Source organism: Oculina patagonica, chromosome 10 (genome assembly GCF_052425735.1).
Source record: "Oculina patagonica isolate OP01 chromosome 10, crgOcupat, whole genome shotgun sequence".
In the NCBI taxonomy this organism is placed as follows: domain Eukaryota; kingdom Metazoa; phylum Cnidaria; class Anthozoa; order Scleractinia; family Oculinidae; genus Oculina; species Oculina patagonica.
Genome location: NC_135767.1, coordinates 11,118,486 through 11,245,682, shown reverse-complemented (window position 1 = coordinate 11,245,682; position 127,197 = coordinate 11,118,486). Strand labels below are relative to the sequence as shown.

The 127,197-nt window shown below is 38.8% G+C and overlaps 7 protein-coding genes and 1 long non-coding RNA gene across 9 annotated transcripts in view; 4 read left to right on the top strand and 4 right to left on the bottom strand.

The window, feature by feature from the left end:
• LOC144667231 (uncharacterized) overlaps positions 1-2,866 on the bottom strand; it is a 4,075-nt gene extending 1,209 nt beyond the window's left edge. Inside the window, exons 1-2 of the mRNA XM_078528633.1 lie at positions 2,134-2,866; positions 1-1,567 (exon numbers count right to left, since the gene is read on the bottom strand). The exon at positions 1-1,567 is cut by the window's left edge and continues 19 nt beyond it. Of these exons, the coding sequence (XP_078384759.1) occupies positions 1-1,567; positions 2,134-2,866 (2,300 nt within the window). The remainder of the gene's footprint in view (positions 1,568-2,133) is intronic.
• Positions 2,867-8,003: 5,137 nt separating this feature from the next.
• On the bottom strand, positions 8,004-12,456 carry LOC144667230 (HMG domain-containing protein 3-like). The gene is made up of 7 exons (XM_078528632.1): positions 11,865-12,456; positions 11,326-11,502; positions 10,925-11,159; positions 10,567-10,697; positions 10,322-10,447; positions 10,005-10,223; positions 8,004-9,694 (listed from the first exon to the last, which is right to left on the bottom strand). The coding sequence occupies exons 1-7, from the start codon at positions 11,922-11,924 to the stop codon at positions 9,245-9,247; spliced, it is 1,398 nt and encodes a 465-aa protein (XP_078384758.1). The 5' UTR covers positions 11,925-12,456; the 3' UTR covers positions 8,004-9,244.
• A 6,346-nt stretch (positions 12,457-18,802) lies between these two features.
• On the top strand, positions 18,803-26,898 carry LOC144667472 (uncharacterized). Its single transcript, XM_078528893.1, has 22 exons — positions 18,803-18,993; positions 19,442-19,691; positions 20,146-20,282; positions 20,540-20,652; positions 21,056-21,206; positions 21,290-21,478; positions 21,677-21,791; positions 22,179-22,337; positions 22,626-22,772; positions 23,321-23,431; positions 23,583-23,772; positions 23,877-24,011; positions 24,102-24,169; positions 24,374-24,454; positions 24,555-24,582; positions 24,718-24,789; positions 24,875-24,928; positions 25,017-25,106; positions 25,532-25,596; positions 25,769-25,828; positions 26,105-26,172; positions 26,343-26,898. The coding sequence occupies exons 1-22, from the start codon at positions 18,974-18,976 to the stop codon at positions 26,392-26,394; spliced, it is 2,355 nt and encodes a 784-aa protein (XP_078385019.1). The 5' UTR covers positions 18,803-18,973; the 3' UTR covers positions 26,395-26,898.
• Positions 26,899-31,105: 4,207 nt separating this feature from the next.
• Positions 31,106-52,152, top strand: LOC144628487 (DBH-like monooxygenase protein 1 homolog). The gene is made up of 14 exons (XM_078486595.1): positions 31,106-31,471; positions 34,135-34,281; positions 36,307-36,483; positions 37,377-37,460; positions 38,420-38,605; positions 39,314-39,416; positions 39,885-40,051; positions 40,293-40,365; positions 48,420-48,505; positions 48,685-48,723; positions 49,474-49,533; positions 50,502-50,626; positions 51,239-51,365; positions 51,741-52,152. Exons 1-14 carry the CDS (start codon positions 31,196-31,198, stop codon positions 51,894-51,896), a joined length of 1,806 nt encoding a protein of 601 aa, XP_078342721.1. The 5' UTR covers positions 31,106-31,195; the 3' UTR covers positions 51,897-52,152.
• Positions 52,153-57,882: 5,730 nt separating this feature from the next.
• LOC144628489 (DBH-like monooxygenase protein 1) lies at positions 57,883-86,795 on the top strand. The gene is made up of 14 exons (XM_078486597.1): positions 57,883-58,215; positions 60,669-60,815; positions 61,826-62,002; positions 62,695-62,778; positions 65,383-65,568; positions 66,764-66,866; positions 68,602-68,768; positions 79,943-80,015; positions 81,533-81,618; positions 81,805-81,843; positions 82,152-82,211; positions 83,840-83,964; positions 84,936-85,062; positions 86,381-86,795. The coding sequence occupies exons 1-14, from the start codon at positions 57,943-57,945 to the stop codon at positions 86,534-86,536; spliced, it is 1,803 nt and encodes a 600-aa protein (XP_078342723.1). The 5' UTR covers positions 57,883-57,942; the 3' UTR covers positions 86,537-86,795.
• Positions 86,796-100,909: 14,114 nt separating this feature from the next.
• On the top strand, positions 100,910-101,846 carry LOC144629346 (octopamine receptor beta-2R-like). The gene has a single exon (XM_078487583.1). It carries the CDS (start codon positions 100,929-100,931, stop codon positions 101,784-101,786), a length of 858 nt encoding a protein of 285 aa, XP_078343709.1. The 5' UTR covers positions 100,910-100,928; the 3' UTR covers positions 101,787-101,846.
• Positions 101,847-105,027: 3,181 nt separating this feature from the next.
• LOC144628553 (uncharacterized) lies at positions 105,028-109,317 on the bottom strand. Of its 2 annotated transcripts, none has more exons than XR_013566267.1 (3): positions 108,922-109,317; positions 107,886-107,999; positions 105,028-106,415 (listed from the first exon to the last, which is right to left on the bottom strand). It is a non-coding gene; the product is annotated as an uncharacterized LOC144628553 (long non-coding RNA). The 2 variants fall into 2 exon arrangements; XR_013566266.1 differs by lacking the exon at positions 108,922-109,317 and adding an exon at positions 108,775-108,841.
• A 12,975-nt stretch (positions 109,318-122,292) lies between these two features.
• LOC144667167 (adenosine receptor A3-like) lies at positions 122,293-123,258 on the bottom strand. The gene has a single exon (XM_078528563.1). It carries the CDS (start codon positions 123,256-123,258, stop codon positions 122,347-122,349), a length of 912 nt encoding a protein of 303 aa, XP_078384689.1. The 3' UTR covers positions 122,293-122,346.
• Between the last annotated feature and the right edge of the window lie 3,939 nt (positions 123,259-127,197).

Sequence of the window (127,197 nt, the reverse complement as noted above, 5' to 3'; positions counted from 1 at the left end):
GGGGGAAATGCATAAAATGTATAGCCCTTCCATGAGACATGAAATGCATTGATGGCATGTGCCTCAGGGTCAGGTTTGTATGCAACATAGGGTTTAAGCTGGAAATTTAATCTAGAGGCAAATAAATCCACATCAGGTGTAACACCTAGTTTTTTAATGGCGGCATTAAAGAGTGGCTTCTGTAAAGTCCATTCTGTTTCTCTTCGGGAAAACCGCGACTCTCTATCTGCCTCAGTGTTTTGTTTCCCAGGGATATGTGTGACTGTTAGCCAAACTCTATGGTCTATACACCACAACCAGATCTGGTGTGCGAGTTGATTGTTTAACCTGGAATGGCATGTGCCCATCTGGTTTATTGTGGTCACAGCAGTAGTGTTGTCAACCATGAGTTTAACATGCTTCCCTGAGATTGTACTTGAAAAGGATTTTAAGGCAAGGAAAACAGCAAGCATTTCCAAATAATTAATGTCATGCTGGGCTTCTTCTGGAGTCCAGTTTCCTCCAGAAGTAACTGGTTCCATACAGCACCCCCATCCAATCAGAGAGGCATCTGTTGTCATAGTAACCTGGGGGTCCCCATGATTAATGAGGTTATATGTTGTATCAAGTTTACTGACCCACCATTTAAGGTCAGTTATGGCTTCTGGGGATAAAGACATATTCTTATCAAAATTCCCTTTATTTGTTTTCAAAGCTTGTGTTTTGTCCATTTCAAGAAACTTATGGTGCAATGGACCATACATCACCCCTGGAAAACTAGAGGTCATAAGCCCTAGTACTTGGGCCACATCCCTTATACACGGGGAGGCAGTAGCTAGCAAATTCTCACAGGCATTTTTTAATTTAAGAGCCCTTTCTGGAGTCAGTGACACTTGCATCAAAATGGAATCAAGAACAAACCCCAAGAAAGTTATCCTTTGGGTTGGAAGTAGGACAGACTTTTCAGGATGGACTATAAAACCTACTTTGTCAAGCAAAGTGGTAGTATCAATGACATTTCGCAGACATAGGGTAAAATTATCTGCTGTCAACCAAGAATCATCTATATATGCAACTGATATGTGCCCTTGTTGCCTTAAGCATGAAAATATTGGCTTTAGCAGCTTTGTAAATTTCCGAGGGCAAAGTGCTAGCCCATTAGGAAAACACACAAATTGGTACAAGCTTCCTTTCCATTTAAATTTGAGAAATTTCTGGTGCTCCTTGCATATTGGTACCGTGTAATATGCATCCTTTAAGTCTATGGATGCCATGTAACAACCGGGGTTCATAAGTCTGATAGCAGACCAAATGTTGTCCATTTTGAAATGATAGTGAGTTACATTTGCATTAAAAGACTTCAGATTTAAAATCATACGATGGGAACCATCTTTTTTGGGTCTTGTAAATATGGTTGATATGAATTCCCCAGCTTCATGTTTGCTGGGTTGAATAACACCTTTTTTAAGGAGTTGAGCTATTTCCAGATCAACAGATTCTGTTTGTATGTCGGATAGCTTAGTTTGCATCAAGGGTTTTTCCTGCATAGGCACTGTGTCAAGCTCAATATGCTGACCAGTAACCGTCTCTAAAATTTCAGGATCAGAAGTTAATTCATGCCATATGTGAGAATAAGCAGCTAAACTGCCCGCTTTAAATGTTCGTGTTCTCTCCTGAAAATATTCTAAAAGTGATGGCAAAATAGCTTCATACTCGCTTACCTGAGTGGTGCTAAGTGTTGTAATTATGTCGCTGGTTATTTCCGGTCCGCTTGGCCGGTTCGTTTCTTCCAGTGAGGTTGAGTCCACTTCTTGAATGACTGGTTGGAGTGGTTGCCCGAGGGCGGTTTGCCTAAAAAAGGCTTCCCGTGTTGGTCACTATTCGCTGTATGCGACTTAGTGTAGGTATAGGGTCGCTTATGTGCAAAGTTTGATGGGCTAGCCGTGCTGCTAATCTTGTTCGAGGCACGAATGTGATTTAGCTGCGTTTGCAGTTCGTCGCCAAACAACATGGTGGTTATAGGCACGTGTGAAGCACACAACGTGGCATAATCTTTGTGCAGAGTCGGTCGAATAACATCACGTCTTCGTTGTGATACTTTGAAGCTAATGTGCCTAAGAAGCGCCAGTGCGTCAGTATTCATTCGTATAATACCTTCGAGGTCAAGTTTGCTGTTCTCGGCACGAGCCTTCAACAACAGATTCGTTGTTTGTGCGGTAATATTGCCAACTTTTGTAAGTGTGGCTTGCAAGCTTGACAACCGAAGGTCCTTGCCCCTCGTTTGTCGATCGAGGCGCCCCCAAATTTCAGGGTTGACTTTCGGAGTGATTAGCCGATCACAATTTAACGGCCGCAGGTATTTCTCCGATTTTTCTTTGAGGTGTGTATCGTCTAGCTTATTAAGCCACCTCAAGTTGACGATTTTGGCAAGTTTATCCGATACCTTCGGAGCAGTTTTCTCCGTGTCAGTGAGCGACTGCGCGATTTCATCCAGCAAGGAATCGCCTTCGTCATCTCCTGCGCTGTCTTCGCACGTGGAGCCACTGCTCTCGTTACCGGCAACTCTTGGCCGTTTGTTTGCGTCCAGAAGTTGATCTGCATCAGATTCCTCTGTCTCAGAGACATCCCTTGCTGATGAGGATTTTCGTTTTCTGGCAGATTCTGCCGTTGTGGGGGTCAGAGTTTCCCCTTTGGTGTGCAGCAATTTGAGCGATTCGCCCATGGCTGCCACGTTTGTATTCAGCTGGGTCAGCGACTGAAGGATAGAAGCAGTGACAATATCACTACCGCTCGTAGTTCTTTCAATGATAACTCCATGATCAGGTTCTTCACTTAATAAAGCGTCCTCTTGAAGAGAGACGTCTTCTTCGTTGCTTTTTTCTGTCATTTTCTGTGGATCGTTCGATCACACAAACTGACTGCTCAAAGGTCAACGCTCAAAACTGAATGCTCAGGTTCCCGCGCTCTATCTCACGTGACTCACTAGCGACTTAGACCAATGACGAAATAGAATTGCGTGAATGACGTAGTGTTTACTACGAAAATAGCTTTCACAATTTGAATATTTAGTACTCGCTCTGAGACAAACGTAAGAATCTCCAAAAAGATGTTTCAGATTGATTTTTTTTTTCAAGATAAGACCAAGAAATGTTTCGAAAAGTATTTGAATTTCGAAAGTTTTGAAGCCGTAAAAATTGTGCGTGTCTGAGCCGTGGAATTTATTAATTGGTATTGCGTTCACAATATTAAAATAGTTTGGACATGGCAAAGAAAGCAAGATTTTGTAATGCGAATCTCCAGTACTCGCTCCAAGTCAAGACTAAATGCCGGACACAAAAATATATATATATATTTCGCGTTTAACAGAGCATAGAGTACTCGTAAAATTAGACGGGAATGATTTTGTAACACAGCTTCCAGGGAGTGAACATTAAACCTTGTACGATTTGAACGTAATATTTCGCTAGTAATGAAAACTTGCGTGACCGTGACCAAGGGATCGGCTGGGCCGCGAGGTTCTGGAACGATTTACCGACAAAAAAAAAAAAAAACGACAAAATCTGACACAGATTATGAATCGGGCCCAGGCCCCGCCCGATTAATAAACTCTAAAAAGTGACACGAGACACTAAGCCGACATATAATGGCATAGATCACGGCGAATATGACCGGAAAAGCTTAAATTGTGCCTCTCGTGTTACTGTCAATCACTTTCAAAGCTTCTGGGTTGAAAACTAGGCTTTCTGTTAGAGTATGTAACATACTACGCTATCATATACATGAATTTATGAAAACCAGGTCAAAGAAAAGTCTCCTCGGTCTCTTTGGTCATGTAGCTTTGGGGCTTAAGTAGGCTTAAAAGAAGGCCTTGAAACAGAAAAAAAAAATGATAAACAGCGCGAAAGGGTTAATAAGTCAAAGGAGACGAGAAAAAAAAAATGACATTTCTTTTAGTTTTTATATCGTCTACTTTGGAGATAGTTTCTGGCCAGAAAAAAACGTTTTCGACGGATTTCGCACCAAGCGCTGAAAATAACGTTGACCCCTTTTTCAAAAAATCAGACATATATATTTTTAGTTGGATTTTGAGCCTTTCGCGTGAGAACCTTTTGTAGTTGGAATAAACCTTTGTTTTTATCTTTAACTGTGAAATCGTGAAGTTCAGCGCAAAGGTTTCACGACAAAGGTTTCTGAATTGACAAGTGAATCAAGAGTTTCGTATATCGTGTTGTGAATGTCACAACTTTTATCGAGCGACAAAAGTAGCTTTAGTTTTAGTTCAAATTTTAGGGGTGAGGAGTCTAAATGTTTCTTTATGTTAGATGCACGCTTTTTAATTTTCGATATCTTTACAAGCAATAAATAGACGTGGAAAGCGGTCTATTTTCAAATAAATTAAACTCTGAAAAGAGTCACGAGACACTAAGCCCAGAGGGCTTTTGATTTAATTAGGACACAATTTACATTCCCTTGGCATATTTTTTAACATGCCCGTAATTAAATATAACGACTTCATCAAAGGAACAATAACGTCGAAATTAACAAAAACGCAAGGGCCGGACGAAACCTCAGTAATAGCAACAACAGAGCAGTTCAATTCTCACAACGTCTACAAGTAGGTCATGCTTGTACGTGCAGGGGTTATTGTTCTAGAGTCAATTGTGACGACTTATGCACATTGAAAATTCCTTCCTTCAGTGGTACTAAACTTGTTCTTCCTTGACTATTGACATAATGTGAGTCACTTAATTTTCGCGTCATGTTATGTTCGCGACACTTAACGTGCATGTCGCGAAAATTTCATGTAATAAGATGCATCTGGATTAAAAAACTCTTGACAGCTGTAGGTAACTCGGTGGTAGCTTTAGGTAATTCCCATCTCGTAGGTAGCTCGAGGTAATAATTCAAATGTTGTACAGTACAAGCCTACTTATATACGCTAACAGTCTGATACTGATTAGCGACAGGTGAACTACAAGTTCAAGTAAGGATTTCAACAAAACAAACAAAGTACATCTAGTTTATCAACATCGACCTCTAGGAAGGAAATTGCTTAACACTTAAATATTCCGTTCAAAATAAGTTTCAGGATATTGTTCCAAATATCGGTAAATAATAGTATTACTTGTAATAACATAATATAACATAAACTTTATTTAAGTGTCAGAGTATTTAGCTAAGGATAGCTAATTGCATTGGGGACACTAATAGATAGGTAGATAGGTAGATATATAGATAGGTAGTTAACAGTTTTTTATATAGGTCTAATTAACTGACTTACTGACACTAAGCGAATTGCAACGAGAAACTGCATTAAAGATCAATAAGAAGTTCATTTTCATCTTAATTTGTATAATTCTATTGATGATTCTCTATTTATAATGACCTCTGCAACATTTTCCTTTTATAACGTTCTCAATCTTTATTTAAGTGCTCTGCTGTGCAAACAACAGAGCTTATTGCTAAGGTTTTTGCTTGGTCTGTAACTTCTAGTAAATTGCGGATGAGCGGAACTGATTTACGATGAGGACTAATCAATCAAAAGTTCCCATAAGAAAGGTAAATATAGTTATAATAAATCTTGCGTACGGTCAAGGCTAAATCAACAAGTCCTTAGAACAAGTCCTTAGAACATCATTTCGCAATACTTCTCATTATCTTAATATTACCATTAGATCTTGTCATTTTCTGAGATTTTTTTTACTAAATCAAGGTAGATATACCGTATTTTCTCGATTAAACGCCGGACCCCGATTAAACGCCGGCCTCGTATAAACGCCGGGTCAAAATTGCTTATTTTTAAATAAACGCCGGGGGCGTTTGTTCGAGGTCCCGGCGTTTATTTGAGGTCAAGCTAACAAGTAAATATATCCTGTTTGTCAGATCTTGTCATGATAATGCATAATAACGTAATCTCTATGTCAGTTCACGAAAGCTTATTTATAAGTAGCGTTCACAACAAGCGCTATTGCAAGCTGCCGTCGTTGACAAAGCAAGATGATTTTTTCATTGTGCGTCTTCCTTGCACATTTATTTGTGTTGCAAGCCTCAGCTGACCTTGCATTAGAGCATTCGTTCTTTGCTCCTCTGGATGAAGATGAAAATGTGAAGCTGTACTGGAATGTCAGCACTGCAAACAAAGAGATTATTTTCACGGTGGAAGCCAAAACAACTGGATGGATCGGGTTTGGAATCTCCACTGGGCAAGGCAAGATGAAAGGAGCTGATATTGTAATCGGCTGGGTAAAAGACGGCAAACCCTACTTTAAGGTGAGTGAAACTAAATTTACTAAGATCCGATCAAGCCGTTTCGTAGGAAAATATTCCCGCCTAAAACAGCAATCCTCAACTCCACTACGTTCGCAGGTCACTAATCCTGTTCACAGAAGCCTTGTTTTCTGCTCAAATTCGATTGAAAGAAAAACCTCTTGATGGCAAACCCTTGGAAAAAGACCTCTGCAACCGGGGTTAGCAGGCTTAACAAAGATGCGTGATCCTTGTGGGTTCAATTCAATCAGTGTCAACTGGGGTCAACCGCCGGTACTAATTTAATTTTCACTTGAATGTCAGAAATTACATTTCAGTTGTCTATTGTACATGCATGAAGAGTTAAAGTGTTATTCCATTCAGTTTTCTATAGTTCGTCGACAAGATTTGTCCAGTGAACAAAAACTAATAAAGGAAAGCATTGCCAATCTTTTTTTTGATACCGTGTCTCCCGAATTGTTCATTTCTCAGTTGTTAATTGCGGTACACGCGAACCGCCTCGAAAACACGTTTCGTAATTGTGTCTGATGCAACCCCAAAGTCCAAAAGAGGTCTTTGAAATATACAAATAGGCGAATACGGCTGTTTTGAGCCAACAGGGTAAATAAAAGGGAACAACGTTTATCTTTTTTTAATCAGTGAATTTACGTTGTTTGTTTCTTTCAATCATTATGCACCTCTCGTAAGCGTCTTTCCCATTGGCTGATTACTGATAAGGAATTTTATTGATTCTGCCCTAGAGTTCGTATCATTTTCATTGTTCTTTGTATCTTCCACTTAATTGGTATGTGTTTGTTAAGTATTCATTTTGTATCTATAGGTGTATCGCCTCAGTTGGTTTGATTTGTCGGTAAATCACCTGTATCCGGTCAGTGTAATCAAAGTGTATCGGTCTCGATTGGTCTGTATCAGGGTGTATCACCTGTATCAGGGTGTATCACCTGTATCGGTCTGTATCAGAGTGTATCAGTCTATATCAGAGTGTATCGGCTGTATCAGAGTGTATCAGTCTGTATCAGAGTGTATCGGTCTGTATCAGAGTGTGTCACCTGTATCGGTCTGTATCAGAGTGTATCACCTGTATCGGTCTGTATCAGAGTGTATCGGCTGTATCGGTCTGTATCAGAGTGTATCGGCTGTATCGGTCTGTATCAGAGTGTATCGGCTGTATCGGTCTGTATCAGAGTGTATCGGCTGTATCGGTCTGTATCAGAGTGTATCGGCTGTATCGGCCTGTATCAGAGTGTATCGGCTGTATCGGTCTGTATCAGAGTGTATCGGCTGTATCGGTCTGTATCAGAGTGTATCGGCTATATCGATCTGTATCAGAGTGTATTGCCTCATGTATTGGTCTACATCGGGGTGCATCGCCTGTATCGGTCTACATCAAAATTGTGTATTTGATCTTATTTAATTATATTTATAGTTTATCTCTTTCTTCGTTTTCTCGGAGATTTAACTGAATCTGAGCTTTCACAGCTGCTCTGAGGTTTAAATAAAGGCGATGCATGTACTTGTTAACCCTTTCACCACCGAATTTCGCCCCAAACCGCTTTTTTTTTAACCGTGAAACTGAATTTTTGGTGCTATGATCTTGAATTTACCTTAACTTATATTATTTTTAAATCTAGGCAGAAGCACCTTATTAAATCTTTTTGCTCTATCCTTTGGTAATCAAAAAATTGAGACAAGTTAGTGAAACAAAATTTTTAGGTGTCTATATTGATAAAAATTTTACATGGAAATATCATATCAGCTTCGTATGTAAACAAATCTCGAAGTCAGTTGGTGTAATATGTAGGTCTAGCGTAGATACTATATACCATTACTAAGCTTGGTCTGTACTACACGTTAATTTACCCTTATATCACTTACTGTAATTCAGCCTGGTCGTCTACATATATAAGTAATTTAAATGCTGTGCGTGCTATTACCAACTCAGACTATTGACAACTCAGACACATTCTGCCCCCTCATTTGCTAAACTGGGCATCTTCGATATATTCCAAGTCAGTGCATTGCAAATAGCTAATTTATGTTATATTATCATAACCAATTATTGCCTCCGATGTTTCTCAGTTTGGTTTTTACTAGTAGTCAAACACACAGTTATGACACAATAATAGCCAAGTGTTATCGACCACATCACTGTCGTACAAATCTAAAGCAGTTTGCAATACTTTTCCAGGGCCCTAAATTTGGAATTCTCTACCAGAATCGATCACTTGTTCGAGTAGCTTCTCTTCTTTTAAGAAGAAAATAATTACATTTTTAATGAAATGAGTCTGAAATTGGACTAGCTGCACATTCACAGCGAAATTACTAACATATTGCTAACCCGAGGTGGCCTCCCCCATAAGCCTTGTGGTTTCTTGGAGGTCTCCTCGACCTATCTACTTAAGCTAATTTTTTTTTTTAATTAGACTGCTTTCTTTTTCTTGCTCCTTTCTTTCCTTTTGTCGGCTTCCCTAGACTCTTTACAGTCTACTTTTCATATCCTTTCTTCTGGCCGAAAAAGTTTTGACATAACGATTGGAAAACCCTAAAAATGGGCCCTTAATCAACTAAAGATGCATTGGCCTGTTCAAGCACCGATTTTGCACCCAAACTGGATCGTGTTTTTCAATCATTAGCTCTGTCAGAATGCAGCCGAAATTAAAAAAAAAAAAACAGTCCCGTAGAAAGGTCAATCCTAGCTCTATCAAATGCTTATCACAAACATCCACTGACGTGCTTATTGATGACGTCACAAAAGTTGCAATAACCGCGCCTCCAAATAGCGCCTAATGTGCGTTTAGGAGTGAAGGTTAATGGATCAATTTAGGTTTCTGGGAAACTGCTCACCTACCCCTCCCCAAATCTAACATTAACCCTTACTTATCGCTTTGGGCAAAATGTTAGGTTTGGGGAGGGGTAGGTTAGCAGTTTCCCGGAAACCTAAATTGATCCAGGTTAATAACGTTATAAGTTGTAAATTTCTTTTTATAGTTCTTATCGCTCACTTTGGATCACTTTGCACTATAATAAATCTACAGTATTCGTCTCTGACCACTTTTTCTCCTTCGGAAACAAGGCTTTTTAGTATCTGTGCCCTCTGGAGTTCCACGATTTTCTCGTTTTGATAATAATCCATCAGGAAATTGTAGAGAAAATGAACGGAAAAACTTTGCATGCATGAACTGCGTAGTCTTAATGCGTTTTTCCGATGATTTTCACTTTCCTGATAGCTTGTTTTCATGGAATTTCCTTGCGCACACAAATTTATATCGTGAAATGCGCATAAAGGAGATTTGTGGGGGTTGACGGATGCATGGAATCTGTCCCCCATTATGTAGCGTCGTGCGTTTCCGGTGAGTGGGTGCATCCAAGAGTTATCTTCCGCTTCGGGCTTGTATATGTGTATCTTCGCGGGTCGATATTCTCCGGGAACAATCTCGGGTATGCTGACCTGAAGTAGCAAAAGAAAGGAGTAGAAAAATAAATAAATTGTTTTCTGTGTATGATAGCATTCGCTGCTTAACGCAACAAGAGAAGCAACGTCAGAATGGTCAAAATAAGTATTCTTTGCTTCCTTTACGCCATAAAATGCTTTCATGGTAGCATCTCAGATTCGTTTGGTTTTTCCTACCTAACTTCTTACTGCACGTCGAATTGTCGATTTGTTATCGTCCGTTCTTTTCTTAGTTAGTTAATGGTTATGTTAGCCAAAACTGTTTCTGTATTGTCTTTATCTTATAGAAACAGCTAGCTGATATTACCTGACATGGTTCTTTTCCAAGTTTAGGCTCCTCGAAACAAGCACTTTTGTTTCCCCACAGGATTTCTGCAACACACGGGCTTCGTATGTCTATGTGCCGCGCCAAGCCACAAGGGGTGTCATTAATAAAAACCACTGGGGGATATTTCAGTGACAAGTAGAGGTCGGCTACATCCCTCACTGACTCTTGAAGGAGCAAAAACTTCGAGGCAACGGTACACTACAGATTCAACAAAAAGGGCGTAAAAAATTGCTCAACCATATAAAGTCCCTTGCGAGAACCAATGATACTTTAATAACCATCGATTGTTATCTTACCCCATGACGACAGACGATGTGATAGAAACCTCCCGTATGTCCTGGAACCTTTGTAAATTCGTGACATGGGGACTTTCCCGCCAGCAATGATGCATACAGCTCTTGAAGAGAGGCACACATGCCATCCTGTTGAAATAAAACTTATTTCTTACTTGCTAGCTTTGATCTCTATCCATCGAGGAAACCTATAGGTATACATGAAAGACAGCTAAAATTTCAAAAAATAACAATTTAAAGGAAATCACCTTTGACTTCCCACTTGTTGTTATTCCGCATTTTCTGCAGATCTCCTTGAGGTTATCGACACTGTTTTGCTGCAGTGTCCTCATGTTGAATTCCTTTCCTACTATCATTTTGTGCAGAACTGCTACATCACCTGTTAGGTATTAAAATGACACTTCATTGAATATCACTATGTTAACATAACAACCCATGTTTGTAACACTCCTATCAGGCTAGGTACACCACGCTTCTAGAAAGTCCTTGCTTTTAACTTCATATCTAAATTCACCTCTACTTGTAATACACGCTATCATGGCTTTTACTTTGACCAAAGTTATGCTAGTTGGCGGCATGCAGTGACCTATGATAACATGTACACACCCTCTTTCTTGTCCTTGAGGTAAACGCTTTTCTTCTCTGGCTCTGTGTTTACCACCTTTCCTGCGAGCATTGGCGCGATGATGGGTGGTATTTCCGACACAGTATAGGATACTGTTTCGTTAACCCTGGTATAGATGGTTTTTTCTATCCAGTGCTTTTTCATATTTGTTACGAACTGCTTCAGAGAAACCATTTCATTTTGTTGTCCTGAACTTTGGCTTGCAGTGTAGTTGATCTGCATTAGAAAAGAATAGTAAAGGTCTTTTAGTTTCAAGAAACTGAGTACCCTGAATTACGCAGTTTTCCCGTTTTGCATGCAATTAAGTTCGTAACTTTTCATGGCAAAAGTGCACTCGGCATGAAATAGAAAAATTCCTATTGTGTATTGGACAAAGGCTTACCTTCTGGGAGGTGCAGCAGTTTTTTTGGTTGCCATCTCCAAGATATAACACTCCGATTGTGCCACAAATCCCGCAAATGACATCGTCCAGGTTTCTCTCTGCCATGATTTCGAAACAGTAGAAACCGTTATACAACAAATCTCGCAGGTATATCAGCTCTTCACGTTTTGGGCAGTCCTAAAAAAAATTCGCTCCATAAGCATTAATGTAAAGGTATAGATTATGTTTACAACGTTAATTCCTGAATCGGACATACCATAACAGGTATGTATCCAACGACTTCGCCTTCTCCCGTTCCGCTACCCCGCACCCCTCTTCCACCAAAAATGCATTACTTTTTTTATTTAAACTTTAGTGGCTTCAGTAACGTTCGAGGCCTCATGATTTAGTAACGAAAGATTTCATGTTACCATGGCTTTCGTTCAGTCCTTCTAACTCTGTCGCAGCCTTCGAACACGTATCCGTAGATACGTAATTCACGTGTTTTATGTACGCGTAAGGCTTTCCACTTACTTAATCAATTGATTTGTTATACATACTTCTCCAGCTTTTTTTCCAAGAACCTCTAGTTTGCTTTCAATTAGTAGGTTTATCGGCATTCCCCGCTTGAATCCAGCACGCCATTCCAAAAGAATAGAATAAGCGATCAATGCTTTATCTGATACATTAAACAACCCTGAAAAACAAAGTGGTACGAATCAACGGTTGTTTTTGTTGCAAACTAAAAGCAAAAGAAGCAATTCACAACAAATGTGTCCATAGAAGAAATAAGGCTTTCACCTTTTTATTATGCCAATCAATCGATTTACCCTTTTCTTTACATTGCATACCCGTTCCGGACAATGGATTACATTCGGTAATTTTGAAAAAAAGGCCTAAAAGAGACAAATCTGGGGGTGGCTTACTCTTTTCTTGAGCCGTAAAGGTTACAAAATTAGGATTAGAAATGAATTTCGCATATTTCATGGTATCCAGCTTTAAACGCGACCAATAGGGCTAAAAAATGGCATTTTGCCCGAAATACCTTGAGCGAACTAAAAACTTGCAATTAAGCGAAACGACGAGCAACGCCGCCCCTTTCATATGTCCCCCCCCCCCCCTCCCCGGGGATATAACTATATTATGGCTCACTTACCGTATTCATAAAGGGACGGCTGATGCATGGCTTGGCACTGCCGGTTGCTGCAATATCTCACCCTAACCTGAACTCTTTTGAACGGCACCAAGTCGCAAATGATGTACCCTTCGCCTTTACCGCCGCTGTGACTTCGCGGTGCATTCAGGTTTGATGTGCACAGCCCACATACTGTTTCTACTGGTTGGAAAAGATCCGGAAAGCCACCCTCCACCTGCAAGTAGGTCTTGCTTTCCATTTCATTGGAGCGCCTTAAAATGTGATTAGGTTTTTTATACGGCAGAGCGCGGTTTGCGTTAAGGGTAATTGTCGATGCACGGCTGATACTGCTGGTCTTACTGCTGGCTTTCTCCTCGGGTTTTGGAGGCAATGCTTCCTCAGCAACCAACTGTTCTGTCCCCGAAGTGGACGTAGTCGACGTAGAACTGCCACAAGAAGAAGGGGTTTTATCTCTAAGCACACAGCAAATAATATTGATATGTGTGCAGAACTGCCTTGTTTTCGTGGTCTTGGTATTTCCAGAAGGCTTCCGGCATTCTTTGGAACTACATAGAAACTTCCCGCCTTCTAATTTCTTTACATGGCAGAATCCTAGCGGGTTGGTGGCTGTGGGATGTGCATATACCGCGTAGTTTTTTTCGGAGACTTCTATAACTGATGGGAAGCCCGGCCTTAAACAGTTCCTTAATGCATTTTTTGTCTCCAGATCAGAGGGGTAAGCTAAAATCATCGATTCGTCCATTTCCACGGAAAATCGACTACTTTCAGCATGGACTATCTGCTCTATATGCTTGCAAGTGAATGGTTTGTCATTTCCGCTTGTTAGATAGACTGCCCGGTTTTGTTTACACTGTTCTTGGCTACATACCCTAGCCCCTCCCTCTGTAGTAACTAAACAACGATCATCTCTAACAGAGGAATTCACGGAATAGATACATGTACTTCCTGCGTCGTAAATTAAAACGCACATTGGTACGTCTTTTCTTATTTTCTTCGTTGTGGGAGACTTAATTGAACCTCCCAGGTGGGTGCCGCAGGCAGGACAATCAGCTGGCTTGTAACGATTTGAGTAGGACGCCCCACAGTTCCTACATTCACCGGAGCCCCTTTTCCTCCAAGCAGTGGCAGAGTTTATGGGAGGTCCACTCTAGGACAAGTACATAAACAGACATTAGCTCATTGGATGCGTTTGTAATGGCATGCGAATACATACTGATAGGAGACTAAAGCCTCTATCTACCTTGTTATATAGTTGTATAATATTGTAGTTTTCGCGCGCATTCAAAAATATTGGTTCATGCTATGCGTTGGTATATGGATACAAGCAGGAAGTTTGGGAGAGCAGAGAAGAGGCGTAGGAGTTGCTCGGAACGATAGCCGGGAGAAACTCTACCTTCATCGACTTTACTTGTGATTGCGTTTTCATAAAAAAAGGTTCCTGCTGGCTGGTTCAAAACAGGCCACAATCACAGCGCTTTGAGCTAGTACGTTTCATCTGATACGTTTCTCTTTGTAATAAGAGCTTGCGAATTATATATGACAGACTCCGAGGATGTTATAAATTTTGGCCCATACATCTTCTTAAATTTGCAGTTACATTTCAGCCTCAACGATTTTACAATAATTGTTCTATAATATGCAAAAAAGGTGCAACTCAAATTGGCAGGGGAAATGTACCAATCTTATCAATGAAAACGCAGACAAACAACCATAGGCGTACGGGCACCTTCGGACCTGGGGGGGCGAAGGCCTTATTGCCCGAAAAAAAATAGCATGGACAACAAAACGTGCATTGAAGTAGTTGTGTACAAACCTTGCCTGCTTGCTTAAAGGAAACGATACTTCTTTAATTAATTTCGCGGCGTTGCCCGAAGGTGTCAATGCACTGAATCCTTTCTTTTTTCGGAAATATCTTATTTATTCACTCTATTTCAGCAAAAACTAAGTATTTTTGGGGAGCCACTTTACGTCGTTTTTCCCCCGCTTGAAAGTTTAACAAAAGAGTGTGAGACATTCAGGGATGGATGGATTAAACATTTCGTTGAAAGTTTTGAGCTAGCCCTGAGAACTTAACATTTGAGTCAAAAGCATTAGCCTTGTCACATTTTTAACCGTATCGCAGCTCTGTTTCAAGGTCTTGCACTAAATCCACCGTGCGCAAACGCTCAAGCTATGGAAAAGCTGATTACAACTGAATCAAACTGAGGGGTCACGCAGAATTTGCAAGAAAAATCGAACATGATTATAGCAATTTGCGAGAGGAAACGAAAGCAGATGAATGAGCAATTTGGAATTTTGAACCACAACGTTCGTTATATTTCCAACACTTTTTCTGTTGATGTTATTTATTCGTTTTGAACGTAATTTTGAGATTTTTTGGCTTATTTTCTATTTTTTCTCTAGGCTTGCTTCCCGAATTCTGAGTATTTTGCCCGAAAAATTTCGGCACTGGGGGGGCTGCAGCCCCCCTCGCCCCCCCCCCCCCCCCTCCGCCTCGTACGCCTATGCAAACAACGTCAAGACTCTCAGTTAAGCTGCTCAAATGAAACTGCACACGTCATCTTGTACACGGCCGTGCGTATGTTGAGTTTTCACCAGGATGCCAGCGCGCGCGCTAGCTTTGTTTTACTAATTTCACCCTTTTTACATGCAAAGATGTTACTTACACGATTCGAAAAAAGCCGGAATGGCCTTCTAACGCTGTTTCTTTGGAAAAAAGTCCACTTGACACGTCGCGTAAGAACGCGCTACTGAAAGTGACAGTAGCTATTTTGACATTGGGAGATACCTACTCCTGGGCTGTCATTTCGTTTCAATTTCGAGAGGAAATATCGTTGTTTTGATTTCTTTTGCATAAATTTTATTATCCACGGGTGATATATATATAGCTTGCCAGAATTTTTTTCGGTTTTATTAACACTCTTCGCCACGTTCTGGTCGATTGGGGCGATAAATGTGGACATTTAATCAGTATACACAAAATAAACAGAACACTAAATGCTTGGGGATAGGAATTTCATCTTCGCGTGCTGATATATACTTTTGATAATTCGGGACACCTTTCCCCCTGTCCCACATTATATCCTCTATGTAATTATTTGATTTTACACGAGCTTTATGTAAGATTGACAAACGATTCTTTATGAAATGTTACACAATGACCTTCTGTACTCGCATACTGATCGTTTCTTTAAATCCTGTAATTTTTTTTTGTGTTTCTCTTGTCTCCCGAAAAGCCATCTCGATGGTTTTACATTAAAATAGAAATTGTATTCATAAAAGAAATTCCGCCTAATTGATTGCCCCTGATTTTTGGAAAAACGTTCAAAAGCCTCGATAACTGAACTATGAAACATAAAAACTTTATCTCACCATCGTCGTGGTCGTGTAGAACAAGTGTTCAGGGAAGCCTTTTTATGGAGTGAAACAGTTATGATCCCCTATTCTTCTCAGCCTTTTAAGGTGTTAACTAGCGGTATTCGTAGATAAGTGAAATGCGCACAAATACGTAGTTTCGCCGTCTGGAAACGGTTTTTCGTAGAGTGGATTATGTTACTTTTTTTTATAACACGCTCTGCGGTAACGGATAAAGCGTGTTTGTGTCAAGTGGTGTAAATACATAGTGCTAGTGGTGTTCTGTTTGAAAAGACAAAGAATCGCATGTATTTTGATTCCCTTTATTCGCTTTTCATGAAACATTTGAACAAAGACAGGATCAATACCAAGTCGTTGTTGTTACTTTTTAGAGAAATAACAGTTTCTTAGTATGTTGACACACTCGCGTTTAACCTCGGAGATATTCAATAGCGTGCAACCATATTCTCGGGTCCTTAAGTTACCGGTAACTACGAGGCCCCTGCAAAAAAAAAATCTAGGTTTCTTCCCGCCTAATCTACTTGGCAGAATATGACATCATTGCACGAGAGATTTTAGGCCACCATTCCAGGTTTCTTTAATCACGATGTAATCACAAATAGGCGAAAAATTTATTTTACATAGTTCTACCATTGCATATCATAAATAAACAGAACGCAAGTCTTATCTTGGTATGTTACATCAAATTAAATTCATTGTTTACGCATTCTCTTTACTATCTTGACGCGATAGTGTGTCTTTTTACAAACATTAATTTTAGAATGATGTACGACAATATCCTGGCAATAGTTCACATGCCGATTCTACTCAAATGTCATGCTATCCTGCTTTCCACAGTCACATACAGTAATGTTCATTGCTTTAAACATTTCTTTAACCCGCGCATCGACTTTGGTGTCACAAAGACACAACTCCGGTGGCACATGCAAGCTAGTTGAACTCATACCTCTTACTATACGTTCAATGTACTCTTGGCTAAGATAGTTAATTTCTACTTTCCGAATGTTTTTCCATTTTCTACCACTAAGAAGGGAAAATAGGTCACTCTCCGACAGAATGTCTCCAGGGATTGCCAAGCACTTCAGGGTGGAACAGGCATCAAGAAGAGATTCCACCTTGCCTTTCCTCCAAATTGCTTCTACTGCCAGGCGCAGATATTTGAGGGAGTGTGAAGCAAACTGCAACGCATAATCGCAGAATTCATCGGGATAATCGTTATCCATAATGTCCAAGTGTTCCAAGCTTCGCGTTTCTTTCAATATTTCAACTATAACATCCAGTCCAAATAACGTCCGAGCAACGGAAAGTTTCTTCAAGGCCTTGAACTTACCCTCTCTAGCTGCCGAAATTAAAGCGCCCCCTGTTACTTCAATGTTCTGGTATAATGTCAGAGATTTTACTATGGTCGCATTATCAAAAACAAGTCGCAAACCGTCGTCATTAACGACACGTCCATGGACCCGCAAGCTAGTTTTAAAAACTATATGCTGCAGTATTGCTGGGTGAAACATTAGATTGCTCCAGCTCTTGCTCACCATCCTGAGCTTGAACCTCTCTTCCATTTCGATAAACTGAAAAATTCCTAATATCAATTCAGTTGGTAACCTCATGATGTTATCCATTTTGAACTATTTGTCGAGGTGGTTGTGCATGCGACCCGGCGACCAGGCTCGTGACACCGCCCATGCACTCCGCAAATAATCAAATATCCGCTTGCCCTTAACGACTAACTGACAGAGGCCGTCGTCCTAATAATAGCAGGTCAAGATACAGAAGATACAGTAACAAAATACTTAAACGTTTCAATGCCGAATGGTTTAAAAATCGCCCTTTTAACCATTGGCAAAATGGTTAACTTAATCATTGGTAAACACCGAAAACGGGCCCTCTATCAAACGCAGGTATATTAACCACGTTAACCTGTTTTAGCACCGATGTTCAGTTGCAGAAGGAAAACCAATAATGTTTTTTTTTTTGGGAAGACCTCTGACATAATGCAGTCGATAAACAAAATAGACAGCGCTCTGAAAAGATCGACCCTAGCTGTTCCAGAAGCCCAAAAATTCCGCTAGCGTGCAGATCAATGACGCCACAAGTGGGTCAATGACTGCTCTTCCAAGTGTCGACATAGTCGCATTATTGTTGCATTATTGGTCCAACAAGTCTCATTTTCACCATATTGTGATGGATAATGAAATATAATTTTGGTGTAGTCGTTATAACTTTTTCATACAGAAGAACATAAAGAGACTTATGTTTATGCCACTGAAACTATTAGCACTTCAAAGTCCGTAACTATATCCGAGACGATCTGTTATCTTTTCGGTTAAAATCATGAGTTATGTTGTCGACTTCAAGGGGTAAAAATTCCCACGCCCTGTTCGGACAGTGGCGTGATAAGAGGTAGACATGGCTTTATTCCAAATGCTAACAACGTTGGAAATAAATAATTGCAGGAAACTATATGAAAGCAAACGTGTTTTCATTTTAACCGATTGAAATGAAAATAACCCTTTTAACTATTAAGTAACTGGGCTATGCGTAACAAGCCTAGAGACAGAACAACTAGGGGCCTGCGTAAGTAACAAACGATGAGCGACAGAAATGCCCATCATTTTGATTGCGCGAACGACCATCAGATAATTTACACATTTACGCATTTAGTTAAGTAGATAGGGCGGTTTCACTTGACGCGCGTTGCATTTCAAATCGGTATATCTTGACCGGAACGTTTAAAAGGGTGCACAAACAGGTTAACCTCATTTGCAGTCTAGAAATTTAAACCATATATATCAACTGTGAGCCGAGTACAAAGAAGCTGCTACAGCCCCAGCATGGACCAAATTGTAGAGGTATGTATCTTTTAATCTTCCTCTCAAATTAAATTCTCACCATTAACCTGTCAGATCATTGAACATTTTGCCAGCGCGCTAGGTTTTGTTATTTTTTTCTTAGGATGAACTGCCTTCCCGTTTTTCCACATACGATCGAAAGACCTGGTTTATTGTGAAAGGAGAGCAGTATCTTTTTGGAGATTTTACCCTAAAAATAGTAGGGAAATTGAAATCGCGTGAAGACACCGAGGGCCATAAAAGCCAGGGCTGCTGGGTGTGCAATTGCACAACATTTGCACCAAACATGGCTCATCACAGCGGCAGGTGCGTGTGCCAGTAGAGGTATTTGAAATTGCACGATTTCCAGTCTCCCTTTTGCATACACTAACAATGTCATGTGAAGCAATGCTTGACCAACTTTGACAACCTACATTTCGCATAGATGTAATGCAATGGTCAGTTTTGATAATGAATTTGAAAGAAAAGGGAGATTGTTGCAGCTAGTAGTTGACCATATTACGCGAAATGCATGACGCCTTAGGTACGCTTTTATAATCACACCGACAAAAGCCATAAGCCCCCAAACTAACGGACTCTAGTGTCAAGTCGTCAGAAACATTGTTTGTATGGAGATCACCCTCCAACCGACCTCCAACCTCCCCTTCCCCCCCCCCCCCCCCCCCCACCCCGTCCAATAACGCCCAGACAGATATGGCATAGACTCGGTACTAGTCTTGAAGGAAAAAAAATTGGATTACGTTTTATGTTGCAGTCTGATTACACTTCCTGCCAGTGCGTTCGACGGACGGCAGAAATTTTTGGACGCGATACGAATCACATGCAAGGACAGTACCATCAACCTGGGAGCTTTTGTAAATGGAAGCGTGATAGCAGAGTATGCTGCTCACCTCAAGGAATCGTACTGGTCCCTATTTTCTGAGGGTGAAGAGGCCGGACGCGATTTTTTCGTAGCCACCCATTTGGGGCACCAGGCAGACGAGTACTGGATATTATCTGAAGATGTAAGTTTTGAACCCTAATCTGTTGATGCTATCATGATGATGATCCATTATGGATAGCTGTAAAGGTATAGGCAAATTTAAATGTCATATCGTTACGGTCGCTACAAATGGAAATCGTGGTAGTTACCAGGGCTGTTCCAAAGAGCCTAGAAATTTTCGATATGCTCAAAAGTTGCTTTGAAGGGAAAAGTTGCGCGAAAGATGAAAATTTGCTCAAAATTTGCCGAGCGTCTTTGGTACGCACCTAACCATAACGACCCGTAACTGTCAATAGACCATATTCGTATTCTCGGTATTGGACTGGAACTAGCTTGCAATGGAGGTTCATGCGGGGGAATATCATTAAAAACAGCTTCATGTCATTTGCATTTGAAAAGATTACCCGCATACCGAGAATACGAATAAGGCCTATTGTTATAACCAGATGTCGTTTTTATGTTTGTAAATGCTTAAGGTACATATATGGAGGAACAAGTTACTCTGTGGAGAGGATCACAGATATCTTGTCATGGAAGATGAACTCCGCAATTTCAACCTTTCCCTGAACGAGCGCCTCTTAAATTGGAAAGCACTTAAGGAAACACTCAAAATGTAAGACACTATATTGTATGCCTGTTATTTCATCTTTACGTTCTCTAACTTATTCGTACTATAATGGCTTCCTTTGTTTTTTTGTTTGTTTCTTTCTATCCTTCATTTTTCTGCCTTCCTTTCTTTTTTTTTTTTTTTTTGGCATGTTATTCCTTCCTTGCATTCCTGTTTATCTCATTTTTTTGGTTCAGTCTAAACTTATTCATTTAGTAATGCTGTTTATTTTGTTATTCTCTCTGCTTTTACATTTTTGACAGATATTTTGAGCTGTCTATGGGTTTCGCACAGAACGTTGTTCCCTTTTCACTGGCAACTTCTTTCGTGGTAGCTCGGATTTTGCGAAATGCAACAGCCGCTGAGGATGTGTGGAGTAAGTATATTTTGAGCTTAATTGACATTATTACATTTGTAAGGAATTCTCTCGGCTACTTTATTCAGTATTTTGAAAACGTTGGGATTGTAACGCCACCTCCTACCCGCCAAATTTTTGAATTATTGTACCCAGTGTAACGCGTTATTTACAATGATTGCAATCCTGAACGAAAATAAGAATCTTACAGGTCAATCGTTTCATCTGAAAAACGCGCGCCGAGTACGTGAAACAAGACAGTGGGCTCGAAACAAAAATTGCATAAGACGGCACTCCCCTAAAACAAAAGTTGTAACATGAACGGCGATGACTACAACAGCTGAAGCAAGACAGTACATCTAAAAAATAGACAGTACATCTAGTGTCTTTGGAGTCTTAAAACGTTTCTGTGATTTACCTTTAGCTGAGGGGAGCATAGGCCTTCTATACTCCAAGGAGAGGTGCGTTGGTAAGTCACTTACCCTACAAATCTTGGCTCTTGGTCAAGGAATACCGCGCCGGAGTCACCGATTGTTCCTTAGCGGTGGAAACCAACTTTCCAGTGGGACGTCCACGTAAGTGTCAGCTCGCTTTCTAAACTTACGTAAAACCGTTTAAAAGTGGTCAGTAATGAAGTTGTTTGCATTACCATATTCAGGAAGAAGGTAAACGAGAGTGTTGCCCGAACAAGTTTCGTAGTGATGGTGGACGACCCAAACATTTCTACTCAATTCGGCGAGTTCCTGTTGCAAGCACAGGGAGGGTTACTGCAGGGTTCGGCTCAGCAAGGGCTTACTTCGGCGAAGGGGTCGATTCTCCTTTCAGCCAACTCCAAGGAGGTTTCACGGTGAGACATGTTTTTAATCGCTTGATTACCTTCACCTACCATCCTTGTGCTTTGTTGGAAATAAGGCCTTGTCACCTCCTTCACACTTCTGTGGATTCATCAGATTTTTTCTCTTGGCTGTAACATCTAATGTTAAGTAAGTAATCAACAGCAAACATGAAAGGAAAAAAATAAATCGTGCATGTCATCTATCCACAGCATAATCGGCAGAGTGATTCGAATAAACTATCGCGGTGCGAACGAGAATGATGCATTAGCAGTAGACGTGGATAAACTTCACAACGAACTTCTACCGTTGGTTCAGCGAAATAAGGTTGGTAGCCTCATAAATACCTGGTTTGCACGGTATGGTGCCCGCGTCACTCGCAGCGGCGTCGCCGCTCGAAATTCGCGCACCATCGCGAACATACATAACTATTTTTGCGTTCGTTCCATGGAGTTAAAAGCAGAAAGAGGCTACCTGTAGTGTAAGGGATTGGAAGCTGTTAAATTGCGACAGTGGGGCCTGGAGGCCCATCCGGATTTTCCTATGTTTTTGATTTTGATTTCTGATTTTTTAAGAAAGGTTTGGAGTCCTAGTGCCATACTTTTCGGGTACGGAACCATGGACCCCTTTATAGTTTTCGAACAGCCTCGTAAGCAAGGGAAATTTATTAAGCCAGGCTTTCCAAAAGTTTATAGAAATTTGCTTCTTTCATAGGGTTTGCTGCTAGCGTGGTCAATGCGGTTCATGCCTATATGGGACGTGCTGTTCGAAACATTTGTTAAAAATACTACAGCAATCCTGGGCAGGCTTTTACCACAGCAACAGAACAGGTGGACGAAGGGTGTATCCTGTGTGATCTTTGCTTTCACACTGGTAAGTAGAAAAGAAATGAATCCGGAAAGGGCTGAAATATGCTGGGAGTGGTTAGTTTTATATACTGTAAACCAGGAGATTGTGGGATTGACCAAAAACAAATTATAACAAAGGTTTTGCAGAGCTTTGAAATATCCAAAGAAATGTGGATAACGTGGATGTGGAGGCGACTGTTACGGGTTAGCTGGTTCCCTTTTGACATAACAACCATCACGAGGTAAACTAAAACACTGGAAAGGTTAAAAACTGTTTTAAATGTGTACCGTTTTTTTTTTATTTCACTGGTAGTTGCGAATGTCCATTGGTGAAGAAGGTGTAACTGAGGATGCAATACTGGAGTTTGCCAACGCTGCTGACAAAGAACCGAGTGAGCCAGGTTTCATCTTCAAGCTCGAACAAGTAATTCGAGAAAGGGTGCAGAAGGAGCCTTCAAAGGTAATACATAAATTGTTCTGTAGAGGGACGCCACAAACATACTTACTCTGTGTCCTTTAAACCACTGATAAGATTAGTGTTTATAAACGGACGTGACTCTCACTAATTATTACTAACACTGAAATGCACAATTCAGACTAATAAGCTTCAACTCGGCAATCAATACTAGGATGTGCAATTTACTGCATGGCACCACGGGCATCTTGCTGTATCAATTTCATTCAAATGTTGAGTACGGCCTCTTAAAGAGAATGTTTCAACAAATGAAATGTTGTGAATTAAAGTATTCCTTACTTTATTTCAATGTTTCGCAGTTTGTCCTTGCTGTTTAAACTGCACCCTTTCTCTTTTTTTCGCTCGGAGGCAGTCACAGTTACCATGTTTCGATGTTGTATATCCATTTAGGAAGTGGTATACACCTCAATCTCAAGTAGGGCTGGCTAACTGATAAATAAATTCCATGCGGCAGCGATACAGCACGTCTGGCTACCTGTAATGGCACGGTAATGTCTCCTAAACTCTGTTTGTCGTGTTATTGAATTTTTCAGATTTTGACATGGTTAAACCCTTGTGTCAATGTGAGTTCAAACGGTGTTTACGTGAAAGCATTTGGGTTGAAGTCCTCGGTGTTGGAACAGACTCCCCATTTTACACATCTGGTAAGTGGTAGGCAAACGAGGTAGATCATAATACTTGGGGCCCGGGAATCCCTTATTTTCATGGATAGTGACGACTAAACTGGAAATAGTCTAAGTTTATAGTGTTATGGGTCGAGTTTAGCTAAACAATGCCTTTCGCGTTTATACATAGGAAATGATCGAGGACCTAAAATCGAAAGTGGACCAGGTAACAACATCTTCCATGTGGTTCTCAAAGTCGGACTGCAGCGACGCTGGCTTGGACGACCTATCTAAAAGATCTGACAAGACACAACAACACCGCGGTAGAAAATTTCCAATTGCGCATTTCTCGCCCGAGATCATATCCCTCGTTAAAAAGGGTAACAGATCAATTGTCTATAAAAGATTGTTTTTTAACTCTGCTGGGTATGTTAGATCGGGGAACGTGACAGGTAAATGTTAAAGCACTTTTTACTGTTTATAGCCTGTGGTTTGGAAAAGGAAGGAGATGGAGAGTCAAGGGACACCCAACGCGAGGATCAATATACTGACTGTCTGACCGCATCTGAGCAAGAAATAGTGAAGAATCTGGAGAGTCTCATAAAGGCCAAAATTGAAGGTAAAAAAAATCAGCAAGCTGCCAATGTTGTCATTATTAAAACGCCATTTTCCTTGGATGAATGGAAATATTTTTCCTCTAATAACATAGCGATGGAAGACCGGTGCAGGGAGGGACAAGACGATTCTGGAATGCAAGAAATCCTGGAAAGCATAGAGGTTAGCTGCAGATTTATCCCTAGGAAATATTACTGTTATGCACGTTAGTCCTTTGATGACCTGTTTTTTTAAAAAAATTATTCTAAAGAGAGCTTCATCGACATAACATCGATACAAGTTTTAAGACTGTTTGGCACAAAATGTATTGTTACCGTCAAACGTCGTTTTAATGTAGCTTTTTTTCCTTTTTTCGTGAAACTAAAGGTAATACAGAAAGGACTAACCCCGCGTTCGAAAGCCATCTTGGAGAAATACACGCCAAGGCGTCTAAAAGCATTCCAGCTTGTAAGTTCCCATGTTTGATACTGTTAGAATGCTTCAGGTTTGAATGAGACTTGTGCAATGTTTCTCTGATTTTCAAATGGCCTATCTTTGACTCTTTCAGGGATTTGAGTGTGGAAGCCGGAAGTCAGGTTAGTATATATGAAACGAGATGTCTTTGAAATAGTGCTATGTTCATCTGATATAATAAAAAGGGAGAGATATAACTTTGGATTGGCGAATATTTGCTAATATGAATTACACATCTTGCACTTATCAAATTAAAGGTAATGACGATTCCAGAATATCACCGCCAACACCAGCCACAACGAACGCCGGGGGCAGTGGAACATTGTCAAGTAAGTATATTTCGTTCCGGAGTTAATTGTTTAGTGAACATGTAGTCTACAAAGTAATTAACTTTTCTATTAATTTGTCCCTCAGGTGAAGGAGGCAACAAAAAGACGGTAGGAAACACCCCCTCTGCAGCGTTGTTAGGTTTGTATTTTTCAAGAAAACAATGTTATTTATAAACGAAAACTGGAATGGGCTGCATTAATACCGCATTTTTCACACTTTCCATTAGAGTCAGCCGATAACACAGCATGCAAGAAGCGCCTTTTTACTGAGGGGGCAGTAGGAGTGTTAGAATCTCAAGGCGCAGTATCATCAGCAGGTATGAATATACAACAAAATGTTTATAAATGAAACTTCGTCTTAAGCGTCTCCAAGGGAAATTTCAAAAATAGAGCGAGGTGTTTTTTACAGGTTCCTTATGGTTGTTTGCGTAAGCTGCATTGACCTCTATCAGAGTGAGTATAAATTGGCAGTGATGAAAAGGAAAAAGAAAAATAGAATAAAAGGAGGAAGATTTTAAAGATACGTGATGTTGGTCAGGTCTTTTTTAAAAAAATGCCTTCTTATCTGTTGCGTGCACGACTATAAGGGACCCCAACAAAGTCTGAAGGTTGTGGAGGAAGATTAGAAATAACGGAAACGTGACACTGCCGTGCATAGTAGTTTATCGTAGTTATGGGCTATATAGTATAACCTTGGGGATTTTAAGCTGCAACTGATAGATGTTATTTTTTAATATGGTAGGTACGCAAAAGTCACAGCCTAAACACAAGAAGATGAGACGTTACATTTATTGCATCTGTAAAGAGGTATCAACTACAATTACTTGTTATTATTACACCTGTTTTGTGATTACTTTTACTGATGTCTACCAAACTACCTTGCAATTGTCCAATGTTAAACTCTTGTTTTCAAATAATTTATATCACGATGTACATTCGGTTTGATACATAAGTAATACACCACTTGATTAACTTACAGGAACGCTCCAAAGAGGAAGAAAACAGCATGTTGGTTTGTGAAACCAAAGCAAGGAAGCATGTAAGATTAATTTGTTTAGTAAGGTTTTATATCATATTTGTATCCCGGGTATCATGGATTCATAGGATGTAACAGAAGGGCCTACAAAGTTAGAGGTGATGTGGACAATGACATGAATTACCAAGCCCTGTAATAAGGAGGGGACCTGCACTCGTAAATAAACTTGTCTAGGCCCTTTGGGCCTCTATTTGGCCAAAAATAAGGCGGGGTCCGGTCCCACCATTGATTGTGATAGGTAATTATTTTATTAAACCCATGTACAATTCATTCCACTAGTGCCCAGGCAAAGGATATTATCATATGACTTGTCTTGGCCTAAGATCACTTCCAAGACAAAAGATATGGTAAGCTCACGTTAGTTATTAGTAATCAATATGATAAGTTACTACTTTTTGCCATTCATAAACAACAATAGTCTCCTAGGTGGACAATCGGATAGAAGTTAAGTAATTTTGTAAGGACATGCATGTGAGCCTTTAGTAAACTGACCTGCGTGTGATTGTTTCATTTAAAGGTTGTGCGATAGCTGTAAGCAGAGTAGCGGCAAAAAGTCAACAAAATGTTAATGTCAACATTAACAAAAGGAGAGTGAAGGTGGCTTTGATTGCAGCAGTGACAAGTTGATCTTAGTAGCTCCACGAAGAGTACCTCAACCGAATTTCCACATAGCAAAACATAAATCAACCAACCTCCCCCCTATCCCCCTAAAAAAGGAATAGATGGGCTTTCCTACCTCGTCAAAAGGTACAAAAGAGCTCAAAAATGTTGTTTCATCAACTTCATCTATAGCTCACAATTTTCAATTTACAGTCAACCCATACAGAGTAGTACAGTAAAAACCCGCGTATAAGAACCTAGCACTTAAGAACCTGTTAGGCTAAAATTTCATTTTTAAGCACACTTCACATAAAAACCATTTTAGGCTAGAATTTTAAAACAGGTACTTGTTTTCCAAAAGGAAAATAAGAATCTTCTAAAAATATAAAATTAAAAAATCTTCTCAAAAATATATTTATAACACAGTCTGTACATTTTATAGTTACAGCATAGTTACATAAAACATGACCTCTTTAAATATAATTATTAACTGAGATGACCAGATGAACTTTATGACATTGTATGAGATAAATACAAATTGCAATCCTCTGTCAGTGGACATTTTTAAAGAGGAACTTTGACATTTTATCATGTTATGTTGTTTTGTATACAAGATTTATTGGGAATTAGTATAATTTCAGAGGTGTTTATACGAATTAAAGCATTCTGATTGGTCGAGAAGCTCGACTTATGAGGCTATAATCACCCCGCTCGAGGTGATTATAGCTTTGAAGGCTTGGTTACTTAGCCACGCCACCTTTGACATCCAGGGGACATCCAGGGAAGTCAACATGGCCGCTTTTGCTGAATGAAAAATTCCTTTGATTTGAAAGAAACCAGTCCAAGTCCTGGATATTTTAAACATTGGGAATTTTTCAAATTAACTACCAAAACTTTTGGACCGAAAATATTTTCAAGAGATGGTTCTCAAGGCATTAGAAATGATCGTAAACACGGTGTTTTTTGGGATCTATGAGAAACTCAGTCAGATCGATTGAGCAAACATTATTTAGTTCTCTTCTCACCGGAGCTACTCATTTTTAGAGGATTCGCACATTCGCTTAGAAGTCATCCACAATCATACAAAGGTAACGGACATCTATCTTTCTCATTGTGTTTGTTTTGTTCCGTTTTATTGCTTCAACTTAATAAATTTTGATTGCAATCAATGATTTAAACTGGTTTACACCGTATGCAAGCGAACACTTGTGTTTGCTGTTTTCTTGTTTGCTATCGTTATTTTTTTAAGTTCTTGATGATCACCTCTAAAAATTATACTAAAACAATTATTTGCCTCAGCAGCAAACATGCTCATAGCTATCCATTTCTTTTACTTAAGGGACTAATAAAAACAATGAATACAGTAAAAATAATTTGAAATAAAAGGGAAAAATGTAGATTTTTTGGAATAAAATGCTGGCATGCCCCTTTTTTTTTGTTTTGTTACAGAAACTAGTCAGTAATATGAGACTAACGAAGAGTAAACACAAAAAAGCTCTAGAAGAGGGGTGATAACTTTCTTTAGAGCAGTACTGTATGTTATGCATAAATTGGCTCAAATCAACAAAAGTACAACGAACATGACAATAGAAAACAGAAAATACAAATTCTGTAAAAGTCTTTTGAAACATACCACAATATTTCTCTATATTTTATTTTTTTTGAAGAAAATCCCTTTTTTATACATACTAGTTATTCAATGCTTTCGATTGGTATACTATGGAATATCCCACAAGTCACTAGTATTTTCTTGGTATACACACTCGCCTTTGTAACTATTTTATACCATGCCATAGAAAAATTGCTTACAAAACTTTAATGGAGAATAAGATTGCAGTGCACGATAGAAAGGTTGGGTCGAATACCAACAAATATATTAATGGCTTTTCTGTATCAGAGTATATCGGCTGTATTTTCTATGGCAATGGTATAAAAGTGGATAACCCATGCTTGCTCACAGGGTTTACAGGTGGATAAAAATGGTCTAACCTAAAAAGCAATATATTGCTGCATAAAACACAAAAGGATATATTACATAACCTTAGACAGTTACAAAGGTCTAATGCCAAGTATTTTATCCAATTTTATTATGATTATAAAGTTATTTATAACTTATAAAAACCAGAACATATCAAATGAAGAGAGGATCCTGATATATGATTTCATATATTCATAATTTCAGAACATATTATGTTAACAATTATAATGGCAAAGGTCAATTATTACTTATAGAAATATATACTAGCTGTATCTTTGTGTCAATGGTAATTATCAGTGTTTGAATGTTTTCAACAACAGTGCAAACTTCAAGAAATTGCACTATGGTGTGGTTAAGTCAGCTTGCTAACTAAATAATAAAACTCAGAAATAGCACAATGGAAATAGAGACAGGAAGTGGTGAGTGGAATTTCATGACAACGAAATCCCTAGAAACACTTATATTTACAGCAAATAAATCATGGGTTTCAAGTTATATATTTAGTTAAAAATATTCAATTTGTGGGTAAAAGTTACAACAAATATATACAATCCAAAATAGAGTACAGTCTATACTGTAAGACGGTAATCTTGTGTGTGGATTACAATGGTTACAAAGTACAAATAAACCTTGGCTGGTGCAGTTGCTTTAATGTATGCACTGTAAACCTGATAGATGTTTGGAAAGGTTCATTATTTTAATCAGAAACGGGCATTAACCCATAAACAGTTTGGTAAAGTAATGGAAACCTCAATTTTACGTTGATTTAAAAGTACATTAATTGGTAAAACTATTAGCACGATAATTTATTAAAACAGATGTGAAAGTAATCACTCTGGCAAGTCACAAAGAGCAAAGATATCCTATTCATAAGGCAATAAAAACTTGAAGAAAATACAAGGAGCTGTCATGAAGTATAGAAAAACACTCTTAAGTGAGCCATGATTATTTTTTGTCTACTTCTGAGTGGTAGAGAAAGTGGCACCCCAATCCCTTTTTCCAATAGAGCAGCAATGCAAAAGAAAAGCAAATGTGAACAGCTTTCGACACCCAAATGAAATTTGTCATATAAAATCGACTAAACGAACAAACAGAAAATACAGAAAATAAAATACAGAAATTCTTTTATGAAGTGCATACAGTTGTTTGCTCTCAATTAAACCAAACCATTTAAATAACAACGTCAATTCAGAACTTATGTCTGATGTACAATAGAAAATAAAGGGTAGAATGTTACATAGTACTTAAACTATCGGTAACTGGGAAATCACGAGATGTATAAAAGCTATAAGCTTATCTTTATCGAACGCGTAGCGAAAAAGCAATTCCAAACACTTTCCCGCATTAAAAGTACTAACAAATACTAAGAATACATCAGTTGCCTAGAAAGGTGAAAAATGTTACGTATACTCGCTTGAAATAAATGAAAGGTACCAACGTGACACGCATTAACAAAGAACGTAGCAATGCCGGAGCCACGAAATTATAATCGGTATTTAATAAAGCTCACATTTTCGAATTAAAAACCAGAGTAATAAAACAACAAGGGAAAGTAATCTTTTACTTACTGTGCATATGGCTACCAAAATAACCATTCCAAATCCTTACAAACTCCGAGATTCAATGGATTGCCCAGATATTAGGTAAAGAATAAGATAAATATTCGAATGAAGGTACAACCGTGACACTAAAACGACCGCCATCTTGCAAATTGCCGAACAACGAAGTCACGTGCAGTCACGTGCGCTATATCCTGGAGCGTGATTGGTTTGATACAGCCGATACACTCAACAAGCACGTAGCCAATTACAGGGCTTCTTACGAGAGCTGCATGATAGTTGTTTCTTTGCAAACTAATTAGATGAAAAAATTGCCTCTTGGTATGCAATAGCGCGCGCTATTGTGGAAAGGTAATTACTCAAATTATCGATTGGATTGATGGACACTTGTCACAACTGCTGAATTGGAGTAATTATTTCAAAAGTAATCATTAAAGGCGGGCTGAATTATTATTTACAAAGCTGCATGACCTCCGCCAGCCCCCACTTTGTGAGATTGCAAAACCATTGAGACAGTGGAGGCTGTGGAAAAGTTTCGAACAAGAGAGAATTAGCTTCATTGTCGCGTGACATTTATCTTCTGCCATGTAACCTTGGCATGTTACCTGAGTGAATATTATCTCTTGCCCGGTACCAACATACGTCAGTGTAGTCACGCATAAGCTAAGAATCATTAAAGGCGGGTTGGATTATTTACAAAGCTAACCTCCGGCATTTTACAAGATTGCTTAACTATTGCCAAGGCCGTGGGAAAGTTTGGAAAACGAGAAAACTGAGCTTTAGTCTCGCGTGACAATTGTTTATCGTGAGAGAACAAAAGGTCTTGACGGACATACAGAAGATCTCTATACGTCAATGCAGTTACGCAGCTATGTTTTCATTAAGTACACTGAAATAACAAATGCTAGATCTATTACTAGTGCTTGAGCTTGCGAAAGATAACCCTACTGAATTCCATAAACCACAAACTGCAGCGCAGAATGATTCCTCCTTTGTGTGTGTGTTAATTATAGAAATTGCTGCGTCATGTTATAGTCGGGGTTACAATTAACATTACAATGAAAAGTAATGAAAGTTGATGTTTTGCTTCATTTGCTGATTTTGTATTTTTTAATAACAAAGATCTTGTCATGATAATGCATAATGACGTAATCTCTATGTCAGTTCACGAAAGCTTATTTATAAATAGCGTTCACAACAAGCGCTATTGCAAGCTGCCGTCGTTGACAAAGCATGATGATTTTTTCACTGTGCGTCTTCCTTGCACATTTATTTGTGTTGCAAGCCTCAGCTGATCTTGCATTAGAGCATTCGTTCTTTGCTCCTCTGGATGAAGATGAAAATGTGAAGCTGTACTGGAATGTCAGCACTGCAAACAAAGAGATTATTTTCACGGTGGAAGCCAAAACAACTGGATGGATCGGGTTTGGAATCTCCACTGGGCAAGGCAAGATGAAAGGAGCTGATATTGTAATCGGCTGGGTAAAAGACGGCAAACCCTACTTTAAGGTGAGTGAAACTAAATTTACTAAGATCCGATCAAGCCGTTTCGTAGGAAAATATTCCCGCCTAAAACAGCAATCCTCAACTCCACTACGTTCGCAGGTCACTAATCCTGTTCACAGGAGCCTTGTTTTCTGCTCAAATTCGATTGAAAGAAAAACCTCTTGATGGCAAACCCTTGGAAAAAGACCTCTGCAACCGGGGTTAGCAGGCTTAACAAAGATGCGTGATCCTTGTGGGTTCAATTCAATCAGTGTCAACTGGGGTCAACCGCCGGTACTAATTTAATTTTCACTTGAATGTCAGAAATTACATTTCAGTTGTCTATTGTACATGCATGAAGAGTTAAAGTGTTATTCTTTCTATAGTTCGTCGACAAGATTTGTCCAGTGAACAAAAACTAATAAAGGAAAGCATTGCCAACCTTTTTTTGATACCGTGTCTCCCGAATTGTTCATTTCTCAGTTGTTAATTGCGGTACACGCGAACCGCCTCGAAAACACGTTTCGTAATTGTGTCTGATGCAACTCCAAAGTCCAAAAGAGGTCTTTGAAATATACAAATAGGCGAATACGGCTGTTTTGAGCCAACAGGGTAAATAAAAGGGAACAACGTTTATCTTTTTTTAATCAGTGAATTTACGTTGTTTGTTTCTTTGCAAACTAATTAGATGAAAAAATTTTGTCTCTTGGTATGCAATAGCGCGCGCTATTGTGGAAAGGTAATTACTCAAATTATCGATTGGATTGATGGACACTTGTCACAACTGCTGAATTGGAGTAATTATTTCAAAAGTAATCATTAAAGGCGGGCTGAATTATTATTTACAAAGCTGCATGACCTCCGCCAGCCCCCACTTTGTGAGATTGCAAAACCATTGAGACAGTGGAGGCTGTGGAAAAGTTTCGAACAAGAGAGAATTAGCTTCATTGTCGCGTGACATTTATCTTCTGCCATGTAACCTTGGCATGTTACCTGAGTGAATATTATCTCTTGCCCGGTACCAACATACGTCAGTGTAGTCACGCATAAGCTAAGAATCATTAAAGGCGGGTTGGATTATTTACAAAGCTAACCTCCGGCATTTTACAAGATTGCTTAACTATTGCCAAGGCCGTGGGAAAGTTTGGAAAACGAGAAAACTGAGCTTTAGTCTCGCGTGACAATTGTTTATCGTGAGAGAACAAAAGGTCTTGACGGACATACAGAAGATCTCTATACGTCAATGCAGTTACGCAGCTATGTTTTCATTAAGTACACTGAAATAACAAATGCTAGATCTATTACTAGTGCTTGAGCTTGCGAAAGATAACCCTACTGAATTCCATTCGAGATCTGTACCGGCGTGCAACTAACTTCTTTAAATGAAACTCCATTTATAAATGGTCTTTGCGAGCATTTGCGAGCATGCGAGCAGAGCGTTTTTCTTTGCGAGCACGAGCATTGACAAAAGTTAGCCTTGCGAGCAACGAAACCGTGTTGATTGAAACCGTGTTGATTGATAACCGTGTCCGTGTAAACGTAGCCTAAAAACCGAGCAGGCGAGCACCTGCAAAAATATGCGAGCACGAGCAAACGAACACCCACTAAAATTTTCCGGATCAGCATTCCGAGGAGTAGCCTAATTTTGCGAGCACTGCAAAATTTTGATGGACCATTCATGACCCCTAGATTATTTTTATTTTTTTTATACTTTTATTATTTTTAAAGCAAATTGACGCAACTCTGCCAAAACTTGACATCTCGTCTCAAAACTCGTCACAGTGTTAGAGATAAGAGCGGCTACATTAGAGGCTACTTATCAAAGCTGTGCAGAGTGATAAATACACCCTTCTTGAAAACCTGATATTGCCAATTTTTATTTGAAGAAAAATGTTTTGTGGGCATGGGGACATTGGTAAGCTAAATATGAAAAGACGGAGGGGGAGGGGGTACGGTGGCTTATAAGTGAGGGGAGGGGGTGTTGGGGTTATAAAAGGAGTTTTAAGGTTATTAGAGTAAGACCCGGCCTGAAGCGCTCTAGTTTAGAACACATCCGGCTCCCTTCGTTAAGACAACAAGAGGATGGATTCATAAACATCGCAAGTTGTCGAGCGGCCCAGCCGGACTTTATTCATGTCTATTAAATCATTCCTTTTCGTGATTTGATGCGCTTGAACATACTATGGAAACATTCAAATGCAGATAACTCAAACTCAACAGTTTTATCATACATAGTTAATTCAATAATAATGGCATCATAACTAGCTTTATTTCATGACAACGAAGAGTATCTGTCTATGATAACTCAGTCTATTCGTTTTCTCTATTTTATTTTATTATTTTTTCGACTTGAAATTCAGTAAACTTTATTTTGTTCTGCTATCTACTATCAAACATCGTGAAAATTACTGGAGTCCAGCGTGTACAGCGAGAACTACCATAATTCACAAAACATCACCCGATTTTATTTATGAATATTTTGTTTTTAGTACAGTATCAGATACTGTATAGAATTTCATTAGAAAAATAACGTTTGCAAGAATTAGTTTGCTATTTAGCTACAAATTGTCCATAATAAGTTGCCAGGCAACAAGTAGTGCTGATAAGCTGTATTAACCAAAATTTATCTTATTTCTGTGAACCCCAAGTTACCAATATACAATAAATGTAAATCAAATGTGTTGCAGGATCGACATGCAGATGGTCACGTGATGCCAGAGATTGATTCTCAGCAGGACTATGAATTGATTTCACTGACGGAGAAGAATGGAAAAACCACCATGAAGTTTAAAAGAAAGTTTGACACTTGCGATCCACAGGACAACAAAATTGAGGTTAGTTTGTAAACGTCTCATTACGGAGATTGTCATTTAGCGAACCAAGTGCACGTGGCTCATGATTTCCGATCATAGCCCCGCTATCAGCGTCGCAAATTTCCCTTTCGTAAACGGTCGTTGCCATTTGAAACGGTCGATGCCATTTCTCAGAACGGTCGTTGCCATTTGAACGTTTCGAAGTGGACGAATTCTTCGAGCTTGTGCATGACTATTAAATCGCTACGTTCTCGACATTCGGCATGCCGGTATGCACAAGCTCGAAGAATTCGCCCTGAATTCGTCCGCTTCGAAACCAAAATAATTTTAAGAACCGCTTGGCGTTTCTAAACAGGCATAGAATATTCTCATTAGGTTACTAAAGTAAATGGAGATATTCATCCATTTTTTTTTTTTGCGTGAGGTTTTCTGCAGTTTTCTGTTGCAATATTTCTTACTTCCGGGCTGAGCCAAATTTTTTACAAGTGTCGAGAACATAGCGATCTTATGGTATACCGAAGCTCGGATATTTCGTCAACTAGAAAACCAAAATAATTTTTGGAATCGCTTGACATTTCTAAACAAACATCTGATACTCTCAAGAAGTTTGAAAGATCCTTTCATGCGATTTGGTCCAAAGTATAAATGGCATCTACCGTTTCAAATGGCAACGACCGTTCTGAGAAATGGCATCGACCGTTTCAAATGGCAACGACCGTTTACGAAAGGGAAATTTGCATCGGCGTCTTTCCTCAGTCTCCATTATTGGGATGCGAGAGCATGTTTTGTTTGTCTTGGAAACATTTGAGAGAATCCAAACGTTGAAAACTGCGCAAATAGATCGAATGGACATAAATGTTCGAATTTCGCCAAAATATATCGATTTAACAAATCGACCACATTTTTCCATGGTCTACACTCTTATAGACCATAGAAATGACGTCAGAAAATGTTCAAAACTCAAGTGGAACCACGAGCCTTTAGGCGAGTGGTTTCACTGCAAAGTTTTGGACATTTAATGGCGTCATTTCTATGGTCTATAAGAGTGTAGACCATGGATAAATGTGGTCGATTTGTTTTATACTATAACCAACTGGAACAAGTATTCATCACAAGCATTGACTGACCGTGAAGGAATTTTGCCGGTGGAACGTAAAGATTCCGGCCCGACACGTAAAAACGACAATGATACAAAGGAGATGAACAAGAATTCAAAGAAACATTTTAATTACCTTTTCCTCTCTCGTTGAGTGCGTGCCTATCGCTTGAAGCGAGCAAGATTATTTTTCTTTCTGAAGATCGTGTTAGCGCTCGTTCACTGAACATCGACAGTCCGCTGCCGGTTCGCTAGCACCGTTCTTCTCAGTAAGACCAAAAATTCAAAAGCCTGGTTAATTTTCTTTCGACAGATCACCTGAGTAGAAGTCCAATCCTGAATTCCGAGAAAACAAATACGTACTTGATTCAAACAAAACACGATGAAATTCGCTTTTATTCATGGGGACCAAACTTAGACATCATTTAGCCCGCGTGTGTGCGTGGGGTGATCTGACGTCACTTTCATGGTCTATACTCTCATCGACCATAACTTTTGACCAATCAGCGCGCGAGAATTATCTGGGTTATGCTATACAACAATATTTTCTTACTCTGTTTTAATTTTATTAACTGTTCATTGTTGTTGAGTCCCTTTTTTAAAAGGATTCTTTCCTTTTTACGCCACGAAAATTTGGAACGACCTACCTTTCTATATCAAACAGTCTAGCGAATTTTAAAAAGAACCATAAAACTAACTAACTAACTAACTAACTAACTAACTAACTAACTAACTAACTAACTAACTAACTAACTAACTTACTAACTAACTAACTAACTAACTAACTAACTAACTAACTAACTAACTAACTAACTAAACGTGATTACATCTTGTTAATCAAAATATTTATCCTTAGAACTTAACCATCGATTCAATATATTTGTAAGACAAACCGCCGATGATAATGTCGATGATAACAAATTGTGTTCATGCCTTTTTCTTCTCACCAGGCTGGAACAACCAAAGTTATCTATGCTTATCACCCTGATGACCCGTCCTCAGAAAATGACATTCCACCTCACATTCCTAAAAACAGGGGACCAAGAAGTCTCTTACTGCTGAACAGTCTTGAAAAAATACCAACTTTACCATCAGACATAAAGACATTCGAAATAAGGCATAACAAGGTAAGAAGTTGAGAAACCTCGCATATACCCATATACCCATACCAATCGAGAAACTTCTAAAGGGGAATGTAGCTTAATAATCACTTCAAAAAATAAATGATACTAATTTGCCAAATAAAAGCACTGAGTGACGAATCCCTTTCCTGCCCCTCCCGCCCCCGAAAACAATAAAATACTGTTGCACAGTTAATATAAGTGGATAAAAATGGAAATAACAGTGTCTATCCTTGACTTACAGCAAGGCGCCCAAATGTGTGACCACTTTTAATTTATTCACATTCTTTCGTGCAGATTTAATCCAATCAGAAGTCAACTGCAACCTATCCACGGCTTTTGATTGGATTAAATCTGCACGAAAGAATGTGAATAAATCAAAAGTGGTCACACATTTGGGCGCCTTGCTGTAACAGAAATATAGCAAAATAACATTCAACACCACCATCGAACATCAGTGAACAAATTAGCATGTTTGATCTACAGTGGCCTATAACGAAAATTTAAGGTGGCTCTGAAACGGCTTCGGAGAAATCTGTTTAACTTTGCAAAGAGTTGTATCCCAACATGGGGATCATTATTCAATGATAAAACATAGGGGTCACCGGACTCGTTATTATAAGCCCTTAACGGGAAAATAAAGGGTGTTTCTAATTGGTTATAATGTTGCTATGGTAACCATTGACGTCATGAAAATGACACCAACTTTTTCAGCAATGATTGGGCATTTGTTTGATTTATTTTTGTAACAAATGTTTGTAGCACTGGCCCATTAAACTATGAGAGCTGGAAAATGCTAAAAACTGTTGTGAGCCTCCTTAAGATAAAGTCTTTGAAGTGGCCAGAATTACGACTAAGAAGTACTTAATGAAAATTTCGTCATCTGTTTTATTTTTCAGACTGCTGTTCCAAGCAAGCGCACTAGCTACATATGTGCTGTATTCGAGATTCCTAAAGTGAATAAGACTCACCATATTGTTAAGGTAACTTTATCATCTCGATATACAGTCATCTCTCGTTTAAAGGTCGGGACACCACTCTGAAACGGTAAACGGGCACTTGAATCAGTCAACGGACACCTGAAAAGTGTGTTTTCGGTGAAAAAGTGCTTTAGAGCAAATGAAACATATTTGAAATGATAGCAAAGATTAGGAGAGTACGTAAGGATTTTCGTCAAATTTAAAAATAAGGAAAAATATCCCACCAAATACGCCATTTCTGAGTTACCCTTTGCCTCTGTTTCAAAACGAGTTACGTGGGAAACCATTTAAATGAAAATGAGTTTCATTTGCATGAAAATGGACCTGTAGGTGAAACTCACTTTCATATAATGGTTTTGCACGTAGACTCGTTGTGAAACAACTCGGAAATGGCCTATTGAATAAAATTAAAAATAACCACAATAGTTTAAAATTGCCATTTTATTAAAAAGTAGAATTTTCCTTAAAAAAAATTGAAAAAAATGATGTCTTTAAGTCGATTCCTCAGTATTGCATTGCGCAACCTTGCTGCGCATAATTTCACGCGTGGTGGCCTTTTTTGGCTTGGCCCACGAGGGAGATAGTTTGTCGTTTACTTTTAAACGAGCACGGTGACTTGTATTTTTTATTGCATAATTTTGGTGTGCAAGAAGTCCTGTTTGAGTTAGACGGTTTTAAGAAAAAGTTTATCGGAGAAAAAGAATATAGCTGATTGCCTGCACAAAACTGTTATTCGAGGCCGCAAATTATGAACTTGAAAAAGGACGGAAAAAAAATTGTCGACAACTTTATTTCTGAGGAATCACCTAAACAATATGACTGTCCAGGAACACCACATTCAAATGCTAGCAGCAGCATCAACAAAAACTGTTTATGTATCAAACCTACTTACTTGAAAATCATCTATCATCTTGAATTCTCATTGCTCATGGAAGTTGTTTCCCATTTTGTTTCAAACTTAGGTTGAGCCAATCATTCAAGCTGGTCACGTGGGCGTGGTTCATCACATGTTGGTGTACGAATGCAGCGATAACTTCCCAAAACACCACTTGAACTACACTGGCATGTGTTATTCTTCTAATATGCCTCCCGAGGTCGAAGAGTGTACAGGAGTAACCGCCATTGCCGCTTGGGCAATAGGTGGAAAAGTAAGTAAATTTTGGCACACCACCAAAATGATAGTAATGATTATTTTTGTGTGTAACAGGCTCTAGGTCCCTTGTTACAAGGTATGTTAATTGGTGACACAAACTAAAGGTGCTAAAACATTAAATAGCTATAAGGGACAGACCATTATTATTTTTTCAAGGGGTGGTATGAAACATATTGAAAGAAAATGTTTGGAAGGCCCAGAAAGACAAAATAGATTGTTGGCAAACACGATATTTATGACAAAACACAGGTTGAATTTCCAAAACAAAATGTTTGCAAAAGTGTACAAACCAAAAAAAGCGTTTGCATTGGAAACTTTTTCATACCTCCCCCTCCCCCTCCCTCCAAGAAAATATAATGGTCCGTCCCTAAATAATTAAATTTAACATTGTTACATATTGGTCAATAACATCGTTGTTCTTTCTTTTGTTTTAAATAGAACAAATGTCTTTGATTGCTCGAACCCCGTGTTCCGTTTAGACCACAATACTAGACCTAAATAACTGTTACTATGCTTATGTTTCCCTTGGGGTTATACACGGAAGCATCCCACCCAACACCAACACCCCTCCCCCTACTTGAAGAGGAGTGAATGACTTCAGGGCAATGGCTGTGTTTCTTCCCAATTCAATCGGATGTCCGACCCCTAGCCATAAGATTACTCGTTGCCTCTCAGTACTAACGCAGAAAGTCTTCTTTACAAGGACTTCTATTATCCTGAGCACGCTGGATTTCCAATCGGAAAAGCAGACAGTCCAAAAGTCGTCATATTGGAGATACACTACGATAATCCAGACAATAAAGAAGGTACTTTAATAAAATGAATTTTACATCAGCTACCGTATTTGTGTTTCAGGCTACCTAACAGTTATTTATTTGTGCGTATTACTCCCGATTTGTGCTGGGAAATGAGCCCAACTCTTTACTCTTTTGTTAATAATTCAGAAACCTTTTTCTCCCTATGACTGTTGCGACAGGTACGACCATCGTATGCGACACTTGAACAATAGACGAGCGAGTGTTTAAGAGGGGACTGGAATTTTTTTGGCTTTTTCCTCAATATCTACACGTGTGACCCCACCTCGATAAAAAAAGCCTTGTACATATGTAGTTTATCTTATGTAATGCTTAATTTTTCTTTTTGTAAAGAATTGTATCATGTGTTGTTTTCAATAAAAAAATAAAAAAATCTTACATTAAACAACAACGACAAAATATTATTGTTGGAAATATAAGTATAAAGCTGTGCGTGTTGCCTTTTAAATTGTTTTTAAGGGATGATTGACAGTTCTGGTTTGAGGTTTTTCTACACCAAACAGTTAAGGAAATATGACGCGGGAGTGCTTCAGGTTGGAGCGGGTGTTAACGATGCCATGTTAATCCCACCAAAACAGACAGGCTGGAAAATCGATGGCTACTGCACAAAGGACTGTACAAGAGAGGTATGTGCATGAATTTTGATCAATTAGAATATCAGATTTTATTAAAAATGGTATATAAGTCCTGAGTTTTGATTGGTTAACAGGCAATGGTATAAGAGCTCATATGCCATTGGCCACAAATGTGGTAGGTAAGGGTAGGGCTAGGGGGTTGGGGAGTCACTAAGTTAGTTTTGAAGGTTAAGTGTCTAAAGGACAACATCGTTCAAAGTAGCTTTCGTATTGATTTTTTTCTGATCTCTAGGGACTTAAGGATTCTAGTCTACCTAAAGGAGGAATCAATATCTTTGCTATATTGTTGCACACTCATCTGGCAGGTAAAAATTACATTTTAAAACAAAAACAGTAGTTGTAAAAACTGTTACGTATAAACTTCTTCATATATTGAACGACGATGATCATAGTACAAAGAACTATAAATACCGAAGCTTGTGTCTTCTTCTAAAGCTTAAGGATTGGGCAGATAACACAAAATGTATACTTAACTAAAAACATAGTAACTATACCTATTGATTAAGCTGCTTGGCTAAAAGATAGGTAGGTAGGTAGGTAGGTAGGTAGGTAGGTAGGTAGGTAGGTAGGTAGGTAGGTAGGTAGGTAGGTAGGTAGGTAGGTGGGGAGGGAGGTAGGTAGGTAGGTAGGTAGGTACGTTAGGAGGTAGGTAGGTAGGTAGGTAGGTAGGTAGGTAGGTAGGTAGGTAGGTAGGTAGGTAGGTAGGTTGGGAGGGAGGTAGTTAGGTAGGTAGGTAGGTAGGTTGGGAGGGAGGTAGGTAGTTAGGTAGGCAGTGTTACGATTGTGATTTAATTATACCGTAATATGCGAGATGTCATTTAGCTTGCGTGACATAGACGCCCAGTTGCATTGATGTATATGATTTGAGAGCCATGCGCTCGACTGAGTACAATGCTGCAATAAATTCATTTGTTAAAAAAGAAAGCTGTCTTCTCTGGAAATATTCACTTTTCACCCATTGAAACAGGTAGGTAGGTAGGTAGGTAGCTTGGTACGTACGTACGTTTGTACGTAGGTGCGTAAGTGAGAAGGTAGCCAGGCTGGCAGATAGGTAGCAAAGCGGCTAAATTAATAGGTAGTTACTATTTTTTTTAACTAAGTATACATTTCGCTTACTTATTTTTAGGCGGGGACGTAGTCTCGAGCCTTATGTTATAAAGTGGATTTCGCGGTTTGGGTTTACAACGGGCGATGGGCGATGGGCGATGGGCGATAGGCGATGTGATGATTCGAACCGAGGGGGATTGGTAACTAAGAATATGTTTTGAGATTTGTTTGCGTCCGCCATCTTGGTTGTTCGGTCGTGCATGTGAGACTTTTTCGCAGCCAGAAGCCTTGACTCGAAGTAAGATTAGTAGCTGATATTTTTTGCGCTTACTTACAAACATATTGAGATATCATAGTACACAAAAACCTTATCGACACACCGATAGGTCGAGGGACTAAACTAAACTGTGGTTTACGAGCTGGTGAGTGCAGTTTCGATCGGCCAGACCGTTGCCTTACAAGACTGAAGTTGAACTGAATATTAAGCAATGAAAGCAATATAAGCACGGCTAATTAAACATCAGAATTGTGATCTAAACTACTGGCGACATGGTAACCTGAGCTTTAACTGAAGACGAGAAGTGCAGAAGAATATTGCCACAACTGCTGAGGTGAGCTATCTAAAGTTTATATTTGCCTGTACTTTATTGAATACCGTAATGATGAATAACATAATGGTCAAAGTATTTATGGAATCGAAACAACGATTTTAAAAGGTTAAATATCTGCTAGATGTTGTTATATGTAATTTGCTGGAATTTATAGATCACTAAGCATTGAGAGGGGACGTTCCATTTTTTATCCGCACCCCCCCTAAGGATGACAGGAATCCAAACCCTCAACTTTTTGTCGGTGCCCTTTGAAAAATGAAATCCGAAGGGTTGATTGTTTGTCGGCACCTTTGAAAAAAATTTCCGAACGGTCCAAATTTTGTCGGCTTCTTTGAAGAAAAAATCCGAACCCCCCTTAGCAAAAACCCGCCATCCTTAGGGGGGTGCGGATAAAAAATGGAATGTCCCGAGAGCTTCATTCGCGATCCCTTCTGTCAACGGAACGTTTTCATATAATACTACTAGGCGATTTTAACATTGATTTTAATCAAAGGCTCTTCGAGCAACCTCATGGTAATTCGATGGATGAAGTGCCGACCTCCGCATTTTTTCTAAATAAGTGTCCAATAAAGTAAAGCAATCTCACTTTGCTTTATTTTTCCACGTGAGTTGCGACATTGATGGCTCGTGCTTTCAGGGGTCGTAGCGCTATTCAGTTTTCACAACCAAAATATTTACCGGTTAGTGTATTACCTTTGATCCTTTAAAGCATTAAGTAAATTTGTTTTGTGAATATGTTTACTTTTCTGTCAGCACGTATAGCGTTATTTTTGAGCAGCGAAAAAAATTGAGAGAAAAGATACGCCGGAGCACTTCGTGTATCTGCTCGAGTCAAAAAGATGAAAAACGGATGACGTGACACGAGGTGACGTGACGCGAAACAAAAACGTGCCGTGGATGTTGTGTTGACTAAAACACGTCACAAAGCGAGCGTAATAATTTTAACAGTTTTTAAGCGTAACTATATGTAGTTCATTGGTGCTATCAGTAATGTCACAATCTCACTTAATTTGCCTTCGAATGTTTTCTTGCGTGAATGGGTCATTGATAGTTTTTTTCTTCAAATAAGCGTTCAATAATGTAACACAATCTCACTTTATTTCCCTGTGAATTTCCATGGGAATTGCGTCATTGATGGTTCGTGCTCTCAGGCTTCGTAGCGCGAATTCTATTTTATCACAAAAAATATTTAAGTGTAACCTTTGATCCTTTTTAGCATTAAGTAAATTTGTTTTGTGAATATGTTTACTTTTCTGCCAGCACGTATAGCGTTATTTTAAGCAGCCATTAAAATTTGAGAGAAAGATGCGCGTTTCTGCACGACTCAAAAAGATGAAGAACGGATGACGTGACACGAAGATGATGTGACGCGAAAAAAAAACGTGCATGAATGTTGTGTTTACTAAAACGCGTCTTTGAATGTTTTTTTACGTGAATGGGTAATTGATAGCCTATGCTCTGAGGCTTCGTTGAGCGAATTCTTTTCTCTTTTATCACCAGAGGATAAGTGGAAGTGATCCTCTTTCGATTTGTTTTGTGAAATTCAATTTAGTTCCCTGAAAGAGAGAGACCCTGGAACGAGGTTGAGATTTGATTGACATGTGCTGAATTCGTTTAAAGGACCTTTCTGTCAGCACGTTTCTCGTTTTAATGCTAAATTAATTGCGGTTTGATATCAGAATCGAGTGAGTGAGTGTTCGAGTGAGAAATGCGGCCCATAACATAACCTCATTACCATTCGGTAAAAATGGTGTACAAAGCAGCAGTAAATATAAACAAATGATTTTAAAATATGGATACAAACAAACTTATTTCAGGCTTAACCACAGATAACAGAACTACAATTGATAACATTTTATATACAAATCTAAATAAATTAAGAGTCCAAACTGGTGTTCTCGATACACACTAAAGTGACCTTAAAGCTGTGTGGTTTAATAGCAACCATAAAAGAGTATATACATTTTTGTAGGCTATAATAACTAGTAAATGATTTGAGAAGCATAGTGTACATGTAGAAAGATGTGTTTCAGAAAAAAGAAAAATTTAAGCGAATTCAGTAACTACTTCTGCTGCATTTATTAATTGTTGTAGTTAATCAGTCTTGGTGTCTAAAAAAATATGTGTAAAACAATTATTAAATTTTTAACAATTGATTTGTTAAATAATAATAAAGTATTTTTCGTTTTTCTCACGACGTAGTCACGTGTGATAGAGATCGCGACGTTTCGACTGCACACTGCTAGTCTTCATCAGGCGATAAGGTCGACTGGCTGTGCGTGAACTTATAAAGCACGCTGCCGCGCTGTGATTGGTTGGTTTTCAACAGCTGTGATTGGTGCATTTCGATCCTCACTGTTTCTGTGTCCTGTTGTTACCTCAGCGGTCCGCTGTCGTACAGTTCTCCTGTTGTTGTGTTTTTTGATCGTGGGCATCCATGCTTCAGAAATTTCAATGCCATTATCCCTGTTGATATTATTGGGGTGAAGTCTTATGTGAATTGCCTCTTTGACCCTGCGTTTGTACCAGTGTGGGTCACGATCTCATTCCAAAGCGGGTAGTGTCCGGTGTTGTTGGTGTGTTCTGCAACGGCGGAGATCTGGGTACGGGCGAGTCGGATGTCCCGGTCGTGCTCTTTGATCCTGTCTTGCATAGGTCTTCCCGTCTCACCGATGTAAACTTTGCCACATTCACAGGGAATCCTGTAAACAACGCCATCTTGCTTAGTGGAATCAACAGCGTCTTTCGGCCGTACTTGGTGTGATCGTAGTGTGGTTTCCGACTTGAAAACAGCGCGCACGCCTTGTTGTTAGGCAGCGGCGAAGTTGTTCGGAAAGACCTTTGACGTAGGGCAAAACCGCAGTGGATTTAAACTCGGTCGCGGGTTCAGCATTGGTGCTCGGTTTTCTGGTCTTGGTGATTTTCTGCAAGAAAGAAAAAGGATAACCATTAGATACAAGAACAGATGACAGATGTTTTTTCTCTTTGGAGATAACAGATGGTTCTGTTACGAGGCGTTTAGCACGCTCGTAAAGACACTTAACAATACCGCGTTTTACTGATTGAGGGTGGTGTGAATCATACGCTAAGTATTGATCAGTTTGCATAGGCTTCCTGTATACGCTGGTGGTGAGGCGGCCGTCTGGTTCTCTCGAAACTGCGGTGTCAAGGAAGGCGAGTTTGCTGTCACGCTCTGTTTCCATGGTGAAGCGGATGGAAGGCTGCTGGATGTTAAGATTTTGTAAGAAACTGTCGACGTTTTCGCGATCCAAGATGGTAAACGTATCGTCTACGTAACGTTTCCATATCTTAGGCTTGTAGGATGATGAAGTTATAGACTGCTCCTCAAAGCTCTCCATGTAGAGGTTAGCAATAACAGCGGAAACCGGGCTTCTCATGGCTGCGCCTTCTTGTTGTTCGTAGATTGATCCGTTATACTGAAAGTATGTGGATCTCAATACGAATGTCAGAAGGTCAGTGATCTGAGCAGGTGTTAGCGTTGTGCGGTCAGCAAGGCTGGGATCGTTGTCTAGTTTCCGTAGCGCGGCTTGTACAGCGCCGTCGATAGGAACGTTTGTAAACAGCGACTCTACGTCGAAGGACACCATGATCTCGTTGTCTAGGATCTCTATCACACGTGACCACGTCGTGAGACAAACGAAAATTACTTTATTATTATTGTACTCTACCACGATGAATAACCACAACATTAATAACTACAACATTAAACGATAATTGATTTGTTCTTTTTTTATGTTTACAGAACGGAATTAAAAAAAAAAACAGAAAACAACCAAGATACAGTTTTCAAAGAATCCACTGACAGCTGTGTTTTGTCCTAATTGCTTGAATATGTTTAATCTGCACTTTGTCAAGAAGCAGCATGAATGTGTGAATGTGGCTATTGCATTGCACTGGTTACACTGGAACTGGTTATTGGCCTCTATTAAGCCTCTATGCAATATATAGAAAGCCCAATCCTCACTATAAATGGCAGATATATTTAAACAAAACACAGTGAAAACCATGTAGCAATAACACCTAAGTTAAAACAAAAAACTGTGTAAAACATCTCTGGATTTGCTACTGAAAGACCCTTCAATTCAAATTCATCACTGGCAAACCACTATATCAACTCTAGACTCCACATGTACTGTATAGAGATGCTGGACTTATTGGACTTACTTGCATCACAAATTGAACAGATAGTGCAAACAACGTTCAGCCCAATTTAAATCAAGATACTATATCAACTTTTCTTCCTGGAAACTTGTACTTCCTTGTGCTGCGTGTTTTACCTCTAAATGATATTAAGTTTTTGGACTTAGGCTGCATTCATTATGTATGCTACAGGGGGTGGGGGGGGGGGGGGGGGGGGGCAGAGGAATTTTTTTACAGTGGCTCGTTTTTTTATATCCCCCAAGGTTTATACAAATTTTTTATAACCCCCCCCCCCCCAGCAATCAGCCGAAAAATGAATACCCCCCTCCCTCACAAGAAATATCAAAATATATATCTGTATAATAGTACACTATATATGTTTGAAATTTCAAGAGATATGTTTAATAAGAACATCGAAAGAGCTTTGACTGTTTATGTCATACGTATGCCAGCCTGTCTAAAGCGGCCTTCACACGACAAACTATTGGCCAACTCGTGTTGGCAAACTCGAGTTGGTGTGTGTGAACGACGCAGCAACGGCAAACAATTTGGCCAACTGTTGGCGACAAAATAGAACTCGTCTCTATTCTCACCAACAGTTTGCCAACTTGTTTGCCAACTGTTGTTGTGTCGTTCACACACACCAACTTGAGTTTGCAAACATGAGTTTGCCAACTTTAGTTTGTCGTGTGAAGGCCGCTTAAGTAGCGCGAATTAGGTATAGATAGCCTGCCAGCTCGTGTATGAGTACTACCAGGAGTATTGACAGGAACCTCCGTTTCACTGTCACTCTCGTCGACAAAAGCAACAACCTCATAATCATCATCATCACTCTCACTATCACACTTATCCACGGATTCATCTCCGCTGTTGCCATCCTCTTGACCCTCGTTTTCTGGCCGTTCAGCATCATTCCTCTCAAGTGCGACATGTGCCATTATTGTCCTTATCTTAGCATTTTTCTTTCCAAGGAGAGAAAGTTTATGATGGTCTAAATATTTGTTAAGTTCTTCGACGTATAGCTTGTTCATATTTTCAAACATGGACGCGATAGTTTTCCAGTCATATTGTTCGTATCCTTTCGTTTTTCGCGTGTTCTTGTCTTTTGTTGTCTGATTTTGTCTTACTGTACTGGTCCGTTGTAATGTCAAAAGATGATTCAAACACCCTTGTACCTGAACTTCTTCAACAATGTACTCATTACAAAACCGCTCTATCGTTTCAGGCTTTTCTAAGCTCTGCCCCTGCCCCCCCCCCCCCCCCCCTTGTAGGATACATAATGAATGCAGCCTAACTGGACAAAGCCAAAGCTTACATTACAGATTGTACAGTCAGTGCAGACAACTTTAAGCCACATTTAAACAAGAGGCAATCTACCGGTAGATACATATTGCAAGACATTTTATTCGTGGAAGTTTACTTGCTGTCTAGTAAAGTTACAAAATATATCTCGTCTCGTTCACGCTTTCCTTTGTAAACAATCAAACAACCGTCCTCTGCAAATCGACTATATTTTCTTATGATATAGTTTAATTATCCCGACCTACTCCCTTCCGACCTCGTAGCTCAGGCGGTAGAGCGTTGAAAGATCCATTCCGGAGGTAGTGGGTTCAAATCCCACTGGGGTTAGGAATTTTCTTTACCCCCCCCCCTCCCCCCCCCCCCTGTAGGATACATAATGAATGCAGCCTTACTGGACAAAGCCAAAGCTTACATTACAGATTGTACAGTCAGTGCAGACAACTTTAAGCCACATTTAAACCAGAGGCAATCTACCGGTAGATACATATTGCAAGACATTTTATTCCTGCCGAAGTTGTGGAAGTTTACTTGCTGTCTAGTAAAGTTACAAAATATGTTGCAGTCCATTGTCAAAAGTCGTGATAAAAGACATCTTATTAGAATTGTACGAATTAAATTGCCAATTTTGTGATCAAAGCAGCTTATAATTTACTTTTTATTAATTACAGTAACATTGGTTAGAAACTAACCATACCTTGGAATGCACAACTAAAAACACCACCGGAAACAACGTACTGCATTTTAAAATTTTATCCCCCCCCCCCCCCCCTCTTTATAGCCAATGACTCAGTGTCTCAAGTTTCGACTAACAGTGAGGAGACCAAAATTGCGACCACTTTTTATGTATTCACATTCTTCCTTGCAGATTTTATCCAATCAGAAGCTTTTCACAGCTACTGATTGGAAAACGACTGCATAAAAGAATGTGAATTAATTAAAAGTGGTCACTAACTAACTAACTAACTAACTAACTAACTACTAACTGACTGACTGACTGACTGACTGTCTGACTGACTGAATGACTGACTGACCGACCGACCGACCGACCGGCCGACCGACCGACCGACCGACCGACCGACCGACCGACCGACTGACAACGAACGAACGAACGAACGAACGAACGAACAAACGAGGGAAATTCTTTCTTACTTACTTACCTATCCACCTTCATTTTCTTTCTTCTTTAACGGCACCTACTTATTTTCGTTGGCTTAACTTCTCTTTTTTCTTTTGTCAAGGTCGCAAAACCTGGCTTCGTCATGTTAGAGGTGGTGTGGAGCTTCCTGAAATAGCCCGAGATGACCATTATGACTTTAACTTTCAGGTGATTTGTTTCAACATTTCTCCGTTTTTAGCCTTTATTCTTGTTCTGTAGTCAAATCCTTACAACCCTACTCATGCAGACCTGTATTTAAATTAAGCGATATTTAGTAAACGTTTTTTGTAATACAATGGCTATTATTAATCTTTTCACTTCCTTTTACTTCTGCTTTCTGTTTGCAGGAATACCATTCCTTGAGGAAAGAAGTCCACGTTGCTTCGGTAAAAAGTATAGTTTTTAACACATCTTCCAGTGGTGCAGCAATTTATTTCAAAATTAATCAATTCGTATAAATTAACAAGCTTAAAAAAAATATATCAACAACCTCGATGATTTACGCAGAATGATTTTACGTATCTCGTCTCGTTCACGCTTTCCTTTGTAAACAATCAAACAACCGTCCTCTGCAAATCGACTATATTTTCCCATGATATAGTTTAATTATCCCGACCTACTCCCGTCCGACCTCGCAGCTCAGGCGGTAGAGCGTTGGAAGATCCATTCCGGAGGTCGTGGGATCAAATCCCACTGGGGTTAGGAATTTTCTTTACCCCGTGGGAACCTTCTCAAATTTACTTTAATAGGGTGAATATCCTGGGGATTTGGTGTATCGGCAGTATTGCCTACTACCGGCACTCAAATACATTTATACATTTTACCATGGTCTACACTCTCATAGACTATGGGAATTCGAATAAGAAGCGATTTTTCAAGGCGTTTGACTATAAGAAGCTGCGATAAAATGTTCCTTAAAAACATATTTTAATATTATTATCAAGTAAAAATGAAAGTTGATAAGTTGATGACTACGGAAATTATTTTATAAACGTTTTAAACTGATGTGGAGCCAAGGCGAGTGGATTCATTCATTGCAAAGTTTTGGACATGTTATTACGCAGTTTCTCGGCTATTGAGCGCTCGAGAATTGTGCCGATTATTGGTCATCTCATGGGTATATTTTTTTTCCACAGGGTGATTCCATGATTAACGTCTGTATCTATGACACACAGGATCGCACCAAAGGCACACGGGTAGGTGACAACAGCAACACGAACTTATTATAGAAATGATAACAGGGAGGTTTAACTGGTAAGTTACAGATAATCATGCAAAACAAATTAAAGGGGCTGCTTCACGGATTTTAACCAAATTTAGTCATGGGGTATTGCCATTAAATTTGGCGATAGACAAAAATAACTGTGAAGGAACAATGAAGGAACATTTCAATAACCCAGCAAATTCAAAAGAAGGTACACATGGTCAAAAGTGAAGAAGATTAAAACGGATTGCGATATGGGTTTTTTAAATACTGATGGGCTGAACAGTTTTAAAATTATAACGCCTGGAGACACATTTGGTTCTTTTGAAGCTGTGGTTTTGTCCTTTAATTTGGATCCATAGAAGTGAATTCTTTATTAACATCAAGTTTCAAAGCGAGTATTTAGCAACACGTAATAAAACAAACTTAACGAAGGCGTGACACAGTCCCTTTTTACGATACTGAAATGTAGATCATGTCCTTCATTCGTGCTTTTCTCCAGACTTCATATTATCAAAAGACTAGAAGTGTTTCTAGACCGCAACCCCCCCCCCCCTCCATCCCCGAATTGTATCCTTGCCGACCATCACTGGGTTACCGCTAGCATTTAATTCACCTGCATTGAAACACCTGGAAAGGGTGGAGAACAGCCCTGTGAGAATAAAATGTTGTATTCCGCATTCAAAACCATGACTGCCCGACTCGAACCAGGACTGTTTGAGCCGAAGGGTAGTGCAATAACCACTCTGAGCTTGCACACGCATTACATGATTTCAGGCAAGTTATTCAGGCTAAGCAAGCATCCTTCAAAATCACAGGCTTTCTTGTTAAGCGTCTTAGTCTTAAATGAACAGTTCGCACCTTGTAGGGGCAAGTATATATTGAAAGAAGTTCCATAAAACCCCTGCGATCTTTATATTATATAAATGAGACTATCTGTTTTCCTTTTTATTATTTTAGGGAGGACTCTCAACATACGAAGAGATGTGCCTGTCATTTATCATGTACTATCCCAAAGTCAACTTGACGAATTGTGAGTCAAGTCAGTGGCCGGCATACCAGGCATGGGCTAAGGCTTATTACAAGTAAGTCTGAGTGAATTTTCTTTTACTGATTTTAAATAACGTCCTTCCTGAGGACTGCTAGGATTCTGGTTAACACCATAACGGAGGCCGTCTTATCACATAGCATTGTTACAGTACAGTAATGGTTTTAAACAAAGTACCAATCATAAGTCGTCAAGTTTTGATCATTTTTTTGACAAAAGTGGTTACCATATCAACAGTATAACCTGTTAATACCTCCTTAATTTTGGCTTTAAATGCCAATAACTCAAGAATATGCATTTTTGAGTTTTGATCAGCATGTCATGATACAACTTTTGTCTATCAGAGGGATTTAGAGCCGCCTCGATATTTTAAAAATTTATGGTGGCTCTGAACCCTCTAATAGAAATTTTTTTGCCATCATGGCATGATTATCCCAACTCAATTATAAAAAATGGGGGTCACCGAGTCTCTTTTTGAGTTACGGGCACTAATAGCTAAAATAAAGTTTTTAACGTTGGTACCCTTTGTGTAAAGTTTCTTTAAGACTAAGAAAGTCTTCTATCCCGATAATCGTTTATTTAAGGTGAAGCGAGAATTTTGTCCGTAAGTTAACACGTGCTTCTTGTTTGGTTTCTCTGCTTGGTATAGAAAAGGTGATGATACAAGCAAACTCAGTTGGTGGACTGATGCAGTGAACACAGGACTCAAGGAAGCTTACCGGGACTCCAAAGAAGTGGTTACGAACTGCTATGCCCGTGCTCATACACCGATACAGGTAATAACCTTGAGTCGTTCATGTATTGTTGTTAAGATAGCGCCTAAAGGGTCCTGGAAAAAGTTGTTATAGTTGTATAAGGCTATGGTTATATTGTCAGGTTCATAGACAGCATATAAAGAATGAAACATTTCTCCAGCTGGCATAAATTAAGGTTGAGCGTTTTTGTAGGCGGTTTTCTGTTATTTCGTTCTTGAAGTTCTCAGGCTACAGTTATGGACCTTCAGATCAGATTACGAATACGCGATCTAGTGCGAGTAGGACTTCCGAATATTTTCCGGCATTGTTTACGACCTTAGAAGTAGTTCCCTACTCTTTGGAGTAAAACACAGGCAACATAAACGATTGTAACTGGTATTTTTCCTTATTTTGTAGGGTGTCGATGGTAAGACAAAGTCCAAGCCAGTGATCGACACGCCCTACAAACCTGAATCTGAGTGCGCCGTAGTTGAGTCTAGTGGAGACAAAGCCGCACCAGGCTACCTGATCCCGCTGGCTACACTCGTATATCTGGCCGTTTTTAGTGGCTGAACAAACAGCATTGCTCAGCATCTAGTAAAGTGTACCGCATTAAGTTGTGTACAACTTTCTAGTAAAAGTTGTTTTTTTACTAATATTCCAAGGTTTTTTTTATATCTATCCATCTTAATCTATCTTGCTAAGCAAACAACACTGGTAGCATTTAGTAGCGTGTACGACATTAAGCTGTGTCTATGGCACTGTAGCAAAAAGTTGTTGTTGTTGCTGTTTTTTGCTTTATACTCAAATAAACAGTGCTTACCTAAAATGAATTTTATACTGCTTTATAAATAACGGGGATACTACGCGTGATCTGATTGGTCAAAAACCTATGTACTGGTACCAGTAATTTACCGCATCTTTCCTGTTTCCCGGTATAGCAGCACTTTACTCGACTACGAAATACGATCGGCTCGTGATTAACAAGCTTTTCTCGTGTTTCCCCAACCTCGCGCCTTGGTTTATTGTGTCGGTAAAGAACGGTAAAACCATAGAAAGTGTGGTCTTTTGCTTAGATTGCGGAGATAAATAATTTATTTTTTCTCAAATAAACTATCGCTCAGGGGATCAGAGGGTCTATCCCTCCAAGGAGGGACAAATGTTCTTCATATAAGCCTCCCTTGTGTCTTCTTAGCAAAGCTCCACAGCAGTCTCGAAGGGCCGGGGAGCGGAGCCCCATAACCATGGAAAAAGGTCAATCATGCACTCATAGAAATGGGAAAATCATGCAGCTGATTTTTCATGGTCATCAAGTCTAGGGGCAAGAATCGCGGGCCCCTACGACGCAATAACATGGCGGCCATACTCCAGAAAATAGGTTAACGTCCGCTTACATCTTCGATACTTAAACAGTGTTTTTACAGTTGTCAAAACAAAGTAACTGCTTACCAGTACCACGGATGCGGGCTATGATGAAATGCCGGCGAATACTCCGGCAAATTTCTCCTTTGGGATTCACAATCGGTTGAAGGTAAAAGGGCGAATTTTTGTCGAGCATAGGCTCTGGACGGCGCTGCTGATAAACTCGGTAGGTTTCAACCGGACAGGTTTCCTCTCCCGAAGCGAACATCTTCGGCTTGAAATCTCGGTATGAGTGAGTGCCAGCCACTGCACCATCTCGCCCTTTCGATAGCCTTTCCTCTATTATCAAGTAGACTTTGCCATCGAGCCTTGTTTTCTCAGTCACGTCGCCACATTTCAAATCATAATGTTCCTGGCAACTTCTCATGCCAAAGTGAAGCGTATTATTCAGCCAAATGTTTGCTTGTAAACTCTGGGGATTATGACTTCCCAAAAAGCCACGTTTAAAACGTTCCACTCTGTCTTCCTTTGAAAATGGATTAGAAGCATTTGGTTTTCGGCCTTTTCCCTTTCCTTTGAGTTCTTTCCGTTTAGCTTTCAAGACTTCACGATGTTTGGCAAATTCGCGGCTTTCAATCAATGAGTATTTATACTGTTGTTGCCTCAAGTGTCGTTCAATCGAGTTCCTGAAACTTGTCAAGGAGTCAGGCTCATACTGCTCTCCGTCTGTCTTTCGAATCTCCAGAATGAAATGACAAAGGTAGTTATCCAATTCTGCTGGAGGAATTTCGGTTAGACTTCTTTCCTCTGAGCGAGGTGGTTCTTGAATGGACTTGACAAACTTGCTGACATCCGAATTCGTTTTCTTAACGGTTCTTGGGTTTCTTTGCTCTTCAACAAAACTATCAACTTCTTGAACAATAGAACAATAGCTCCAACCGGCACGGGAAAATTCGATCCGGCGATCGCCACGTTTTCATTACCATTTCCGTGATGGTTTTGTTTCATAACAAACACCACATATTGACACCAAGAACCTTTCCGGAGAAATGTTCGCTGCTTTAAAGACAAAACTTAGAAAACTTTTTTTTGCTACTATAAACAAAAAAATAATCGAACTCTCTCTCTGGTCCCATGTTGTTATTGTTTTGGCAAGTTCACAAAGAAAGGAGCTGCTCATGCGCCTTAGAGACAGCCGCTGACTACCGCCCCGATGATTGCTTTGCAAGTTGTGAGAGCATCGCTCAGATTTCATATAAGAGAATGAACACTTGAAGGGTTCTGGGTTCCAGAAAAGGCCGGGCTGCTACGTAAGAAAGCCTGATTACAAAGTCAACTCGAAAACGTGGTCTTTTCGTTCGTTATTCCTAAACGGTGTTTAAATAACGTAGTATCGATGTTTTGTTAAAGACAAAGACATCACACCAATTGTTGTTTCTAAAACAAGATGGTGTGCTTGTAAATTGACGTACTTGCTTCTTTGACTAGTGAATCTGGATTTTTTTTTTACTTTATGAAAAAAATGGGTTGGTCGGGCCATGGGAAACGAAACATTTTATTGGGATGGCCATACAAATCATGGACTTGACCAAGGACTTTCTGCGGCTTCTTGAGACTTCAGAAAGCAAATGTTATGTTTATTATTGCTTTGAATTTTAGATGGAATTTTTAGAAGGATCAGTAAAAGTAGTCAAGTAAAAAATTATAATGCAAAAGCCGTCCGCTGCGCGCAGTACAAGAAATGCTTTTGCATGAATAAATTTAATTAAGCGTGCGAGGGTTGTTTCACGGGTTTTAAAATTCATAAATTGACGCTTTTGAATACATTTCTTTGCTTCATCTTCTATGAAAATTAATCTGAAATAACGTTTCTTTCCCGTTTCTTTCATTTGTCCATCTTTAGTTCGGTATTTTAGGTTTTGAAGGGAAATCGATCTTTGTTTCGAATTCGAGACAGACGCGGTGTTATCTGATCATCTTTCAACGGCGACCAGACTTTAGTTTTGTGTTTTATGAAAGATTTAAAAAATCACTCCAGTACTCCAGTAAAATGCAAACAAATAGTTTCATTAATAGTAAAGTAAATGAAGAGCGTAGAAAGTACTACCAATTTAGTTTTTGGAAGGAACCATGTAGTTTTCGGAGTTGTGTAAACAGCCCTTCGCAGCCGCTATTTGGTGGTCACGCAAAGCTTCCGTGATTCGTAAGTAACTCCCGAAAAACGCTTTTCTGCACCAAGAAGCACCACATTGAGATGGTTTCATATTTTGTCAAGGTCTTCATTAGCGAGTCCTTACTACAATAGAACGAAATCCCGGTTTAAGACGTTTAACGATTCCCCGATATAACGATGTGGTTTCGCCAGTCCCTTGGTACATCGTTTATATATTGTCTAGGTTTACTGGTCATTTTGCTTATTTGTTTGCATTTAAGTCTTCACACTGTAAAACCACGTCTACATTCCTAGTTTTATCTAGGCAGCTTTACTTTATTCTTTATTGTATTTTATGTTTTATTTTAGCCTGTCATACCCGGCAGTACAAGTGACACAAGTGTTTTTTTCTTAACTTTATTCAACAACAGACACTTTTACAATAGACATGCACAGTTTTCTTTACAAAAAAATAAAATAATACAAAATACAAATTGACAACTTACAGAAATAAAGTAACTAGGTAAAGTAGGCTATAAAGTAACTAGGTCTCGAATCTTCTGTTTGTCTATCTCGAGCTTGTTTTTCAAAAAAACGTGGCACAAAAAGTGACACAAGTTACAGGAAGCGGGAGTTCCGATACGTACCCAATCTCCTCCCTAATCCTCCACCCCCAAGTCACTTCCAGGGCCAGAGTGAACGCTCTCCTAGCGTCTTGTTTGATCTAATTTTGGTCAAATAGCACTGTTTGGGTCCAGAATTTATACATTTTATGCCATTAACTTCAAATTAAATTTAAGAACACGCGCCCGGGCATAACCGTTTACATGGCAAAAAGCTATCCCGCCTAAAAGGGTGCCCCCGGCAAGCAGACGGAGTGCCCCGGCAAGGCGAGTTTCCCGCCTTGCATTTTAAAAACGCTTCGATGCCTTCTCTAAAGAAACGTATGGAAATTTGGCTCGCCCATGGTAGCTCGGTTAGCCGGGGCACCCGCCTTCCATGTAATGTAGAACATCATTTCGCAATACTTCTCATTAGACTATCTTAATATTACCAATAGATCTTGTCAAACAAATCACATAGGGAAAGTTCTATTGTTATTTTTATCGACTTTTTTGCTTGTTTACAAGCAAAATAGAAAGATATAGTGGGGAGTCTTTTCCCTCTCTTACCGCATTCTTGTTCACTCTCAAGGGACTGTTCGTCACTCAATAGCAGTGCGTCAATGTTGCAACACTTACGATCTCGTAGAAAAAACGTGACTTGTCAAATTTACAAACGTTATATAACAATTTTAAAATGTGACATGTCAGCGTTTTTGAAAGGCGATCTATAAAAAGCGTCGCACGTAACTATAAACGCTAAAACACGAATAAATAATCACTAACACTTACATCGTTAAAAAATTACAAACATCAAAAATAAACCAGACCAAAAAACTCGCTCTTTTCAAAGATATTAATGAAGTTAAAACAAATGTAAGAGATGGGGGCTTCTTTTAGCTTAAAAGCGGAGAAAAATTAGGCCAAAGTTGGTTGCAATGTTAATGATTAGCGCTCTGCAATCCGAGTCGATGTGACCTCGCGTTGACAGCAATGTTGCATGAATGGCTTTACAACATGCGATCGTATCTACGCAGTTCGAGCGAAATTTTAGTCAAAGACAGCAAAATTCTTTCGTATTTCATCTTCAAATATAATTCGAAAGCATTCACTAAATATATGCTTTTGTTTAAGCCTTCTTAAGCCCACGAAGAAGCTCTCTTGATATCCGACCCTCGCAGAGCCCAGACAAAACGCAGCATGAGTTTCGTACGCAATTGCAAAATCTGGCGTTGCTATGTGTATCGTATTAGTTTACGCCGTTATGTTTTCTCCGACAGTAGTCGGAAATATCCGAATTTTTTCGTGCTTTTTCGTGGAGCAATCGTAACGATACGGCCTTGAACATATTGAACAGCGGTCTACCTACAACAATTCAATGTGGCGTCGCAAAAAACAAAGCGTCGAACGCATATTTTGCTAATTTCCCTAACGTAATCGACTGCCTCAAAAGGTACTTGCAATTTTAAGGTTTAGAATTGTCAGATCTCGGTGAAATTTGCACTATTTATTTGTGTAATGTTGAGGAAACTGTGTATAAATACCCGGCGCGGACGAGCCATTATTGACAAACTTATATGGCTGTTTAAAGTTGAGGCACATATGAAAATAATTAGAACGCTCTATCTCCACAAATAAATGCCACCATACCCCGGGTATTTCAAGGTATGTGCACATCTTAACCCGTAAGGTGTGTAAATTGACATGTTCTGAAAGCATCTATACAATTACGGTAGGCTTTGTAATTTTTTTCTTCAAAAAATCGCTAACATTTGAGTTATCAATTTTTAAAATGGACATGGTTTGAACGTTTCTCCTACCTTAGGCACTAAATTTCGTGACAATTGGTTGCGTGACTCACGCTAAACACGAGTAACTAATCACTTTTTCGCGTTCTTCCAGACACACACATTCCAGAATGTTTGGGACTCGTAGCCTTAATCGGGAACCCTGCATTAAACAGCGTAGATCAGTCTTACTCGAAAGGAAACAACTATTTAGAAAAAAAAGGCATCGATAAGTGTAAACAACTTAGTGACTGACAAATATAACATTTCCTCCGCGAAGATTGGACATTATTAAACTAAACTACAAAGCAACTGTAATGATAAGTTCGAAGAACAATGCACAGGATAAACCTTCGACTCATATTTCATGCAAAAAAGTCGGTATCTCGAAGAGATCTTTGATTTACTAAATCAAGCTAGATATATACCACAAACTGCAGCGCAGAATGATCCCTCGCAGATTGATTCCTCCTTTGTGTGTGTGTGTCAATTATAGAAATTGCTGCGTCATGTTACAATCTGGGTTGCAATTAACATTACAATGAAAAGCAAAGTTAATGTTTTGCTTCATTTACCGCTTTTGTATTTTTCAGTAACAAAATGACCTTGTCATCATAATGCGCAATGACGTAATCCCTATGTCAGTTCACGAAAGCTTATTTATAAATAGCGCTCACAACAAGCGCTAAGCAAGCTGCCGTCGTTGACAATGCAGGATGATTTTTTCACTGTGCGTCTTCCTTGCACATTTATTTGTGCTGCAAGCCTCAGCTGATCTTGCATTAGAGCATTCGTTCTTTGCTTCTCTGGATGAAGACGAAAATGTGAAGCTGTACTGGAATGTCAGCACTGCAAAGAAAGAGATTCTTTTCACGGTGGAAGCCAAAACTACTGGATGGATCGGGTTTGGAATCTCCAGCGGTCAAGGCAAGATGAAAGGAGCTGATATTGTGATCGGCTGGGTAAAAGATGGCAAACCTTACTTTAAGGTGAGTGAAACTAAATTTACTAAGATCCGATCAAGCCGTTTCGTAGGAACAGATTCCCGCCTGAAACAGCAATCCTCAACTCAACTACGTTCGCAGGTCAGTGTAGTCACGCATAAGCTAAGAATCATTGAAGGCGCGCGAGTTGGATTATTTACAAAGCTAACCTCCGGCATTTTACAAGATTGCTAAACTATTGCCAAGGCCGTGGGAAAGGTTTGAATACGAGAAAACTGAGCTTCAGTCTAGCGTGACAATTGTTTATCGTGAGAGAACAAAAGGAATTGACGGACATACAGAAGATCTGCATACGTCAATATAGTTACGCAGCTATGTTTTCATTAAGTACACTGAAATAACAAATGTGAGATCTATTGCCAGTGCTTGCAAAAGATAACCCAACTGAATTCCATTCGAAATCTGTACCGGCGTAGAACTAACGTCTTGAAATCAAAATTCATTTATAAAGGGCAAGAAAGATTAATCGGCATCAAATGGTCTTTGTGAGCATTTACGAGCATGCGAGCAGAGCGGTTTTTCTTTGCGAACACGAGCATTGACAAAATTTAGCGCCCCCACTAAAAACCGAGCAGGCGAGCACTTGCAAAAATATGCGAACACGAGCAAACGAGCACTCACTAAAATTTTGCGAGCCAATTCGAGGAGAAGCCTAATTTTGCGAGCACTGCAAAATTTTGATGGACCATTCATGACCCCTAGATTACTTTTATTTTTTTATATATATTATTTTTTTGAAGCAAAACATTGACGCAACTCTGCCACAACTTGACATATATAACTCGTCACAGTGTTAGAGATAGGAGCGGCTACATTGGAAGCTACTAATCAAAAGCTGTGCAGAGTGATAAATGCACCCTTCTTGCAAACCTGATATTGCCAATTTTTATTTGAAGAAAAATGTTTTGTAGGTACATTAGTAAGCTAATATGGAAAGACGGAGAGGGGGGATACGGTGGCTTATAAGAGAGGTGGGTGTTGGGGTTATAAAAGACATTTTAAGGTTATTTGAGTAAGACCTCCCGAAGCGCTCTAGTTTAGAACACATCCGGCTCCCTTCGTTAACCCTTTCAGTGCTAAATTTCTCCAAAAATAGGTTTTTTTTTACCGTTAAACTGAATTTTTGATGCTACGATACTGGATTTCCCTTAGCTTTGCTTAAAAAACACTTTTCTACGATGCAGCAAGATTTTGATGAAGATTCCATGGAAAACGGTACAAAATTGTACTTTGGCGCATGCACATAAGCCAAATTTGGACTTTTTTTTGCGAAATCGTTTCCATTTTTTTTTCTTGCTCCTTTTCCTTTCGTTTTTCTCGACTTTGTTATTTCCACTTCTTTCTACTGTATCCGTCCTTCCTTAAGACCAAAAAAGTTTTGACTAAAACATTGGTAAACCCTGAAAAGATGACCTCGATCTTTTACAGGTGTTTTGGCCTGTTTAAGCACCGATTTTGCACCAAAAAGTGGTTTACTTTTTCTCGATTAGCTCTGTCAGGATGCGACCGATACGCAAAATGAATAGTTCTTTGAAAAGGTCAAACCTAACTCTATCAGATGCTTATCACCAGAATCTGCTGACAATCAAATTGATGACGTCAGAAGTGGTTCATTGACTGCTCCTCCAAATGTCGACAAAAGTCGACTTTAGCAGCGAAAGATGGATGAATCCATCCACTTAGCAGTGCGGTGGATGGATTCATTAACATCGCAAGGTTTTGAGCTGCCCAATCGGACTTATTTCATGTCTACTTAATCATTCCTTTTCATGTTTTGAAGCACTTGAACATACTTAATGGGAACATTCAAATGCAGATAACTCAATCTCATATGCTAACGGTTGACCTCGGCTTGATTCAACTGATCGCGAGAAATGCTGGATTGATGGATTGATTGATTGAAATTGATTGATTGATAAGGCTCACGGGACTTTCAAAATAACAAACGTTTAAGTGGTTGTTCCCATGAAAAGAAACAAGCGCAGTTTCGCTTCTGTATTATCATTTAGCTATCAGTGGTCTTCTGTTGCCGCGGGATAATACATGATCCATTTAATTTCCTTAGGTATTATGCTTATAACTTTTTCGACTTCAGTTAACTTTCTTTTGTTCTTATATCCACTATCAAACATTCTGTAAATTACTGGAGTCCAACGTGTACAGCGAGAATTACCATGATCCATAAAAAATCACACGATTTTATGAATATCTTGTTTTAAGAATCAGATAATGTGTAGAAATAACTGATGGGACACTGAGATATAGACAAACGACATAAATTTTGCAAGAATTAATTTGCTATTTAGCTATAAATTGTCCATAATAAGTTTCCAGGCAACAAGTAGTGTTGATAAGCTGTATTAACCAAAATGTACCTTTATCCCAAGTTAAAAATATGCAATAAATGTAAATCACCAATATCCCTTACTGTTTTATAGGATCGACATGCAGATGGTCGCATGATGCCAAAGGTTGATTCTCAGCAGGACTATGAATTGATTTCACTGACAGAGAAGAATGGGAAAACGACAATGAAGTTTAAAAGAAAGTTTGACACCTGCGATCCACAGGACAACAAAATTGAGGTAAGTTTGTAAACGTCTAATCACGGAGATTGTCATTTAGCCGACCAAGTGCACGTGACTCATGATTTCCGATCATAGCCCCGCTATCTGCATTTTTCCTCAGTCTCCATCATTGGGATTCTGGAGCATGTTTTGTTTGTCTTGATTTGAGAGAATCCGAACGTCTTGGTGAAAACTGCGCAAATGGATCGAATGGACATAAATGTTCGAATTTCGCCAAAATATATCGATAACGTAATTTTTCTACTCTGTTTTAATTTTATTAACTGGGTATTGTTATTGAGTCCCTTTTTAAAAAGATTCTTTCCTTTTTACGCCACGAAACTTTGGAACGACCTACCTTTCTATATCAAACAGTCTAGCGATTTTTAAATTGAACCATAAACCAACTAACTAACTAACTAACTAACTAACTAACTGACTGACTGACTGACTGACTGACTAACTGACTGACAACCTCGTTCCCAGGGCTGTTCCCTTAGCGATTTTTTGCCAAATCGCCAAGGGAAAAGCCCTGGGAACGAAGTTGACTGACTGACTTACTAACTAACCAACCAACCAACCAACCAACCAACCAACCAACCAACCAACCAACCAACCAACCAACCAACCAACCAACCAACCAACCAACCAACCAACCAACCAACCAACCAACCAACCAACCAACCAACCAACCAACCAACCAACCAACCAACCAACCAACCAACCAACCAACCAACCAACCAACCAACTAACTAACTAACTAACTAACTAACTAACTAACTAACTAACTAACTAACTAACTAACTAACTAACTAACTAACTAACTAACTAACTAACTAACTAACTAGCTAACTAACTAACTAAAACTAACTAACTAACTAACTAACAAGCTAACTAAACGTGATTACTTCTCGTTAATCAAAATATTTATCCTTACAACTTAACCATCGATCCAATATATATCTTAAACAAACCGATGGCATTCCCGATGATAACATTATTATGTCCATACCTTTTCTTCTCACCAGGCCGGAACAACCAAAGTTATTTATGCTTATCATCCTGATGATCCGTCCTCAGAAAGCGCCATTCCACAGCACAGTCCTGGAAACAGGGGACCGAGAAGTCTCTTACTGCTGAACAGTCTTGAAAAAATACCAACTTTACCATCAGACATTAAGACATTCGAAATAAGGCATAACAAGGTAGGAAGTTGAGAAACCTCGCATATACCTATATACCCATACCAATCGAGAAACGTCTAAAGGGGAATGTCGCTTAATAATCACTGCAGAAAATAAATGATACTAATTTGCCAGATAAAAGCACTGAGTGACGAATCCTTTTCCTGCCCCCCCCTCCCCCCCCCCCGCTCCCGAAAACAATAAAATACTGTTGCACTGCTAAGTGGATACAAATGGAAATAACAGTGTCTATCCTTGACTTAACAGAAATATAGCAAAATAACATTCAACACCACCATCGAACATCAGTGAACAAATTAGCATGTTTGATCTACAGTGGCCTACAACGACAATTTAAGGTGGCTCTGAAACGGCTCCGGAGAAATTTGTTTAACTTTGCAAAGGGATGTATCCCAACATGCCGATCATTATTTAATGATAAAACATAGGGGTCACCAGACTCACAACAGTTTTTAACATTTTCTAGCTCTCACAGGTTAATGGGCCAGTGCTACAAACATTTGTTACAAAAATAGATCAAACAAATGCCCAATCATTGCTGAACAAGTTAGTGTCATTTTCATGACGTCACTGGTTACCATAGCAACATTATAACCAGTAAGAAACACCATTTATTTTCCCTTTAAGGTTAAAGTCTTTGAAGTGGCCAGAATTACGACTAAGAAAATTTCGTCATCTGTTTTATTTTTCAGACTGCTATTCCAAGCAAGCGCACTAGCTACATATGTGCTGTATTCGAGATTCCTAAAGTGAATAAGACTCACCATATTGTTAAGGTAACTTTATCATCTCAATATACAGTCATCTCTCGTTTAAGGTGGCCCGCGGGTATTTATGAGGCTGAAAGATCCTTTTTTCAAGCGCGTTTTAAAACGGGAAAACGTGAAGCGATTGCTTAGATTTTTGAGAATCTAAAAGAATAATCCTTAAACTATATAAAATCATAAATTTTGTGGCGATCAAACCCCGCATTTTGAGTGAAATTATTCTGTTGTTGTTCGAAGAGAGGTGATAGTTCCAAATACCGCACGATCTTCTGCCGCCAGGGAATACATTTTCGGGAACGGTAATTGTCATTTTAGTTCTACTATTTCAAGCCGTGTTGTTTCCAAACGGCAGAAGATCGTGCGGAATTTGAAAGTAACACCTCTCTTCGAAAACAACAGTATAGCTTTATTCGAAATGCGAGGTTTACAAAGCGACTGGAACTTGGAAAGCAAATGTACCTGACTTTCCGACCGAAATTCTTCAAACCGTATTTAAGGAACACGCTAAAATTTGGCACAAACCTTTGCAACATCCTGTTTTAGCTGCAACATTAAAATAATGAAAAACAAATCGACAAATTTTTCGCAATTTGAAATTACGTCATTTGTTTGATGTTTTCAAATATTCGGCAGAAAAGCATCTATCTTTATTGACTGCTAACATTTGATGTACGATCTTTTTAAATTTTACACACAAGATTAAGGTGACATAAGCCTCAAAACTGGCTGGTACTTGGTTTTTATAAGTATCATATTTATGCGACGGTCAAGACAGACGCACAACACAACAGTTTTTAAAGGCAAAATAAAGAAGTCGCTCGTTCAGGAAATCTACGGAGTGGATTTTCCTGTAAGTTGTTGTGCGTAAACTTTAACTGTTTGGCAGCGTTTTGAAGTAATTACAAAAAAATTCACCGTGGCATTTTAAAAATAATCGCATTTTATTAAAAACGAAGGCTTCCGAAAATCGCTCACAGCTTAAACAAATCGCGTTTGATCGCCACAAAATTTATGATTTTATATAGTTTAAGGATTATTCTTTTAGATTCTCAAAAATCTAAGCAATCGTTTCACGTTTTCCCGTTTTAAAACGCGCTTGAAAAAGGGAACTGTTAGCCTCATAAATACCCGCGGGCCACCTTAAAGGTCAGTACACCACTCTGAAACGGTAAACGGGCACTTAAAGCAGTCAACGGACACCTGAAAAGTGTGTTTTCGGTGGAAAGGTGCTTAAGAGCAAATGGAACATATTTGAAATGATAGCAAAGATAAGGAGAGTAAGGATTTTCGTAAAATTTAAAAATAAGAAGTAAAAATAAAATAACCTACCAAATACGCCATTTCTGAGTTACCCTAGTTTCATTTGCATGAAAATGGACCTGTAGGTGAAACTCATTTGTGAAACTCGTTGTGAAACAGAGGCAAAGGGTAACTCGGAAATGGCCTATTGAATAAAATATAAAAATAACCACAATAGTTTAAAATTTCCATTTTAATAAAAGTAGAATTTTCCTTTAAAAAAAAAATGTCTTTAAGGCGATTCCTCAGTATTGCACTGCACAAATGCGCATAATTTTACGCCTGGTGGCCCTGGTGAAAACAAAAAAAAAGACTTAAAATATTAGCTAGAATTACTTTAAAAGACTTTGTTTCCAGCTACCGCAAAATGTAATGTAGACCGATAAAATATCGCGCGTGCTTTGTACGCACAACAGGCATAAATACAGATTGGCCCAGTCATATCACATTTTTGAGCACGATGATCTATCTGTTTTATTTTATTATTCAAAATAGTGCTTGGTAGGAAAATTCGTGGCAAGTTAAAGAAAAATATATCGTCAACTTTTATTTCTGAGGAATCCCCTTAACAATATATGACTGTCCAGGAAAACCACAGCAGCAGCACCATAAACAAAAACTTCCGATGTATCAAACCTACTAACTTGAAAACCATCGATCCTCTAGAATTCTCAGCGCTCATGGAAGATGTTTCCCATTTTAAGTAAATAATAAAGATGGTAAATTTCAAGCTCGGTGATAAATAGTGAAGAAATAATTCAACATGACACAAGCGTGGGACAAAGAAAAAATCTGAGTCCCCGACGGGAATCGAACCCATGGCCTCCCAGATACCGGTTGGGCGCTCTAACCAACTGAGCTACGAGAGACTCGTTGTGAGCTGGGCCATTTACTAGGTTGATATATGACACGCGTCCTGCATACTGCTAGGATCAGCAATGTCGAAATCATCAAATGTGTAGTAAATAACAAAGATGGTAAATTTCAAGCTCGGTGATAAATAGTGAAGAAATTATTCAACATGACACAAGCGTCGTATTATTTACTACAATTTACCATCTTTATTATATACTACACATTTTATGATTTCGACATTGCTGATCCTAGCAGTATGCAGGACGCGTGTCATATATCAAGCTAGAAAATGGCCCAGCTCACAACGAGTCTCTCGTAGCTCAGTTGGTTAGAGCGCCCAACCGGTATCTGAGAGGCCATGGGTTCGATTCCCGTCGGGGACTTAGATTTTTTCTTTGTCCCACGCTTGTGACATGTTGAATAATTTCTTCACTGTTTCCCATTTTGTTTCAAACTTAGGTTGAGCCAATCATTGAAGCTGGTCACGAGGGTGTGGTTCATCACATGTTGGTGTACGAGTGCAGCGATAACTTCCCAAAACACCACTTGAACTACACTGGCATGTGTTATTCTTCTAATATGCCTCCGGCGATCGAGGAGTGTGCGGGAATAACAGCTATTGCTGCTTGGGCAATAGGTGGAAAAGTAAGTAAATATTGGCACACGACCAAAATGATAGTAATGATAACGATAACTTTATTTATATCGATGCACGTTCCTAGGATAAAAGACCTTTGACGCGAGCTTTTCTTGAATAGGATACTTCCAATGGTTGAGAAGGCAAGAACTCAATAATAATAATAATTAAAGTAATTAAATCAATTATCTCTAAGTCATAACAAAATATAGAAAATCTGAACAGATTAAACAATAATGTAAACGTGGGGCGCCAAAAAACGCCACCATAACAATAAAACGAACAGAAGTGGATAAAAATTCGGAAAAACCGCGATAGCAGGGTAACCCGTTGGTCGGCGATAAGGGGTGGTGGAGAGAAATATTTTCTTGATCTCTCGACTCGACACTTCAATGGCGAGGAATAAAAGGACACATTATGCGATTGTTCCTGCTTTAACATAGCAAACTCCGCCATAATATCTTAATGGTTCAACTTTGTACCTGGTACGGAACCTCTCAACAGGTTATCAAATGAACATGCCTCGACATAAACAACATTATGTCTGGACATAATGTTTGGTTTTTTGTGTGTAACAGGCTCTAGCTCCCTGTGTAGACGGGTGTTGATTGGTGACTCAAGCTAAAGGCGCTTAAACATTAAATAGCTATGAGGGACAGACCATTATTTTGAAGGGGTGGTATGAAAAGTATTGAAAAAAAGGTTTACAGAGCCTAGAAAGACAAATAAATGTTTGCAACACGATATGTATAACAAAGCATAGGTTGAAATTCAAAAAAAATGTTTGCAGAGGACTGAATAAAAATAAGTCTGCAGAGGAAAATGTTTCATACCTCACCCCCTCTAGGAAAATATAATTGTCCGTCCCTAATTAATTACATTTAACATTGTCGCATATTGGTTAAAAGCATCGTTGTTCTATAAGCTCTCCAAGACTCATTGTTGACTGTATTTTTTTAAATAGAAATAATTTCTTTGATTGCTTCAACCCTACTAGACCCAAATGACTGTTGCTATGCTTGTGTTTCCCCTGGGGTTTAATACGGAGGCATACCACCCAGCACAAACAACCCTGTCCCTATTTAAAGAGCAGTGACTGACTCTAGGGCAATAGCTGTGCTTCTTTCCAATCGAATGTCTGACTTCTAGCCATAAGATTACTCGATGCCTCTCAGTACTAACGCAGAAAATCTTCTTTACAAGGACTTCTATTATCCTGAGCACGCTGGATTTCCAATCGGAAAAGCTGACAGTCCAAAAGTCGTCATATTGGAGATACACTACGATAATCCTGAAAATAAGAAAGGTACTTTATTAAAATTAATGAATTTTTCATCAACTACCGTATTTGTTATTTAATTTATCACTCCCGATTTGTTCTGGGAAATGGACTAAATTTTTAATTTTTAATTCTTAACTGCAATTTTTACCTTACACCTACTTTTATTATAAAATTTTATATTCTATTCTCATTTATTTATTTATTCATTTATTTATCTATTCACCTATGTAGTACGATTCTTTATCATATATATAGCGAGAATTTTAAGCAATAAACCTTGCAAATAGAATTCTATATTTGCTATATTTCACATGTGAAAAAAGCGATACGTCCAATCAGCTTCGCGTATAGCTTTCTTCACATGTGAAAAATATAACCAATCAGCATCTAGAGTAGTACGACTCAACCAATCACAGCGCCAGAATTCAAATGGTTTCCAACGAGGTTGAGAAAGCGAGCGGCAAGTTTGCTCCCGACGGCAGTTTATGTTTTGAAAACATGGCTACACGTTTTCTTCCTTTACAAAAGTTTGCCTTTTAAGAACTTAATGGAAATGCAAGCCAACAGAAACACGCTAAGCAAAATCTAAAGAATACAGCAGTGATATAAATCATTCTTCAAAGGCGAAGTGAAGACAGGCGAAGGCGAAGTGTCGATAAGTGAAAGCGGACTTTCTAAGAATATTCAGGCACTTTTGGGATCGTCTTGGTTAAGTAAACTGCATTTTTAATCTGGATTTACGTGGTAATTATTGTTTAATTAACCGACTCGCTGTGTTGCCACAATTTGTTCACAATTCGCCAGTTGATTCGCCAGTAGTTTATTCGCTTGTGGCAAAGTTTCCCGGCGATGCGATACGAAGTTTTTAGCGTAAATGTAACGCACTGTGTTTATTTAAATAAAGTTTTTGTCTAGAAGAGTTTGTCGCCAGTAATTTTTCTTTTTTACAAGTATATTATTGAAATAGCGAATTCGCTTGTAAAGCTATGTGCATTTGCAGCTTTGTTTTCTCGCGCCGTTAACTGCAGCTGTTGTATATGTCAAAGGTTTAAACTGGAAAAATCGGCGTAAAGTGTTCAATGGTTGAATTCTCGTTATATATATAATAAACAAATTACAGCATAGAAAGTGCTTTGTACGGATTTATATTCACTCGTTGCAAAACTTTGGAAAACTCACTCGTTCGCTACGCTCACTCGTTCGTTTTCCCAAAGTTTTGCAACTCGTGAATATAAATCCGTACGGCGCACTTTCTATGAAGTAATCTATATTTATTCTTAGAATTTAAGTGTAAATACTTTTAACTTTATGTAGCTTAGATATATTTTAATGTAAATAGTGTCCCCAATTAGTTTTTTTAAAAGCTAAATACTTCACTGACACTATAATAAAGTATTTCATTCATTCTTTCATTCCCTTCTTAACTCTTTTGTTAAATATTCAGAAACCGTTTTCTCCCTACGACTGTTGCGACAGGTACGACCATCATATGCGACATTTGAACAATAGACGAGCGAGTGCTTGAGTGGGGACTGGAAATTGTTGGCTTTATCCTCAAAATCTACACGTGTGGCCCCAACTCGATAAGAAAGCCTTGGACATATCTAGTTTATCTTATGTAATGCTTAATTTTTCTTTTTGTAAATAATTTTGTTGTCTTCAATAAAAAAAAAATCTTAAATTAAACAAAAACGACAAAATATTATTGTTGGAAATATAAGTATAAAGCTGTGCTTGTTACCTTTAAATTGTTTTTAAGGGATGATTGACAGTTCCGGTTTGAAGTTTTTCTACACCAAACAGTTAAGGAAATATGATGCAGGAGTGCTTATGGTTGGAGCGGGTGTTAACGATGCCATGTTAATCCCACCAAAACAGACAGACTGGAAAATCGCCGGCTACTGCACAAAGGACTGTACAAGGGAGGTATGTGCTTAAATTTTGATCAATTAGAATATCAGATTTTATTAAAAACTAGTAATGGTATATTGCAAGTCCTGAGTTTTGATTGGTTAACAGGCAATGGTATATGAGCTCATATTCCATTGGCCACAAATGTAGTAGGTATACGCATCAACGAGAGCAACCGGGGAGCCCGATTATTGCAATTCTTTGGGCGTTTTTTAATAAAACAATTATTTCAATCGTGCTTGTTGTATAGGAGATTGTTATAGGCAACTCGGCGTTACGCGCCTCGTCGGTTATCTGTCATCTCATATCCAACGCGCGCTCATGGAGTAATTGCCAATTAGTATAATTCCCAGAGGTGAATTCAAGAATGGGACATTTTGATTGGTGGAGAAGCCCGGATTATGACACCATATGCACCTCGCTAAGCGGTGAATAAAGTATCTCAAGGCATGGCTATTAAGCCATGCCACCTTTGCCATTCAAGCTAGTGAACATGGCGGCATTTCCTGAGTGAAAATTTCCCTCATTTGAACGAAGTTTCTCCAAGTCCTGGATATTTAAAACATTGGGAAGTTTACAAATTATCTATCAAGGCTTTTGGACCGAAAATTTTTTTAAGAGATGGTTTTCAAGTCATTAGAATTGATCGTAAACATGGTGGTTTTGGAGATCGCACGCTGCCATTAGGAACTCAGTCAAACCGACTAGTACTGCCAAAACATTATTTAGCTCTCTTCTCACCGGAGCTAGTCATTTCGAGAGGATTCACACAATTGCTCAGAAGTCACCAACGATAAAACAAAGGTAACAGATATCTATCTTTTTCGTTGCGTTTGTTTTGTTCCGTTTTATTGCTTAATCTTGAGTGTAAATTACGATTTCAATCGATGAATTAAACTGGTTTACACGTATGCAAGTGAACACTTGTGTTTGTTGTTTTCGTGTTTTCTATTGTTATTTTGCAGTTCTTGATATTCACCTCTGAAAACTATACTAAAACAAATTTTCGCCTCAGGCTCAGTGATTATTCAACAATAATCACTTTGCCTTCGGCGAATAATTGTTAAGAACGACTTTCAGCAGATTTCAATCAAAAAATTGATTTAGCAGCAGAAATTGGAAAAATCGATTTCCCTCATTTTTTTGCCCACAAATAGCCTTGAGCTAGCCTTGAAATTTGATGTAGTTTTTTTCGTCTCAAAGCGCTTTACATCCGTGAAAAATAAGAAAAAGGAATTTCGCCCACAAGATCGCCAAAAATGGCCGAATACAAAGCTAAAATTTGGCAAACTAAGTTTTAATTTAGTTCGCGTGCAAAGAAATACTTGAATTTTTGGATACGTTTTCTTAAAAGGCAAGGTATTCAGCTTCTAAAAATAGGTAATAACTTGACTTGAGCGTCATTCGAGAATTAATTACAAATTTTGTAAAACTACCATTATTTACTTATGGGAAAATCCCTAATTTATTGATAAAGTTCAGAATTTTTTTTCGCCATGTGCCTTAACTCCAAATTTCTTCAAACTTCGGCTGTGAAACCCTTTTATGCTGTTATAAATTATGTATAAAATTCAGCTTGGGTTCTCTTTCGAGAGATTTTCGAGGCGCCGCTGAATTAACCAAATTTTAACGAAATTATCAGCAAATGTAAACAATGGTTGCTGGTTGTTCATTTCAGCGGGCTTGTTGAAACATCCAATATATCTTTTGAAATTCCTTTACAAACATGTCTCCGTTCTTAAGATATAAATTGGTTCTTGAAATTAAAATATCATGGCCAAAAAAATTCATTCTTGGATAAAACACTGTCATCAATAGAAGAAATATTTATTTTACCCGTACGTCGGTAATTAATTTTGTGGTCGGCATTTCGTGATTTCTGTAGATTCCTTGTCGCCGTAATGTAAACAGTATGTGTAAAACTGCTTCGTGAACGAACACTGTTCAAAAGGATGGCAAGATTATTTAATGTATTTGGCAGATAAGATGCTAATAAAATGCTTACCTTTAAAACACGATACGTAAAACACATCACTCTGGATACTTTGGCGTACTTTTTACATTTGGTCGTTGATAATGATCTTGATTGACGTTTACAAATTAGAAAACCTTGATACTAGCGCGGGAAACGCTTAGAATGCGAGTTTGAAGGAAACGTGTTTTTTATCATTATTTCTGTATGGAAGCGAAGTGTTCTTTTAGCGCTATTGTCGGAGATTCCTGCACCTACGAGCGAAGAGATAAGGCGAAGAAGACAGAAGTTATTCCGTTGTTATACTGTACTCGAGAAATAGCGGGACATAAGTCTACATGGGGGATCTCAGATGTCGAAACAGAGGTTGATTTGATTCTTGCCAGAGCAGCAGTTTTTACCTTTCCTGAAAACATTGGTCAGTTCACTATTTGTCCCTACCACCGATCTTCCTTGGGAACTGGATGGCGCCGTGGATCTCAGCGATGCCAGGTTCCTGAGAAATTATCGGGCCATAGCGAAGATAGAAGATGGCCTAAAGCAGAGAGAGGCCTTGGAAAACGGGGAGCAAAGATGATACATCAGAGGACAGGTGTATTTGTTTCCGTCGGATCAGGTTTGTACAGATTACAATGAACATACATTGCTATTAAACAAGTAGCAATTTCCTTTACAAACTAAAGATCATTTTCGTAAACAAAAGATTCATACTCCGAGGGATATGCCAGCCTGGTCACGTGACTTTGTTGTCAAAAGTAGTTCTTCTTATCACACGGGAAAAACAAACACCTGATGACAATGTCCCATTCAATGTTAATATTGATGTGAATTTTTATTTGTTTTAGGTGTTTGTCGTAACTGTCGTATTTTACTTTCAAAACTCGATTGTGAAGCAAAATCTACAACAGAAAGCAGAGAGGCACTTGCTGAAGAGCTTAGTGACAAAACAGAAGTGCTCGTCCCCATGGAGAATCTTATCATCGTGAGTCTCTAATACTGAGCCCGTTTTACCTATTTTGTACTGAGCGTGGTTAACAGTGTAAACCAATTCTAGACAAGATACTACTAGTGTAAAATCCGAAAGCCCCCACCCCCCCCCCCCTCTCCCAGGAAAGCCCCTCCCTCCAAGAAATAAGTTCCCTAAAAACCTGACGCAAGAACCTTTCAGATAATAAGCGCTCTCGATTTAAAGCCGAGAAAGTACAATTTTTCGGATTGTAGGCTGCTGCTGTGGAGGTTGTTTTGTTAGTTATAACAAAAAATGCCCCCACCCCACTAAACGACTAAACGAACTGTTTGGGGTTTTAAAGTGTTATATTTAAAAAGCTTTGCCTTCTGGTATTGTATACCCCAAAAAGAGAACGTACGGAATCACTTCCCAATAGGAACGCAAATGCATTGCAAAAATCCATTCAAAAATAACCTCGCCTCCCCTCCCCCCATCGTATGTAAGCCCTCCCCGGAAGTAAGCCCATTTGAAAAAGAAATACAACTGCTTACAGAATTTCAATAAAACCTCTGTCTATTGGTTGTTTACTCACAGGGAAATTAGATTTTGAGATAAAAAAAGGCGTGGCACCATACTGGGGATTCCACTTTACCCTGAGAATATTTTGCCGGGTTTTTTTGCGATCTCTGTTGCCTAAAATTTCAGAAACACAACTGTTTTTCCCGTTTGACGTTCCCAGCTTTATTTTCTTTTTGTTTTCTTGCTCCAAATTATCTTGAACTGCCCATAGATTTGCAATCAATCTTTGCATGTGAGTTGTTTACCTTGAGGGAACGTAAATTTCAAACATCATTCTCGTTCTTCCGTACATATATAATCCAATCAGACGTCAACGGAAAGCTGTCCTCGGCTTCTGATTGGATAATAACTGCACGAACGAATGTTAACTCATTAAAAATGGTCACACTTTTGGGCTATCTGCTCTAATGTATGTTTCATGATAAATTTACGCACCTTAAATCCTGGTTTTCACTAGCGACGCAAGCACAAGCGCAAGCATAACAGCTCTTATTTCATAGTGAAAACGGCTTCGACGCAAGCATAAGCACAAGCGCAAGCACAAGCACAAGCACGCGAAAAGGAAAAAAATGGTCTTTGTGCTTGTGCTTGCCGCAAGTACAAGCACAAGCATAAAAATTTAATGCGCTTGAGCTTTTGCTTGCTTTGAAGCCGTTTTCACAGTGAAACAAGTGCTGTTATGCTTACGCTTGTGCTTGCGTCGCTAGTATAATTATTATTTCCTTTCAGTCGGGACCAAGAAGTCAAGCTCCTGTTGCAGCAAGTACTCCTTTCCAATTGCATCGTGACGATATCGAGAAAGACGCCTCTGAAAGTATCCTTTCTATACAGTTAGATGCGTCGTATGATGATACATGGAATTTGACGGAAAACGTTTCCACATCGACGGTCGTAAACGCCCCTAATTCCTTAGCGCTTTTGAACACCTTTTTGGAAAGTAGAGATGTCAGCCCTATCAGGTATACACTGCGAACACCGTGGGATGAAGCTAGTGAGCGGACAAAACGACAGCATGTGCGTAAAGCTAGGGAAGCCGTTTCAGCTGTTTTAAGTGAAGTAGCACCAGAGGAGCCAAGTCAGTTATGGCACGCACTCTCCGAATCTCAAGAAACGAAACGGTTGTTTAAAGTAGATGCTGAGAGGCGTTCTGCAACTACAGATGATTCACTCTTGGAAGCCCTTGCAACTTGCTATAACAATGCGGATCAATGGGATACTCGCAGACTGATTCTCTCCATCATGGCCGACAAAGCTAGTTTTGCAAAGATTCAAGAGTGGATACCTGGATTAACCAGATATCGTTTCACGGTGGCTAGACAGCATATTCTCCTCCACGGACGAGGTGCGCCAGTTCCGCCGCCAAGTTCACGAACAAGAATGGTGGTTCCAGAAGACAAGCTGGCACATTTTCTGGAATTTATTACTAGTCCTCATATCATACAAGATCTTCCGTTTGGAGAAAAGGTGGTCACACTATCGACGAAAGAGGTAATCAAAATACCAAACGTGGTACGAAATATGATACCTGAGCGCATTGTTCAGCAATACCAAGCCTATTCTAAAGAGAGTGGCTTTACTCCTATGAGTCGCAGTACTCTTCTACGTATTCTTGAAGTGTGCCCTGCTTCCACCCGGAAGTCGTTACAGGGAATAGATTACATTAGTTCAGCTGGTGCGGAAGCCTTTGATATCCTTGGAGGTGTTGCTGACCGTTTGGGAGAGATGAATATGGGGATGTCGTGGGCAAAAGAACAGAAAGAACATCTAAAGAAATGCAAGCGTTACCTAAAGACTGATTACAAGGTAAGTGTACCCATTTTCCTTGATCTGTCTGTTTTCTACAAACTGAAGTAGAAGCTTACATTACTTTTCAACTCCATATTTTTCCCTGGATGTTGAAAGATGTAGTTTATAATAGATCTTAGCTTAAAATCTGGGAATCAAACAATCGGTGTACTTTATGGCAACCGTGGAAACAAAACATGGAACGAGAAAGTGAAATATCAAATTAGTTGTTCTTGTCATGTACACGCTCTAACCTACTTTTGTTTCGAGTTAACAAATTGACATCAGTTTTTTCTGCGTTTGTCCTGTTATTGATGACAAATTGTGTCATAACATTGTCAAAGTGTTGCGGCGAGTGGATCTACAACAAACTTTAAAAATCATCAATAACAGGACAGACACATAAAAAACTGATGTCAATTTGTTTTTTACAATAACAAAAAGCCAAAACTGATTTTAAAACGAAGGAAATAAATGCACGAGGAAGATGCGATTGCCGATTGTGAATGTCATCTTTAATTTGAAAGATTGCATTTAACGGCGATGTTATAGCCTCGTTAGTGCCAAATTGGGAAAAACATGCTTTTGTGGCAGAGTTTGCGGAACGAGTAGGAGACAGCACACTGTGTTCTTGTCAAAAGCTAATCAGTCAATACCTCAAGAGTGTCATAACAGAAGCGGATTTTTTAATTTAAAGTTTGCCAGCAAGTTATGGTGGTTTAAGTGCGCAAATTTGAATTTAATGTCTTCTACCTCTTTCTAAAAGCGCTCTTTTAAAATTCCGCCTTTGTTATGACACACTACAGTATTCATAGTTTACCTATCTGCAGTGGCAAGTAATGAAGTTCTGTATCCGCGCTGTATTCTCTACCACAAAATTGTCGGAAAAGTCCAAACTTTGAGATTTCCGAAGATGTCCCGACCTAAATACGATCATTTTGCCAAGGAGAGATGTAATTATGGTAATTATATTCCACGCTTTTATGGTGAGAACAATGCGTTTTTAAAAAGGGCACGATTGTTTATGACAAATATTTTGTGATTAATATGAGCTGGAGAAATATTCAAATTTAAATGAAAATAAGCTCAAAGACTTCCTACAATCTATATAAACGTATATCGCTAAGTGTTGTTTTAAATTGGTTAAAATATCAAAGAAACAGGGATGTTTTACAAATCACACGCACGCGCCCATTTTTTTGTCCATTCATAAATATCTCGTAAAGTTGTCGATGTCAATCGTTGCACCTCGTGCATACGCTTTAAATAAATGCATAATGATGAGCCTAAGGTGTCCCCCGCGACCTTAAGCCTCGGCTAAACGATCAAACATTTTCGTCCAACATCGTGTTCGTGGCACACAACATGGAGTGGCTAAACGAGCAAACAATGTTTGATTAAACATCTACCAAAGAGAGCTTTGTGCATATTACCGCTGAAATTATGGCGCGACGTCACAGAGTTTCGGTTTCTGATTGGTTGCTTTTTCCCGCTCTGACTTGCTTTGTTTGCAAAGGTGGCTAAACGGTCAAACATTTGCGCGTGAAGCAAAACGTTGGATGAAAATGTTTGATCTGGATCAAACAGGGGAAACCATTTAAATGCAATATTGAGAGAGGCGGCTAAACGGTCAAACATGCTCTTCCAACATGATGTTGGACGAAAATGTTTTATCGTTTAGCCGGGGCTTTAGTTTTGTATGCTTCAATTCGCAGGTTCATGTCTCGGCGAGCTCGGATGTCGCTGAACACCGCAGAGTCTACGCACTCAACGACCCTAAAGACCGTGATTACCAGTCCCAGTGTTCACATGAGCACAACACCAGCTGTGACAATTGCGATGATCTTACTAAAACTATGGACGAAATGGAGGCTGCAATAGAGAAGCTGGCTTCTAGTGATGTAAAAGAAGAGCTTTGTTTCGTGATGAGAAAAGCTCGGAAAGACATTGTGAACTGGAAAGCGCATCTGCTGCGGTCAGTAAATCAAGAAGAAGCAAGGCTAAGCCAACTGGATGCACTCGACAGTACGTCCATTGTTTTAGTCCAAAATTGGGCTATGAAATTTCTACCCCGCAAATTTAGAGAAAGCCAGACCGATTGGTACGCAAAACGTGGTATTTCGTGGCACATAACTGTAGCCATCAGGAGAGGCGACGACCAGAGCCTCCAGATGATGACGTTCGTAAATGTATTCAGGAGTTGCAACCAGGATGGCTGTACAGTGCTCTCCGTCATGTCAGATGTGCTAAGACAGGTCAAAGAAGCTCAGCCTCAAGTTAAGAGGACCTATTACTGGCAAGACAACGCAGGCTGCTACCACTGTGGCACAACCATAGTGGGAGCAAAACTAATCAGCCAACAACATGACGTTTCTATCAAGAGGCTGGATTTTTGCGATTCGCAAGCAGGCAAAGGAGCGTGTGATAGGAAAGCAGCCGGCATTAAGTCCCATATGAAGATTTATCTCAATTCAGGGACAACATTGAAAGCGCAGAGGAAATGAAGGATGCCATTCTCTCAGCGGGTGGATTACCATCGGTTAACGTTACCGTTTCAGGACCCCCTGAGCCCGAGACATTCTCAGCTATCATGTTGGAAGGTGTCAGCGCTATTTCAAACATAGAGTACACCGACGAAGGGCTGATTGTATGGAGGGCCTATAAAATTGTTCCTGGGAAATTGATTCAGTGGGACAATCTCGACTTCCAGCCAAATACGGAAGTTCCAGGGCTATCAGCAGTTGACAGCGTCACTAACGGACAAAAAGCGAACTTTACAACAATTCAATCTAAGAAACCAAAGATCCCTTCGAAACAGGCTGACACGCCGGCCCCAAGCGATTCACCAAGCTCTGACGAATCCTCTTCTGATGAATCAAATGTAAGTCTCTTTTCCTGTCCTGAAGAAGGATGTATTAAACGTTATCAGCGTTTCTCCTCACTTCAGCGGCACCTTGATTGCGGCAAACATCACCGCGCTATTGAAAACGAGAGTCTTCTTGACAGAGCCATTACTGGTTATTCAGAGAGACTTGAAGTGCAATCTGGTATCGTCCCAAACATTCCAACAGAAGTACCTAAACCACGACCGACAGGAAGCGTGTCTCTTCCCATGGGCTGGGCATTGCGGTCGTCGCAAGTTAAAAGAACTAGATTCAATACTAGTCAGAGAGATTACTTGACAAAGAAATTCGATCTTGGAGAGACATCAGGGCGAAAAGAGGATCCAGACTCTGTTGCAAGAGCCATGATGACAGCCAGGGACTGTGAAGGGAATCGTCTCTTTACAAGCGCCGAGTTTCTGACTTCCAAGCAGATAGCAAGCTTTTTTAGTCGCCTGGCTGCTAAGCGACGCCGGCAAGATGTAGCAGATGTTAGTGATGAGAAAGTGGACAACGCAGAGAGGGAGAGTGCCCTTCAAGAGTTGACCAATACAGTCATGCAGGAAGTATCGCTGGAGCATCCAATAGTTTATGACTGCTATAACCTATGTGAACTCGTCCGTTCCTCGAAGCTGTCTTCTTTTGCTATTCAAATGCTAAAAGAAATCTGCAATCACTTTGAAATCGACACCAGTCATATTAAGGTGAAACGAAAGAAGCAATACGTGGATCTCTTGGTTTCTTTTTCGAAGAATTGTTCCTGCCAGAAGTAACTGTGACCAACATTGTTCAAGGCCAGGAAGAATATATACTCGCTTTCTTTATATAAGAACCTTTAATTTTTTTAAGAACGTCGATGCTGGAGACAGAACGAATTTTATTTCAAATCAGGTACGAAATAATTTTTTTTTTCAGGAGCCATCGATTATGGCCCCTGATCGTTTCAAATTCGATTATGGCTCTGATCTTTTTAAATTCTGACCTGAAACCACCAACAATTTGCATTACTAATTACCGACGTAAACATGTACATTTCAGTAAGGGATGAATTTACTGCAGTACCAATTTCATAGGTGACGGAGCAGGGGACTGTATTCCCCCTCCCCCAACAAAAAATTGGGGCAAGCTCCCCCTACCCCCTCCCATCTTTTTACGAAACTTCTCTTCCCAAACGCTACTAGGAAAGGTCCACAACCTGTAAGATCGTATTTGAAATGGTGGCATCGGAGACTTCAAAGCATACATGTTCTGCTCTCCGACGTCTAAAGAATTACCCCCCAAAAGCGCCATGAAGCAGGATCGTCTAAACTACCTAGTATTTACCAATCGTTTATAGACACACAGTTGTTGAAATAATTTGGGAAGATTGAGTAGGGGTATGCGCCCACCTCAGTGACGGGGGGGGGGGGGGGGGGGGTAGGAATGGGCTTGGCTTGTTTCAAACGGCGCTCTGTTGCATCTGACTTTGGTTTTAAAATTTTTAAAAAGGGCATATCTCCTAATTTTAATTTTTTCTGCCGGTTAACTCTTTCCATTGACCATCAAAAACGCGCGGTCTACTGAACAAAAAAACACGCAAAGATATAGTTTAGTTTAATTTCGCTTCGTTCTTAAATATGTGTCGAACAGTTCAGTTTGTAAATTGATCATTTCTTACATTGTTCTTTAATTTTCGCTATGTCACACAAAACTAAAAATTTTATACCATTTATTACTTGAGGTGTTTACGGAAGACCTTAGTTTTTACTTAACATTTGATTTGGAAAATCTTTATTTCGGTATTGTGTTACTTTAAATGCATTAATTGCAGTGGGCCCACAATACAAATTAGTTTCTATTTTCGTCTTGCGACATGAAATCGACAACTCGTCAAGATATGTCTCACACTCGAGAAATTCATTCAGCTTGTTCCAGTTAAATATTGTTACTTTGGCGCTTAAATCGAGTTTATTCTACCTGTATTTAGGAAACAAGATATTGGCTTATGAGTACTAAGAACTCGTAACACAACTGTCAGCTTAAATAAGCCTTTTTTGACAAGACCGCTTGGCGCCAAAACACGGCAACAGTCCGCTGTTTAACGTTTGCTGATGTTATTTCGTTAAAATTCGGTTATTTCAGATGCGCCTTAAAAATCTCTCGAAAGAGAACCCAAGCTGATTTTCATACATAAGTTACAATAGCATAAAAGGCTTCCACAGCCAAAGTTTGAAGAAATTTGGAGTTATGGCACATGGCGAAAAAACATTCTGAATTTTATCCCTAAATAAAGGATTTCCCCATCAGTAGATATCGGTATTTTTACAAAATTAGTAAATAATTCTCGAATGACGCTCAAGTCAAGTTATTACCTAATTTTAGAAGCTGAATACCTTGCCGTTCAAGAAAACGTATTCAAAAATTCAGGTTCTTCTTTGCACGCGAACTAAGTTAAAACTTAGGTTGCCAACTTTTAGCTTTGAATTCGGCCATTTTCGGCGATCTTGTGGGCGAAATTCCTTTTTCTAGTTTTTCACGGATTTACAGCGCTTCGAGACGAAAACAACTACATCAAATTTCAAGGCTAGCTAAAGGCTATTTGTGGGCAAAATATGAGGGAAATCGATTTTCCAATTTCTGCCGGCCGATATTTGAAATTTGCTGAAAGTCTTTCTTAAATAGATCTAATTAGTTCATTGGGGTGTTAATATATCTCTTTTTGTTTGCCCGACTTTCTGATGATTGTCGATGATATTCAACTTATACCGAAAATTGCACAGAAGATCTTGAGAGTTTTAGAGTAAATACCAACACGTTTATTTTATGGAAGATGGCGCCCAACAACTTCCGACTTTTTTAAAACTTTCCTGCGTTTGATAACGTCTTTTGTTTGTCAGAGAGTCAGAGTAAGTGACGCGGTGGGGTGGGGGTGGTCGTTTGGTATGCATGGGGGAAGTCACTAAGTTAGTTTTGTTGGTTAAGTGTCTGAAGGATAACATTGTTTATATAAGCTTTTGTGTTAATCTTTTTTTCTGACCTTTAGGGACTTAAGGATTCTAGTCTACCTAAAGGAGGAATCAATGTCTTTGCTATATTTTTGCACACTCATCTGGCAGGTACAAAACAAAAACAGTGGATAAAATGATATTTCCTTACGAACCTTCTACAACTATTAGACGACGGTGATTATAATACAAAGAAATATAAAGACCGAGTAGTTTTGTCTTCTTCTAAAGTTTAATGGTTGGGCAGATAACACAGTTATTCTGAGCTTCGGCTTGGTTATCCCCCGTTATGTGAAAACCGATACCTTTGCAAGCCTGCGCGTTTTCCGGTAAACGAAATAGGGAAAGGCTGTACACAGGCTAAACCTCGCTCCATTTTGCAGCTTCTAGTTCAAAGGACGTTCGAGCTAATTGTTTATGCGCATCCTTACACGTAATTCACGTCCTCATTCACGTCGCAACGTTACGCCTCGCCATGCATCGAGCGCGCGCTGAGGAAACTTTCTAAACACATATAGGCTGGGTAGCTGTTGCGTTAACTTCGCTTCCCGTTTGCTATTTTAAATGGTCGGTGACCCCTACCTTTTTTAAAGGATCACTTTTGTTAAAAATTATCTATGTTTGCGAGAAAATGAAAAAATCTATCGATTAAGAGTTTGTTTATTTTTTGCCCCACGCTCGTTCGAATGCCGTTTTTGGAGCTTCCTCTTTTGCCACAGCGAATTCAAATGCCTTTTTAGGCTTACGTTTCACAAAAACGATGAAAACACTAGTAATTATATACTCAGCAGACGCACTTCTACAAAATATGACTAAGCTTGTTTGCTACCGTTTACTCATCTTACTGCTGAATTTTGCAGTTAGTTAGGCCGAGCGTGTGTGTGACGAATTTTTTTTGTAAAAAAACGAATCCAATTCTTTGTCGAAATCAGTTGACGATGGTGTACACAGACCTTGCTGCATGTTTGTAGAAATTACGTTGCAATTCCTTACCAACGTGAATTTGCTGTAAGCTTTTGGCCAGGAAGATCGAAAAAGAAGTAAGCAAATATAGTAAAGTACCTATTAATTAAGCTGCTCGGCTACTTACCTACGTACCTACCTTTCTACCTACCTACCTACCTACCTACCTACCTCCCTACCTACCTACCAGCCTGGCTACTTACCTACTTACGTACCTACGTACGTACGCAAGTAGGTAGGTATCCATCTACCTACCTACCTACCTACCTACCTACCTACCTATCTACCCCTACCTACCTTTCTATCTACCTATCTACCTACCTACCTCCCCAACTAGCTAACTAACTAACTAACTAACTAACTAACTAACTAACTAACTAACTAACTAACTAACTAACTAACTAACTAACTAACTAACTAACTAACTAACTAACCAACCAACCAACGAACTAACCAACCAGACAACCGACCAACCAACCAACCAACCAACCAACCAACCACCTACCTACCTACCTACCCAACCAACCAACCAAAGAACATCTTTCTATCTTACTCACCTGTTACCTACCCCTGTTATCTACCCACCTTCATTTATTTTTTTCTGTAACGGCACCTACATATTCTCGTTGGCCAACTCTCTAACTTCCCTTTTCTCGTTTGTCAAGGTCGCAAAACCTGGCTTCGTCATGTTAGAGGTGGTGTGGAGCTTCCTGAAATAGCTCGAGATGACCATTATGACTTCAACTTCCAGGTAAATGTTTTAATATTTCTTCATTTTTTAGGCTTTACCGTTTGTTCTCTAGATTTTTAAATCCTAACAACCCTGCTCATGCAGACTTGGAATTACTTTTAGCGGATATTTAGTAAACGTTTTTTTGTACTACAATGGCTATTTTAAATCTTTTCACTTACTTTTACTTCTGATTTCTGTTTGCAGGAATACCATTCCTTGAGGAAAGAAGTTCACGTTGCTTCGGTAAAAAGTGTAGTTTCTAACGCATTTTCCGGTAGTGCAGCAATTTATTTCAGAATTAATCAATTCGTATAAATAAACAAGCTTTTTTTTAAAAAAAACAAAACTCAACAGCCTCGAATATTTACGCAAAAGGATTTTACGTATCTGGCGACTGTTTCTCTCGAGATCTTAGAATTGCCTTGCGATGCATAAAAAAATTGCGTCCTTGTCATGGTCTCTTTTTTTCATCGACCATAGCTCTCTCTCAGATATCGAGCGCTCGTGAATTATGCCAGTTATTGTTCATCTCATGGGTATTTTTCCCGCAGGGTGATTCCATGATTAACGTTTGTATCTATAACACAGAGGATCGCACAACAGGTACAGAGGTAGGTGAAAACAGCAACACAAAGTAATTATAGAAATGATAACAGGGAGGTTAGTAATCATGCAAAACGGATTAAAGGGACTGTGTCACGGATTTTAGCCCAATTTAGTCATTGGGTATGGTCATTAAATTCGGTGATAAATAAAAATAACCGCTTGAAACAGTGAAGGAACATTTCAATAACACAGCAAATACAAAATAAGGTACGGATGGTCAAAAGTGAAGAAGATAAAAACGGATTGCGATAGGGTTTTTGAAATACTGTTGGGCTGAACAGTTTTCAAAGTTAATCTTGTTTGCTTGTAACTTTAAATTATAACACCCGGGAGACACATTTGGTTCTTCTGAAGCTGGGGTTTTGTCATTTAGATCCATAGAAGTAAAGTTTCAAAGCGAGTATTTGGCAAAACGTAATAAAATAAACTTAACTCAGCCGTGACACAGTCCCTTTGTACGATACTGAAATGTAGAGCATGTCCTTCATTCGTGCCTAGAGGCCCATCTGGGGCGTTTTAACCTCCAGAATTCGTAGTATCAAAAGACTAGAAGTGTTTCTAGACCACAACCCCCCCTCCCCTGATTTGATGTATGCAGACCATCCCGGGTTATCGCCAGCTTTTAATTCTGCATTGAAACACCTGGAAAGGGTAGAGAGCGGCCCTGTGAGAATAAAATGTTGTATTCCGCATTCAAAACCATGACTGCCCGGCTCGAACCAGGACTATTTGATCCGAAGGGTAGTGCAATAACCACTCTGAGCTGTATTGCTCACGCATTACAGGATTTTAGGCAAGTTATTCAGGCTATGCAAGCATTTTCCAAAATCACAGGCTTTTTCGTTAACCTTCTTAGTTTTAAATAAACAGTTCGCACCTTGCAGGGGCAAGTATATATTGAAAGAAGTTCCATAAAACCCTTCCGATCTTTGTATCATATAAATTGAAGGAAGACTATCTGTTTTCCTTTTTATTAAGCGATGGCGTGACATCGCTTTATGCCATCGAACGAACGGTTCGGTTTGTCTGTTTGGCCCGATCGAACAGAAAATCAAGTTTAACTTAACAAGAAATCGCCGCGTAAACACAAAAGCAAAATACTTCCGTGCAGTTAGAATGAAACACTACAATGTATAAACGAAAGAGACTAATTATACATGATGGGGTCTATTAGATTTAGTTGACAGAAATTTTTAATTCTTATAATACAAAGGGACACTGTGAGCAAGAGACCGTTTGACCTTTCTCGCAGCCTAAAAGCTTGCTCGCGCGTATCGTATGTCGTTTATCCGTGATATCACACTACAGTATAACGCAATATTTGTTGAGACAACATAGGGAAATCTAAAAAAAGTATAAAAATATAAAATAAAATATTACTGTTGTTCAATTGAGAAAATCTACGAAGAAAATGTGTTATTTGCATCCTTGGTCTGTGAATTCATAACAGCTATACAATCCCTAACAAGCTTCTTATGTTTAAAAAATGTAAGCTGCAGTTGGATAACAGTTTTTTTTCACACACAAGGTGTCAGCTACTTTTATTTACTTTAGGTTTTTCCTCAAAATTATGTAAGACCCCTTGTGAAACGCCATCGCTTCTGCATGCATCGCGTGCCATTTGTTATTTTAGGGCGGACTCTCAACATACGACGAGATGTGCCTGTCATTTCTCATGTACTATCCCAAAGTCAACTTGACCTATTGTGAGTCAACTGAGTGGCCGGCATACCAGGCATGGGTTAAGGCTTTTTACAAGTAAGTCTGAGTGGATTTTTTTACTGATTTTAAATAACGTCAAAAAAAAACATAAATATTTGCAAGTGACTAAAGTTGAAAAAAAAATATCATTAGAGCGAAGAGTTTGTAATGCCGTTTGCTGTCATCACAAAAAACCCGCTGTGCCTGTACGATGACTAACACTGTTGAAAAACGGCCTTCCTGAGGACTGCTAGGATTCTGGTTAACACCATCACGGAGGCCGTTTTATCACAACACTTTCAAACACCACCACATAGCATTGTTACAGTACAGTAATGGTTTACAAATGCCCAATCATGAGTCGTCAAGTTTTGATCATTTTTTGACATTAATGGTTACCATAACAACAGTAAAACCTGTTTATACATCATTAATTTTAGCTTTAAATTCCAATAACTCAAGAATATACTCAGTGACCCCCCCTCATCCACGGTTAAGGTTACGTCCAAAACGATAAGGATTAACACGGCGATAAAGTCAGTTTACACGTTCCATACTTTAATCTCACGATTCGACTTCTACGGTAATACAAGCGATCTAGACACGATACGATGTTCTAATCTAAGTGTTCAAAGTACATTATATCTCAAGCCGTCACCTTTATAAGCGCATTGAGGAACACCGATTCAGCCATTGGAAAACACCTTCAAAATGAACACCGAATTGATAAAGTTGGTGACCTGACCAACAATTTTAAGATCTTAAAGAAATGTCAGGGAAAGTTCGATTGCTCGAACCACGAAATGTTGTGGATTCGCATGAAGAAACCGAGCCTTAACACTCAGTCGGACTCAATTCGCGCGAAGGTATTTGTTTAGGCTTGAACGGACATTGTTCTCATTAATGAATATGAACAGGTGAACAGTTATTTTTATCTTAATTTATTCATTATCACACCTTTATCTTAGTATAAATAACTTTCTTTAAGTTAACACGTGATTCTTGTTTGGTTTCTCTGCTTGGTATAGAAAAGGTGATGATACAAGTAAACTCAGTTGGTGGACTGATGCAGTGAACACAGGGCTAAAGGAAGCTTACCGGGACTCCAACGAAGTGTTTACGAACTGCTATGGCCGTGCTCATACACCGATACAGGTAATAACCTTGAGTCGTTCGTGTATTGTTGTTAAGATAGCGCCTAAAGGGTCCTGGAAAAAGTTGTTATAGTTGTATAAGGCTTTAGAATATAGCCGCTGTATACGCGCGATGGAATTCTAGCGGGCATTATTTTTAATAGAACATAGCTGAAAACTATAGAAGCCCGGTACCCCGGATGTGCGAATTGTTTGTCGAATTTCGCTGAACGACTTTGCCTCTATTCTCCTGTTTTGTTGTTTAAATGATGCTTTAAAGCAGCAAGTTTTTATCAGAAACGTTTTACCTGCTTAAATGGAAGTAATTCAGTGCCAAAGAAAGTGACAGATGAAGAAAAAATCGTTGAAATTTGTTGTTTTTCTTTGGAGTTGTATACACCACTATTTTGCCGTGAACTGCCCGAAATTGATTGGAAATTATTTAGCAAAACAAGCCGGACTCTAGAAACGCTTTGAGGTAAGAAACCTTTTTTTAGCCACAATCTGAAGACAGAACACTCCACTTTTGTTCTTTTTAAATCAAAATTAAGAGGCGAATTTGAAAAACTTGCTGCGAAATGAACGCATGAAAATTTTTCATTTGAATGAAATTGAAGTAGGCTTAACCAAACTTGAATGCGTAAATATTTCAACTAGATTTTTCGGCTTTGTGAGAATCTTTTGGTAGTTGGAGAAAGGATTATATAAATAGGAAATATGAATGAAATGGTATCTTGGTTTATTTATAAAGAAGCTGCCAAAGAAAAGAATAAACTAAACTTTCACTTTTACCAATGTTGCGTGCGTTGGTAAATGCCGTGAGCGGCCGCGAGTCTTGTAAGTTCTCTGCTCTTTTTAATGCTATATTCTAAACCCACTAGAAGATGGTTTTCTTATGTCCTATCAGGAAATAATGCACTTTTGAGGTCTAGAAAAGCAGCTGAATGCCCTCGCCTGACGGCTCGGGCATCCACTAGCAGCTTTTATAGACCTCAAGCGTGCATTATTTTCTTATAGAACATGGAAAACCATCTTCTAGTAGGTAAATAGTTATATTGCCAGGTTTATAGACAGCATATAAAGAATGAAACATTTCTCCAACTGGCTTAATTTACGTCGAGCGTTTTATAGGTGGATTTCTGTTATTTCGTTCTTGAAGTTCTCAGGCTACAGTTATGGACCTTCAGATCAGATTACGAATTCGATTCGCGATCTAGTGCGAGTTGGACTTCCGAATATTTTCCGGCATTGTTTACGACCTCCGAATTAGTTCACTACTTTTTGGCGTAAAACACAGGCAACATAAATGATTGTCACTGGTATTTTTCCTCATTTCGTAGGGTGTTGATGGTAAGACAAAGTCCAAGCCAGTGATCGACACGCCCTACAAACCTGAAGCTGAGTGCGCCGTAATTGAGTCAAGTGGTAACAGAGCCGCACCAGGCTACCTGATCCTGCTGGCTACGCTCGTATATCTGGCTGTTTTTAGTGGCTAAGTGGACAGCATTGCTCAGCATCTAGTAGAGTGTACCGCATTTAGTTGTGTACGACTTTCTAGCACAAAGTTGTTTTTTACTTATAATCCAAGATTTTTTTAGATCTATCCATCTCAATCTATCTTGCTAAGCAAACAACACTGGTAGCATTTATTAGCGTGTACGACATTAAGCTGTGTTTATGACTCTGTAGCACAAAGTTGTTGTTGTTGTTGTTGTTGTTGTTTTTTGCTTTATACGCAAATAAACAGTGCTTGCCTGTAAATGAGTTTTACACTGCTATATAAATAACGGAGATACTACGCGCGATCTGATTGGTCAAAAACCTATGTACTGGTACCAGTAATTTACCGTATCTTTCCTGTTTCCCGGTATAGCAGCACTTTACTCGACTACAAAATACGATTGGCTCGTGATTAACAAGCTTTTCTCGTGTTTCCCAACCTCGCGCCTTGGTTTATTGTGCCGGTAAAGAACGGTAAAACCATAGAAAGCGTGATCTTCTTCTTAGATTGCGGAGATAAACATTTTTTTTTTTCTAAAATAAACTATCGCTCAGGGGATCAGAGGGTCTATCCCTCCAAGCAGGGACAAATGTTCTTCATATAAGCCTCCCTTGTGTCTTCTTAGCAGAGCTCCCCAGCAGTCTCGAAGTGCCGCGGTGCGGAGCCCCATAACTATGGAAAAAGGTCAATCATGCACTCATAGAAATGGGAAAATCATGCATCTTATTTTTCATGGTCATCAAGTCTAGCGGCAAGAATCGCGGGCTTGGGTGCCCTACGACGCAATAACATGGCGCCGATACTCCAGAAATAGGTTAACGTCCGCTTACATCTTCGATACTAAACAGTGTTTTGACAATTGTCAAAACAAAGTAACGGCTTACTAGTACCGATGCGGGCTATGATGAAATGTCGGCGAATATCTCTTTTATGGAAGTGAATTTTGAAAAATATCCTCTTCAATATGATTCTAAGAAGAACCTATACAAATGGATGAGTGACTTTAATTTGAGTCCTTAAAGGAATTCTGTTCAAGATCACTTTTAGGCGTTGCCACGAAAAAAGATACTGCGGCCTTAAAATGAAGCTGAAATTTTTCATCAGGCTATTATGACAGGTGAAGTATTGTCGTACCTTTCGTTTCAGAGCATTTTAAATCTTTCTCCTGTTTTAACGTGTACTGGGGGAGGAGAAATCAAACTCGACTCCTTGTGAATACAATTTAGCACGTACATATTTTTAAGTTGGGATCGTTTCTGAGTCACATGCAATGTTGCAATGGTTAATAAAAACTTTATTTGCATGAGTCTTTGAAAATGTTCCAGGCACATATTTATGTACAAACGTTCTAAAACTTTATCTTGATTACAATACAATTATTTTGCATATCGGAAAATTTCACACTGGGGTGATAAATGTAAATACGTATTATTCGTTTCTAAAAATTGTCTGCCACTACAGCTTTCAATCCTGGCACAAAATCCAGTATCTTGGATTTTAAAAACCCCACGTCAGGAATCTTTCTTTGCTGCTACCTCAGAGACTTTAATCACTTTTCTGTTTATACTCAAATTTTTTGCAGTGTTTTTATTTGTGTGCAAGCAGGGTTGAAAGAAACATTTACGGTAACTTGATTGAAGCATTCAACATTGCTCATTTAAAAATTATTTTATTTTGTCTCTTGATCATATCATAATTTCCTTTCCTCTTTTTTAAGGTCTCTTGCCAACCTGCAAAAATAGTATTTAGCAAATTGTATTAATGCAATGAGAGCAGCTGAATTAACAATTTATATAATTATTCCTCTTCTATTACAAATATTAGCCATCACTGAGAAGTGAATATGATTCTGTCAGCATTGAAATTGTGGATTTCAGCTAGATCAAGACTCCCAAAAAATATTCTACCATTTCTGCCAATCTCCACAGCCACTAAAATTACAGGATATAAGGTCATGCCAAAATTTGAAATGAGACGAGCGGTCCGAACGGACAGTGTAGTGTTTGAGAGAGTTGTCACGTGACTCGTCACCAGTCGAGCTTGTTTGTTTGGCAATTGTCAGACGAGACATGTCTGTCATGTTATTTGAGAACATGATCTGTCTAAAGAAGAATTTCACCCAACACGTTAACAGCGGTTTTCATATCTTGCAGTAAGTAAGGGAGGTAGTTAATGGCATCACTTATCAAACTATTGATTTTGTTAAAAAAAAACTTCAGTACATCACCTCAGTGACTAAAGAAGGTAGCTTACTTACTGAAAATAATTCGAGTCATCCTGCCACGTTCTTAAATAACATGATCTGTCTAAAGAAAAATTTCCCTCAACACATTGAAAACGGTTTATCAGATCTTGCAGTGACTTAGGGAGGTAGCTAGTTAAATGGCATCACTTAGCAAACTATAAATTTTGTTAAAAAAAAACTTTAGCATATCACCTCAGTGACTAAAGAAGGTAGCTTTTGAACAGAAAATAATTCGAGTCAGCCTTGTGACATTCTTCAATAATGATGTCCATATGAACTTGCTACCAGGCTGACGTCTCAGCAAGCTCAAATTTTTAATCACTCACTGCTAGCTAGCTCTCTCCTCCGCAGAGGCCTCTTTAGTGGGGGAAGGCGAAAAACACGGGAGAAAGGGGAAAAACACAGTGTCCCCCGCGTGCTTTCGTTTCGTTTCTCTCCACGCTCCGCGCGCTTACTTTTCACCTCTCCCCATTTCCCAGCCCGTACGAAACACGAAAGAGGCCTCTGCAGAGGAGAGAGGCTAGCTAGTGTGACGTTTATCCTTTATAAGTTTTAAATGTCCTCTCAATTTACTTCCGGTATCTCCGGAATCCAATCTGCTTGCGCGATTACTCACGTGAATCTGTTGCCATCTCACAGAGTTGGGCACTGGCTATAAGTTTTTTATCAGTTTATTTTGGTGCAGTACATTTATCTTATGTTGCGATGACCTTTTTCCCTATTAACTGCCCAGAGCTCAAATATTAATCTCTTACTGCTAGCTTGAGGACATCCGTAAAGTTCTGAACACCATTCAAGATAACACAAACAAACTTCTCGAAGAAAACAAGGCTTTACGTAACCAGTATTCTGAGCTCCAGAAGTCATTGGAATTTCATATAGCTAAAATAGAAACGATAACGACGGAAAACGAAGCACTAAAGAAAGAAATGAAATCTATGAAGAAGCGTTTAAATGAAGCCACCGAAGAACGTGACGAAATGTACGAAGATTTGGGGACTGCCATCAACCAACTGGATGATTTAGAGCAGTACACCCGCAAACACAACTTGGAAATTCATGGCATTCCAGAAACGCCAGATGAAAACATCGCAGAGCGAGTTACTGCACTTGGAAATGTGCTCAACGTTACGATCCGCACCGACGATATATAGACTGGGACAAATTCAGAAAAAGGCTGCTTTTAAAAATTCTGTCGGCAAATTCGAGGAAAAGTTGGTAAACACACTTTTTTAAGTCAAAATTACGTGCTGAATACGAAAAAATTGTTTACCAAGCTGGATTTTGAGTTTTAGATCTCGAAATCTCGTTTAATAAAAACAGAACCAAATGCCCGACATGGAAACGAGGCTGAATTGTTTTCCTTATTTAAAAGCTTGTTTGGAATCGATTTTTTTTCCAAAACAGCGAACTATACTTGTCTTAATCTTTATAATATAATTTGATCTTGGTTTCTTAAATAATAGACGACACATTGAAACAATTTTCTTATTATTTGGTGTTTTTGTTTTGCTGCGCACGGAGCAAAAAACGCTTTTTTTTGCATTCGAGAAATTTAAGCGTCAAAAAATATATTTTAAATCTACAATGTTCTAGGTGTTAAGTGGTTATTCTAATACTCGGTTTGACTTTTTCAGTCTTTTACGACAATGAATGTTTTGATTCAACATTCAAAACAAACCCATTCATATGCTTTACGGTTTGATTCTGGTCAGAAACGGCCGATGTGTGTCTAAATCGAATTGTTATCACAAAGGAATCGAAGTTATCGAACTCGAAAAAACAAACAATTTGAAGCGCTGAGTCTTAGGAGAGGAGAAAATCGCTAAGTTCTGATAGAGATTATTTTTTTGGCTCAAGGGAAAGACAGCTGCATTCAAGAAAATATGAGTTTCGTTCAAAAGGTTTAAATGCATCGCCTACGTTACAGTCTCAATCGGGCAAAGTTAAGTTGCCTGGCTGCTAATTCGAACTAGTTGACTGTGAGAGATCCATGGCAGGGGTTGTGTACAGTTTTCAAAGTTAATATTTAAAAAATGGAAGAACGGGTGAATGTATTATTATGAGTGTATTATTTGCCAGGAGTCAAAAAAGGATATCCTGTTCAGCGCAACAGTGCAAGGTTTGCGTTCATTGAAAGAATCATCCGAGGAGCGACGAAAATTAAGAGACACTGCACACACAGAAACAATCGACAGGATATTGAATGCAGCTGAAACGAACACAGCAGAGGAATTAAAATGGCACAAGAGCTGCTATGCAAAGTATACTGATAAGGGTAAGATAAGTAGATATATCGGTATCTTAGGTCCACGAACCATAGAGCGTGCCCTCGCAGGCAAAGATTACAACAAAGCTACACGAGTTCACAAGATCACTCTTCAGGCAATGTGGCAATTACTTTTGCCGCAACGTTTGGCCCATATAGAAGAGAAAGGCAACGAACTGAAACAAAGTCTTGAGAAGTCTGTTCAGTCAAAAACGGAAGGAGAGTTTTTGAATCTGCTTGATCTACTATCATCTGGTAGGTACAGCGAACTACTACCATCATTCATCGCAGTGAAGAAGGAAAAGAATCCTAATCTCCAGTACTGATTGCAGTACATGGAAACGGTCTGTATCCTTCTTCTGTTTATCCGAGCTCAAAGAGAGGGATTTTGGGACCTACATCTTTATGCCTTTCACAAGATTTTAATTTTCCATCGCTATGATCATAAAAATTATGCACGATGGGGCCCTGTGTACCTTGCGCAAATGAAGCAGCTCCCAGAAGAGGTACAAACCGAGTTTGACAAGGCAACTGGCGCGTGAAAGGTTCCTCTTGGCGATTTAATCAGGTCGATCCCGACCAAAGTCAGGAGTGGCTCAATGGTACCGGAAAGAAAGGCGGAGGGATAGTTGGCATTACGAGGACGTCAGCAGCGCTGTGTAGATGGACTCTGTCGTTTAACCTTCGCGCGCATTAACAAGGAAGATGTACCATTTTGACGATGATGACGACATAATTTGCAATGAGTCTAACCCGTCCAGGAAACTGCGGGATAATGCCGATGAGAAGAAAGTGGTCGAGTTGCTGCATCATGCCAACGTTTTCAATGTCAACTAACAACCAACGGTACCTGAAAGGTTGCAAAACATCATCACCAAAGACGTGGCAACACCAAGGATAGAAGAATCCTTACTTAAAGCAAACAGCCTTGGGCTGGAGAAACTGTTGACCTTTGTGAAGGAAAGGGTATGACGCCAGAAGCAGATGGACATCATAAGAAGCTCAGGGATCCTCTGCCCAAAAATAAAGCTCCCACATTTTCTTCTCTTTACGAAGTCCAAAAGAAAGAGAGTGAGAAGTCTGCCGCCATCAAGGCCGACAGAAATATCCTTCAACGCATCATTACAGCGTATGATGCTGGTAGAAGTGTAGATTTACCTCGAATCCTCAGCCATGATTTAATGGCAGTCCCTCTTGCTATCGCAGATACCAATGGTCAGCTGCGCACTGGAAGTAAGTCGGTGATGATTGAGCAGCTGTCGAGTGGGACCGAACGTCCTCGGGTCACACCATGCAGTCGCAGGACGATCGACACTAGTAGTAGATGGTCAAGCATTAGTCATGGGTCTGGGACATCCCTCAGAGTGTAACACTTTTGATGATCTCGCGGATAAATTTGTGTACACTCAGATGCAGAGTTCCTTGTCGTCTCATCCCAAGACACGGATGTCTTTCTCCTTTTAGTTTCTCACTTTGATAAAATGTCCTGCAAGCAGTTGTGGATGAAAGCTGGGACGTCTAAGAAGCCCAATTCACATGATTCGTTGGAATGTGAAGAGAAAAATTCCTGAGGTGGAAATTATTCTCTCCTTTCATGCATTAACCGGCTGTGACATGCATTAACCGGCTGCTAGTGCAAATCAGGATGCAAATCAAAGAAGTGTAGCATGCAAATGTAAAAGTGCTGCAGAGAGCTGCTGCCACAATAATGTTAGTGGTGGTGTTATTGGAAGCCAAGAACAGTAAATGGTACAGTAGAGTAAAACAATTTAGCACCTTAAAGTATTTTTTATTTTTAGTATATGTTTTTCAAATAGCTGACGTGGAATTTGATAATCGAAACGCCAGTCACGTGACCAAAACTCACAATGGAGTCACGTTAACTTAATTTAAATTTATTCACTTGCTCTATTTTCATAAGCTAGAAGAAAACAAATACAGTTTCAACTCCTTTTTCGCTGTTTCGACGACTTTTGTGCACCTCCCTCCACGTAATTACGATATAAACTCTAGCCTCGTTTTCAAGAGTTACGTGACCAGATGACCACGTGATCAACATGTCGTAGACACAGAATCTTTCTAATAAACACTCTATGTATCTTCTCCTGATCTGGGTAAAATTTAAACCGTTTTTGTGTGTTTTGTAAGGAGATATGATATATAGCCTCGCTTTCATGTATTAATTGTGTATGCAAATGAAAATGACTGATTTTAAGGTCAAAATGGCCGAATCCAGCTTGGTAAACACAATTTTCGTGTTCAGCGCATAATTTTCATCTAGAAAAGTGTGTTTACCAGCTTTTCCTCGAATTTGCCGACAGAAGTTCACTTTTAGGAAAGTTGTCCCAGTCTAATAGACATATGTCACAGGCTTCAAACAAGCAAGAATCCCAGTAAACCCAAGCCCATTATTGTCAGGTTCGAATCTTATAGAGCAAAGAAAGAACTATATGGAGCTCGTAAGCAGTTAAAAGGTCAGAATCTGAACCAAGTGTTTAATGGAGGTGGCATTGTTTACATCAACGAAAATCTAACAAGAATGCGACGCGAGCTGTTTGCCAAAGTGTGGAAACGAAAGAAGTCGGAGCATTGGCACAGCGCCTGGACGACAGACGGTAAAATCTTTGTTAAAATAGAGGCAACTGACTATCCTATAAGAATTTATAATAACGAAGACTTGGATAGGATTTACTGATCGATGTTAATTTTTCACACTTCGCATTTACTCATTTATCTGTTCTGACCGCTTCAATCGTTACATTTTCCTTTATGCTATGAAATTAATTTTGAGTATTGTCACTCTGTAGTTTTATAATGCGGGGAATCGTAGAGGGGATCCTTTCCGATCGATGAATTTATTTTATTTACTAAGGCTATCTCCTCTATACATGAAGTCGTTCAACGGCTTGATTAGATTTTTGTTTAGTGTTTCGTGGTATTTCTTTCTTTTTTTGGTGGCACCACATCTGGGGACAACTTTTTCTGGCTGGGGCTCTGGTGCAGGTGTTGAGCCTTAATTACATTTGCAATGGGTTTAAAATGTGTTTCCCTTAATATCAGAGGCATAAATAAGTCGATCAAACGCAGAAATTTATTTAGGTGGCTTCATAATGGCAAATATGACTTAATTTTTCTGCAGGAAACCTACAGTGACAAAACAATCGAAAACGTTTGGCGTGCAGAATGGGGTGGTGACATTTGCTTTTCCCATGGCTCTAAACACAGCAGAGGCGTGATGATTCTTTTTCGACCAACCTTAAAAGCAGAGAATATTTGCATTACTAATGATAAGAACGGAAGAATGCTTATTGTTCGCTTCACACTCCAAGACGAAGAAGTTTGTTTAGCCAATGTTTACGCTCCCAATGACCAAAATCAACAATTAATTTTTTTTAACGAATTAACGAGCAAGCTACGTCCTCATGTGAATGTAAATCTTATAATGGGAGGCGATTTTAATTGTCCACTCCAAAATATTGATAAAATAGGTGGAAAAGATATCAGCGGTAAGAAAAAAGTTATCAACAGCATAAAGGAAATGAGCGGCAACTTAAATCTCGATGATATATGGAGACTTCATCATCCAAATGATAAGCGCTTTACCTGGCAGAATAGTTCAGGAAAAATAAGATGTCGATTTGACTATTGGCTTATTTCAAAACATTTAGTTCCACGTACTAGTATGACGGATGTGCTATCATATTACGACTCAGACCATTCCCCAATTTATGCTGAAATCGCGTATAAAAATAAGCAAAAAAAAGCTGGCCCTGGGTTTTGGAAATTTAACAACTCCCTTCTTGACAATAAAGAATTTATAACAAACCTAAAATTCTTTTTACTTCATGTCAAGAAAAAGCATAGTGGAACAAGTGACAAAAGACTGTATTGGGAGATGATGAAAATGGAGATTAGAGACGTTTGTATCCGTTTCTCTAAACGTCTTGCTAAAGGAAAAAATCAAAAGAAATAAATTTACTCTGCAAGTTAAAACAATTAAATTTGCGTTTGGATCAAAATCCGCTAGCAGCTAATTTAGCAACAGACATTGAACGTGTCAAGCTTGAACTTCAAAGAATCGCTGAACATAAAACAAAAGGTGCGATTATAAGAAGCAGAGCACGGTGGTACGAACATGGCGAAAGAAACACGAAATATTTCATGAATCTAGAGAAGCGCTCGCATGAAAGGAAGCATATTGTTAAATTGAAAACCGATCAAAACGAGTATGTTGAGGAACCGAACAGGATCTTGTGTGAAATGGAAACTTTTTATAAAGCTTTATATGCCTCACAAATAACAGATAACACATTTGATGCTTCAGCCCCGTCATTCTTAAATCTTGACAATGTACAGAGACTTGATAGCGAGCAGCAAAAATCCTGCGAGGGCCTTATCACTGAAGAAGAATGCTTAGCCGCTTTTAAAACGTTTGAGAAAAACAAAACCCCAGGTTCAGATGGACTGACTACAGAATTTTACTTATGCTTCTGGGAATCCGTGGTAACTCCTTTAATAGTCGACTGTTTAAATGAAGCCTATCATAGAGGTAAAATGTCGATCTCGCAAAGGAGAGGTGTGATTTCTCTGTTGCCTAAAAAGAATAAAGACACCCTCCTTCTCAAAAATTGGCGGCCAATCACGTTGTTGAATATTGACTACAAAATGGCAACGAAATGTATTGCAAAACGATTAGAGAAAGTCTTACCAACGTTGATAAATAATGATCAAACAGGGTACGTTAAAAACCGCTTTATAGGAGAAAATATTCGGCTAATATCTGATGTAATTGAGTTTTATGAGAAAAAAACAACTACCTGGCATGTTACTTTTCATAGATTTTGAAAAAGCATTTGATTCCCTAGAGTGGAAGTACCTGTTTAAAGTCCTTGAATTAATGAACTTTGGGCCAATTTTCCAAAAATGGATCCACACCTTCTATTCCAATATCACCAGCTGTGTGATAAATAACGGATTTGCGTCCGATTTCTTCCAGCTTCAAAGAGGAGTCCGACAAGGATGCCCCTTATCGGGGCTCTTATTTGTCTTGGCAATTGAGGTACTTGGCCAAGCGATTAGGAATAATGAAAATATCAGTGGTTTGAAAATAAACGACACCGAATTAAAATTAAGTATGTACGCGGATGATATCACAGCCTTTATAAAAGATGATCGCTCAGCTAATCACTTGTTTAATCTTTTAAATGATTTTGGAGGCTGTTCAGGTTTAAAAATAAATACTTCTAAAACGGAGGGAATGTGGCTGGGCATTCTTAAATGCAACTTGGGTCAACGTTCTAAATTTAATATTTCGTGGCCTGAAAAATATGTAATCGCGCTAGGTGTGGCCTTCGCATATGATCAGTCTGTTAGTTACAAAATTAATTTCGAGGAAAAACTTGTTGCGCTAAAGAAAATTTTAAACCAATGGACGACCAGAGGCTCAACTTTAATGGGAAGAATTTGTATCATCAAAACCCTCGCTATCTCCAAGCTTGTTTATAATACCTCCGTTCTCACAACACCACCAAATTTTTCTAGTGAAGTTAATGATATTTGTTTCAAGTTCATATGGAACTTTAAGCCTGATAAGGTCAAACGTAACACGCTTATTGGTCCTATAGAGAAAGGTGGTCTTAACATGGTTGATTTCAACATGATGAACAAATCTTTAAAGAAAGCATGGGTTAAACGTTTATATGAAGCTGGTGATAACAAATGGTGCTCCCTCTTCCAATCTGCTACATCCCAATATGGTGGTTCGTTTCTTTTGGAATGTAATTTTAATGTATCTGATCTTAATTTCGTCTCGTATGTACCGTCCTTTTACAAGGAAGTATTGAATGTCTGGCAGGAGCTACATTCTAAAGACCCTTCTTCTGCTAAGGAATATGAAAACGAAATTATTTGGAATAACCGCTATATTAAAATAGATGGTAAATCAGTCTTCTATCCATCTTGGCATAGAAAGGGAGTTATTAAAATCGGTCATCTGCTAAATGAGAATAGAACGTTTTTATCCTGGTCTGAGTGTCAACATAGATATGGTATGACGGTAAACTTCTTAACGTATTACGGCCTTCTCACCGCGATCCCTGAAGAATGGAAAAAATGCTTACAGATGTTGACAGTAATGAGCTTCCTCTTGCGAATGTCACCGCCAAATCTGCTCGCGAACTGCTTGTTATGAAAGTGTTTAAAGCCCCAAACATAGAAACTAAGCTTATAGAAAAACGTCTTCCTGCTAAAGCCATTTATGAATTGCCATTCAAAGTTACAATAGAAAATAAACTCAGATGTTTCCAATACAAGGTAATACATAACATTCTACCCACTAATAACAGACTTTACAAAATGAAATTGAAAAGTTCTCCCAGTTGTGATCGTTGTAGCTCTTCATACGAAACTTTACCTCATTTGCTGTATGAGTGTCCGACGGTACAATTATTCTGGAAAAAAGTTATTGCATGGTGGAATGAAAAACGTTCAGAAAATATCACCTTAATTGACACAGATATTTTTTACGGTTATAAACCAGATTTAAGTAATTTTTATGCCCTGAATCATTTCCTCATCATCGCCAAGTATCACATTTTTCTGTCCTGGTTGAATTCAGCATATCCGAATCTAGATATCTTCCTTCTCTTACTCAATCAAAAGATTCTCTATGAACGCACAATCGCTGTTAAAAATAATAGTTTGACGAAATTCAAAGCAAAATGGACTACACTTTGTGCCTGAGTTCCCCCAAGTTACCCCGCCCCCTGCCCAGAGGTTGTGCCGCAATCTATTTAATTATTTTTTTATTTTTTTATTTTTCGTTTCATAGTAAAATAAAATACATACAGTTAGTATTAGAGTTAGTAGTAAAAAATTGAACTTTGTAAATAGATTGTAACTTTAAAATGTAATAGTAATATAATGTAATATTTTTTGTAAGAGCGCTATTTGTTATAGTAGGTATTGTAAGGCGTGTTATTGCGATATTATTATTTAAAAAGAAATTGTATATTAAATAATGTAATAAGTAATGTCTTGTAATTAGCATCGTAAGTAGTGTATGTATTTGTTAAGTAAGTAGTGTTCTTTGTGTGTCAATAAATAAATTAAAAAAAAAAAAAAAAAGTATTTTGTTTGCGTTATTACTCGCGTGAATCTGTTACCATCTCACGGAGTTGTACACTGGCTGTAAGTTTTTTTATCAGTTTATTTTGGTGAAGTACATTTATCTTATGTTGCGAGTACCTTTTTTCCCTCAATTAATTGCCCAGAGCGCGTTCGAGCCTTGACGCGAATTTTTTAACCCATTGCTTTAGAACATTCGTGGACAATAACAAGCCAGTTACAGTCTAATTTGCATATGTATGTATACGTGCTTGTTCCACTTGACCGCGCAATTAACTGTTTACGTCTGGCGTAGCGGAATTCGCTTCCCCACTAAACTAACTCCATTAGTGTAGTGTACAAACACTGCACTAAAAATGATAGCCCCATTTGTTGAATTGAAAATTCACTATATTGCATAGTGCTTTACCATGTGAACATTCCCCCATATTTATTGGACAGCAAAATATAGTAAAATTTGGTGAAAAAGGTTTATTGATATTTATACCATGCCATAGAAAATACAGCCAATCAGAATACAGGAAAGCCGTCGTATATTCGACGGTATTCAACCCAACCTTCCCATAGTGCGCTTCGACTGTATTCTCGACGAAATTTAGTAAGCGTATTTTCTATGGCATGGTATAAAATAGTTACACAACACTTTCTCGTGGTATACTATGGAATATCCCACTTGTCACTTGTATTTTCTTGGCATACACACTCGCCTAAAGGCTCGTGTGTATACCGAGAAAATACAAGTGACTCGTGGGATATTCCATAGTATACCACTCGAAAGCGTTGCATAACTAGTATATATACCATGGGTGATGATGCAAGGGAAGAACGATTTGTTACAACAGCACATGTATCAGGTCAGCCCAGTCCATGTCCACCTTGTTTGCCAAGTGGCAAGTTTCTCTTTTTATCTTGTTTTTCATCCATACCAAGAAAATCTGTACTTTTCAGCATTCAAAGGATCCTACTTGTAGGATCATAATTTAATATGGTTTTAATTGAGGATAATATGGTTGATAGCTAAGGAGCTTTGGATATAAGGTTTTGGTAACTATATATCATAGATGCTCTCAAATTTGAAATTCGTATTTTCAAGTGCCAGAAATGCTAACATGAATTTAAAATGCAGTCTGCCATCCTTAACAAAACAAGCAAGATACATCCATAAGCAATTGAATAAACACAACAAAGTCTCTAGAAATGTAATCAAACCACTACGGAAAGTGATTTCTCCTACCCTGAATGGTTGGTATGGAGTCAAGAGTTACTGATAGATCGCGGTAAAAAACGCTCAGGATTTCCCCCAGTTCTGCGCGTTGCATGCAGCGAAACAGTCTTACTATCTTTCTTTTGCAAGAATTTATTATGGTAAGTTTTATATTTGGTTTTATAGCTCCTCTAATTGGAATTCTATCGATAATGATATAAAGTAATTATCCATATCGGCTATATTCAGGAAAAGAATAAAAGAACGATGTCTTGAAAGAAGATAGGAAGCAAATGTATTATAGATCTGTAAGGCTGTTTTGTTCTAAAACAATGAAGATGACAAATGCATTTCCAGTGATCTCCGGGATAGAAAGAAACCAGCCAAGAATCCAGAACCAGGTTTCCTTATTCCAGCAACACTGTAGAGAGAGATTATATTTTCATCTTGATGCTTATCAAGAATAGATATTTCAAAAGATCGATAGAGCTATATTTTATCGTGTTTTTTGTAATGGATTTTTTTAGCCATCTGATCGCCCCATTGACGCCTTTCGTTTTATAACGATCTTTACTTATGTAAGTGACATCTAACAACGTCTTCGTCAGCCGCTTGGTTACATCACATTAGGCACAGGATGGCTCATATTATGATGTAACCATGGCAACACACTTGCTCCAGATTCTTTCTGCCACAAACCAAAACTGTACAACGGCACAGGGGGTAGATCTTGTGTCTCATGTGACGTGCATTTCTGGTGCTTTAATATCTCTTGATTTAGTGCTTAATCTTTTTGTGGAACAATCAATGACGTCATCACTTTCCTCATTTGCATACATAAACGTGAATATATTTAAAACGAAAAGGACATTTAACACAGGAAAACTGAAAGAAATGAAAATCCTTTAAAATAAGCAGCAGTTATAATTTTTTGTTCTTCATATGCACTTTAAAGATATTTAACGAAAAACATCTGCGACTAGAAAGATCGTTTACAATGATTGCTGTTTTTGCTGATATGAACGGACAATGCGTATGCAACCCAAATAAAAAATCTCGACAGCAAGCTATCTGACGTGCACGTGGCCTGGAGTCCCGTATGTTGAGTTAACGTTGATTAATGTTTGCGTCGTCAATGTTTTATTTGTTAAAAGAAAAAAAAACCAATATGATTCATACTCGTCATGTCAAAAACGTCAACACAAAAACATTCATTTGGTCTCAAATGTTTTTAGCTGTAGAATATATATATTTTACCATTTTTATTTGAACTTATAACAGGAAAAAAATGGTTAGAGACAATTTGAGAAAATTTGCTTAGAGACAAGCGAATTTGACCTGCCAAGCAGATGACATTGACCGACATCGCTTCTTTGCATATTGGCAGGACCTACTACATATTTAAACAAGTTAAGTTCGTTATAAAAATTAATCAACAATGCATTACAACTAGTTGAGTCCATATTGTTTGTAAAACAACTGTGTTATGAACACCATAACTCTTTTTAGCTAATAGAAATACCCGTTTCGGATGTAGCTCGAATATGGAAACTTGGTTCTGGATTCTCGGCTGGTTTCTTTCCATCCTAACGATGACTGGAAATGGATTTGTTATCTTTATTGTCTGCAGAAAACGAAAACTTCGAACGAAGACTAACGCCTTCATCGTTTCATTAGCTGTGGCTGATTTCTGTGTTGGGATGAGTGTAGTGCCGCCGCTGTTCTTCTGCGATATAGCGAGTGCGTGCGATTCCCAAGGCTTGGTTTACAAAGTGATAGCGTCCGTAAGGGAGCTGGTTTTGTACGCATCAGCGGTGAACTTGTGCTGTTTAGTACTGGATCGCTACATGGCCGTTGTGAAGCCTTTAAAGTACTTGACTTTCATGAAGCGCCGCCGTGTCATTCAAATGATTTCCTTTTCTTGGACAATTTTAGTTATTTTCACTGTTCTTGTAAGATCACTCAGGTACAGTTCAAAGATGAATCTTATCAATAATATTGCCGGCTGGTTTTATACAGTTTTCGAGTTATTGTCGTGTGCCATTTTAATCTTCTGTTTCGCATCCATGTTAAGTGTCGTTTGCAAGCACGACCGATCTGCCCGCGCATTAGCCAAACAGTTACGGTTTAATCATCACATTTTGTGTAAAACTCAGGAAAAGTCTGCAGTTAAAATGATGGCTGTAGTTGTATCCCTATTTCTTGTTTGTTACGCAGTTGCTTTACGCTGTACCTTTGTGCTTTATTTTGGTCACAAATCTTGTAATGATACCCGATATAAAGTGCCTATTGTTGTTTTAAACTCCACCGTAAACCCTGTAGCTTACGCCTTCTTTAAGAAAGACATTAATAAGGAGTTTAAAAGACTGTTCTGTTCTGTTTTTGTAACAAAGTGTAAGTAGTTTTTAAAAGCAGCGCTATCTTTGCCAAGGAAGCTCAACTTCGAATATATGAAGCTGAAGGAATGTCCTTGAATGTCCTTGAACCAGTCATGGTATTGTAAATATGTTACATGGACAAAAAACATATTAAAAAGAGGAACGAAAAAAGAAAACTAATGTAAATGATTTTTTTTTCGTAAAAAATGAAAATTAACTTAAAGAACCTTTAATGTATCCTGAGGTGGCAGATAAATCATCATTGTGGAACAAGAAGCTTCAAAGAAAAAAGCATATATGTGAAGTTATATGGAATAAAAGTCAATAAAAAAGGGATCATCTGTCCTTTCGCGCTATCGGGAATCTAAGATATCTAAGGCCTCAACCAACAAGCGAGGTATAAAGTTAAGCATTTAAGCATGTATGACAGATATATTTTTTGTTTGATTGTTTCAATCTGCGTGAGATCCTAATGTAAAAATGGCAAAAAAGAAACACTGAAAACAACGAACCGATAAAATGTGTTTTAGCCGTTCAAAAGATTAAATTTCACTTCCCGGTGGGTCACAGGCTCCCCCAAGGGATAAAGGGTGAAGCGTGGTTCGCAGGCTAATCTGTCATATACACTTTACATATACAAATAAATAAAATGGATTTTATTTAATAAATGAAAACGGGAAGGTGCGAATCTGACACTTAATTAAAAATAGGCAGAAATGATGGTCAACCTTTTTCATAAAGTTTTCTTTTTACTATACTCGTCATGTCAAAAAGTCAACAAAAAATCTTCATAGCCAGTGACTACTGTTTTTAGCAACAAGCTTTATTTTAGCACTTGTATTTAACAGTCATTGCCTAAGAAAACCAGACAATTTTCTAAAAGCCGAAAGATGGGGGCCGTCGGCCGATTTGCTTCACACTAACACCATGGATAGGTAAGGTGGACTTATGAATAAACATACTAAACTTGGCTCCACAATCGTTTTCGTATAGGAGATACGAAGTCCACTATTTATCACCCCATCAGGGCCTAGATTTACCGGTGAATTTGCCCCAAATTTGAAAACCACTATAAACTGCAAAATTAAACGAAAGGAATTTTGTTTTTCTGTGTGGCATAAACAGACCTAGAACTACTTGTAAAAACCCAGAAATGTGCGAAATAAGCACAGGTAAGTCTACACCGTCCAGGTTTTGACACCTACTTTTTACATTTTCGAATGAGCAAGATTTTGCCAATTTTCGAGTTCTTGTAGAACACACAACTATAACTGCAGAAACCATTGGATGCCACAGATAAATGCTCTTACCTTCCATCTATCGTAAACAGCAATAATCTTTTTAGGCCATTGAGACAGCAAGATTTTACAGCACCTAATACTGTCCATGTAAACACATTTTTCTACTCGCGCGCCTAGCACTTCGTGCTTGATTGTTAAAAGTCCGTTACAATCCACCGTACGGAAAAAGATGGCGCTACGCGCGGAACTCTGGGAAAATCGACCAAATCAGGTCAATGTTATGTCAACAAACATGGTCCCGGGTCAAAAAGGTCGGCGCGTAGCCGTAGCGCCAGATGAAAACGGACTTTACGGGGCTACATCAGCAAAAGACATCGACCTTCTAACTAAGACTGAAGCATTAAGGTCGTTGAAGTGTAGGGCTTGTCGAAATGTGAGCATGCAGCCTGACCTTGAAAGAGCTAAAAAGCAAGTACATTTTCAGATCGATTTGCGACTTTGGTTCACTGTTGTAAATTCGATCACTAATTAGGCATTAGGTACACTTGAATTTAACAAGGTTATACTTATTTGTGACCACAAAAAATTCAGGTATACATCAAATATGGCTGGGACAGGAAGTTGCTGGTGGATTCAGACGGGAGAATTTCCGAACAGAGAAGAAAACAGGTCCAAAGGGAGCTCGATAAGGTTACGCAAAATTTACTAGCTCGATGGTGAGGGAATCCCCGCCTGGACGACCTCATTACAAGACATTCCTATCTTAACGTACGCAGCTGTTGAAGATTTCTTCAGGCAGACCAACAACGAAAAAAGCATGTCACTGAAGAGAATCATTGTGAAAGACCAAAAAGTTTTAAAAGTCAGGAAAACCGATTAAACTGGACTTTCCGATTAGTACTTAGCTTCGAACGCTCTGCTACCCCATGTGCTAAGCTATAGAAGACTGGTTGTGGCTCTTAATCAAGGCTCATGTAACATATATCCTTCAAACTGTAATGATTTGAATGTCGATTTGATGCTTCAAACTTTTTTTTTAGTTTTAGATCGCTCCGAAAAAATTACTAGCCCTGCACAATTTGACTGTAACCAAGATAACAATTGTTCGCTACGTACAACTTGTTAGTAATAACTGCGAAAAAAATTATAATATATAGATTTAGGCAAGCCTAAAAGCGGAGCTCCCCCGTTAATTATTTTGCACTTTTTTGAACTCTGAATTCTGGCCATTGTAAAACTTTAAGGCTGAGAATTTTATATTCGTTTTATTTTTTTAATAAATAATAATTAATATTTTTCCTTATTTCTTTTTTACCGTGTCCGGGGTTGAGGGGGGGGGGGGGGTACTCCCTAAAATTTACTATGGGGGTGTACCACTGAGACTCTGGACCTGTTCCAGAGACAAAAGGTTCAATTTGCGACCCTGTTCCAGACAAACACTGCAAAGTAGGTACCCTGTTCCAGCAATATCCACAATGGAAATATAAACACAAGCGTACATCACAAAGCTCTCACTTGACTTCGTCTGTGGCTTGGAGATAAAGCGATGAAAGGAGCGGAGTTTCATAGCTATACTTAATAGTGTTTAATCAGGATTCTGGGAAAACAATCAACCCTGTTCCAGAGTCAAAAGGGTGATTTGTATACCCTGTTTCAGAGTCAGAGAGGCAAAAAGCATACCCTGTTGAGCGGCACATGCCCATATAGCTCTTATATGGGAGTACCATCCCCCCCTCCGGGTACCGTGTACAGCAACACCAAATAAGAGAACAAACAAAATCAATCAAAATGTTATAATTCCACCGAAAGCATTATCATTAAGAAGTCTGGATAGGAAATTATGTTGCAAAACGGGCAATTATGTTACCTTCATGTAGAAAAAAGGAGGGAGGAGTAGGGCTGCATGTCGGGGTAGATAGGCATATCCCATGGCAAATTAGGCATTTTTGTTGTTGCTTTACCAGCTTTAAAAGAAAGAAAAAATCACTTAACATTTAGAGTATAAAGGAAATAACAAACATCTACATTTATAATAAGGTTGATTTTAATTTTTTTTCATTCACTCATTTATTCATTTTCATTTTCACTATTTGCCTATATTTTAATTTTGAATGGAAATGGCAGAGGTTATAGCTAATGGTTTACAGCATATTGCCCAAACCAAGCTAACTCCAAGCAAACCGGAGTGAAAGCTAACCACAAGCAAACTAGAGTGAAAGCTAACCGCAAGCAAACCAGATGAATAAAGCTAACTGCGAGCAAACAGGGGTGAACCTAACTCCGGAAACAAAGGAGTGACATTCTGTCATTCCACCGAACAGGGTCACCCCATCCCCACCCTCCCCCCTCCCCCAAAAGAAGAAGAAGATAGCACCTTATTCACTTTTACATGTCTTTTGACTCCCCTTCCTCTTAAGGGGTTTCACTTCACTTACAGAAAAAAAAAGCAAAAATTCTGGGAAGCTAGAATATTGTTTGAGTCTCAAACTCAGTTTTGTTATTTGATTACCCAGAAAAAAAAATAGAATCATGTCTGCTTGTGTATAAAACTATGCAAGAAAAAATAAAACATCAATACTTTGACTACTCTTTTAAAAATTTGTTTGTATTGTCCACATTTTTATGGAGTCATGTTGCCCATTTGTCATGGAGTTCACAAAGTAAGCAAGTAAGGCACAATTTGGTTGCTACAAGGTACCTTATGGATACTGCAAATTTTATCTGGCTTTAGAATATTTCACTTATTTTAAAAATATAGCTGTTCTTATAAATTGTACACAGCATACAATACATAAGAATGAAATTGGTAATGCATATTGCTTGCAATAACGGTTTTAAACTCATCTATACTTTAAATTACAGTACCACCAGTTTCAGCATAACTAATCCAAATTCAAATAATTACATTGATTTGTAACTCCACTACCTCCCCCAAAGATCTTATTATATAATTAGACAACTACATGTAAGTCCTGTGTACTTAAGGGCTCAAAACATTTGGACACTTGCAGATTTTAGCTTGGTCACATGTGGTTTCTTACCAGTCAAAACATTGAAAATAGCAATTTTAAACTACCACCATTTCTGCTGTTACTGTTTTCGCTGAATATTTTTGAAAAGATCACTTCATAATGCCCTTGTTACATCTAACAAGATGTGAAAGTGACAGGTCAATCAAGAAGTTGTTTTCTGAAGTACACTGTAAATAGGTTAACATTTAAAATCTAAATTTTGCTTATTTGCAGCTTTTCTTGATTTTAATTTACATGTAATTCACTAGTCTCTTAAAAATAGCATCATGACGACACCCAAACATCGAGCTGGATTTAATCTTTCCTGTTTTCTATTTATGTCCTTGTCCTTGTCTGTTTTTGTGTCTGTGGCACTGCAAACTCTGCAACTCATGTTAACCCTGAAAAAGTCAAATGCCACAGATTAAATTAAAATTGATTAATTGGCATCAATATCAATAATTTATAAAACAAAACACTTAACTCGAGCTTGTTTAACTGAAGCCAAACCACTGGATGCAAAAGGATCCATTAGATATTTAACAGAGATGGATCAGCACAGTCAACTAAATATTTTAATAATTCAAAGCATCGCTGCAAACCCTAACACCCCCTCTTAATTAAAAGGTTTGGCCTTTAATCAACCCCCCTCCCCCTCCCGCTAGCCCTTTTGGAACTTCCATTGACCTTACATGGGATGGATCGGAATATTTGGGTTTTCCTTGGTGTAAGAACCTGTGAAATATTTCTTTGTTTTGGAGCTATTGTTTTTCTGCTCCATGTTGTTTTGAGGCTCTTTGATGCCTTGTTTCACTGGTTTATACACTGAGGATGAGCTGGCCATGGATTTCTGCCATAACCACACATTGGAATTTGTGAAGAGTTTGTGAGGGGAGGTGACATTCAAACCATTTAACCTTCCACAGTGAGGCTAGGGTATAGATATTTTCTGGTACAAGATCTAGGCATTTCATGAAAACATACTTTTAGTGAAATATTAATTATTTAAATTGTCTACTAATTAATACATTGTAGTTGTTTTGAATGTCATTGAGGAGAGACAAACTAACTCCCGAGTTAGGATTTCGAATTGGATTTCCAGTTAGGATTTCGAGTTGGATTTTTGAGTTGGATTTTCGAGTTGGATTTTCGAGTTAGGATTTCGAGTTGGATTTTCGAGTTGGATTTCAAGTAAGGATTTCAAGTTGGATTTCGAGTTGGATTTTCGAGTTAGGATATCGAGTTGGATTTTCGAGTTAGGATTTCGAGTTGGATTTTTTTTGACAAAGCAAAACCCATTACAATTATTGAAAGCTAACCATAAACAGGCTAACTGGAGTGCATAGTAGGCTAACCGAAGTGAATAGTAGGCTAACAGGAGTGTGTAGTAGGCTAACCGAAGGTGCATAGTAAGCTAACTGGCGTGTATAGTAGTATAACCGGAGTGCTTAGTACGGTAAGCAACTTGAAAATCCAACTCGAAATCCTAACTCGAAATCTAACTCGAAATCCAACTCGAAAATCCAACTCGAAAATCCAACTCGAAAATCCAACTCGAAATCCTAACTCGAAATCCAACTCGAAATCTTAACTCGAAATCCAACTCAAAATCTTAACTCGAAATCCAACTCGAAATCCAACTCGAAAATCAAACTCGTAAATCCAACTCAAAAACCTAACTCGAAATCCAACTCGAAATCCTAACTCGGTGAATAGGCAACCTCCATTGAGGAGTTGAATAATGAATGTAAATATTTCACAAAGTAAGAAGATCAGCAGCAACCAAATGCAGATTAAAGCAGCTGGGTAAAAAAAGAACTAAACTGAATAAAAACATATTTTAATTATAACTAAAATATAAAACTAGATACCTGATTTACTTTGCTGTTGTCCACTTTGCACAGAGCATTCTATACCAAGTTCAACAAAACTTGACTGTAGGTATTCTTCATTCATTGCGGCTTAATGGCAGAATATAACACTACCTAAAAGAAGGATTGACATAAAAATCTATTAAAAACCACCACACTAGCTCTAATTAATGGCCCTGTTTATTAAAATAATTTATAAAAAATTCCGTCTTATTTTATGGATCTCATCAAATATAATAATATTAGCCTCTTTCGTTTATACACCCAGTGTAGTGACCCTTCCTTCCTACAATGGGATATTTAGCTTTTCTACTTGGGGATTTCTTTTTAACTTACCTGTATAGAAAAAACATTCCCATTGCAAAGATACACATTCAACACTGTCATAATGATAGTCAATGTATTAAAGTTTGCATACACAGCTGCATACAGTGTCTAAAATGGCATGAATTACAAGTAGAGCGAACAATTGTGTTTTATAAAATTACTCAAAATAATTAACTAAGATAGTTTTATGTGGAAATAAACTTTTTTTTTTTTTGGTTCTGCTAAGGTGTGGTAAAAACGTGTCAACGCAAGAAATTCGCAACGTAACGATCTCTTGGCGTATTCGTCCGCGACTCTAAAATAGTTCGTTCAAACGAATTCCAACAGCGAGTAAATAAGAATAAATAGATGAATTAAAAAACTAAAACACTAAGTTTAGCTGGGAGTTTGAATAAAAACATTTAAGTCATTATTAAGCTTATAAACAATTCAACTTAACTTAATAAAAGTTCTGTAAACCAGAACCACTAAACCGACGCAAATTCACTCATAAAGCATATAATTACAGATTTTCACAAAAAAACATGGACTTAGTGTATTCAGTAAAGTCAAAGTTTGTTACCTCATATTTGAAGTCGGAGAATGCTTGTCAATTCAGCAGGGCAAACCTTTCAACCAGCTCATGAATTAATTTTTTCGTATTAATTATTATCCAACCGCGTAGTACATGTGTAAGCTATAAATTATAACTAACTCCAGCACCACCGACCTTTGAATTATCCGCGAAGGTCTATTTCAGCCTTTTCCATCCGTGTAGCTATTGACACTTCTTTTTCCTTCACTTCAGTGAATTGCGTTTAGCTCAATTAATTTCCTAGAGCTGGTCAGCCGCCGAAACGGTAGAAACTCGCTCGCTCTCCACCTGTGCCATTTTTTCGGATCTTCCCGTAAGCCCTTATCGTTTGCCATAACTTCCATGATGTGTAAAGCCTTTAGACGGGGTAGACCGAGAAATATTTACGAAGACATTTCTTTTTCCTGCTCGGTTTCTCCTTGTGCTTCGTTCACCTTACAAACTGACCGGGTTGTTCACTTTGTCCTTCATGTAAATCTAAATGGATTGACCATGGAAAAAAACTTGCGCCCGCGGACCAATAGCAATGCTATCACTTGGTCAGCGGTCAACTTCAAAAAAACACACGACCTTGACTAGTTCTAAACCTGAGCCCGCGATATGGTCATATGATACTGGTCAGCGGATACCTTGTTTTGACAGCTGTCAATTGACCATAAAATGGATCTCCAATATCAAAGATCTTAGTCGATTACCTCACTCATTTCGAAGGATGCAGAAGATTGTCTCCCCTGCCCCCCCCTGCCTGGGTTGCCTTGGGACTCCCCTCCCCCTCCCCGAGAGTCTGTACGCGCGGCGCGCGTACGCACCAAATTTTCTCGGCCTCCTGGGTTTACAAAAATTCTCTCGTACCCGCATTACCCATGGTGCTCCGCTCCGCGCGCTGGCGCGCGCTGAGGAGCTCCGCTATAAAGTGCCAAATAATTCGAATTGAAATTGAAACCCAAACGTCACTTTCGGGCTTTGCCTTTCATCAGTGGAAATGTTACAATACATAATGACAGTTCATTGTGCGGAGAAATTACTCCAAATGGGGACTTGTACAGCTCCATAGGGACAAAAAACCTTAGTTAAACTAAAAGAAGAACTGTCATTTATATGACACAAGCTTATTTATCATTTTTTGTCTACAATGAAAGATATTTTGTGCATTATAAAAAGTGAATTATGCTGTTTTTTACGCTCTATTTGGACACTATCAATTGTACTTTGCAACTTTATATTGATTTACACAGCGACTAGTCTTCTGAAAACAATAAAGCTGCCTTATTGTGCCTTTAGATGCTTGTTTCGCTTCTCTGATTTTACAACAGTATAAGATGGGGTTTAGAGATGAGTTTAAGAAGATTAGAGTGATTGTTGCTAACCAAGCTACATCATGTTCAATTCCATCCGTATACAGCGCATCCGCTATGCCCCACGGAACATAGCAAGCAACTAATGCCAACTGCATCCACAAAATGCTAGAAACTGTCTTTTTGTATCTTGATATGTTTAGTGGAGTCCCTTCTCTGTTCGGTTGTATTTGGGAGACATGACTGTGTATTAGGGCTTGTTGATGTCGTACGTAGTTTGAGGTGGATCCTCGTGTAACAGAAAACGGAAGTTACCAGACAAAGTATTAGGAAAACAGAGGCTGTCTTTATGGGGATATCTTCTCTCCACATCCGGGGCAATCCAATTGAAGCAGCAATTTGCCAAAAAAACAAGTTACGACTCCACGCACTCGCCTCAATGTTACGACATGTCTGTATCTCAGTCCCAGCAACAGTGAGAGAGGTCTGTTCACACTAATTGCTGTCGACGTCATGCCAGATACGCCACATGAAATATACCTTGAAGCAGTATTCACTTTGTAAACATAGTAAAAAACATTCACGTTCATTTTTATTATACGAGACACAATGCGGGTAACATAGACTGGTTGTATAATAAGACCAACGCAAAGATCAGTGACCGCCAGACAAGTTTTGTCGGAGGATGAATAGAAGAGACATTCTTAAGCGCAAAAAGGATCAGAGAATTGCCCACAGCAGCGGTGATAGAAAGAAAAATGTTCAAAGCTGAAAAAAAAATTCAACTATGCCTACTGGTGATGCGCTGAGTGCTTGAATCAGTTTGCCTGTGTAGTTTCCTCCTCCATTAAAGTTCGCCATTGTTCTTAGGTGGTCAGAAAATTAAGCAAGAGTGCTTGAAGTTGAGGAAGGTACTAAACGTCGAGAAAAAAGCATCAACTTGCAGCTTTGTTATTGGAATGATGATTTTATATGTGACTGGTACCGTTTTACTTGACTTCCTATTAAAGGCCCTGTGTTTATTGCATTATACTTTTAAATCCGGCAATTTGACTATTTTCTTGAACGTTTGAGTTTAAAACTAATAGATCTGTCAGTTGTTAGATATTACGTCGCTTACCAGTTGAAAAAACAAAACTAACTGAGATTGTCTTATATTTTCCAAGCAAATCGACCACATTCTGATCAACAGGAAGTGGAGGGGCTCCCTACAAGATGTCAGGGCCCGCAGGGGAGCTGATATCGCCAGTGATCACAACCTGCTAGTGGGAGTAGTCTCACTAAAGCTGCGCAAAGCACGAAAAGGACAAATGAGGGGACAACAGATTGACTCTAGTAAACTGAGAGATGACAAGACCAGACAAGCTTTTAGACGTGAGCTGAACAACCGTTTCGAAGTCTTGGGGGATGAACAGGAGATGAACATTGACTCCTTCAATCAGATCTTTAAGGCGGCAGGAAAGAAAGTCCTTGGTTTTAGGAAGAAAAAGAAAGAGGAATGGATACAAGAACAGACCTGGAAGAAGATAGAAAAAAGGAGAGAAATTAAGCAGGGAATGAATTCCACTCGTTCAGAAGGAATCCATGAACGACTGCGTAGAGAATATGCAGAATTGGACCGAGAGGTGAGGAAAATGACCAAAACGGACTGGAAAGAGTTCGGAGAGAGACTAGCAGATGAGGCAGAGGAGGCCGCGAACAGGCAGGATCTCAAGTCCTTGTATAGAATCAACAAGATGCTGAATAACGGTTTCAGAAGTAGCGATGTCCCTGTAAAAGACGCAACTGACAATGTCCTTTCGAAAGATGCAGAGAAACTTGCGCGATGGAAAGAACACTTTGAGAGTATTCTCAATAGAGCAGAACCAACCTGCACAAGTGGCAGAAATCCCACCGGCAGCAGAGGATTTGGTCATCTGCACAGATCCACCTACCTTAGAAGAGGTGAAGGTAGCCATCAAGGCAATGAAGAACGGAAAGGCAGGTGGAGCAGATGGGGTGACAGCAGAAATGCTAAAGGCGGAAGAAACAGTTACACCGCGCATCTTGACGGACATATTCAGAGAGATATGGGAAAGTGAACGGATTACTGAGGTGTGACTCATTGTCAAATTGTCAAATTGCCTAATAAAGGTGACTTGGGTGAATGCAAAAACTGGAGAGGCATTACATTGCTCCCTATTACCAGCAGGTTTTTAGCAAGATCATCCATACAAGACTAGCAACTGTGCTAGACGAGCACATCAGACAGGAACAGGCAGGTTTTCGCGCTGGACACTCATGCTCTGAACATATTTTCATCCTGAGGCAAATCCTAGAGCAAAGTAAGGAATGGAACACCACTCTGTATGCCAATTTCATTGATTTGGAAAAGGCATTTGACAGCATCCACTGGGATTCCTTATGGAAGATCTTGAGGCACTATGGAATCCCATCGAAGCTGGTGAATGTTATCAAGATGCTGTACGATGACTGCAAGTCCCAGGTGATCTGCAACACAGTGCTGACAGACACCTTCAACGTGACCACCGGCGTGAAACAGGGCTGCATTCTTTCGCCATTTCTGTTTGTCCTGGGAATCGATTGGATCATGAAGCAAGTGACTAGTAACAGAAGACGAGGGATCAGATGGACACTAACTAGTATCTTGGAAGACCTTGATTATCCGGATGATATTGTGCTGCTCTCCCATCGATACCAGGACATGCAGGGAAAGACCAACACCTTGGCAACTACAGCAGGGAGCTTGGGCCTAAAGATCAGTACCAAGAAGACCAGTCATTTAAGGATGAATAGCAAAATCAGCGAAGCCATCATGCTGAATGGGGAAGCAGTCAAAGAGGTTGAGCACTTTACCTACCTGGGTTCAATGGTGTCAACCAGCGGAGATGGAGAGGAAGAGATCCTAGCTCGGATTATACTTTTAAATTTGGCAATTTGACTATTTTCTTGCACGTTTAATATTAAAACTGGTAGATCTGTCAGTTACTCGATAAAACGTTGCAAATTCACCAGTGAGACAAAAGTTTCAGCTTGCAGCTTTGTTAGTGAGATGATGACATTATATGTCGCTGTTTACACGCCCACTTGTGCTTTGTAAGTATCTTTTTCAACTGACTTTCTATTTATCCTTAAAGGCCCAGTTTTAATTGCATTAGACTTTTAAATCCCGCCACTCGTCCATTTTCGTAAACATTTGAGTTTTAAACTGATTTATCTGTCAGTTGCTTGATATTACATCGCTTACTATTTATAAAACAAAAATATCGAGATTGTGCTATTTTTCCAATAGTTCTGGGCAGAGCCTTTGAGTAGCAGTTAAATCCAGTAATTAACTTAAAACCTATTTTTGTAATCGCGCAACGTCGAAAATCGGGATAGATTATTACATAATAATATTTTATAATTGTGATTGAAGGCATCGAGTTAGCTGTGTATGGCATATTTTATTTTTCTGCCGGGATCCAGGAACACATTGAATATTACTTATGCATTTACTTATTGAAAGATACTGAAGCTGTACTACATCGATCCATTAACTCAAAAATTTTAAATCCGGAGAAAAATGTTTCCTCGTCATTTATCAGTTTCAACCAGTGGCAATTATTGATCACCGGATATTGCATTATTCAAACAAATATTGGCATATCCTAATTTGAGTCGACAATTAACAGAGTGCACTCAAAAATGTTAAATCCGGAGAAAAATGTTTCCCCGTCATTTATCAGTTTCAACCAATTATTGATGATTGACAGTGGCAATTATTGATCACCGGATATTGCATTAGTCAAACAAATATTGGCATATCCTAATTTGAGTCGACAATTTACAGAGTGCACTCTTTTTTATAAGAACATATTTTTTTACAAGAACGTCGAGGATCAAAAAAGGCCAAAATTTAAGGAAAACCTAAGAACGTACCCAAGGCTGAAATTTGGTTAAGAACGAATTTTATTTTTTACTGTTTGTTGCGAGAGAACTTAATGAACAAATATTTATTCAAATCCTGACTTGTAGCCAATATTGTCATCATCACCAAGAGAGGATTGTCATCACTCATTGGTGAAGGGAACATGTAGATAACTGTTATGAATGAATTTACTGCAATACCACTTTTGATTAAAAAGTTTAAGAAATAAGAGCATTCTAAGAACATTTTAGGCTCAAATCTTCGAAAAAGTTAAGGACGTTCAGTCTAGGCCAAAAAATTAGACTTTCTTATATAAAAAAGAGTGTAGCTGTAGGAAACTTACTAGCCTACATAATGACAGTTCGGATAAATTATTGCAGATGGGGACACCTGTATAGGAAGTACAAAAACTTGGTGAAAATAAAAGAACTGTCTTTTTATTGCAAATCCTCATTTACTAGGACGTTAACTTTCCCCTTTATCTTACACTTTCATTACCCGCGGATGGGCTGTCTCGTTATTTCCGAGTAACCCTTTGCTTCTCTTTCTTACTATATATATAATCAAAGATCTCTTCGAGATATCGACTTTTTTTGCATGAAGTTAGTATGAGTAGAAGGTTTACCCTGGGCATTGTTGTTCGAACATATCATGGAAGAATTCAAACGTCTTTCAGTTCAAGCATTTTTTTTATTTTCGCGCAGGAAATGCTGTTTTTATCAGTCGCGACGGCTGGGTGCTTTGCGACTCATATACTTTGGCTTGGTTAAAAATGGTAAACTTTGACGTTTGCCTTTAATCGAAATAGTTGTTTCCTTTCGAGTTAGAAAAATTTCTACTCGGCTTAATGCAGGGTTCCCGATAAAGGTTACGAATAACCTGCGATCAGGCTTTCTTTTTTTTTTTCGCGGCGGAGGGAAGGCGAAAAAAGGAAAGCCTGATACAATTACTTGTCAAGTCGTCTGCCGCCCCCTAATTAAAGTGTCTGTCAACGCCGGAATGTCGGCGATGCCATCAGATAAGAGATAAGCGTGAGCTTGCAGCAAAGGTTGTTAATTCTCTTTTAGAGTAGTGTCTCGGTTGGTGAAGGTACTGTCTGCTTTGTGAAAATAAAGTAAAGACAGGCCTGCACGAAATCCCCTGAATCTTTTGTGGTCGTGTCGCATCATTCAAACGCCTTCAAATTATATTTTTACTGATCAGCGGGTTTTAAAAATTTGTTTTCGGCAAAGGCTGATTTTGTGCAAGGCTCCAACGCTCTGGACAAAATTGTCAGATCAGACATTTCAAGGTTTACGTCACTGGCACGATGTGGCCCGGGAATGTTGTGATAATCTTCGACACCATTGGCGAGAGATTACGCACTTGTCGAATCCCGTCGAAAGCACCGCCAAAACATCTTTTCTTTCACAAACTATTCGTTGAATACACTTCCTTTGTTCATCTTTAAGTGTTTTGTTAATGCAACTTTTGAGTGATTTTCTTAAAGCCAGAAAACTCGCTCTCTACTTCATTCCGCTCAACACAAATGAAATCCTCTCTGCGCGATATTTTTGGACCGGAAGTTATAATCGAACTCAATTAACCAATCAGGATAAAGTTTAATGTTGCCTTTTGTTTCCTGACCAATCAGAAAAAAGTCCATTCTGGACTTTTTACAGACGACGGGACAAGTAAATGTATCAGGCGTTCATTTTTCCGTTGAGCGAGAAAAATAACGCCTGATCGCAGGTTAGGTTACGCACGACAGAGTTACCTTTTGTCTCGTCACGCAATCTTAACCCCACATTGAGAAGTAAATTTTCGTTTGGATATTACCAAAAGCCGCTTCTCCTCCCGTTATTCTTTACCTTACGGCTACACATGCCATTTCTAACGACTACATTTCCAGTAAAACAGTTGCTGTTTATTTTTCTAATGGCGATGCATTAACTTCTGAACAGAAGAAACGTTTAGCGTTTACTGCTTCCACCGGAAGTAATTTCACAACAGGCTACAAAAACACTTGTAAATATCACTTAACGCATATAATGATGTTGCAATTAGCGAAGCGCACTAATGACGTCACAGAATTTGACCCCCGGTGTGAGTCAGACAAAATTCGGACAAATAAACCGCTCTCTGTAAGAGCAATGTATGGTTGGCGGGCACTTCGGAGGCATATTTAGCGATTGTTTCACAAAACCATGGCCAGATTGGCTCGGAATTCGAGGGAAAGCCTTACCTGTGCAACGTAGAAAGCTCAAACCGTGGTTTGAAACAAAAGGTTTGTCAAACAGAGTGATTATAATCCATTCAATAACTGAGAGTAAAACATTTTACACATTTATTGAATATTCCCGATTGCTGCCGGGATTTGCTGAAAGAAAACATTTATTTTTATGAGAAATGCAAAACGTTTACACAGTTCTTAGTGGCACATTTTGCAACACAACAGAGCTAACCTCAGATTTATGCCACCACAAAATTACACAAAGAAACGCTCGTCCGATCGGTCTCCTTGCCTGACCCGAATATTTAAAGAGGTCAATTTCGTTACACAATTGTCGCGGCAAATACTATTTAATATAGACTGATCGAGCTCGGCAGCTGTAGCTGCAGTCTGTAATAGTAATGGGGATAAACAACAGCTTTATTAAAATCAAACCCGCCGTCAATTCCATTAGAAAGGCGTTTGAATAGCATAATATTTTCGCCCTCTATCTATCATGTGTCGAAACAGATCGGATGGCCGGCGATCAGTGCCGTCAAATTCGGGAAGAATTCTGAATTTCTTGCAACCGACCATCTTTCCGGGGCCTAAATGAAGCAAACATACAAGTGCTATCCTTCGCAATTATATAATTCGATAGTAATTCGCTATCCGCCGCTTAAATTTCTCGACAGCCAAAATAATTTTGCAGTGGGAATCAAGGTGTCATTGCCGGATCTTCGACTAATAAATTCCATTTTGGGCCATTTTTTGGATACCTTCAATCTGTTTTTCACTTACAAAAGCAAAAATGTTTGGAATCTATCATTTTTTGAGCCTTTCGAGAGTCTCGGCCTCAAATTGTGCCTTTCTCGCCCTTTTTTTCTTGTCAAGAATGCGTCCCCTCCATACAAAGCCTTTGCCCAAACTAAAATTGTTGTCCGACTCACGCGGGGGGTATCATGCGGCGAAAGCTATTTTAAGTAATAGTGCGCTTCGCTAGATGATGTTGCAATTCTAAATTGTGCAACTCAGCAGAAATAATGAATTGTCACGAAATGAGTTCCCTTTGGTTAACTATTAGCAACGTTTTAGTGTGTGAAAGACTTGTACGAGTACAAATTTGCGTTGTTAATCGTTTTAGGTTAAATTAATATTAGCGCCTAAAGACTTGTACCAGTACAAATTGCGTTCTTAATCGTTTAAAACTTCGCTGCCTTCGAGCGCTGAACCCCTTACATTCTTAATTGGTTATGTGACGTAAGATTTGGGCTACTCACGTTTTTGATTGTTATATAACGTTTGTAAATTTGACAAGTCACGTTTTTTCTACAAGAACGGAAGTGCTGAAGCACAACTATAGAGTGACACTTTACAAGTCACGCGCTTTGATCACCCACAGCGGAAAGTATTCCCTTGAGAAATTAAAACAGTCCCTTAAGAGTTAACAAGAATGCGATTCCTTCCGGTTCCAGATTACCCCACATAACTGCTATTCTCCTACTTTTTGCTTGTAAACAAGTAAAAAAAGTCGAAAAAACGAGTTTCGGTGCATTCTTCCCAGGGGGCAGGGGCAGTTAATGGGAGCAAGGGAAAGGCTAGCCTGCGAAAACAGCCGCCTCTCACGCTCCGATCCGCTTGTTGCGTGCCCGAACGCAACAAGCGGATCGGAGCGTGAGAGGCGGCTGTTTTCGCAGGCTAGGGAAAGGCGCAACTGCCAGAAAAAAATTCGATACCGTCAACTACATTAAGTTTGTCTTAGTCTTTAGTTACATGACGTCATTCTTAACTTGGCTGGGTTGAGTTCAATGTACTGTGGTAAAATGTACAGCCGCCATGTTTTTCTGCTAGGTGGATTGGACACTCATGCCGCGCGCCAATTATGAGAAAAATAGGCGCACGGAGAATCAATCAGAATCGAGCATTATATTAACAATCATGGCTAAAATTTCATTCGTCTTCTCTGGTCACTTATTCCTGCGAGAGTTGTCTAAATCAAACATTAATGTCGTTCCTCCGAAACGGAACCTGCACTGAGCTTTGCCTGCTGGTTGCTCATCTTATAGAAACTTAAAATTTGAAATTAAAATGTGCTCCCAATACTCGCTTCGGACAAACAGCACCTTGTTTATAATCAATAATTCCTTGTAATATCATTATGTTTATTTTCGAAATTGCTTGCTAAATTCAAGTTTCTGATAATTTTTTCTTATTCAACACTGGAAATTGGTCTATACTTATTCTAAAGAAAGAAAGTTATTGTCTAACTCAAAACGAAAGAAAAAAATGAAAGGTAGCCGTGCTCGTTTATGAGAAAATGATGATTTACCTCTGTGGCGCATAAGGAAAAACTGCTGTAATTTTTTAATGCACGGGCACTAATCACGCGTGAAATTACGCACAGTAAGGATGTGCAATGCAATACTAGGGAATGACCTTAAAGGAGCAGTGAAACGACATTTTATTAAAGTCATTTTCTGATTTCTTTTAAATGGAAGGAAACGTCAAAATAACGATTTTATAACATAGAAAAAAATGCAGGAGCAATAAAAACGCAAAAATATTTAAGGATGGTTTGACTGACGAAGATTAAGATGTCAGTTACGAACGCAAAAGATGAAAAAACTTGGCAATTTTTTCAAGATTCGTTGTACGTGACGTAGCTCATTTAATGTCGTTAAATTAGACAGTCCGGAAAACGCCATAGCGCGCACTATAATAGTTGAGTCCTGAATGCAAGCGGGAAGTTGCAATGCATGAAACAAGCGTGGGAACAAAAGAATCTGAATGACAAATCACAGCAAAGTAAAACAACACAATAAACCGATGAGAACACGAAGCAAACACAACCAACCGGCGCCAAGCGCGGAAAAACGCAAGTGATGAGTTCGTGATTGGTTTTAGTCTTGCATCTGATTGGTGTAATAGGTGGCGCTAATTTTTTGTGTTCGTGATTGCACTAATCAGGTTGAACATTTCACTGTCTGTTATGTCGATGTCCTGAACAGTGCATCAAGCAAAAACCACAAAAAATTGAACCCAGATAAATATTCAAAAAATTTTCGAAACGTTTCATTACCAAAATAATTATAAACGCAGCGGTTAGAGCACAAGCCGGAACTCTGGTATAGGCCATGATATTATAGACTTGCACTTTTAGAAAGAGGACTCGGCATAAACTGTTAAATGTCTGTAATGAAACCTAACCTCGCGTTTACATTTACTAAAACTAGACTTTTCTAAGCAATGGCTTAGCATGATAGCTAAACTAAGTTAAATACATTTGCTGTTTCAGTATTTGCACCAAATGGATTCGTAATGGAAGGTACATCTTTGTGTCAGTTTTGTAGTTTATCGTTCGTAATCTAGCGGTCTCAATCTTTCCAATTGTGAACATGGCATGAAATAAATTTAGCTACTTTTAAACGCTATTTGTAGACTTTGCAACTCTTTGTCGATCTTCACAGCTAGTCTTTTAAAAACAGTAAAGCTGCCTGATTGTGCCTTTAACTGCTTGTTTCACTTGCCTGATTTTCCAACAGTACAAGATCGGGTTTAGAGACGAGTTTAAGAAGACGAGCGTATTTGCAGCGAACCAAGCCACATCACGTTGAATTCCATTCGCATCTAGCACAGCCACAATGCCCCACGGAACATAGCACGCACCTAATGCCAACTGCACCCACACAATGCTGCAAACTATCTTTTTGTGTCTTGCTATGTTTAACGGAATCCCTTCTCCCTTATCCATCTAAAGCAGCAATTAACCAAAAACAAGTTATGACTACACGAACTCGCCTCAATGTTACGACATGTCTGTATCTCAGTCCTAACAACAGTGCGAGAAGTCTGTCCACACTAATTGCTGTCGAAGTCAAGCCAGAAACTCCACATAAAATATAACCTGAAGCTTGCCAAACTTTGTTAGCGTAGTACAGCACATTCACGTTCATCTTAATTATACGAGGCATAATGTAGGTAGCGTAGAGTGGTTGTACGATGAGACCAACGCAAAGATCAGTGAACGCCAAACATCGAAAAAAAAGTTTTGTCGGAGGATGAATAGAAGAGACATTCTTCAGCGAAAAAAGGATCAGAGTATTGCCCACAGCAGCAGTGATGGAAAGACAAGTGTTCATAGCAGAAAAACAATGCAGCAATACTTGCTGGTTGTTTGCTGAGTTCTTGGTTCAGTTTGCTTGTGTAGTTTCCTTCTACAGTAAAGTCAACCATTGTTTTTGCGTGGTCAGAAGATTAAGTTCGCCTTGAAGAGTGCATAAAGTCGAGAAAAGTAGGAAGCTTTTAACTAAAAGTTTCAGCTTGCAGCTTTGTTAGTGAGATGATGAGTTTATATGTCGCATATAACACGCCCTCTTGCTTTGTAAAGGTCTATTCTTCGTATTTGCTTTTTAAATGTCTTTTTTATCACCTGACTTCCTTATTATCCTAAAAGGTCCAGTTTTAATTGCATTAGACTCATTTTCGTAAACGTTTGAGAAAAATCCGGATATAACTGTCAGTTGCTAAGATATTCCATCGCTCACTTGTTAAAAATCCAAATAATTAAGATTGTGTTAATTTTTCCAAGCTGTTAGAGTTCTTGAAGACCGAATGACATAGTATCATTCACATATCTTTTTTAACATAAGATATGTTTATATCTTATCAAAATAAAAAGAATGAGGGCATTTCAAGTTCTTCAGTTATTTAGGCGCAGAGCCTTTAAGAAGACAGAGACAAGAACTGCAAGGCTGACACTACGTAGAAATGAAAAAAACCTTAACGGGACAACGACATGATAGACTCCAAACTGAAAGTCAAAAATGCAAACTCTGGACAGCTGTTTCGACCTGATTGGGTCTCTTCAGCAGAGTGTATGCCGCACAGAATAGAACAACCAGCGCAAAGACAGTTGTCTATAATTAATTAAATTTAGTAATTAACCCTATTCAGACCGGGCTTTTTGGATCTTTTCAGACCGGGGGGGGGGGGGGGGGGCGTAACTTCCAGAATATTAAAGCAATAACAATGAAACTTAGAGGATATATATGTCCAAAAATTTATCTTTTGGTATACGTCACGTGGGATGATGACGTAACGTCACCTGACAATTACATCATAATATCAAAACAGCCGCCATCTTGGATCCGCCATCTTGGATTTCAAAATTTTCCAAAACGTCAGAAAACCGCCCAAAATTACTGCAAAATACTCAAAATCAATAAAACTGTGCTTAAAAACCGTAAAATGATGAAAATAATTGCATTAAAGTTATTTTCTATTAATAGAAACACGAAAATTACAAATTTAGGAAAACATGCCTGTCAAAATGCCGTTGCCATGGTGACGTCAAGTTCCTGACCCAACAACCTATCTTACCAAACTATTGCCAGATAAATTTCAGATAAACTCGCAAAGTTTGGCAGCGTTTGGTTGAATCTCGAAAAAGTTATAAGCGTCCAAAGTCAGAGTGGGCACTTTCCGCCCCCCCCCCCCCCCCCGGTCTGGATAGGGTTAAAACAAAACCTATTTTTCTAATCGCGCGCGTAGCACATTGGACGTGATTATTAAAAATCCTTTATTATTGTGTTTGAAGGTATTAAGTAAGCTTTATAAATAATGATAGTTTCTTTTTCCGTTGGGACTCAGGAACAGAGAATATCAATATGCTTTTAGACAAAGATCTATTTACACAAAAATTTAAAAGTCGGATAAAATTGTCCACTGGATATTGCAATTGTCATTCATACAATTAGCATATACTTCTTAGAGTCGACAATTTATTTAATTGTAGGAGACTTAACCAGCTTACGTAATAACATACTATTATTTTCGAAGGTATAAATCTCCGTTCGCTGCGCGCAGTTAGTTTTCTGGCTTTGCATTTCATCAGTGGAAATGACACAATACAAAAAGACAGTTCATTGTGCGGAGAAATTACTCCAGATGGGGACACCTGCATAGGAAGAAAAAAACCTTGGTTAAAGTGAAGAAGAACTGTTTTTTTAATACATATATATGGCAAAAGCTCATTCATCCTTTTTTGTCTACAATGAAGGCTATTTTGCACGTTGTAAAATATTAATTTAGCTGTTTTTCACGCTATTTGGACACAGTCAATTGTACTTTGCAACTTTATATCGATTTGCACTGCGGCTAGTGTTTTAAAAACAGTAAAGCTGCCTGATTGTGCCTTGAACTGCTTGTTTAACTTCTCTGATTTTCCAACAGTACAAGATTGGGTTTAGAGTTGAGTTTAACAAAATTAGAGTGTCTGCAGCTATCCAAGCCACGTCATGTTCAATACCATTCGAATATAGCGCAGCCGCAATGCCCCACGGAACATAGCAGGCAACTAACGCCAACTGCACCCACATAATGCTGGAAACTGTCTTTTTGTATCTTGCTATGTTTAATGGAATCCCTTCTCCGTTCTGTTGTCCGCGAGGGACATTGTTTTGTACTTGGGCTTCTTGATGTCGTAGTTTGAGGTGGATCCTCGTGTAACAGAAAATCGAAGTTAGCAGGCAAAGTATTATGACAACCGAGGTTTCCTTAATGGCGATATCTCTTCTCCACGCCCGGAGCCATCCAGTTGGAGCAGCAATTAGCCAGAAACAAGTTGTGACTACACGAGCTCGCCTCAATGTTACGACATGCCTGTATCTCAGTCCCAGCAACAGTGCGAGAAGTCTGTCCACACTAATTGCTGTCGATGTCAAGCCAGATACTCCACATAAAATATAACTTGAAGCTGGATAAATTTTGTTAACATAGAACAAAGTATTCACGTTCATCTTGATTATAAGAGACATAATTTCGGTTGTGAATATCGGTTGTACTATAAGACCAACGCAAAGATCAGTGACCGCCAGACATCGAAAGAAAAGTTTTGTCGGAGGATGAATAGAAGATATATTCTTCAGAGCAAAAAGGATCAGAACATTGCCCACAGTAGCGGTGATAGAAAGAAAAATGTTTAAAGCTGAAAAAAATTCAAGTATGCCTGCTGGTGGTTTGCTAAGTGCTCGATTTAGTTTGCTTGTGTAGTTTCCTTCTCCAGTAAAGTTCGCCATTTTTCTTGGGTGGTAACAATACTAAGCTTGAGAAGTTGAGAATGCTATGAAACTTTGAACTAAAGTTTCAGCTTTAAGAAAGCTTCTCATGCGTCATTTGAGATGATGATTTTATCTGTCACTATAAACACGCCCTCCTGCGCTTTCTAAGTGCTTCTATTTTTTCCACCTGACTGCCACTTTATCCTCAAAGGCCCAGTTTTAATTGCATTAGACATGTAAATCTTGTCATTTGTCCATTTTTGGGAGCATTTGATCTGAATTTTATACTAATGGATCTGTCAGCTGCCAAGATATTACATCGCTTACTAGTTAAAAAAACAAACAAATATAATTGAGATAGTGGTATGTTCCAAAGCTTTTAGACTAAACCTGAAGACTCGAATGAAATAGCATCGGTCAAATGTCTTTTTAAATAAGATATTAAATGAAAAGAATTGGCCCATTTCAAGTTTTCCTGTTATTTACGCAGATGCTTTTAGTAGTAATTAAATTTAGTTAGGATTTGCCCTCCTGCCGTTGTACCAGCCTTGCAATCAATCTGGTTTAATGTTTAAACTGTACAGATGTATTTACACAAGAATTTTAAAGCCGGAGAAAATTGTTTCCTCGTCATTTATTAGTTTCAGCGGATGGTCACCAGATATTACAATAGTCAAGCAAAAATTAACATATACTTCTCAGAGTCGACAATTTATTTAACTGTAGGACCCTTAACCAACCTATATTATGACTGGAATAAAAACTGAAAAATGAAAGAAGAACTGTGTTTTGATATGGCAAATGCTAATTCATAACTGCTTTAAATTTTTCTTTTATCAAACACTTTCATTTTCCGTAAATAGACTAATTTGTTATTCCTGAGTTGAACTTTGCTTCTCTTTCTAATAAATAAACGATAGCGTTGATCGCTTGCGTCATGTCGTGTCACATCACAGCGCACCTTAACGTTGTAGGCATTCGCCAGCGTCCACCCATGCGCGAATAGTAAACAATAAATTGCCCAACCAAAGGCTTCCCCTCACTCAAGTTATGCTTTGAATAGTGCTATAACATGCATTGATTCGTAAAACAATGGTTTATTCCTTACTTCCTGCTACCTTTTTTTGTAGATCCCTCCTTCAAAGAAATCCAATTGTTTTACAAGATAATTCCGAACCGACTTCTCCGAGAGAGATTCTGAATCATAATGATAAGACCCGAACACGTACAAAAAAGAAGACCATTACGACAAAAAATTAATAACAATAAATAAACTTGTCATTGTCTTTCAAACAATGCAGTGGACAAAAGTAAATCAGTATATTAAATTATAAATCAGAAATTGTAAATAATTATTTGTAAATAACTAAAGTAACTGGCCTGGGTGCAGTACAATTTAGGGATTAATCAGGCCAGTAATTTTAACATTGTGAGCAAATTTTGAGGTAAGAAAGACGTTAACAACCTCATTTCATTGAAATCGTCAGCGGCTCTACCAGTGTAGCGAAACAGCAAGAAAGAATCCATTTAAATGCACGTAATTGACAAAAAGGGAAGTTGCAAAGCACGAATAAAAGCGTAATAATAAAAGAATGTGACTACCAATCACATGGATGGAACCCCTCCCCGGAGTTTTCGTTATATTAAGGCGTAGCGAAATTATTTTGGACTAAGAAGAAAGCCCTTAGCTTACTCTACAAGATGACATAATTTTAATTGGCTGTGACGTCATATGACGTCACGTGACGTTATTAGAGCCGCCACCTTGGTTCCGCCATCTTGGATTTCAACATTTTCTTATAAAGTCAGAAAATAACGGAAATTGATGCGAAATCAAGCCAGAATGCTTACCGAATGTAAAAATAAACACATCTTGCACCTGTGTTTTAAAAAACTAGAAACAATTAAGAAAAATGGTAAAAATGACGATTTTTGGCAAGACCTGCTTGTATTTATGACGTTGCCATGACAACGTCAAATACCATAGACACATGGTTGACATATCAAAATGTCCGCAAAGGATGAATGAACAGCTACCGAAAGTTTCAGCATTGTAGAGTAAATCGTTTTTTCAAAAATTGGAAAAAACCTTATAGGGGGTGGCATCCACCCCCCCCCCCCACCCCTTGTATATCCGAGGGTTAAAATTACTACGCCTTGGAGACCAAAATATTGACTGGGTGACACATTCCAGACTTCTCGGAGTCACTATTGACAATAAGCTCACATGGTCACGTCACATCTTGGAAGTTACGAAAGCGTTTGCACTAAAATTAAACCTCATCAAAAGAAGTAGATTTCTTCCTAGAAACATGCTTTAAGACCTGTATTTTAAGATCATTTTGCCCGGCGTGACCTATGAACTGCCCATCTGGGGTGGACACAGTAACAAAGACGGCTTTAAGTCACTTAAATCTTTACATTGTAGAGCTGCGCGTATTATTTTTAATTTCTTGCGTGATATGCGCTCTGAGGAAGTTTTAAACTCGGTTTAGCGAAATTAGTATATAAGGTCTACAACGATTTAACACCGCCAGATATGCGCCATATTATTGTAAAAGCGGAAAACAAACATGGTCTAAGGAACGGTAACAAGGTAGTGGTACCTCGCTTTTATACCAACTTTATGAAGCACTCTATTGCTCACAGGGGATCCGTTATTTGGAACGCCCTCACACAACGACTATACGGTAAAACTAGTAATTTTGAGTCTTTTTTTAACATAGTGAGAGGCAAGAACATTCTTAAAAATATTAGCTTCGAGGCGTTATCCGCGCAGACTGTCATACTGAACGATGATGTTTTTAAATTTTATTGAATTTTTAAATTGTTATTATAATAGTGAATTTTGTTATCTTCTTAATATTTTTAGGATGTCTTTTTATATGTCTTTTTAAATTTTTAATTTGTACACGGCCCCACAAGCTTTTAGCTTTAAACTTTTTACCGTGGTTAAATAAAGTTGTTATTATTATTATTATTCATTTCGTCTGAAATGTTTTTAGCTGTTGAATATATTTTATCATTTTTATGTGAACTTACAACAGAAAAAAATGGTTAGAGACAAGTGAATTTGACTTCTTTGCATAATGACAGGACCTGCTTCCTTTTTAAAAAAGTTGAGTTCGTTATAAAAATTGAACAATGCATTACAATTAGTTGAGTCCAGATGGTTTGTAAAGCAACCGTATTATGAACACCATAATATTTTTTAGCTTATTATACCCGTTTTGGATCTAGCTGGAATATGAAACCTTGGTTCTGGATTCTCGGTTGGTTTCTTTCCATCCTGACGATGACTGGAAATGGATTTGTTATCTTTATTGTCTGCAGAAAACGAAAGGTTCGAACGAAGACTAACGCCTTCATAGTTTCATTAGCTGTGGCTGATTTCTGTGTTGGGATGAGCATAGTGCCGCCGCTGTTCTTTTGCGATAAAGAAAGTGCGTGCAAATTCCCAAGGCTTGGTTTACAAAGTGATTGCGTCCATAAGGGAACTGGTTTTGTACGCATCAGCGGTGAACTTGTGCTGTTTAGTACTGGATCGCTACATGGTCGTTGTGAAGCCTTTAAAGTACTTGACTTTCATGAAGCGCCGCCGTGTCATTCAAATGATTTTATTTTCTTGGACAATTTTAGTCCTTTTCACTGTTCTTGTAAGATCACTCAAGTACATCGCAAAGATAAATCTTATCAATAATATTGCCGGCTGGTTTTTATACAGTTTTTGAGTTATTGTCGTGTGCCATTTTAATCTTCTGTTTCGCATCCATGTTAAGTGTTGTTTGCAAGCACGACCGATCTGCCCGGGTATTAGCCAAACAGTTACGGTTTAATCATCACATTTTGCGTAAAACTCAGAAAAAGTCCGCAGTTAAAATGATGGCTGTAGTTGTATCCCTATTTCTTGTTTGTCACGCAGTTGCTTTACGCTCTACTTTTGCGCTTTATTTTGGT

Coding starts and splice junctions, on each gene's coding strand:
- LOC144628489 (XM_078486597.1), top strand. CDS start 57,943: ATGATTTTTTCACTGTGCGTCTTCCTTGCACATTTATTTGTGCTGCAA. Junction 66,867..68,601: donor TAATCCTGAAAATAAGAAAG/GTACTTTATTAA, acceptor ATTGTTTTTAAG/GGATGATTGACAGTTCCGGT. Junction 68,769..79,942: donor CAAAGGACTGTACAAGGGAG/GTATGTGCTTAA, acceptor TCTGACCTTTAG/GGACTTAAGGATTCTAGTCT.
- LOC144629346 (XM_078487583.1), top strand. CDS start 100,929: ATGGAAACTTGGTTCTGGATTCTCGGCTGGTTTCTTTCCATCCTAACG.
- LOC144667230 (XM_078528632.1), bottom strand. CDS start 11,924: ATGCCGATAAACCTACTAATTGAAAGCAAACTAGAGGTTCTTGGAAAA. Junction 10,698..10,924: donor CCTCAAGGACAAGAAAGAGG/GTGTGTACATGT, acceptor AATACCTAACAG/GTGATGTAGCAGTTCTGCAC. Junction 10,448..10,566: donor CAACAAGTGGGAAGTCAAAG/GTGATTTCCTTT, acceptor TTATTTCAACAG/GATGGCATGTGTGCCTCTCT.
- LOC144628487 (XM_078486595.1), top strand. CDS start 31,196: ATGATGATTTTTTCACTGTGCGTCTTCCTTGCACATTTATTTGTGTTG. Junction 40,052..40,292: donor CAAAGGACTGTACAAGAGAG/GTATGTGCATGA, acceptor TCTGATCTCTAG/GGACTTAAGGATTCTAGTCT. Junction 48,724..49,473: donor AAGAAGTCCACGTTGCTTCG/GTAAAAAGTATA, acceptor TTTTTTCCACAG/GGTGATTCCATGATTAACGT.
- LOC144667167 (XM_078528563.1), bottom strand. CDS start 123,258: ATGGCGAACTTTACTGGAGAAGGAAACTACACAAGCAAACTAAATCGA.
- LOC144667472 (XM_078528893.1), top strand. CDS start 18,974: ATGGCTCATCACAGCGGCAG. Junction 18,994..19,441: donor ATGGCTCATCACAGCGGCAG/GTGCGTGTGCCA, acceptor TTTATGTTGCAG/TCTGATTACACTTCCTGCCA. Junction 24,012..24,101: donor CATAAAGGCCAAAATTGAAG/GTAAAAAAAATC, acceptor CTAATAACATAG/CGATGGAAGACCGGTGCAGG.